Source organism: Nelumbo lutea, chromosome 5, assembly GCF_056320005.1.
Source record: "Nelumbo lutea isolate HS-2025 chromosome 5, American lotus-T2T, whole genome shotgun sequence".
In the NCBI taxonomy this organism is placed as follows: Eukaryota; Viridiplantae; Streptophyta; class Magnoliopsida; order Proteales; family Nelumbonaceae; genus Nelumbo; species Nelumbo lutea.
Window position 1 is genome coordinate 85,500,647 of NC_142688.1, and position 144,179 is coordinate 85,644,825.

Consider the following 144,179-nt stretch of genomic DNA (forward strand, 5'->3'; position numbering starts at 1 on the left):
CTTGAATTCCAACCCTACTACATCCTAACTTGTATAATCACTTCAGGAGGAGATATAACCTATCCGTAGTAGTACCAACTTTTTCAGTTAAATTTACCCAAAATGTCTTAATCCTTATAAAGCCTATCTTGGGTTTCTTTTTTTTTTTTTTTTTACATATATCTGTTTTCCAAACTTTTTATTGAATTCATTGAGTAATGAGCCTGCTGCTGAATTGTAAAATAAAAAGTGCCATTCAGATAATATTTTATTATTTCCAACTGAATTGAAATTTATAAATCAATAAATGGGCCTGCTGCTGTATCTGTTCACTGGAAGGGCTTTCGGCTCAGCCTATAAACACTTTATATTGCTTTGGTTCTGGGCTTTGAGTCGAGCCTAAACCCAGCCCATGAACAGGTTTACGCTGCTACTGCTGTTGCACTGTCAATAATTGATAATCTATATCTATATATTAAAATAGAATGTGCCAAACTGGTACTTTTCTATTTTCAAAATTGTCTTAAAATTCACTATCACTTTTCAGCATTTCTTTTAAACTCTCCATAACTTTTCACAACGTCGAGAGAATCCTGTCAGTAAATTGAGACTAAACAAACTAACGGATATTAATAGATTGCCATTTTACACTTTTTTATATTTAACCCATGTCAGTAACTTCGTCTGTATCAGGTCTGCATCTCATCAACAATAGAGCATTTTTGGGTGGAACACAAATGCTCACTCTCCCCTCTTCTTCCTCGCCAGCTACCTCCTTTGCTTATCCTTTTCTCTTCAATGTCGATCACATGGACCATCTTTAGATTCTTTCTCTTCTTTTCTTCTCTAACTACCAACTCCTTCTCTTTCCACTTCTCCTCCTCACCCTCCTCTAAGGTCAGCAACCATCGGGCAAAAACAATCCCACGGGAACTTGTAGGATTCGAAGCTAGGGAAGTCCTTGCCTTTTTTTGCCTTTTCCCTTTCGTTAATCGATGTACACGAGCACTGGCAGGGAAGAAAACAATTGAACTCGGCCCTGGCCCTTGAAAGCTCTTAGAGCCTCGCAAACTGACAAAGGATAAGAACCCATCTCTGATTTATGTGCGGTAAGCACTCCAGATGTTGTTGCGGATGAATACCATCTTGGATTTGCTCTACTCTTCTGAAACTCCCATTCCTACATCGCTTCGACCTCATTCTCATTTCCTTCCCGTGTTTCTTCGTCTTGATGCGAACATGGCGAGCATTCCAAAACAACATAAAATTCTATACCATAAATACTAGTTGAAGGACCATACTTGATACCCAAATCAATATGCTCTTGAATATCGAAACTAAAGCATCCAGTATCATTCAAGTTCCTCCTCAACAGCTCGTATTCCATGACCAACCCACTCTCCAGAAGTTGCATCGCCTTCTCGCCCCTAACTGACCTAGCATGCAATCTTCTCATCATTACATCTTATATCAAAAGACCTAATGATGTACCTAGCTTTGAGAAAACGGGGGTCTACCCACTCAGCTGCTCCAACACCTTCAGTGGCTTTGGTGAGACGATCTCCACTTTCACCGACAGAGATGTTGAGGACTAACTTTTGAACTTTGAGATAGAACAAACCCTTGCAAGCCCCGCTACTTCTAATTCTCCTACTCATATGAAGTTCATGCCATCAACAATACCGTCAAAAATTAATTCATTCACCGCTTAGGAGCATTTCAATCAAATATATTATTTATTTGCTTACGTGGACAATTTCTGTCAATGATCCTTAACTTTAATCCGACAAAGGGTGAGTTTTGGAAAACAAAAACTCTTTGGCATGGGGCTCAGGATGTTTTGAAAAGTTGTGGTGAGTTTAAGAGAAATGCTAAAAAGCGATGGTGAGTTTTATACAATGTTTCAACCTGTCATTGACCCAATGGGTCAATCTGTTCAGACCGTCACCCTACTGGGATTTTGGGTCCGGTTCAATCAAGACCCACCAAATGGTCAAAAACCATTGACTTCGTCAATAACCATTTGACCTAGTTGGTTCGACTACTGACCCATTTGACCCGATGGCCAAGTCGCGGGTTGCATACTCATTGCATACAAACTTTTAGAGGCCATAACTTTGAACACTTCAATGTCCGATTGGGGTGATTTTTTCTTTTTTTATTTTGGGTAACTTTTCGAGATCTATGCGTCCCAAGGACCCGTAGGCGCCTTGCCCTACTATTTTAGCAAAAAAAACTCTTTTTGCCTCAATTTGCAATTTTTTATATTTTTTATAAATAAAAAATTAAAAAACATAAATTAAATATAAAACAATACATATAACATATCTAAAACATATTTATACATTATGTATTGCTAAAGTATATATTTATACGCATATATTTTGTTGCGCTAAATAAGTTACTTCCATTTAAAATTATATTCCTTTTGTATTCCATTTGAAAATAATAAAAATCAATTAACCATAATAAAAATACATTAGTAAGTTACTTAAATAAAATAAAAATAATTAATAATTATTGTTATTGATAAAAATATTTTATTAATATAATAAAAAGAATTTAATTAATAAAAGGGATAAGATATATTAAAAACTAATATCAATTTAAAATTAATATAAAACTATTGAAAATTATCAAACCATTATTAGTTTTATAATTAAATTTTATTAATTTAAAACCAACTTAAGTTCTAATGAAAAATAAAAGTTTATATAGTTAATTAAATTTCATAAGGAATTTAAATTTAATAAAAACTTAATATAGTTAAATAAATTCAACTTTTAGTAGTTTCAAAAAACAATAAAAATACTAATTTTAAATATAATTAATTATTTTAAAATCAATTTAAATTTCATTTAAAAACAATGAAAATTATAAAACACCTCGGTGTGTTTTCTTACAATCCTATGAAACTCTCCAACGTTTTGACATTAACAAAAACCCTCCCCTATTATTTTGGAAAAAGGTGCAAATACCTTCCTTACGTCAACATTCCAAATAAAAAATATTGATGTAATACATTAATTTTACTTCACTTCAGCCTTTTTACCTTACTTTGTCCAAGAAGATTAAGGAGAATTATTCTTTGAAAGTTGTTTGGCAAAATAAATTAGTGGAGGGTAAAGTTGAAACTTTAAGTCTTTGTTTGGTTTGTGGGATGGGAATCAAGAATATTCATTTTTCTCTCGTTTGTTTTAAGAGAAATAGGGGATGGGATGAGAAAAAATTGGGATACAAGATCCCAAAATTGTGGAATCAGGCCCGATGGAAAATCTCAAGAAAACTCGAGTTTCTTCATCTTCATCCTTTGCCCCGCCACTGCTGCACCACTGCTGCTGCTAGTAACCACCATCGTTGCTGGTAACTACTGCCGCTGCTGGTAACCACCATCTTCCTGGGTTCGCAAACATAGATCGGAGCTTAGATCTGAGTTCCTGATAACCACCGTCTTCCTGGGTTCACAAACACAGATCGGAGTTTAGATCTAAGTTCCTGGTAACCACCATCTTCCTATATTTTCTACCATCATCCTAGGTTTGTGAACCCATTCCTCTTCTCTCTTCTCCCTCACCTTCTTCTCTCTTCTCCCTCGTAATAGTGTTTTCCCTTATATAAAACCAACCAATGGAAAAGGTAATTTTTTACACTTTCCCATCCCATCCCACCCAAATCTTCTAGTAAACCAAACAGAGCCTAAATTATGTATGATAATGCATTAACACTTATAAGGGTATTTTGATAACTCCAATGTCTTTGTTACCAAAAAGCCAAGGGAAAGGAAGTGTTTGCACATTTTTTCCTCAAAACTATAGGGGAGGCCTTTGTTAGGGTAAAAACACAAAGGTGGTTTATAGAATTGTTATAAGAGGATTTTTTATCATTTTATCTAAAAATAACACTAAAAGTAATAAAAAAATAACACTAAAATATAAAAGAATACAAATTTATCTAGAGAATAAGAAATTGGCCACACTCACTGTAGTTGAATAAACTAGACATAATCCTAAAAATAATACTTAATTGAACTTAAACAGTTAGATGGACACCATTTAATTGGAAATGCTATAAAACTTCTTTTTCAATTTTACTTATAAATAAAACTCATGCATGGCGTGGGTCCTACCTAGTACTTTTAGAAATTAGAATCACGAGGGACTACGTTATTTGCAATTATACTTGGAATTAGTTTAGACATGAAATTTTTGCAAAAGACGTAGAATAGGCTCGGAGATCTACTATCGAAAACACAAAAGGTTTTTTTTTCTTTTTTGATATAATAAACACAAAAGGCATCAAATCCATTCCAAAGCGGTTGGGAATGTATCTACGGATTCAGCAGCAACTTGCTTTAAGCCGCTGAATTTTGTTTGTTGCGTTGCATTTGTCATTTATTTGTAACTTTGCATTTAGGGTTGTAATAAGATCAGATCTGATTATCAAACCTTTAGATTCATACTAGATCTGAACCCAACATTATCAAATACGGATTGATAATGTTTGGACACATATATCTAAGTATGTGGCATCACTTTCCCCCACTTTCTCCTATATCTAAGTATTTATAACAACCATTAAGCTTTTCTAATGTTTGGCCAGGTGGAACTACTTTCCCCCACTTTCTCCTAAATTATCTTTAATTCCTATTTATCTCATAAATTATCTCTAACTCCTATTTATCTCTTCAATTATCTCTAATTTAGTAGAGAGATTCTTTCCTAAACTATATCTAATTCCTATTTATCCTCTCCCCCACTTTTTATCTATATCTATCTAAAGAAAAATTCAATTAAAAAAATCAGAACTATTTAAATGTCATAACGAAATTATATACTAAATTTAAAATATTTATTCAAAACATAAAAAAATAATAGATTTAATAATATTCATATTATTAATAATTCAATATTTTTACAAAATTCAACATGAAATTATGTAGTAACAATATAAATTATAAATTTATGAATTATTCAATTTAAATGTTATTTAAATAATAAAAAATTAACATAAAAAAATAAACATTATTTAAATATTTCAATAACTAAAAATCTTTAAAACATTAAAAATAGCTAAATAATATAAAAGAATTAATATTATGTAATAACATTAAAATAAATAAAATTCAAATAACGAATATAATTAAATATTTAACATGACAAAATTTTAAATAGTTAAAAATAACGAAATTATGTAATAAATTAAAAAAAAATCTTAAAAGTAGAAAAATAATTATAATAGAATTCATAATATTCATATTAATAATAATTTAATATTTTACAAAATTAATAACAAACTATGTAATAATAGTACAATTACAATTTTATGGATTATTAAATTCAATAAATAATTAATATTTTAAGAATTTAAATAACAATATTATTTCAAGAACTAAATAATAATGTAAATAACCAATTTCACTTATATCAATTAATAATTATAGAAAATAACTATAAAAAAATTATATTTATTAGTAATAATTTTACAATAATAGTGTATATTCATTAAATATTTATATATATACTATAATTAATATTTACTTTATTTTCACTAATTATTTGTTGTTTTTTATAAATATGTTACCAATAATTATTTATAAAATATTTTTATTTTTTATTTAATAGAAAACTATCAATAATTATTGGAGATCAAACAACTATTATTTAACTTTTGAAATTTAATTTATATATTTTTTATAATTTATAGATTAATACTTATTAGAGATTAAACTATTATTTAGGATTACACTATTTAGTGACTAATTTAGTATATTTTCAGTATTTAATATTTTTTTGTAATTATTGTATTTTTATTATATATCTATTATATTTTCATTATAAACTTATTTTCAATGACTGTGTACGTTTGCTATAAATGTTCAATAATTATTGAAGATTAAACTATTGTTATTTATTAGATAATAGACTATAAATTTAGTTGAAATTCAGAGTGTTCAATGATTGGTTCAATTCAATTGTAGGTTGTTTCACCAATCAAATCGATCCGGTCAAGCCCGTAGTTTGTCACTCGAAACCGATTGACGATTTGTAAAAACCCACCAACTTGGGTTGTATTGATTTGGGATTTTCCGTTTAGTTTGTTTGTTCAAAAGATTTAAACTTAAAAATTAACTTTAAATTTCATAAATTACAATGATATTGATGCGGCGTGATCCGGTCACTCCTAGCTGGCTCTTGCGTGGCTCCTCGATGACACCTGAGACAGGGAAGAATAAGAAGAATCCCTTGGGGGCTGTCCGGCGGGGACACTCCGATGCTTAAGTCAGTACTCGATAGAAGCGAAGGAAAGGCGAAAGGCTAAGAGTGAGTATAGCACATTACCACTATGTTCACGAGGTCAAAGATTCAAGAGAGCTTCTCTTCTGCCCTGAGGGATTTTATAGGGACACTCACATTAGGTTGGGCACAACCGCCACTAGGCTCCTACCACAGTCGTTACCAGCCAGGGCTACGCAGGTGGCCGTTGTGGCGTACGCTTCGCCCGGGTGAGTGACACGTTTCCAAAGTGGCAGGAATGCCTTTGCCTGCTGAGAGACGTGGACGCAGACTGTCAAAAGGATTGGGACTGCGCTGTTAGTAGAGGATATGGCGCAGTCTGACCAATACGATCTGTCAGCCGGAAGCTTCTTGAAGAGTGCTAGTACGGCTCGTTCGCAAGCTATTTTGTGGCGAGCTTGGAACACTCTAGGATCACCCTTGATGGGATGGTCCTCCCGACCTGTTCGCTAGGGAGCTTAGGCGAGCTAATAACTTTAACTCGCAAGCTACAGTTGCCTCGTAGTATCTCTTTAAAGATAGCACATGGAGCCCGGAGTCCATGCCGCAGCGGACCCCTTCCCTCGTGAGCTGTAACGTAGCGGACTATTTCATGGGCCCATCATCTAGGCGCATCGGGCTTCAACGCTGGGCTGTTGCTCATGCTGAGTCAGCGTCTACGTGTCACCTTTTCATAGGTTGGGTCAAATCATCCTTCATCAATTGCCCCCCACTCCTTGATCTAAGGGTACTGCCTTAGTGCAAGGAGTTCATGAAGTGCGATGGACTGATTTGACCGAAATTCAAACTTGATTGACTGCCCTTATTAAATGCATTTGCGGGAATCAAGAGATTTTCTGATTTTTCCTGACTTTTCAAATTCCAAAAACGTGTTGAGGTGGCTTTTAACTCCGAACGTTGTGTGGCTGCGACCACCTTAATTGCGGAAGATGTGTCGCCAATCGGCTTCAGTTTTCAGAAGGCGTGCGGTCAGGGCGTCTGCGAGCCATTGGATCTGCTTTGATCCGGGACGTCAATTTAGAAGGTGGAGACTATAAATAGGGGGCCCCCTCAGGCCCAATTTTCTCTCACGCCATCTTGCTATCTTTGGATTCTGAGGTCACGCACTTCACCTAGTCTACCCGAGTTCCTTAGTTTGCTTCGTTCCATCTACTCTGGTGAATCCCAATCGCTGTCAGCCATGTTTGGGTACCTATACCGCACCTATCACAGGGGCGATAGCCAGGATGATGATGCTCCCTCGAGCTCAGGGGGAGCCTGGGAGCAGATCCTGGAGGCCTGGGAGGCCTCTGGCGACATGGCGTCTACTTCTAGGGGGAGGGAGCTCGATACCTTTGGCCCTTCCTTGATGACAGCGGAGAGACTCAGGTCTCTGATCCGCTACTTTCGCCCCCCTGGGGACCTGGTTTACAGCCTCCCTACTGGCGACTTCCCTTGAGAGCATGGTCCCAATGACATAGTAATCTTTCAGGAACAACTCGAGGCTGGCTTGTGGCTCCCCCTGCACCCCTTGATAGTGGAGGTGTTAAGTCACTTCAACGTCACCATTGACCAGCTTCATCCAAACGCCATTCGAAACATGGTTGGGACTATATCCCTATGCTACGAGTATTGCCTTCCTTTAGACCTTGATATTTTTATCTCTATCCTTTGTACAAAGAGTGCTGCTCCTGGGGTTCCTCCGGAGAGGCGCTTTTATTACCTCTCTCCCCACCGTAGCTATAAGTTCTTGTACGAGCTGCCGAACAAGATCCCCGCCTGGAAGTGGGATTACTTTGTGGTCCATAACCCCGAGTGGTGGCCCTTCCCCACTGCTTGGAGGGGTGTCATCCAGGACCCCGGGGCCGAGCTGGACCCTGAAATTCAGAAAACGATGTTGTCTTGGGCATCGATAAGCTTCCTTTGCTCGGACTACTTAACCGAGGAGAAGCTCATGCAGGCAGGCTTGATCCCAGGTAGGTCGGCCTTTTAGGTCACGTAGTGCCTTGTGACAATATTGTGCACACATGTATTTTGCTTTTTGTTGGACTAACATCTTGTGGTCTTTTGGCAGCCATCATGTCTAGTGTTGATTCGCGTTGCCTTCTCTCAGGCAGCCAGAGGCGCCATGCGAAGAGAACGCGCCCCAACCGGACCCCCCTTTGGGAAGTACTGAGTTCGAGTCTGCCAAGCCGGTTCTACCCTCTCCTCCGCCTGAGGTTCCGATGCCCTCACCTGAGGGGGCTAGTGGGATTAACCCTGGGGGAAACGAGCTCCCTAAGCCGGGGGAGGCTCCCTGTAATCCCCTTCAGCCCCGTCATTACCCCCGGTTCCCAATGGGAAATTGGGAAGGGGTAAATGATTATCTAGTAGCTCGGTGGAGGAGTCGGAAGGCGATCACTAATGACGAGGTCGCTCAGTGGGGAAACATGGAGCCCGGGGACCTCTCCGTGTTCGCCTCTGCCCATTGCATGGTGGTAAGTGACATTTTTTCCCTTTTCTCTCTTGTTTTTCCCTTTTCCGCTGTCCTCTGATCTTCTTTTCCGTTGGCAGGTGAATTCCGCCATCCATGCCATGGCTCTCCAGACGCACATCCATCACATCGACACCCTCGACCAACGGACTGTCAACTAGAAGCTCCAGGGCAAGCTCGACCGGATCCGGGGCGAGCTCCATCACACCCGTAAGGGGAGCGAGTCTCAGGAGCTACTCGTCCACGACCAGGAGGCTCAAATCGCTCGGCTTTCTGAAGAGACCACGTGTTATAGGGAGAAATCGTCGAGGATGGCAGCGGAGAGGGAGCTCCTCAAGCAGCAAGTGCGGGACTTGGAGTCCACTCTTCTAAATCAGACTCAAAACTTTGATCAGATGGTGGAGGCTGAACGAGAGAAAGCGGTTTGGGATTTTAAATATTCCCAGGAATTTCAGGACCTCCAGGCGGAGTATGGTTCGGGTTCGTACCGCTCAGGGTTTAAGCTTTGCCGATGGCTAGTTCGGAAGAAATTCTCCGGACCCAACCTCGACGGCATTACTATGAAGGGTATGTCTCCTGAGACGGCGGACCAAGCGGAGGAAGAGGAGCCTGATTCTCCAAATGATGAGGAGGCGGATCCTTGAGGCGGCGTTTCTCTGGGCTTCTGGTGGCTTTCGGGTGCCGTAAACCCGGTCTTTCACAAGTCTTTGGTTGGGCGGTTGTGCCCTGTGATAGTCAAACTTTCCCGAGCTGTTTAGCTCGGCTATCGCATCTGTTATTTTCCTTCTTTTTTATTTTTATTTTTTTGAAGTGACAATGAAAGTTCTTTCCTTCTTCTGAGTATGATGAACTCTTTGTATCTTTGCTAAGGCGATCTCGATACCTAAGCTATTAGAGCTATTTACACGAAGTAAGGCACCTCCATGGTGCACGGGTCAATTGCTACGTGCACCCGAACTATTTGTCCGTTGGTCATTTTTTACTTCGATCGTTGTACTAGGACAAGCCACATTTGGTGGGGTTTAAACCCGAGCATTCTTTGCCCTTAGGCTCTGGGGGTGACTTGCAGTCTATTTTTGAGGTTTGTCCGTGCCTCAAAGGCGACCAGGTCTTATTGTGCCGAGATCGTGTTAGCTCGGTATTTTTGCCCTTTGGCTTTAGGAGCAGTCCGTGGCCTACTCGGATGTTACAGGTAGTATTGTCTCAAGTTGATGATATTTCATGCCCGAGGTACTTGTTTCCCTTCAAGGTCTCGAGCTCGTACGTTCCTTCATCGAGTACTTGCTTCACTCAGTAGGGACATTCCTAGTTGGACCCGAGCTTGCCAGCACCGGGCTCAGGTACAATAACTTTACGAAGGACCAGGTCGCTAATGCGGAGGTTCCGCCTCTTGTGCCTGGCGTTATAGTACCGAGCTATTTTCTGCTGGTAGGCTGCAGTTCTGATGTAAACAAGGTCCCTTACTTCGTCGAGTAGATCGAGGTTGGTGCGTAGCTCATCTTCATTCATCTGATCACTATATGCTTCTAGTCGCAGCGTGGGCACTTCGATCTCTACAGGGATTAAGTGTCGTAGGTGAGATTGAAGGGTGTTTCTCCCGTGGCGGTCTTCTCTATTGTCTGGTATGCCCACAGAACACTGGGTAGTTCATCTGCCCACAATCCTTTAGCTCGATCCAACCGTGCCTTTAATCCGTGGAGAATGGCTCTGTTCGTTACTTCTGCCTGACCGTTTGCTTGGGGGTGTGCGACTGAAGTAAAGTTCTGTCGGATTCTCATGTCTTGGCACCAGTCTTGGAATTTAATGTCTTCGAATTGTTTTCCATTGTCGGAAATCAATACCCGAGGTAATTCGAAGCGGCATACAATGTTTTTCCAAAAGAAGTTTTGAACATTTCGGGTTGTGATCATTACGAGGGGTTCGGCTTCTACCCACTTGGTAAAATAGTCCACTGCTACCACTAAGAACTTCCTTCCACCCGTTGCTGGCGGGAATGGCCCGAGTAGATCGATGCCCCACTGTGCAAAGGGTCACGGACTGGTGAGATACTTGAGGTCAGCAGCAGGTTGGTGGTGAATATTGGCATGTCTTTGGCGTTTGTCACATTTTCTAATGAGCTCAATGGCGTCTGCCTTCATCGTTGGTACCCCTGTCGAAGCGCTTTCTGGGCAAGGGCTCTGCCCCCCAAGTGCCCGCCGCACAACCCCTCATGAGTGTCACGGAGTACGAGCTCGGCTTCAGTAGGCCGCAAGCAATGCAGATAGGGGAGTGTGTAGGATCTCCTGTACAGCCGCTCGTCTCTCATGACGTATTTGGCTGTCTGACGCTGCACCCTTCTGGCTGCGTTGCGATCTGTAGGAAGGGTCCTCTGCCCCCCTGAGAATGCAAGGCCGAGACAGGTCCTCTATGTACACGGTTCTCATGGTGGTGTCGCTAGTGCTGGCTAACTTAGACAAGGCATCGGCCTCAGCGTTCTCCGACCTAGGGATCTGTCTGATGAAGTGTGACTGGAAGTCAAGCAGGGCCTCTCTAACTTTGGTCAAGTAGGCAATCATGGTTGGCTCGCGAGCTTCATACTCGTCGGTGACTTGGTTAACCACAATCTGGGAGTTGCTACAGATAACAATGTGCTTTGCTTTTACTTCTCTGGCTAGGGCTAGTCCAGCTATCAACGCCTCGTACTCTCTGCTTCATTGTTAGACACTATACACTCGAAGCATAGCGCGTATTCCAGTTTCGTGCCGCTTGGGCCGTGTAGAACTATTCCGGCTCCGTTGCCCTGTTGGTTTGAAGAGCCATCTACGTGAAGGAACCAGGGCTCCTCATCCCAACTCGCGATTGGCCGAGCTAGGAGAGATGCCACGTTGACTGCTACTTCACGGGGTTCGGACTCGATCTGCTTTGGAGCTTCGGGTCCATCCAAGCTGGGAGCCTCATGCTCAACCGGCATGGGGACTTCAGAGCTGAATGTACATTCAGCTATGAAATTTGCTAAGGCTTGGGCCTTAATGGCAGTTCGCGGCTTGTACTGGAGATCGTACTCGTTGAGCTCAACGACTCACTTTGTCAACCGACTAGAGACCTCGGGTTTAAGCAACACTTGCCTCAGGGGTTTGTCGGTGAGGACGATAATAATATGAGCTTGGAAGTACGAGCGGAGCTTCTAGGCTGCGATTATCAGTGCGTATGCTAGCTTTTCCATCTCTAAGTATCTCGTCTCTGCTCCCTGCAATACTTTACTAACATAATAGATGGGTCGTTGGACCCGATCTACTTCCTTTATTAGTACCGAACTGACAACTTTGTTGCTCGCCGAGAGGTACAATTCTAAGACATCACCCTCCTCGGGCCGAGTTAAGGTTGGCACATTAGCGAGATACTTCTTGAGCTCGTCGAATGCAAGTTGGCAGTCGTGGGCCCATTCGAACCCTTTGCTCTTAATTGCCTTAAAGAAGGGCAGACAACAGTCCGCCGATTTGGACATGAAGCGGCTCAGGGCGGCTATGCGGCCATTCAACCTCTGAACCTTCTTCAACTTCCGGGGTGGTTTCATATCTAAAATGGCCTTAACCTTATCCGGGTTGGCTTCAATGACGCGCCGGTTAACGATGTACCCTAGGAACTTGCCCGAGGTCACACCAAACACACACTTGTTTGGGTTTAGTCTCATATTAAACTTACGCAGAATTTCAAAAACTGAATGCAAATCTTGTATTAATTCATGTGAGTATTGAGTTTTGACGACCATGTCGTCTACGTAGCATTCTACTTTTCTGCCAATTAATGGCGCAAGCAATTTATTCACAAGCCTTTGAAAGGTTGCCCCTGTGTTTTTCAACCCAAAGGGCATAACCTTGTAACAGTATAAGACAAATTCCGTGATGAATGTAGTCTTTTCTTCATCTGCTAGGTCCATCTTGATCTGGTTATAGCCCAAATAGACATCTAAGAAACTTAGCAACTCGTGCCCTGAGGTCGCGCCCACCAATCAGTCAATTCTGGGGAGCGGGAAGTAGTCTTTTGGGCAGGCTCGATTCAGGTTGGTGTAGTCGACGCACATGTGCCACTCGTCGTTGGCCTTCTTTACCAGGACGGGGTTGGCTACCCAGCTCGGGTAGTGGACTTCTCTTATGAAGTCAACTGCGATGAGCTTTTCGACCTCCTCGTCGATCGCTTTCCACCGCTCCAGGGCTAGGTTGCGTTTCTTCTGTCTAACGGGCCTAACTACAGGATCGGTATTCAGCTTGTGAGTTATGAATTCGAGGTCTATACCGGGCATCTCTACCGCGAACCATGCAAAAATATCTAAGTTTTGAAGTAAGAAACTTACCAGTTCAGATCGTAGAGGTTCCTGGACGGAAGCACCGATCTGAAGTGTCCGAGCTGGTTCTGCTGCTGAGGTCGGAACTGCGATTGTTTCTTCTGTGGGTGCGGCTCATTCTTTGTTTTGCTCCACAGGCCACTCCAACTCGAGGTCATCGGCTACCTTGGTTTTTCCCTTCAGGGCGGCGACGTAGCACTTACGGGATTCGAGCTGGTCACCTTGCGCTACCCCCACACCGAAGTCTGTTGGAAACTTCATAGCCAAGTGGTAGGTGGAGACCACTACCCGTAGGACATGGGTGATCGGTCGACCTATTATGGCATTGTAGGGGGAGGGGGTCACGACCACCAGGAAGTCGTGCTTGAATCTGACCACACAAGGCCACGTGCCAACTTTCGTAGGTACTGTTACTTTCCCAAGGGGTCAGACTTCTTATCTGCTGAAGCCTACCAAAGGAGTGTCTGTAAGCCTCAGGTCACCTCTCTACAACTGAAGCTAGTCAAACGCGGCTTTGAAGAGGATGTCATTGATTCTTAGCTTTATTACAAGTGCGTCGTCGTGGGGGTAGTGGACCCCTCGTGCATCATCTTCTATGAAGAAAATTGGCTCTTCTGTCCTCGACCGCTTTGGGGGGTTCTACTCCTCCTGGATGGCCTCACAAACCGACGTCCAAGCTGCTGCTGAAGTACAACCCGCAACGATCGAACCTCTCACTATCATGTGGATGGTCCCCCGAACTGGTCTCTCCTCTGGAGGCTGCCTCTGCGATTGTTCGGTCGGTCTGCTGCTGGACTCGGGAGCATCCTTACCATGCTCCCCTTTCCGACCTGTTTTATTACTATTATTATTATTCTGTACAAAGTTTCTTATATATCCGCGACAAATGAGCTCCTCTATCTCGTCGCGGAGGTTTTTACAACTCTCGGTACTGTGACCGTGATCTTTGTGAAAACTGCAATATAGATTCTTATTTCTTTCATTGGGATTCCCCCTCAGACGGGGTGGCCACTTCACGTAGGGGGCATCCTTGATCGCCATCAGGATTTCAGCCCGCTTCGCATTCAGTGGGGTGTAATCAGCTCGGTCCGCTACAGGAGGTCGAGAAAACTGACCTGGCCTAGCCCCCCGAGCTGTGTCCTTTTTCTTTCGGCTATCCCCTTGACTGGAAAGCTCTCCTTCCCTCTTTCTTTTTTTGGGCGCGCCCTCGCCCTTTTGGTTGATCTCTTCTTCGGTGGCTATGAACCTGTCCGTAAGCTTCAGAAACTCGGTTATGGTCGCTGGTTGGTTAACGACCATTTGTCATTTAAACTCTTTGGGTGTCACGCCCTTCTTGGTTGCTGCAAGGCGTACGACGGGGTCCAGGCGTGGTATTTGCATATAGGCATCATTGAACTGCTTGATATAGCTTCGAATGGATTCTCCCTCTCTCTGCACTATGCTGAGGAGACTTTCTTCAGTTCGCGGACACCGCTTGCTAGTAACGAAGTGGGATGTGAAGGTTTGTGCGAACTGCGCCTAACTTCTTATCGACCCAGGTGCCAAATTCCGGTACCACGTGCGGGCTGCTCCTCTAAAAGTAGTGGAGAAGGCTATGCACATGCACGATTCACTGCTCTCACTAGGTGCATCTATGACTGAAAGGCATCTACGTGATCATTCGGGTCAAACGACCCGTCATACTTGTCAAGAGGGGGGAGCTTGAAGTCTTTAGGCATTGGGACTGCCAAGAGTTCGGAAGACAGGGGGATGGAACCGAGAGGAGGGGAGCTTTGACTTTGGCCAAGCTTGCCTCTTCTTTGCCCATGATCTCAGGCAAATCGTGGGTGACAGATCGACGAGCTCGGCGGCGTCTCTACTTCTTGGTGGGCTCGGCGTTCGTGCTGCTCACCTATGCGTTGTCCGAAATGGTTTGCGCAGGAAGTAGCCCGGTCTGCTGGCGATGGATGCGGAGAGAGGGGTCTTGCTTGGAGTCTATTTCTAGGATCTCAAACCAGTTTTCAAGGATCGAGGTTCCAAACTTTGACTGCTGAGGTGATGTAGACCTGGGGAGCTGGGGTCCTCCCGACCTGTTTGCTCGCGGCAAGATCGGGGTAGCCGGTCTCTCCCGTCTACCATGGGAGGAGGTCTGGTTTTTTGGGAGATTTTAGGGGGCCTCTCCTTGGCCAAAGGGGCGCTCGTCCTGGGGGCGAGACTTAGTTTGCTACAAGGCTGGGTGTCGAGGCTGGAACTGCGGCTGCTAAAGTTGAGGTTGAGGCAACTGGGGGAGCTGCTCTAATACTGATACTGGGAGACCTGGTGCAGTACGTGTTGTTGATAGAGCTGAAGTTGCTAGAACTGTTGCATTTGGGCCTGCATGGCCCGCATGCACTGCATCAAGTCCTCCAGTTGGTTTGGGCTGGCCGCTGGGGGCACGACCGAAGGTTTAGTGAATGTTGTTCCGACTGTAGCAGGAAGTGGGGCGATGACAAGTGCCACTGTGAGAGGCACATTCAAGCTAGAGATTCTGTCCATTGAGAGGGGAACGGTGAACTGTTTGATACAGATAGTAGGGAGCTGGGGTTGTTCCCTGGAGTTTTCCATTTCCGTGTTTCGTCCGATGTTGCTAGAGGAAGCCATGAGCGTTGGATTGTTTCAAGAAGGAAAAGAACTAAAAAAGTTTAGAGAGAAAGGCCTTTTGAAGCGTTTCCTACAGATTGCGCCAAATGATGCGGCGCGATCCGGTCACTCCTAGCTGGCTCTTGCGTGACTCCTTGATGACACCTGAGACAAGGAAGAATAAGAAGAATCCCTTGGGGGTTGTCCAGCGGGGACACTCCGATGCTTAAGTTAGTACTCGGTAGAAGCGAAGGAAAGGCAAAAGGCTAAGAGTGAGGATAGCGCGTTTCCACTATGTTCACAAGGTCAAAGATTCGAGAGAGCTTCTCTTTTGCCCTAAGGGCTTTTATAAGGACACTCACATTAGGTCGGGCATAACCGCCACTGGGCTCCTGCCATAGCCGTTACCGACCAGGGCTGCGTAGGTGGTCGTTGTGGCGTACACTTCGCCCGGGTGAGTGACACGTTTCCAAAGTGGCAGCACGCCTTTGCCTGCTGAGAGACGTGGATGCAGACTGTCGAAAGGACTGGGACTGCGCTATAAGTAGAGGATATGGCGCAGTCTGACCAGTACGATCTGTTAGTCGGAAGCTTCTTGAAGAGCGCTAGTGCGGCTCGTTCGTGAGCTATTTTATGGCGAGCTTGGAACACTCCAGGATCACCCTTGATGGGATGGTCCTCCCGACCTGTTCGCTAAGGAGCTCAGGTGAGCTAATAACTTTAGCTCACGAGCTACAGTTGCCTCGGAGTATCTCTTTAAAGATAGCACATGGACCTCGGAGTCTGTGCCACAGCGGACCCCTTCCCTCGTGAGTTGTAACGTAGCGGACTGTTTCGTGGGCCCGTCATCTAGGCACACTGGGCTTCAATGCTGGGCTATCGCTCATGCTGAGTCAGTGTCTACGTGTCACCTTTTCATAGGTTGGGTCAAATCATCCTTCATCATATATTATTAAAAAATAAATTACAAAAATTAAATCTATGATATAAAATATTTTAGACTAACAAATATGGGAATTATCCTACTTTCCCATATTAAAAAAATTAAATTTAAAATATAAAATATTAATATATACTTCTTAAACCAAAGTCGACCTAAAATACTAGAAAGCCGACCAACTCGGGTTGAGTTTAAGAGAATCGTTTATTAAAAAGTTAAAACACAAAACAATTATACACTCTTATGTATTTTTATTATTTAACTTTTGCTTGACAAAGCATGGGTCCCCATCACCATGCCTCTCCTTACTCCATTATCCCCATTCCCCACCCTGCATTCTTTTTGACTTTCTCCCCTCTCCCCTTCCCACCACTCCCATTAAGCCATATCACCCAACTACCTAAAAATATGCCTATAATCTCTCTCCTAAGGTATCTCATTTAAACTAATAGGAAAGTATCATGTTGCCCCTCCCTAATCAATTCCTAAAATGCATCAACCACTCTCTCTCATTTAAAAAATTAATATTATTTAATAAATAGTTAAATACAATTAATATTTAATCCCACCCATATTCAATGAGTATTAAATAGTGTTATTACCAAAAGGTAATAAATACAGTTAGTAAATTACCAAAATTTAAATATTATTATTAGTAGTTAATAAATTACTAAAAATTAATAAAGAAAAATTACAGGAAATGGAAAACTATAATTTGAACAAATAGTTACATAAATTATTAAGAAAAATTAGTATAATATTGGAAAAAGAGAATTATTGGTTAGTTTATATTAGAAATTATAAGTTAAATTAGTATAATTCTGTAAATAAACCATTTAAAAAGAAAATAAATTATTTAATAAAAATTTAAATAAATTTGAATTGATTTTCAGAATTACACAAGTACAATAAATTTTCCAAAATTTTCATAAAAGTCCATTTTTGAATATTAAAGACAATTTAGTGTACTTTTAGAAATTTACCATGTGGTTGATACTCAATATATATCCTTTTGATAATTTCTATCATCAAATTGAATATTGGGTTGATGGGGATAGTGTTTTCAAAACTAGATCAAACCAAATGGTTAGACCGAAAAAATTGGGAACCGGACACTATTTCACCTCAAAACCATTTTTTTTCCAAAAACCATTTATTTGGTTAGCGAACCGCTGACCTGGGTGGTCGAACCGTCAACTCAAACAACAATTTTTTGCCTTTTTTGTTTTTCTAATTTTTTTATTTTTTGTTAGAGCGGGTCATCCGTTCGGACCAAATATTTAGACCTTTTGACCCCATAACGGTTCCCTATCCAATCCAATTTTAAAAACCTTTAATGGGGAGTGGGTGCCTTGCCTTGAGCTTGGCTTAGTGTGTAGCATGGCTTGACCCAAGGCCCGACCCATGGCACAGCATGAGCCTGTGCAGGCTCAAGTCGTGGACTGTGCCAAACCGACCCCCCAAATTATCCTAGAGGAGAGAGGTACAGCTCGGGATGCCTCGTGGGCCAGCACGTCACAACTCACACTTTGTACAGGCCACATGCGGGTCGTGTCGCGCTGACCCAACACGACCCAATTTACACCTCTACTTGAACCCGCCCAATACTAGGGACGGGGTAGAAAATTCAAGGATTCTCCATCCTCGATGAGGAGTGGGGGTGACTTGCTCCTGAACTCGCCCAACATTGATGAGTGGTTACCTTGCCCTAAACCCACATGACACTAGGGACGGGGCGGGGATGGGATAAAGAGTCTTGACTATGGGGCAGGGAAAGGGATGGGTTGCCTTGCCCTAAACCCACCCCATTGTCATTCCTATATAATTGTTAATTATAAGTGGAATTAATAAAAATGTTAGTTTTTATAATTATTTTTCTATATTTAAAATTAATCAAAATTTCATTTAAAAATAATAAAAAGAATAAAAATTATTAAAATTACAACAAATTATTAATATAACTAAATTTATTAAAAATATTTGTTCATATTCAATTAAAAATAATTATTTTTTATAAATTAATATTAATTAAAAAATAAAAGTATTAAATCTTTTAGATTTTTCCGTGCATCGCACGGGTCCTTGCTAGTTTGATAATAATTCTAAAGTTAGCAACCTAATGCAACAGTTCTCCTTTATCCAAGATTGAGACCCTTAATGCAAAACAACTCATACTAGCTCTTAGAGTTATGCTAGAAAGTAAAAACAATGGTATTGCAACAAGCTAATTGTTCAAAAAGGATAAACACCATGTTTAGAAACACAGTTCATATAGTTGTAACCTGCCCTAGTTTCTGCCCATGTGACTGGATGATATGAGATCCTTAGACTATAGATTTCAATGGGTTGAATTAAATGGTATATCCACCTTGACCTAACCCTAGCAAATTGGATTTCATGTATATCTAGGAACCCTAACAAATTGGATTTCATGTATATTTAGGAACTAAGTTATAATTAATCAAGTAAACCTGACAAAAGCTTAGGCTAGGTTTGAGTTAAGACAAGTTGTATTGAATTCGATTTATTTGCATCATTGGATTATCTTTCCCTAGTTCGTTTTTGAGGAAGCCATTTATTTGGGTAAATGCACTTATTCATGCAAATGTTTCCTAAGAAACACTTAGTCGGGTAAGTGCATTTGTTAGTATTCTTTTGTTTGTCGGGAAAAGTTAAGCAAATGACCGTTTTATCCATAAGAGTGTCATTATTGAAGGGGTACTGTTGTCTCATCATATGTTAGCAAATTTCTTTGTGAATAGGGTGGTTATTTACCCAAGCGAGCAAAGGGTAATACTTACGTAACTAAGCACAAAAAAAAAATGTTATTTTCCATTGAACCCACTAATAAACGAAACACAAATGCATGTGAATTGGTCAACTCTCGCACTAACCAGCTTACTTGCTCTTGTTTACAAAAAAAAAAAAAAAAGAATGATCTCTCTCTTTAAAACCATGCTATTTTTCTCCACACAAGCAAACAAGTATGAATTTGGTTCTAGGGAAACAAGTTAAATGGCAAAATGGTCACATAAGTGTAGTTTAGGGAGTTAGGGCTATCAACAGGTCAGGTCTAATTCAGGATGGGGTGGAATCATCCTTAACCAATAAGAAAAATAGTTGTTCTAGTCCCAAACTAAAGGTCTATAATTTCAACCCATACTGCCAATATGGTTGGTTATGGATTTATATTTTGGGTTCCAATTATAATAAAGTTGAAATTGGAATTACTTGTTCTAACTTGATTAAGACCTGGCCAACTAAGTATTGCATCACCATATACTTTGTACATGCATGGACAATGTGGAAAGATATAGATATGCTTGTATATATTAGGGAATTTCTTATAAACTCCACAAATGCATTGGCTATGAATAAGGTATAAACACATAAAAAAATGCACACTTAATGGTATATATGAAGAAACACACTACAATAACAAAATCAAGAGTGTAGAACATGTAGATATCATAGACTAACTTTACTACTAGTACATCAAGCAATGTTTAAGGCTTTAAGCGTGGAATCCACTTAAAATTCACTAAAAGACACATTCAATAATATGTTTGCTACTTCCTTAAAACGTCATAGTTCTAAACAAGATGTCAACATAAACTCTTACTACTTAATATTTGTTATATAAATAATAATTTTATTTTTCAAATAACCTGCATGTTTTATTCACTTATTGTGGATTAACATATTAATTAATTAATTACATAATATATAATTTTAGTTTAATAATGTACAAGGTCCATTATAATTTATAAGATACATTAAATATATAAGTCATAATTTCCAATTAGTAGTCACTAAATATTGATAAAATTATTTTATTTATGTAAGCTACCAAAAAAATAAGAAAAAAAATACAAAATTTTTACATAAATCAATAGGTTTGATATATCATTAATATAAAACATTTTGAGGCGTATAAATAAATTGTTTTGCAAGTTTTATATTTTTCATTTATTGGAAAAAAAATGCATAGATCTAACAAGGATCACAAATCTAACTATAAATCTACACATTTTTGCACTTGGAACCATAAAATATATACATCAATTGAATATAAATAAATTTATATAAAAAATATTTAACACAAATGATCCCATTGACCAACTTTACAATGCTATTTTTGCATGAAGTATTAGGCCCTACAGCAAGGAGAGCTTCATTTATTTGGTTAGAACTTACACATCTCCTATGTAGGTAAGTAACTTATGGGAGAACAGTTTATAAAACATGATGGAATAAGCTTGCCCTTTTAACATTAGCTTTTTATAGGTAAAAATGCTATTATATTATTTACCTGAAAAAAAAATATAGGTAAATAAACTTAGCTGAATAGGTGTTACTCATTAAACATGCTTACCCAAGTATGTGAAAAATTTGTAAACGAATGAGGCCTTAATGTAATGTATTGACATCAAACTATATACACCAATGCAACTAGGTACATTGTGACGTGATCAATATGCTATCAGCATAGGTGGAATTTGTGTAGGTGCCCGGTGCATTGGTTTGCTTACATGACATACCCAATGGTTATATATATATATATATGCCAATAGAAAAAAAGTTGGATTTTTTTGCCTCTTGGACAATTAAGTGAGCAGGAAGGGTATTCCCATAGGCCTAAACAAAATATTTACAGAATCAAAGTCATTAAGAGTATTCTTAATTTGATCAAGATAACGTTGCAGACATACCCAATGGGTTGGGTAGATCATACAGACTGGATAGAAAGGACCCCAATAATGTTTTTTTTTTTTTTTTTTTTTGTATTATACACGTATTAACCTATTAAGACATGCTTACGAAAAACAAAAACCAATTAAGATTAGAACTGACTAAAAATATGGTTCTTATTGGGTCAGAGCGGTTAGGCTTTGACTTTTTATCAACAAAAGACATTTAGGTCGAATTTGAGCCCGAGCTCGACTCTCATATAAAACCTGAAGCTCAAGCTTGAGCCTGATGTTAGGATTGAATTGGGAGTCTCCGGGATTAGGAGACTCCGCTGAGTTAGGGTCAAATTAGGAGTAGGAGTCTCCGTTTTGAGTTTGAGTTCCTATAAACTTAGGAGATTCAATGGCTATGTATGGCTGTGTATATATATCTGAATCTTCAATGAATGAAAACAAGAAAAAGAACAAAAAAAAGCTCTGGTTTTACATGGTATTAGAGCCATCGGCACTCTGGAGATCAACGATAGCAACAACGATTGTTCGGCACTGGCAAAGGACCAGTGATCAGCGGCAACACTCCTTCTCGTTTCATCGAGGTCGCCTGCACCTGTGGTTTCTGAAGTATCATTGTTCATCGTCTCCTTCGGTGAACAGCGACGGCACTTCGGACCAGTGATCAGCGGCGGCACTCCTTCTGGTCCGCTGAACTGCATTTTCCTCCGAAGGCAGTCGTTGATGTATGGTCCGCTGAATTGCGTGTCTTTGAGTTATGCTTCTCTATGTACCTCTGCGTTTCTCCTCTGAAAATCACCTCTGCGTATCTCTGAGCTCTGCTTCTCTGCATTTCTCCTCTGAAAATCACCTCTGTGTATCTCAGAGTTCTGCTTCTCTGCCTTCGTTGCTGCTATATCAACTCATCGCAAATGCTGAAGAGTTGTCGTCACCGTCCTCCCTCTGTTGCCAACACCATTGATCATCCCAGTTGTTGTTGCCGTTTCATCTAGTTGTCATCGTTGTTCATTTTTTCCTCCATTTAAACAGTAAGAATCGCTATTTCACTTGTCGTTGATCCACCTTGGGTAGTACACGGAAGACGGGTTTGGTACCAACTGAGGCATCGGAGAAGAGATCATCGAGTCTACGTCTTTGGTCCTCATATTAGAATTACTACCAGAGGTGGTCATGATAGTTGAAGAGGAGGTCGCCGTGGAGCTGAATTGTTGCTGATGTGATGATTGCTGGGTTACCGACGAGGAGTTGACTCTATAGATTATCGGCCGGAGAAACATCCTGTACTGAGCAAAATTACTTACATCTTCTTCAGAAATTTTACCTTTCTCGTGAAGAAGAAAGGTTTGATTCTTCAAAAAAAAAAAAAAACGGTTGTCTTCTCGATTTCTTGTCGAACAGAAAAGGTTTGATATCATTCCTTGTCGAACTGACTCGAACAGAGAAAGGTTTGTCTTCTTCGCGCGGCGGGAGAAAAAGGTTTTCATTCTCTGTTCCCGATGAATAGAGAAAAAGGCTTTCACGGGTTAAAAAGTTTGGATTTTCGCCTCACCAGGTAAGAGTAGAGAACTCGGGGGTTCATTCTCGATCAAAATGTCCTGATCTTTAACAGGTTTCCGGCGAGTTGAAGTTCTGCGGTAGGTATTAGGGAGATCCGGAGATTGGTTCTCTGTCTTTTGTGGTGATTTTGCCGCCGATTGTGGGCTTTTAGACACAATAGTCGGCATGACTGAAAATAGAGAAAAAGGAGCAGGGGCAGGAGGAAAAGGTTGTGGCGGTCAAGTCAAGGCCAATATAGCCAAAGCCTCTACGCAAGGCAATGCATCTCAAGGAGAATCAATTGATCCAGCCAATACTGGGTTAAATGGACTGAGTAGTGAATAGTGCAACATGTTGCTCAACCTTTTGAACACATAGAAAGAGGGGAGTCAACGACTAAGTGGTGAGCAAAAATTGTCATAATGGATAATAGACACAGGGGCCTCTCATCATATGACAGGAAGCCTCTAGTCGATGAAAGACATAAAGAATGTCATTCCGTGCTCTGTCGGGCTACCAGATGGGAAAGCGATAATAGCAGAGAAAGAAGGCACAGTTGCACTGGACGATCATCTGAAACTGACTAGTGTTTTATATGTGCCTAGTTTGAATTGCAACTTACTTTCTGTATCGCAATTCATTGAGGAATCAAATTGTATTGTCCAATTCACTAATAAATTATGTGTGATACAGGACCACACTACGAAGATGATGATTGGAGTGGGTGAGCAGCGAGAGGGACTCTATTATTTGGCTAGTTATTTTGCTGAAAGTGGTATTATTCATCAAACCACTTGTGTCGGGACCTCTCAACAAAACAGGAGGGTTGAACGCAAGCACCACTACATACTCAATGTTGCCCGAGCTTTGTGCTTCCAAGCCAGTTTGCCTATTGATTTTTTGGGGCAATGCGTCCTGACCACATGTTATTTGATCAATCGGACACCGTCCATTCTGTTAAAGGGAAAGACTCCCTATGAAATGTTATTTGGGCGACCTCCTTCTTATGATAATGTGCGAGTCTTTGGTTGCTTAGCATATGCGCACAATTATGGTCATAGAGGGGATAAATTTGTCAGTCAAAGCAGACGGTGTGTTTTTGTTGGGTATCCTTTTGGGAAAAAAGGATGGAGCTTGTATGATTTAAAGTCCGGCATGTTCTTTACTTCCAGAGATGTTACTTTCTTTGAGCATGAATTCCCGTATGCACCAAAGGGGATGCACAGCCGAACAAAGCACAAGATTGTGGAATAAGTGGGACAGATGAGGTGTTGGTACCATCCACTTATTCACCTGGACTAGCAAATGGCGAGATGGAGAGTAACCAGCGAGGTGAACTCGCTGAAGAAGGAATTAGTGTAGAAGAAGGAACCCACGTACACCCGAATGCCAATACTAGTGAACCCATGCATTCTTCTGATGTTACCATAGAAAATGCAAGCAAAAATAGCCCTAACGTCAAGGGGGGTGGCAATGTTGAGCAACAACAGCACTCTGATTCTCATTTGGGGCGTGGGCATCAGCAGAAACAACAGTCCACAAGGTTAAGAGACTATGTGCTTCACACCACACAGTGCTTGAGTCCCTCTCCGCGTCCCTTTGCAAGCTCACTCGGCCAATCACATCCTATAGGTAGTCCTTATCCCATAGATAACTCCGCGTCCCTTTTTATTGAGGGATGCAATGCATAAAGAAATACAGGCACTTGAGAATAATCAGACATGGACCGTAGAGCCTTTGTCATCCAGAAAACGAGCTATAGGATGCAAACAGTTATATCAAATCAAGTACAACGCTGATGGGACAGTGGAAAGATTCAAAGACTGTCTCGTGATTTTTGGGAACAAGCAGGTTGAGGGAATTGATTATAATGAAACTTTTGCCTTAGTTGCAAAAATGGTTACTTTCCATACCTTTCTTGCAGCCGCAACAACTAGAAATTGGGAGCTTCATCAAATGGACGTACATAATGCATTCTTGCACGGTGACCTTCATGAGGAAGTCTACATGAAAATGCCTCCTGGTTTTCAGTAAGATAAACCAGGTATGGTGTGTCGGTTGCGAAAGTCTTTATATGGTTTGAAACAAGCGCCAAGATGTTGGTTTGCTAAATTAACTGCAGCCTTGAAGACATATGGGTTTCAGCAATCAGGTTCAGATTACTCCCTATTCACCTTTCGTCGAGACAGGGTACATGTGCTTGTCCTCGTGTATGTGGACGACATTATCGTGTCAGGTAATGATCATATGGCAATTCAAGTCTTCAAGGAATATTTGAGTAACTGCTTCCATATGAAAGACTTGGGGCCATTAAAATATTTTTTGGGCATCGAAGTTGCCCGAAACTCAAAAGGAATTTTTCTGTCTCAACGAAAGTATGCTCTGGATATTATCACTGAAGTTGGATTACTTGGTGCAAAACCTGTTCTTTTCCTATGGAGCAGAATCACAATCTGGCCTTGATAGATGGGCCTCTCTTATCTGATCCTGAGCGATACAGGCGCTTGGTGGGCAGGCTTATTTATCTCTCAACAACTCGTCCTGAGTTGTCTTATTGTGTGCATGTTCTGTCCCAATTCATGCAGCAACCGCATGAAAGACATTGGGAGGCTGCGTTGCGAGTGGTGCGCTACTTGAAAGGAAATCCTGGTCAAGGAATTCTCTTGCGTTCAGATTGTGACTTGCAGTTATATGCATGGTGTGATTCAGACTGGGCAAGCTGTCCTTTGTCCCGACGTTCCCTATCTGGGTGGTTTATTCTACTTTGGAAATCGCCGATTTCCTGGAAAACTAAGAAACAACACACTGTGGCTCGTTCTTCAGTGGAAGCAAAGTACCGGTCTATGGTCATGGCCACATGTGAGTTAAAATGGTTGAAGGAATTGTTATTGGCTCTTGGAGTGATGCATTCAAACCCAATGCGATTATATTGTGATAGTCAAGCAGCCTTGCATATTGCAGCAAACCCAGTGTTTCATGAGTGTACGAAACATATTGAGGTCGATTGCCATTTTGTTCATGATGAGATTCAAAATGATTGCATTCATCCTACTTATGTGTCGACTATTGTTCAGCTGGCTGAAATTTTACAAAGGCACTGGGTCATCGAGAATTTGAGTATTTTTTCCACAAGTTGGGCATTCACAATCTGCATGCTCCAACTTGAGGAGGGGTGTTAGGATTGAATTGGGAGTCTCTGGGATTAGGAGACTCTGTTGAGTTAGGATCGAATTAGGAGTAGGAGTCTCCGTTTTGAGTTTGAGTTCCTATAAATTTAGGAGATTCGATGGTTGTGTATGGCTGTGTATATATATCTGAATCTTCAATGAATGAAAACAAGAAAAAGAAGAAACCAGAAAAGCTATGGTTTTACACCTGATAAAAAATTTGATAATAGATTTGTTTTTCTTTTTTTATTCAATAAAAAATGTTTTATTTATATTAAAATCCCTTAAAATCCAAAACCAGTAAAAGATCTAACTATTACTTGAAAAAGTAGAAGATGAAGAAAGAAAAAATATTGTATATATATATATATGTTTATTAAATAAGATATGCTTTTTATTATATAATTTATATTATCAAGTTAGGCTCGAGCTCATGCCAAGTTGTTTTTTGAGAATGTTTGAGTTCGAGCCCACTAGCCTAAATTATGTCTAAGCTCGACTTAAAACGGGCTAGGCTGGCCAAACCCGCCAAGCTACCCGACCCGTGAATATGTCTATTCCCAATTAATGGTTAGATAAGTTCTTGTTGTTAGGGATGAAAACAAAACAGATTGGATTCGAATAAGGACATATCCGAATCCGATCTAACACTGTTAATAATCGATTCGATCGGGTCTCATAAGTATGGGCATTTACTAGAACACCCCCTATAGTTTCACAAATTTACTTAAAAACCCTTTATAGTTTGCAACCTATTTACTTAATTGACCTTTCATTAAGAAATATTTGTTTTGCCATTTGAATATGGAAAATGTTCACCCATGGTTGTTTATTCCAAAAGTAGCCCTAAATTTAGTGGAAAATGTTCAAGGGTACAGATCCATGTTGTTTATTCCAAAAGTACCCCTAATACTTTTGTATAGAAAACAAAGTTGAGAATAGAGGGGTTGTCCATGTTTTAGGTAAAAATAATCATTTTCCACTTTCATCTAAAGGAACGGTTAAGTAAATTGATTGCAAACTATAAGAGATGTTTTAGTAAAACACAAACTATAGGGTAGGCTTTAGTAAATTCATAAAACTGAAGGGGGTGTTTTAGTAAATGACCCATTCAAATTCAAATCCAATGAAAAAGTCAGATTTTCGTATCTTATGCGATTCGATTAAACTTATTAAAAAATAAAAAAATATTAAAAGAAGAATCAAATATTATAATTAAAAAAGAAAAATAAAAAATACAAGTATCTTTTCAATTATTTTTATTAGGGCTGTTCACGGGTCGGGTTGGGTCGGTTTACTAAGGTTTTTCCAACCGACTTGACCTGGTTGGGTTACCTGAACTTGAAACTGAAACCGACCCAGTGTTAAGCAAAACTGACCTGGTCGATTTGAGTCGGGTTGGGTCGATTTCGGCTCTAAGTTCAACCAAGCTTGACAGAAACTCAACTGCAATAATGAGGGTGAACCAAGTTAAAAACTTAGAATAGAAGTTATCAATAAAATAGAAAGTCAAACTTTATTAGAGAAAGAAGACTGGAATTTGTATATTTCAAGAAACATTATAATCTAAGTAAAAAATGACACCTAATTCTAATTGTAATTGGTTGCCTATTTGGTGTAAAAGACCATAGAAACTAGGATATTTTGATTTCTTTTCTTTAAACTTTTCCAAAAAAATTCATTGCCTAGTTGTCTTATAATATTGCCATTAATGTTATTCCTAACTAGAAGACTAGAAATTAAGTTAGGTTGTAATTAGGATAGAGACAACTTAGTTAAGTAGGAATTAAGTAGGTTGTAACTACTAACTTGGAAGTAGGAACTAACTACTAACTACTAAGTCGGTTTAGTTCGAGTCGGAACCGACCCAAACCATCGGTTTATGATGTTTTACAACCCGAAATTGACCGGTGCTGAAGATAACCCGGTTGACTCAGGTTGGATCGGTCTGGGTTGGTCGGTTTAGTCGGGTTGGGCCTTCTTATGAATAACCCTAATTTTCATCATATATATACATGTATTTTATAAAAAAACAATTAATATAAAAAAATTACAAAAATACAATGTAAATAATATATTTATAAATAAATAACATATGTATTATGTATTTATATAAATAAATAACATATATATATCCGAACAGGAAAAATCAGAATAATACAAAAATACAATGAACGTGTGTTGTTTAAAGCTTAACGCCCCCGATGGAGGTTCGGACTGGTTTTGTGCATTTATTTATCGGTTCGCAATGGGATATATTCGGGTCGGATCAAACCTGACCCATTGACAGCGCCAATTATTAGGCTATTACTTTATTAGCCCTCCAAGTTTCGGACCTTAAGTTACTAATATTAATTCATGCACCCGGAACCTTGAAATTTACTTTTACCAATCTGGAATTTGGCAATGTGGTGGACCTTTGAGCATGAACCAATTTGCCTCGTGGAAAGTTGTATAGGTATCGTCTAAACCGACTAAACAACCCGAACCGACCAGCAGCCCATGATCATCTCTAACTATTCATTATTCACATGGCATGAAAAATAACAAATATAAAAAAAGGGGGGCTGTCATTCAAATTGGATTTTGAAACCAGATCGGACGCCAAACGACTTGAAATCCGACCTAATTATCTCTGCACTTTTTAGGACCTCCCTTTCGGACACTCCGAACTTCTTACAGTTGCACTCTCGTCTTCTCCGTTTCAACTTTCAACGCGTGAGGGAGAGAAATAGAGAGACTGCCCCTTCCTTCTTCAGTTCTTAGTATCTTAAGGTTTATTGAGATTGTTTCAGAGAAAACCCTAGCCAGATTTTTTTTTCGTTTTAAGGTTTATCTTACGGTGTTGGCTTCTAGGGTTCATATTTCTAGGGTTTATGAGAAAAACCAGAGTTCGGGATCTTGTGTTTCAGCAACAAACCGATGGTTTCGTTTACCTGTGCTTGGTTTTGAGATGCAATTTCGCTCTCCTATAGTTGAATTTCTAGGGTTTTCGCGATGGACGGAAGGAGGATTTCCGTCAGCCCTCGCCCTTGCTGCAATCGCCGGATTGTGGCTCGGAAACGTCAGCGCGTCGATGGCTTCGTCAACAGTGTGAAAAAGCTTCAGAGAAGGGAAATTTGTTCACGGCGTGATCGTGCTTTCAGTATGAGCAATGCCCAAGAACGGTTCCGGAATATCCGGTTGCAGGTTTATTTTTTTCGCTGTTTGTGCTCTTCGATTTTTTCTTCTTACGCCTTTGCAGCTTGTGCGCCTATTAGTGCTTTATTTCTCTGTTTCTTCCTGCGCTTTGGGCTAGGATGTTTGGTATTAAGCATGGTATACGTTTTTGTGGAGAAGTTTCCTACTATGCTTATTTGACTTCATTAGAACATGGGTTAAAAGCTAGAGCGTTTAAGGGGTGGCTGCAATTTACTTAATCTCTTGAGCTGGTCTAGATTTCTTGGGATCATCTGATACGGTTTACCTGATGTTTTGGTATATATTTCAATACTTGCCTCAGCAAAATAGGGAAATACGTTCGACATTTAAATGCATACATTTTACAAACAAGCTTTGGATGCTTCACCGCTTGACATATAAGACAAAATTGACTCCCCCTCTTTATCAACCTGCATAGCACGTGCTACCTGATAGTTGCAGTAAACTTAGAGAATTTGGTTACTTGAGCAGCCATGCTTGAAGTTTCTTGTTTTATGTCGTTTAATTTCAAATTACTTGGTCATTATATATGGAAAGCTTCTATCTCCTTAAGTCCATAGTAGGGCGTTATATTGCCAAGAGTTAAAAATTTATTGGAATCTTTGAAATGTTGATGATACATGAATTGGTATAAAATGGTGAACAAATAGGATACTAATACAGTACAGACAGAAAGAAGAAAAAGGAAAGCAATGTTGAGATGGAGAAATGATTGATAAAATAAGAAAATTAAAAACAGATTTTTCCTTTTTGATTATTAGTGCAAGCAGGCTACAGTGTGACCAGCCCATGGTTATTTTGTTGGCGACATAGAATAGAGACATTAAAGATGGATCCTTCCTGTACATGGTGAGAGGACTATATCAGCAACAGTTCAGAGTTATTCAAGGAAGCAATTCGGCTTTAAAATGTTAATTTTTTTGAATTGCAAGTAGGAGATGGAATAGGAAAGCTGAGTAAACTACTGGAAGAAATTTCTTTCTTATGGTCAACCCTGCTGATTATTAATGCAACTTTGAAGAGTTTTAAGCAGTGTGCAGTTGAATGCAACTCTATGGCTATCCATGCTGAACCAGAAAGTGTGGTAGTTGGTGTAGGGTTCTGAGTTGGTTCTTGGGCTGCCTGGCTCAGCAGGTTGGAATATACCTTTTTGTGGATGATGGTAGAAATAGCTTTTATTAATCTCAGAAGATTGGGCCTTGCATTTTGTTTTGATGGGGGGGGGTCTTGGAATGAGGAATGAGGAAATTTCATATTCAAGGAGATTCAGCTGTCATTATAGGGGTACCATTGAGGAGATGAGGTATAGCTAAAACTATTCAGATATCAGTACCCAATTTGGCAATCAACTACAAGAAGTTTGCATCAATCATGTTAGTCTCTCCAATCTGAGCATGTAAGAACACCCGTTCCAGTTACATTAAAGAAACCCTATCATTCTATCAGGATTAGTGGGGTAGGGCACTGCATTTATGCTTGAGAGATTGTGTTTTGGTTCCCTTTAACTACCAGAAGAGAACTGAAATAAAGCTGCAGAGAAATATTAACATGTGGTTGGGTATAGACGTGCTAATTTTTGAAGTTCAAATCGTTTACAATTTGTGAGGTCAATCAATTGATATAAGGCTTTGTTATGCTTCTAACACAACTTTCTAAACAGTTACTAGGTGATTTTTCATAGACATGGTAAATTGGTGATTTTTGTGGGAGGGGGTTGGGGGAGGGTTGCACCCTGTTGCATAGCCCATTTGCCTACCAAAAACAGTAAGTTTGCTGTTCTTTCATCAGTTAACCATATGGGGCATTGCACAATGCACATTGCTTTTAACAACTACCTAGGATGCCCCATATGGTTTAACTGATGAAAGATCAGCAAACTTACTGTTTTTGGTAGGCACATGGTTCAACAACCACCTAGGATGCACTCCATTCCTTTTAGGTCATGTACTCATTGCCAGGGTTCTTTTCAAAAGTTTTGGAAAGCTGGATCAAGTGTTTAAATTTTATATAGACATGATACTTTTTTGATTTTATCAATGAAAAAAGCCTGTGTTTTCCTTACATGGGTCATCATATTATCTGTTTGACCATAGAAACTCCATTGGCTTTGACCCAGATTGGGGAATTAGGAGATAACTGAGTGATTTGGAAGAATTAGAATAAGCATGGTAAAGATACAGAAGACAAAGGATAACACACTTAAACTACTTGATTGACTGGGCATTTATGAATTCCAAGGGCTGACTAGATCAGCATTTTGTGCTTTTTAGTTTTTTTGGTACACCAGACCAAGTAAAGCTTTTATTTGTGGCAATAATATTTCACATTTACTGTTTCCAATAAAAAAATCACATTCCACATTATATGTTTGATTGCATATTAGGCTATTAGCATAAATATGAAACTGCATAGTTGTTTTTTTAAGTTCAATACACTTTTTTTTTTTTGTTTCTATCTGACCAATCAACACCAACTAAGATGGTGTTTCTGGCTAAGTATTTAGAGCATTTTACTTCTATTATTATTTTTGACCATTTTATTACTAAAAGTTTTTCTACAATAAAGATGTGACATCTCAGAATATTTTTCTGGTTTTCACTTTTCAATTTGTCACACCAAAGTTGATTCGTGATTCACCCACTGCTTGAAGTTCTAGTCATGCAATTATCATTACTGTTTCGGCATATGGGGATTGCTAAATGTGTTTTGTCACTGTTTTTGCATAGATGCTGATGTGTTAAGCTCATACAATGAGAGAGTCATAAAATGCAGCTCTGATAGATGACATCAAAAACGTTTCCTGGTGGAAATATGTTATGAGCAAGGATTAAAATATTGATATGATATGCCGATATTGTATCCATATTGTTGCATTTAGATATACATGGATACACCGATACATTAACTTTTTGAAAGTTTTGAAACTTTGGTGATTAATCCCATCCCTATAATCCTATTAGAATGAAAAAACCAAAAAAAAAAAAAGCTTCAAGTGTTGGGCACACCGATATGTGCTAATACTAAATTTTGGTACTGGGTGTATCAATATTTTAATCCTTAGTCATGAGCCTGAATTTCAGACTCCTGTTTAGGCTTAATTTTTCATACATGTTAGACCGGGGGGGGGGAGTTCAAATTTCATCATGATTTCTTTTTCCTCACTTTCCTGTCACACGGAATGCTTGCTTTGTACCATACTTTCTCCTTGTGTTTGCGTAATCCTTTCTTTAATATATATCGAGTAATCCACGTACCTAGCGCTATTCTTGCAATGAAATCTTGCATTTTTTGGTATTAGGAGGAATATGATACTCATGATCCCAAGGGACATAATACCATGGTGTTACCTTTTCTGAAGAAGAGATCAAAGATCATTGAGATAGTGGCAGCCCGTGACATTGTTTTTGCCCTTGCACAGTCTGGTGTATGTGCTGCATTTAGTAGAGGTAGTTTCAATTATTTCTGTCATGCTTTGGGTTATAATTTGGAATGGCTTGCATTACCAGTTGCTCACTTTTTTTTTTTCTTGATACAGAGACAAATCAAAGAATATGCTTTTTGAATGTGAGCCCTGATGAAGTCATTCGTAGCTTGTTTTATAACAAGAACAATGACTCGCTTATCACAGTTTCGGTTTATGCTTCAGACAACTTCAGCTCTTTGAAGTGTAGAACCACAAGGATCGAGTACGATCTCTCTCTCTTTCTCTTTCTCTTTTGTGTGCGCTTGCTCGCTCCATATATATAGGTTATTTTTATTTTCTTTACATTCTCTTTTTCATTTTTTTTCTAACTAGTAATTCACCAATATAAATGGTCTAGGTATATCCGGAGAGGTAAGCCAGATGCTGGATTTGCCCTTTTTGAGTCAGAGTCATTGAAGTGGCCTGGGTTTGTAGAATTTGATGATGTAAATGGAAAAGTTCTTACGTATTCTGCACAAGACAGGTATTCTTAGAACCTTTGTAATGTGCTCTCTTATAAATCAATTATGCACATGCCAATTCTTGATTCTGACATTTTGTTTTTCTTATTAGCATATACAAGGTGTTCGACTTGAAAAACTACACAATGTTATACTCTATATCTGACAGAAATGTACAAGAAATAAAGATCAGGTGCTCTCTCCTCTCCACCCTTCACATGCATACACACAAACATTTTTGTGCACTTGATTTCTCTTTCATCATTTCTCTTTTCCCATGTAAAGCATTTTCTATGTAGTTAATGATGTTCCAAGTGTTTATACTTTTGAAGTTAAAACCTAAGTTTCTTTTTTAAAAAAAGGAGAAACTGGGTTAGTCATACTCCAAAAATGTTTTGAAATGTATTGACAGAACTTAGGGGCCATTGCTTGGTATAATGGTAAAATATTGGTTTAACGAGCATGACAACATGTGTTATAGTGTAAGAAATTAGGTGGTTCAAATGGTACTCAAAAGACATGCAACTAGAAATAAAATGGGTAAAAAGGTTGGCCAACAGTTTGGCTGATGATTTGGATAAACTGGGGGATAACAGACACATTTTTTTGGGTTCAAATGTAAAAGAGTAAGGGGATGAGGTTGGAGTGACTGTGCTTTGTATATTTGTATTCACAACCTCTTGTTGCACTTCTCTTTCCTAATTAATGAATGGATCTTTTCTTTGTTGCTGATAAAAGAAAAACATGTGTTACAGTCTAAGAACAGCCACCTTGTGCAAAAAAAAGTCCAAAGGTTATGTCTGTATCCAGTTACTTGATTTCTAAAGGAATGGAGGGACCCATCCAATGCTCCTTGTGCAATGATGAAGGAGAGTCAGTTCACCACCTATTAATTCATTGCAAAGTCTCCTAGAGTATTTGGGTGTACAGTGTACTTTCTTCAACTATTTGGAATCCTGTGAGTGTTTCCAAGGGACCTCAGCTCTCTTATAGCAGTCTGGTCTTTGTGTGGCCTAAGCAAAAGAGGAGTAATATTATGAAAACTGGTTCCTTGTAGTATGTCGGGGAAGCCAAAGATAAGGAGGGATTAACTGGAAGTATGGAAAGATAGTTAGCTTCTTGATCCATGGTTGTAAGGATCTTCTTATAGCAGCCACTATTGTTTGCCCTTTTTTTTTTATCATTTTGTGCAGTATTCTCCAATGCCCTATACATGATAATAAAATTTTATTTTCACCTTTCTGAGATAGTTTTGTGTAATGTAGCTGTCCATGGGGACAAGACAACCTTGGAAGGTAAATGAACTCAGCTGATAGCCATCTAGTATCGTTCTTATTTGGTTGAAAGTGACGTCAAATCTCTTCAATCAGTAGCGCCATCTCTTTGGATTCCAATCTTGTATGTTGTGTTGTAAATCTGCAGACCAAACAAATCTGCCTACCCGAAATGTCATTAGCAGTCTTGTATTGTTCTTTGTTTTGTGCCAAATCCAAATTGAAGATAATGGGTTAAGTGTCTCATGAAGGCCTTACTCCAAGCCCAAGTTTCCTTCCAGAAATATGTTTCCATCCCCAGTGTAAAGGTATACATTGTGAGAACTTTTTTGAATTCTTGTGATTTTTTCCCAAAGGGTAGATCAGCAAGTTTTATGGATTGGACCTGTTTCCCAATCAGGGTCAGGCTTCCATTTTGTTTTGAATTACATTTCTGCACAAGGCAATTTAATTGCTATCTTCGTTCCCTTCTTTGTAATAAACTAGTTACTATATTATCCTTTTAGTTTTTACCAGAATAGAGGTTCCACCCCTTCCATTTTTTTGTAATTAAACACATCCGTACAGACACTCTTTCATATTTATGTTGCATTCAATAGAATGGGGCTTCCATTCATTTTACCATTCTTGATTTTTATCAAACATACAAATGCATTTTCTCTGATCTCCCTCTTGCATTAACAGAATTGGATCTCTCCCTAAACTTGGGCATTCTTGATATAATGGTAAAATGTTGTGACGAGTTTAAGAACATGGCTTTGGGCCTCAGACTGGCCACTTTTGTATAAAAAATGCTGGATGTTGGGTTCTTAACCAGTCCACTCCTTCCAAGACTCTGAGGTTCTTAACCAGTCCACTCCTTCCAATACTCTGCATGGTCAGGACCAATTTTGGGAAATGGCCTTTTTATGCTATTTGATGTTGCTTTCATTGCACTGTTGATGTTTGATTCTTTCATCGTACATCACTTTTTGTGTTTGCTAATTGATACTTAAACTAGGGAAACAAGCTATTTTTTTTTCTGTTTGATAACAAACATAATTTCATTACTTTATTTAAAAAATATATATATTGATTACAATGCTAATGTGCCTAGTGTCCCTTTTAAGTTCGCATTGACTAGCTTATGCCTTAAATATTTCATTCACTTGATGCAATTCCCCAATACGTTTGACTATCCTTGATTTTGCCAAACCATCAGCTATGTGATTAGTTCAGTTGATCTTGGTGTCTACCTATATTGAACTCCAATCTTCAATGACAGCTTTGCAATCTCCATCGATATATGACTATATTTCTATGAACTCCCTATGTTGTTCTTAACGTGGGCCACTATAACCTTTGAGTCTCTTTTAGCTTGCAAATCCTTGGTATCAAGAGATTAACCTTATTCCATGCAACAGTGTCAACAACTATGCTCTTATAGAATCACCATCTCCTATTTGGTTCAGAACATATTGCTTGAAAATGTCCTTCCCACTTTCTGAAAACATTTCCAATTCCCAATGGCCTCAGATTCTTTAAGCTGTATCCATCAAAATATAATTTGATTATATTTGGGAGGTTTCCACGTCAATGTTTGCCCAGGCTGTACTGAAGAAGAGGGCACAAGCAGCCAATTTCTGCATGTCATCCATTGTGAATTGTTTGGAAGATCCAGTCTTTAGCCAATGGCCTCCAATGTTGTTTTCTCTAACTTCTTCATTACTCCTTGATGCATTTTTAAAAATCCTCGTGTTTCTTTCTTCCCAAATGCACCAAAGAATGGATGCACCTACAACCAAATAAAGAGAAGGTGAAAAAAGGAGGGTTTGAAAAGGCTCTGTAGATCCAAGGGGGGGGGTGGGTGGGGTGGGGAGTGCCTACAATCAAATAAAGAGAAGAAAAACTCCCAAATGTTATTAGCACAATGACAGGGAATTAGTAGATGGGAAATGGTCTCACTACTTGCCTTACAGAAAAAAAGCAAATATGAGGAGATGAAGTCCAGAAGGAACTTCTCTTTTTAAAGTGTCTAGTAAGTTTTGTGAAGTAATTGGTAATAACTGAACTTGCAAATGCTCCTAGGCAAGAATAACTGATCGGTGAACTAAAATTATGTAAATTATTGTTTATTGCAGGTTCAATAACACTTCAAAAGACAAAAGCGAAAACATTGGAGGCTGAAGCTACAACTGTACATAGAAGGAAATTGAAAGAATTAAAATTATATATTTCTCTAAATTTTATCTAAAGGGTCATTACCCAATGATGGTCCCGGCTGGGTCTTGGGAGGAATAGATTGGATATGGACCTTAACATTCTTTTTTTGTTTTTTTGTTTTTTTTTTGGTACCAAGCTGCGTTTGTTTGCGGTATAAACATCATCGATGTAAAACTCCATCGATGAGTTGCACACCAAACTATTTTAAATTTCTTGAACGGTTGAAAAAAGTGAGCACTGAAAAATGTGAGCCATAAGGCTCCTAGGTTAACCATTTTCTCAATAAAAAATGGAAAATGTACTATGAGTATTTTTTTTTGATGAATTACAGAGAGTATATTTTTATATTATATCATTTAAAACAATGAATAATATTATGAATTGTAAACAAGGAATGAGAATGATAAAAGCTTTATAGAAAGTTAATTATATTCTTATAGACCATATAATAACTACAAAGTAATCCCACCGCCATCGGTGTTGGGGGGTCAAGGGAGGTGGATGAGCTACCCTTGTTGTGTAGTCCCATGAAGCAAAAAATATAGTAACTACTAAGTTCTAAATGTCAAAGAACCTTTCTCAATGTGTTGAAGTATAGATATGTCATAAATGCGTATATTAGTTATTTGTAGACCTGTTCATGGGTCGGGTTGGGCCAAGCTTTGTGTTTATATCAACGGAATGCATTCAGGCCTGAGCCCCGAGCCCAGTTCGACCCTCATATAAAGCTTGAAGCTTGGGCCTGAGTCTGAGTCTGAGCCCAACCATAAATTTAAAAACAGATTTTTTCTTTTTTTATTCAATAAAAAGTGTTTTATTTATATTGAAAGCCCTTGAAACCCAAAAATAAGAAAAGATCTCACTATTAGTTGAAAAAAGGAGAAGAGGAACAAAGAAAAAAAATATTGTATATATATTATTAAATAATTTTTTTTATTATATAATATATATTATCAAGTTGGTCTTGGGATAGGGCTGGGCTTTTTTGAGAAAGCCCGAGCCCAAGCCCACGGGGCTAAAATCATGTCCAAGCCCGACTTAGAATAGGCCGGTCCGGGATGGTCCGTTGGGCTACCCGGCCCATGAACAGGTGTAGTTATTTGAAATAATATATGAATCGAAGTGTGTTGAGATGTTTACCTTCAGCTTTGCCTTGAGGAATGAATGATGTTTAACATCTTATTAGTTATTTGAAATAATGCATTTGGGAAAAAAATAAAGAAATTGAAAGTTGGGCATGCTTGAATATGTTTTATATGCTATTTTTTGTTTTGTTTTTGCATTTTCACTTTCAATATGTTTTATATGTTATGTTTATGCATTTTGATTTGAGCTAAATAGGCTTTTTAAAACATTGTTTAAAATTACAGCTTGATTTTTAATCGATTCTATTTTTAATATTTTCTTAATTTATTTTGATTTTCTTACTTTTTTTTGTTTTTTTGCAATTTATTATTATTATTATTTTAAATCTTGTGCCTTGGTTCAAAAAGGTGTGCTCCTCGCCTTGTGCCTTGTGCTTTTAAAACACTGATCTATCTGGTGGGATTTTGGGAGGGATGGACTGGATTTGAACCTAAATTTTGGCACAGATTTTTTCCCCACAAAATGGACACTCCCGGACTTGAACCAGTGTTCTCATGCTTATCAGTTTTACGATTACACCAAGCAATGCCTTCTATAGTTTGTTTTGATGTAAAGGAATTTTTTGTTGGATTGGTAATTGGTGGTTGGATGTTTTTTTGATACATGCTTAATCATGTAATTTGTCATATATTCATTTCCAGGTTTGCATGTGTTCCTTTCTTTCTTTTCATTGAGCTGCTTTGTATGGTCATCATGGGTTAGATAGGTTGGTATATGTTAATTTCTTGCATGTGATTTTGCATGCTTATTATTTCATATATTGTTTTTGTTACAGTCCAGGAATAATGTTGTTGATATTCACAAGAGCCAGTGGCCATGTCCCTCTCAAGATTCTATCAATAGAGGATGGCACTGTTCTTAAGGCCTTCAACCATCTTCTTCATCGAAATAAGAAGGTGGATTTCATAGAGCAGTTCAATGAAAAGCTTCTTGTCAAGCAAGAAAATGAAAACCTTCAGATTCTTGATGTAAGATTTTCGTTGTTATTTCAGTATGTAGAATAGTAAATCTAATTAATAAACTTGCATTCCTTCCGTAATAACTTCTTGGTTTTGTTTTAGGTTCGTACTTCTGAGCTAACAGAAGTTAGCAGAACCGAATTCATGACTCCATCAGCATTTATCTTCCTATATGAAAATCAATTGTTCTTGACATTTCGAAATCGGACTGTGGCTGTTTGGAACTTCCGTGGGGAGCTTGTAACTTCGTTTGAGGATCATTTGTTATGGCATCCTGACTGCAATACAAACAACATCTATATCACAAGTGACCAGGACCTTATAATTTCTTATTGCAAGGCTGATTCTGATGATATCTCTGTGGAAAATGGTACCCCCTCACCCTAATCAAAATTTAAGATTAACCATATTATGAATATATCTTTGACAAATATTAATGATTTATCTTGTATTCATGATGTGCTTTTTAAGTCTATGAAGTTGAAATATTCATTGTGGTTCACATCACCTTAGCTAGTAACTGTTTTAAACCCCCCCCCCCCCCCCCAAAAAAAAAAAAAACACACACACAAGAGAACATACCCCTGTTTAGTGTTTATAAAGGACATTTAATGCCAAATACTTCTCCCCCTCTACCATATGTTTGCGCATGTGTTAGAACTTCTATTATGGTCTTTGTTGTGGGTTTACCTTAGCCTTTTTGTTTCTATATTTTGGTCCAGGAGGACCTTGCATCGGGGAGGTCCACTGGAGCTACTTTATTAGATCTATGCAACAAGACTGCTATAAAGGAGATACTTTTCATATGTTTTGTATAGGAGAAGCCTTTTGTGCCATTTGGTGGGATGAGATGGATGCCATTTGTTCCTTTTATTTTCCGATTTCGTTTTGCATTTTAGCTACCGAGGATACGGTGCTTGCGACTGAACTGCGGCTGCTTTTATTGAATTATATTGTATATACTTAATATAGTGGTCCTTTAGGCACCTAGTACGGGGTTGGCATTTTACTCTTTGCTTGTTTTAGTGATTGTTTCTCTTTTTTGGCAGCTGGCTCAATCAACATCAGTAATATTTTGACTGGGAAATGCCTTGCTAAAATACATGCTAGCAACAGCAGTCACAAAGATGAATGTAACAGTAGAGGTGGTAAAAGGAAGCGGACTTACATCTCCAGGATTAGGAACACAGTTGCTGAAGCATTGGAAGACATTACTGCTCTCTTTTATGATGAAGAACGCAATGAGATCTACACTGGGAACAGGCAGGGTCTTGTTCATGTATGGTCTAACTGAAGATGAAAATGTTGAATTTGTTTCTTTCCAGATCGAATGATTGGTGTCACCACAGGAAGGTTGGTTTCATCGGGCTGGTATCACTGCCGACGAGAAAAATATATCGTGGCTCTGTATCATTAAGTGTTTCTGTAGATTTGGTTTCCTGAATTTATTTTGTGGGGTTACTGCGTGTGATATCAATCAAATTTGTTGTGTTGTAGACCATCACTAGTGTTTAGGCCATCTATTGTATCTGACATCTGTTAGCCAAGACAACCAAGTGTTGCCCGGTTGAGTTGCCACCAGGCTTTTTCTGAGTGGTTTCCATTGGATGGATCAGGGGGTTGTTCCAATACCCCGCTGCATCTAACCTTGTTCACCGTAATGGGCACGGTGGACAAAGGGTTTTTTTTTTCTCCACCTTCGTATCATACGCGGCCACACTCGATCAGAGTCTTGGCATTATATTGTTTATATTTTAACGTTTATTTATTCTTACTTAAAACTTTTTGTCCACAAGGATTTCTATCCAGTGGTGTTTTTTATTTAAGGGCTGTTATTTGTACCATTATGTTTCTTCTTGTTCTTGATTTCTTCTCTTACTCCATTTTCAAAATTCACATAAAGGAAATCTGGTGTAGGAACTGAACCCTTTGCCCTTTGTTATATATTTATTTAATTTTGATGGATACCAGAACCCTTTGCCTTTGGAGTCGGCATATGATTTCTTCAACTTTGCTGCAATTATTTTATGTTTCTCGTTTCAAGGCCATGGGAAATGATCGGTATTTTCTGTCGTTTGAGTTTGATATCAGCTAAAGATGTTGAAATGAAACGCTTATCACTTTCTCAATTAGCGATTAAAGATTTTAAGGATGTGTGTTCGTTAAAAATGTCTGAAACTGAAGTTCCCAGAAGATTATTTTGTTATTTAATTAGTAACGATATGACGAAGCAACAAGTCCTTGAGTTCAGCAACTTAAGCCGTTATCAAACGTCTCCTGACAGTGGACTGTTTAACAAAATTAGTCGGTCTCGCATCGGACCAGTTGGATCTTAAAACCAATTGATGCTTGCAGCCTAACGGTAGGTTTAAAATACCGATACACCTGATACGCTGGTAGGGGTGTATTGGTGTCTTGATACTTGTTTTTTTACTTGTTTTTTCAAAACTGGTTCAGGGGAGCTGGTCTAGGACCCCTCCATCCTATGAACCGGTCAGACCCCTGATATATTTATTGTAGGGCATATCGGAAGGGTTCCAGAACGATACGCATTGGCTGATACAGGCCGATACTTTGAATAGACCTGTTTCTTTCTACATTTCTTTCAAAGCATCGGTGCTTATTGCATGATAATGTTGGTTTTTGAAACCCACTGAAATTCTGTTTAGAGGGTGTCCATGTTTGCATTTGTACTCCTTCCAAACTGAGCCTTTTTATTTAATGAATGGAAATGGACGAAATAGGCACGTAGTTCATCTTCTTTTTCTCTCAGACTAATTCAAGACTTACCATTTAATAGGAACAGAATAGGTGTTATATATATATTGCGTAGGTGAGCTGTAATTGATTATTCGATCAGCATCATCAAAGCAAAGGTCGTAGGAGGAAGGACTAAGCAGACAAACATAAATGCACCGTAGCCGGTGCTGGAACTGTTGGTTGAGACTCACCACCTATATCATTCATTAGCCTCATACTTGCTCTATGGATGGCGGAAGGAAGGAAGTAGAGCAGCAGCCGCAGTCCAAAATCCAAATGGAAGAAGAAAGGATGCGAGCTTTACAAATTTCTATCCATTAATATTATACTCATTGATATCAATTTTTGATTGAAGTAATTAATGGTGGTGCAAGGTAGTTAACAATTAATCTTCTCTCAACATTCAGGGGGGGTGCCCTCTGCCCAATCATATTCTTGTTATATATGGTAGCGGTGCTCTGCAACGATTCATTTGCGCTCCACTTTAGGGCGGGTCAGTCTCTCTTTTGTAGGGCTTCTCTACCCTTATCTATTATAGGGGAGGCACGGCACTCTACAGTCACATTAAAGGGCACGGAGTTCCCTAGTCTAGTAGAGAAAGAGAATCCGATGTTGTGGATGGATTGGGCTCAAATGAAATGGCCAACAAACAAATCAAAGGGTAAGGGGCTACCACACCCACATGTGCCTCTTTAGGACCACCTATTTCACATGTACAAGGGGCCAATCTGGTCAACATCCCCTCTGCGTATATCTATCTTTATTTTCTAAAATTAAACAAAAAAATAAAAAATAAAAATAAAAAGTAAGCAAGAAGCTGGTTAAGGATGCTCTCTCTGCATGGCCTCTGGGGGTTATGCCTGACACTTTTTATTTCATTTTGTCTTCACACACACACACACACACATATATATATATATATATATAATGGGTCACATATAAGGCTTTGAATCAAATAACAATTTTTAAGGATCAGTTTCCAATCCCTGTTGTTGATGAAGTTTTAGTTTTAGATGAACACCATGCATGTATCTTCATTCTACACCAAACTTGATGAATGATTTCAATCCCCTTCTACCTTTGAATACTTGATGCATGAATGATTTCTTAATTTTGGCCCTCCTTATTTTTGCAAGTTTATACTAGTACTTCTACTGTATATATAGCCCAAGCTATGAAGCTCTAAATTAATTGCTATGTAAAGCAGACACCATAGAATGTGATGCTGAAGGTCTAAAGGAGATAGAATTAGTGCAGTTTCTGTTTGGGTGGTTGATTGCGTAGCAAAGTCATACATACTGGGAGCAAATGCGAAAGAAAGACTTTTCTGCAACATACAGGGCCCACCGCCAGGACGGTGTGTCGGTGTTTTTTTCCTCTTTGGTTGGTTATCTCTGTTTTTCCGGCATCATAGTCGAACCCTTACACAAATACAAGGGAAATGCAAATGCGGGACTACTAACTGGAGAGAGAGAGAGAGAGAGAGAGAGAGAGAGGATATATACAAAGAAAGCTTTGTGAGTGTGGGGGGACCAACACCAAATCAGCAACAGCATTCATTGTGGGTTTTGGAATGTTTTGTCATGATCCCAACAAGGGAGTGCCATCACTCTTTAGTTACCAAGGACCCCAATAAATGGGTTTAGCTGTCTTGGGCTTCTTTACTAGCCACCTGTGTGCGTTTGACCCACAAACGAATAGTGCTCACTTTCTACCCATTTAACATTTTTATGGATTACAATGGCCCACCCCACATTTGTTCTCATCATCATTTATCCTGCAAACACAAGGATGTATTCTTCAAGCTTCAAGGGATGTCCATTATTGTCCACTAAAGAAAGGGAAACCAATAATCATCAAATCATGATCGTATTAAACCATTATTCGGTTAACGAATAACCAGTTTCTACTAGCTGGGGAGCTATGAGAGTGTTGTCAAAGCCAAGTATTCCCTTTCACTTACTTTTCCATCTCCATCGCACATATAAATATTTTTATTAGGGTAGGGGGTGGCGAAATCCCTTTCCTTGCAAGGAAAAACTTAACTTCTTTTTCTTTTCCTCTCTCTTCGTCCCACAAGTAGAGAAAATTTGAATCATTCTAGATTTTTTTTTATACGTGTGGTAATAGCTAGATAAATCAAAGAAGCTCATGCTATTTATATTTATATTTATATATATTACCTAAAAGAAATTCATGATTTTTCTTTCTTTATTTTTTTGGGGGTTTGGGTATGTAACGGATTAAGGAATAGGAATGCCTAATATAGAAAGAGTAGAACGGTCAGGGGTCTGATTTCCAGGTTGAACAGTCCGATCATTCGAACTGAATGAATGGCCCATTCTAACAAAAAAATAAAACCGCCAAAACTATTGGATGGTTCAAACAATTCGAACACCTGGGTCAACAGTTTACTGACCAAATCAACAGTTTTTATAAAAAAATGGTTATGAGGTAAAACGGAACCAATTATATAACTGATTCCCAATTTTCCGGTTCAATCCAGTTTTGAAAACCATGGATCTCTCTTAATTTGTGAACTACGTACAGCACTAGTTTCATGACTACATGGTTATTTCAATGCATAACTTCGTTCTACGTCTATATATATACCAAGTGAAAAGAAAAGTTTATTTATAGATTTCCAAAAGCCATAATTAAAGGAATGTAAAACTAGAGAGGTTGCTCTTAATTCCCTTATTATACAATTGATTGAAGACTGATAATAAATTCAGCAACCTAGCTGTAGTTCAATTTACTTATCGAGTTATCTCTCAATTTTCTTTGTTATAGTTGATCTAGTACAAATAAGAATTTCTGGGTCCCCCACCTTAAACTATCATCTTCTTCTGTTTTCCTTTCTGTACCACACGTCTAATTTAATGGGACACCCTTTAAGTGCAAATGCGGCAGATGCCGACACCTTTTAGTCAAGGTTGCTGGGTATTAGGTCTATACATGCATGTAGATACACTGAATCTATTATTGGTGAGTTTAATTAGCCTCACGCCTGATTTTTTTTTTATTCATAAAAAATCACATAATTTATAGGGGTTGGGAAACAATGTGGATAATTAATGCGTTTTAAGTATATTGTATATATTCCTACATGCTCGAGTTCACTTTCTTTGACGTGTTTATTCTGTTTTTTTTTTTTTTTTTTGGTTTGATGTGTTTATTCTCTCTTATGTTTGCTTTTTGATAAGTTATTTATCTGGGTAAATTTTTTCTGAAAAACACTTATCTAAGTGAGTGTATTTATCAATGTTCTTATATTTCTCACGTAAATAAAACAATGATCATTTTAGTCATAGAAATCCATTATTAAAAGGGGCATTTTTGTCTCATTCAAGTATTGGCGATTTTCCTCCTATGTGAGAAAGTTATTTGTCCACCTAGGATATATGTATCACTTTCTTGGGTAAGTGATACCTAGAAAAATAAACTTTTCCTAATCCCCACATAAAGCTGAAAAAAGAACATGGAATTATTGGTCAATAGGAACCAAAATCTCATTGACCAACTTTCCCCCCTCTCCATATCCGAAAAAGAAACGCACCCTTTATGTATTATAATTTGCAAAATTGATAATTTGTTACCATTTTTTATGGAGTGTGACAACAGTGTAAAAACTCCACCATGAAACAAAATGTAAACCAATCATGCTAAAACCATCAAACGTATGCTTACCTTAGTTTATATTAAACTCAAGTCACATGTGATGTGTCTCACTTTTTCATTGGTTTATATTTTTATTTCAATGTACATTAATTTTTAAACCATAGCATTTACCTTTTTATCTAAGAAGAGATTAAAGAGGTAAAGTAATCTCTCTCTCTCTCTCATATGGCCATGCCCAAGCTATATATACAATTTAAAAAACCTTTCATTTAATATTATTTATACTTATTTGATAATTAAGCTAGTAGAATTAAGGTGGTGTCATTGTTGTTGAGACTTAAGATTGATCCAAGCTTATTATGAACATGCTATTCCAATTCAACAGTCACATGGATTAATACCAACTAAACTGCTTTTGTCATGACAAGAATAAGCAAAAATATAACATTATTATCTTTTTTAAGCCAAAAAATAAAGCAAATTTCATTAAAAAAAAACTCAGAATACAATTGAAGAGGACAGTTGTGTATACTGGCGGCAAAGACGGTAGAAATAATTCCTACATATGAAGGAGGTTAAACAGCTAGTGAGGCTGAGAGCAAACCTAGCATGCAAGAAAGATTAAAGCAAAACTAGTCTGTAATCTGTTTTTTTTTTTTTTTTTTTCAAGTAACAAACGGATCCCCAAAACCAGCTATTATATATAAGAAAAGCTCCTCGAAGTAACTAAATCCTCATATCACTCATCACATACTCTTTTATCTTCTTTTATCTATTCCAGTATCTGAAAACCTGAAACCAAAATCAGCAAGAGATGGTATGTTAGATTAAAAGGGAGAAAGAAATGAGAGTCGTCGTCGGTTTCCATCGGAGAAGGAAAACCTCCATTCCCTTGGCTTTGGATAAGTTGCATGAAGCCACATCCCCAGTTCCCAACAAACCGGGCGACCCCACCCCATCTGACGTGATTATAGGCTTACAGCTCTGTTTCTGTTATTAGCTAGTCTGACAGCAAGGAAAAGAAACAAGTGCTTACACCAACAAAGTTAACTCTGTGTGTGTTATCAGAGTACATCTAGAGCAGCTAGCTCAATTCAATGCAGGTTCTCTACTGTCTACTATCTGGTGTTAGAATTCAGAAATCTACCTCTTCATTCCTCAATATTCCTCAACATCAGTCAAGACTAAAGAAGAGAGAAGTTCTGTACAAGTTACAATAAGCTAGCTTACGCCGCCCTTAATTTGTCTTCCTTTTCTAGATAACCACTGATCATCAGCTTCAATTTCTTATTTAGAAAAAGAAAATAAAAATGCATGACCAAGCAATTAAAACTTGTAATCTGTGTGGTCGAATCGAAATGTCAACAAATACGAAATGTGGCCGGCAGTAATTAAGGAGGGACGACGGGGCCCTCTACTTCTACACAAAATTAAAGATAAGTTACCGGCCACAACCACTACAAACACATAGCATCAATGACAAGAACCCAATTGAGTGGCATCGAATTTTGCCCCTTCTCACTCTCTTTACACTCATTATTTATTTAATATTCTCTTTACACCCAGCCATGACAAGAACCATATTCTGCATTTATGTGGTATTTGGCAATGTTAATTTCCTTCTTGAAGCGAAGACTGGTGTTAATTTTGAACTATGCAACTCACTTGAGGCTGAGGGTGTACATTTTAAGTTGTGGCCTATTTATTCGATCGCCCAAAGATAAAGTAGTGAATTAGGGGTGGCCATGAGTCGAGCCTTTTACGAAATATTTGAGTTTGGCTTGTGAAAAATTCGGCTTGACTCAGTTTAAATCGAGCTTTGCGAGTCGAATTCGAGCTTGATATATAGGCTCGTTTGCTAATCGAGCTAAGCATGAGCCCAATGAAACTCGGCTCGTGAGGCTCGCGAGCCTAGTATTAAATAAATAATCTTTATTATATATATAATAAATAATTTTATTATATATATAATAATATTTGTATATATAATATTAAATAATTTTTGTCTAAAAAATAAAAAATAATAATTTTATACATATCATTTTTATTTAAAAAAAAAAAACTTGGCTTATAGTCAAGCTCTAACTTGTGAACTATGAACCGGGCCGAGCTTGAACTCAAGTCTCTAGCTCGAGCTTGAGCCTAATACTATTCCTGCGAGTCGAGCTTGAATAACCAAATATTTGGATAAGCTCAGCTTAAATCTACCCCTAGTAGTGATTATATGTTGCGTTGACAACGACGGTGACGGCGAACTACAGCGCAAGCGATGTTAGATCTAAGATTTATCTCAATCTCAAATCTCTCTTTCTTAGATCTGCCATCTAGACTCTTAGCCTTCTCTTCTAGATCTCTCAAATCTCTCACTGATCTTTTAGCCCTCTCTTCCAGACTCTTAGCCTTCTCTTCCAGACCTTAGTCTTCTATCACAGATATGAGATCTCTCTCTCTCTCTCTCTCTCTCTCTCTCTCTCTCTCTCTCTCCAGTAGATTTGAGATCTAAGATCTGAGAGATTTCTCTTTTCATTCGAATCTGGCTCTTATTTAATAAACCGTAAACCATTCTCTGGGTCGAATGGTTCAACGATCAAACCGTTCGGGTCAACAGTTCGTTGACTAATTCAACAATTTTTGACCAAAGACCGAGTTTGGGGTAAAATGAAACCGGTCGCTTGAACGGTTTCCGATCTAAACAGTCTGACCGTCCAGGTCAATGATGGTTCGAAAACATTGACCATTTAAGCTTCGACCCACAAAGTTTCTACCATGGAAAATTAACTTGACTACTGTGTGCTTAATTAAGTTTATTCATGAAGAAAGATTTCATATCAATATATAATATCTTGGCAAGTGTTTAATAAAATCTTAGGCGGCTTTTTACTGTTTGAATTAGTTGGCACCTTTGCATTTTTTTTTTCTTTTACAATTAACCACTTTATAACTTTCACCTTGTTAATATTTAAAGAGGGTTTTATAGTTTAGCCCACCTTAAGGGTGGAGCTAAGATTTCTAGGGGTGGACTGAATTCTGCCCGTGGATTGATGTTGAATTCACAGGTGGGATTATAGAGGGGCGGGGAGGGCTACTAGTAGATTAGGAGGGGGTTACAATTCAGATTTCTGAGGTGGATTGCAGTCCACTTATCCCAAAAAGCAAATACTATTATTGACATTTTTAATATTATTAAAATCTTAAATGAGATTGATAAACATATGGTATCTTAAAAAATTAAAGGATTGGAGAGGCCTTGTTAAAATGTTATGAATAGGATTTTGAACAATTAGACCTAGTGGAGCCCCATGTTGTATATAAGACATTAGAAAGTTGGGAAAATCTATGCTGCTGGAAAGATATGGTATGAAAAGAATTTTGACCAATCAAAATCCACCTATAAATTTTAATAAATAACACCTTATTTACTATCAGTTTATGATTCTAATTTATTAGTCAGTTGTTTTTCAGATATCATATCTTTTCTATATCATAGCGGAACCCAATCATGAAAGGGCAATATAGATTTGTTTTCTTTCAATAAACACGTTTTATTCAATGGAAGCGTTCCAACCGATCAATTAATCATGGTGGAAGAGGCAAAGACACACAAGGAATACAACACAAACAAAATAAACTCTTAGCCTTTAAAATCATGCTTGCATAAACAAATATTCGAAGTTTGAGCTGCCCCTTCTTCCTTTTTTTTCTCTTAGGTTGTCGGTGCATAGCTGTTGTAACAGTAATACAGTGCAATTGAATTTACATAAAAAAAAAGTCATAATAAATTTTGATGAATATTGAAACAAATATACTGGTGTTTTATTTATTAATAATTTTTGTTGCTTAATATCAGTCGTGTTGTCTTTCTTGCCTATAATTTCTGGATCATTTATTAGTGTGAACGAATCGTTGGAGTTGCCATATCTCAACAACTTCTATTGCAAAAGCAAGCATTATTTCTTCTCCTTTGGAAGGGGCGGGGGGTTGATTTGGGCACATTTTTAGTTATAAAACAGCACTAGTTATTAATTATAGGCTCAGTTTTCCAATATTTACGTATAGTATAAATACATACAAAATATAAGGTTCTTCACTCTATACATTGGCATTTGTATTCTTTTCAAACTGAGCCTTAATTATGATAAAGAGTAAAAGTATAAGAATGCTTTAATTAGGAATATGATGCCCTCTCTCAAATTAATCATTTTAGCTCCTTTAATTTTTGTCACTCTTAGCCATGCGCACGGAGGAAAAACCGGACTGGTCTCTCCTCGATTGGATGTCCTTTTGGTGGGAGTAGAGTAGAGATAATCCAACGGATGGTCTTGGCCTTTTCAGTAAATTTGCAATAAACCTCTGGCACTGTTCAAAGAGTAGATGCAAGAAGGCAATAGAGAATAAAGCTTTCTATTCAGTTGAAATTATTTCATCGGCCCATGCACAGATTGAGGAGCTGGTTTCACTAAAAAGGAGGGGGGAGCATTCTCGTCTCTCAAAACAACCAAATGATCAACAACCACTGTAGATGGTCTCCTCTCTTTCACCCATTCTTAAAGATTAATATTGATGATGCAAATTCATATTCTTTTTTTGGGCTTGGCATTATCTTGAGAGATCACACTGAAAGTTTTGTGGTTAGTAGAGCCATTTGCATGGAAATGACAGATCTTGACATTACTGAGGTACGCACTTTTAGAGTTGGACTCCAAATGGCAAAGGAACTCCATTTTTCTGATATTTACATTGAAGGAGATACGCAAAAGATAACAGATATCCTGTTTCACACTGCAGGAATCTTTTGCAAAAATTTCAATATGTTTTAATCTCTTTTGTCATGTGTTTATGATCACTATTTGGTCCTTACCTCATGACTTTTTTATTCCTCTAATGGGAAAAGATTTGGTGCAATGAATTTATCCCAAGAGCTGTTTCAAAAAAAAAAAAAAAAAACACACACACACACAATAAGTTTTTTAAGACATTTGTACTCTAAACCTTGAGCTTGGGACAAGGAAAATGAAACAAACTCAGTGGTATAAGAAACTTCACTAGTCAGAACCATAAATAAGGAAGAAAAAAAGAAATTAAGGGGATTCTAGTTACAAACAAAGTGGCATTTATGAAACTGTCGTTAGTGTTTCATTATTTTGTTGATTCCAAAAACATATATCATCTTTTGAATAATCAACTTATTTTTCCCTTTGAAAACAAAAACAGAATTCAAAAACTTGTTTGTAATAATTCCAAAAACAAATGAAAACAAAATCATTCATTTTATTATAAAATACCCACAATGAGAATCCAAAGCTATTCCAAAGTCCAACTACTGCTAATTCTGTAAAATGAGAATACCCCTTAATTTTCTGTTCCAATTAATAATTAATCAACCTTTCACATGCATATACAAGGTACTAGGTACTCAGAGCGATAAGATATTATTGAAAGGAACAAATTAGTCTTGCCTTTTTATTTAAAAATTAAAATTATTAAAAACAGTGGTAGCCTTTATGGATAATATGATATCTTCTCTATTTTAGGTTGTTTCTCTCTAACTCTTTAAGTGATGGACGATATTAGTATTAGATAAAATATACCACCAGACACCAGTTACACCCCCCTTACCTTTTATTTTCTCAGTCACCTTTTTATATCTCAAATTACGTACTCTGTCCCTTCTAAACGACGGCCTTCTTTATCGTCGTAAGAAAACAAAGGTTTTAGATATACCTTCCTTTGCATCGCTTCTACCTTTGGCTCTGGCTTTCGCTTTTAAAGGATAAAGAGTAAATATCATCCACCCTATAGACCACAGATAAGTATTAGCCTCATCTTTTTGCTGCGCCATGTTTTAAGCCCTTTGTGTTGCTTGGCTTATTTGTAAATTTCTTTATTTTTTATTTTTTGGAATGTTCTACAGTATATTTCTGTCGTATTCAATGATAACATTTATGGGTTCTGATGTTTTCAATACTCGGCGGGATTGTCTGTGGGACATTGTGTGAGATGGATCTGATTTTTTTTTTTTTGAGGGGGGAGGGGGGGTGTTTCTAGCTGCTCCATCTGTCATTTGAAAATTGGTAAGAACACACACATTTATGGCATATACCAACTTTTGATGGAGCCCGGTCTAATTTCAGATTACAGTAGGTACTATATAATCAACTTTAATATGACGGTTTTGGTTTTGATTTGTTAGGTGATTATAGCTATAAGTTTTGGGATGTTGCACGTGGGCCAATATGATCATCAAGTGTGTGTTTGGTTCTCTCGGCATTTGTAGATAGGCTGTTTATTTGTATTTTTTCACTTTAAACGTTTAATTGTACTTTTTTACTTTAAACATTTCTTGTTTTTATTGTTTGGTTGGATTTCACTTTAAATGTTTTTTATTTTCTACCTCAGATTAATACCCATTAAAGTGGGGTTAACTTTGGTTGTTGGGGCCCAACAGCATAGGCTGTTGAGATGGTTTCTGGGCTGGGCACGTTCTGGGCAATTCACCTATTCACGCCCATGCTTTGGTATTTATTAAAAATAAATTAATATATAATTACTAATTTACTCATTCCTAGAAATTCTCTCAATAGCAAGGTTGTTGGCCCCTGATTAATAAAGTTTTAGCATTTAATTTCAAGAAACGCTGAGATATTGAAAGAAACAAGAATTTGACATTTTCACAAATATCACATACACAAAAATTAAAATGTTTCAATTTTCTACCATTTATTTAATAAATGATAAAACCTAAATAATTATTTTATTTTGCTTTATATGCAATAAACGCCTATATCTATGTGGCGCTGATGTGGCCGCATTTTATACCCCCAGGAAACGAAAGACAGCGCAAGTGTCAATCGTTTTTAATAAATCCTCACGAGCAGAAAGAGAGAGAGCGCACGCACCTTGGGCGCCACATTCATCATACATGATACCCGTATGATACTGATATTATGGAGTGAATGGAGGCATAGAGCTGGACCTCCCTCCACTCCTAACAGTCCTACTCCAATCTTTTGAAGTCTTAACTTACAAGATCAGATCAGGCTAAGCCCTGCAGTCCTGGTCGGTGACAAGAGTGGCGAGTATCTGATTTCTTTCTTTATTTGTTGACCTTGTATTTTTAACGTCCGTTAGGTTGATGGGACATTGGTGACGATGACTCCGTCACTATATGACGTCTACCATCTATATGTATGTGGACGTCACGTGCTCGCTCGTTGGGGGGGAGAAACCAGTCAACTCGTCCGGCGCCAGCTTCAACCAACGGTCCGAATTTGCTCCTCGTTGCGAATTCTCATCATTTCTGAACGACTTCACCCTCGTGTCATGACGACCTGTACGTACTGACACGTGGCGGTTGCATCCAAATTATGTGGTCCCTACACCGTCATTTGTGGAATGTGCCCGGGATGAATGCTTTTAAGGAGAGAGAATTTGCCTTTTCACCGACCCGCTTATTCCGTTCTTTTTGTAACATGGATGTGTTTCCCTACAATCTACCCCTCGATCTTTGGCAAATTTTCTATTAATGCCACCCACTTTTACACAGCTGTCCAGCCCTATGATGAAATTACGTTTTTCCCATGCCTCTCTATTATGTATTTGGGTAAAATAGAAAAACCTCGACAATCATAAAAACCTTCATTCTAATTTTATTTTAATAAATATCTCCCTTAAATTTTTTAAAAACTCGATAAAAACCTCCATTCTGTCATCTTTTCATACAAAAACCTCTAGACTAATGTAGCAATTTTTTTCTAAATACCTATTATATCTTTTTATAAATTATTTTACATACAAAATTATTGAGTAACCATGTTTTAATTGGATACAAACATTAGAAGATGATTGCTAAAAAGAGATTTTTGTTAAATAAAAAAATTGGATTATTTTAATAATTTATAAAAGGGTAGAATAGATATTTAGAAGAAATTGGTGCATTAGTCTAACATTTTGTGTTTAAGAAAGTGAGAGAAGGGAGGCTTTTGTTAAATTTCATGCGAAGTATTTGTTAAAATTATAGGATATTGTATTTTTATATCCTATCGTAGCCCCTTACGCCCAAAATAAAAAATAACTAATCTCCAGTACTATGAAGTTTGGCAGGGATGATTATTTTATATAGGAGATTTGTAAATGGTTTCGGTCAGTTACTGGTTGAATGGTTTTCGACTTGAAATGGTAAACAATGGAAAAGAAAGTAAATCGTTTCAGAATTCAAATGATATTTTAAAACTATTTTATATCAAACATGTATTTGATCAAATGTAGTTACCCATAAGAATTAATTAGTAACGACATTATGGCCTTGCTCTTTTTTCTTTTCTACTACTTTAAAATCTTGTCCCATCCTCAAACATGTGGTGGGCATACATGTAAGCTTATGCAGATTATCCATTAAAAAGGAAGGCAAGTTATGCAACAATTACGGGTGTTTTTGTCTTTTTGATTGCATGTGCATGGTTCTGTAATCATAGGATTAGAGATTTGGATGGTTCACAAATCTTCAAACTCGACAGTAGGAGGGACGGGAGGGAGTTATTGGGAAAAGCCTTAACCTTGGCTGTTAGTTCATGCCTTTATTTGTAAACATGCTTTTTACTTTTTTACCCCCCACCACGCTGATGCTAACGTGTCATAGCCTCATAGCCTCATAGGATGGAGTATGACACGTTATCCTACTCCACAGAATCAGAATCAAACACATACATTGTTGTTATATGGATGCAACTGTAAGATGCATACTCCAGACTATTAAAACGGATTGGCACCAATTACGAGCAGAAGAGTGAGTACAACGCCATCGGCATCTATATTTGTGCTGATCTGCTCTTTGCGCATTATTAAGCTTCATGTCTTATTACCCCATTTGGAACTTTGGAGCTGCGTTGCGTTTGTCTCTTGCTCTTTCACTTTTTCTTGTTAACAATTAACATAAAGACTATTTAGTATATATAAGTATGTACAGTACAGAAACCGTGTAACCGTTGGTATAGTATGGGAGGGAGTACGGTGGAGTTAGACCCTCCCTCGGCTCCAACTCCTCCTCGTAACCTGGTCATGTGTGTTACGTTTTTCGAGCATTATAATAATAATAATAATTTATAGCCCATCACTCATCAGATAGATGGGTCCTGTGATTTCTTTGTTGCATTGAATTGGATAATACTAATTGATAGGTTAACCTAAAAATAATCTAATTATATTATTTATTTCCCCATGATTTTAGCGTCTAATGGGTCAAGTCAAGGCTGGTTGGCACTTGGCACTCCGCACTCGTGTACGTTTTATTTGATTTGGCAGGTGGCAACTACTGAGCTGATTCACATGCACATGCCAGCAGCAGCTACAACACTCATTTTTTCATTTCCCAGACAAGCCGCCCATCAATCAAAATGGAGGAATGGTTGTAAAGTCTTTGGTCGTGTTCGCCAATCGCCATACAGACAAAGTGGGAGTGGGACCCTTTGAAACACATTTCCATCTTTGTACCGTAGCGCGTCTTTTTCACATCATAGGTCTCGCCGTATGTATCGTCTTAACTACTAACCACAACCTTCCAAACAGAAAACAGTATTCCTACAGCTACAAGCTCCATTTGTTTTGTATTTAATATATAATAAAAAAGAATCAGTGGTAACGATAAATAATTCTCTTGAAATTGAGGGGCATTTTCGACTCAACATTTCTTTCCATTATCCCACAAGTTCCGGTATCACTTGCGGGAAGTGCCTTCATCACTGGAGTCTCAGTCACAGCTCACAAGGCGCGGCCACCTATACCTCCAGTACACACCACCCTTCCTTTTCTCCTTCCTTCAATTCTCTGAATCTCTTCTTTTTTTTTTTTTCTTTTCTTTTCATCCCCTCCTCCTCCGCTCCAATCTCCAGATTTCAAGTTCAAATAAACATATTTTAATAAATTAAATAATAAATAATAACATATAATATATATTTTTTCACAGAAAAGGAGCCACAGACGTTGACGCCCGAGTTATCACTCTCTCTCTCTCTCTCTCTTCTCTTCTCTGCTTAGCAGGTAAGCTTCTTCTCCGAGTTCCGATTACCTCCAACTCGGCCTTTACTCTTAGTTGCTTCCTCTGCTCCGATCTGCAACCGCTTGCTTTTGTTGGACTCAAGCAATGTATGTTCAAAACTCTCGTTCTACTCACACCGTTAGGGTTCTCCTTGTCGGCGACCTCTCTTGACTCAGTGTTTTCTATTCTTTTTTTCCCCTTAATTACTCAGATTTAAGTTGGATTGATGGATTTCATTCGGAAAAATCGGTTTTTTCGTGTTAATTTCATCTCTTGATGGAAGTTCTTGCATAGAAAGGCGGATTTTGGGTCCTTTTATACTGATTTGAGCTCTGCATTGGTTAGCATGATCTTCTTCATTTTGTTATTTGCAGGGACTTCAGACATTTTGTGTCTGTCTATGTGTGTATGTGATTATCATTGTACGAACTCGACTATAAAGCCTCCCCCCACCCCCCCAAAAAAAAGAAAAAAAAAAGAGAAGCTTTTGCGGTTGTTCTTGCCTTCAATCGATTAGTAGATTGTAGTTGTCGGTAAACATCCTTTTTTTTTCCCATGCAGGGGTTTGAAATTACGCTGTATTTTTCTTCTGTTTAATGATGCTTTAGGTTTCTAGTAGTCTGTGAATTACTCAAACTTTTCTTCTTCCTCTTCTTTTCAATTTGCTATTTTAATTCTTGGAGCAATATTTTAAATTTTCAATTGAACCAATTGGTTAAACAATGTCTTCCAACAGTTCGTATTCTTTAGCTTTGGCTCATTTTTATGTGCATTGTGGGTAGTCAATACTTTGCATGTCTTTTTGCGCCAATTTGAGATCCATTGTATTAGCTCCTTGTACATGGCTTCCCTTGTATACACTTCTATCCTTTTTAGATCCAAACATGTATACTTCTCAAATTTAAAATCCATTTTCAAATACTGGTTAAATAATTCGGTTATAATTGGCATTACTGCAGATTAAACCTTGTTTACACAAGGTCAACATTCGTAGCGGACTTGGGAAGTTCGTAGCTTGTGTTTCTGCTTGTCTGGTCAATTCACAAAACGCTGTATACCTGTAGCATGCCAGAAGGGTGTTGAGCATTACAGCTTCTCCTATTGGTTTATTTGCTTCTGAGACAGGCAGAGATTAGTGATGGAAGGAGGAATAGACGTTGATGCACCTTTAGATTATGCTGCATTTCAGATTTTTCCAGACCAAAACAGGTTAGCGCATTTCCCTTGTAATTTTAAGATGGTTTTGCTCACTAACATGATGTGAAGTTTTAAGGGGCTATTCCTGAAATAATGAATGATGAAGTTTATGTTTACTATTTTATCATTTTCTGCAATTTTAGTGCATCAAGAGTTATGGTTCTGGGCAGAATTTAATTAAGAGTTTTTTTATTTTTTTTATTTTTGTGTGTGTGTAGATCTTGTTCAATTGGATTCACCTTTTGATCGTGTGAATGGAAATTTGAAACTTTTATTAAATGTAGATCAGCTCGAGTTATTTATTTTTCTTGAAACCAAGGTCTTTAGAAGTCAGAACCTAAGAATTGTTGTTTACCCCTCTAAGGGTTGTGTGTTTGAGGATTAACCCCGAGTCACTCAAGCTTAAAATGCGTGGAATCAGTACTGTGCACTTCTTGCTTATTTTAAGAAGCATTTCCTTTTGATGATCCTTCACTTCTCTTTTGATGACTCAAATAAAGAAAAAAAAGTTGTTAATTCTACGTTCTTGTGCTATTGAGGATATCTGGTTTGTTTTTTCATAGGTATGAGGCATTTATATATGCTGACAACAAAGTAGAGAAACTAGCTTTTGGTCTTCTGGAGCATCTCATATTTCATCTGCCTGAAGTGAAGGACTTCCGCCCCAGAGAATCGGGTGACAGTTTCAAACTCCAGTTGCCTGCAAATCTCAGGGGCTCAGCATGGTTCACAAAATCTACTCTTTCCAGGTTCATGTTATGAATAAATATTTCCTTTCTCATCTATTTCTTTAGTCATTCTGTTCTTTTCAGGTACATCTGCCTCTTCTTCAGTTCCTCTATAAATGTTAGTGCCATTATTTCTGATCAGGTTTCTTCATATTGTTGGTGCACCTGAATTAATAAAAAATGCTACTGCAATTAAAGATGAGATGTTGCAGCTGGAAGAAGCCAGAAGGTTTCACATTTCCTTGTATTCACAGGTAAGAACTTGTACCTCTTCTGCCAACTGAAACCTAGCCTCTTTGTTATTCATCAGAAAGTAAGAGCATTTACTGTTTACAGGGTAAACGGGATCTTTCTGGAAATGGGGAAACAGGTATGCCTGGTAAAGTCTTAAAAATATTTACATAATGTTAACATTCACGCCTTTTAGTTCTTGAATAAATTTTTATTGATAAATGGTGGTGCTTTTTGATGGTAAAATATATACAATGATGACATACAGCAAGTATAGTCACTATATGTGTACATATAGTCTGCCCAATTCTTCTCCTTTAGCCCTTAATAGAGTTGAACCACAACTGCACAGTCTTCCTCTGACACAATAGGTATTCCCCCCAAATCAAAGCTTCTTATTAATTACACCACAAGCTAGGGAACCAGCCAGTGTATTAGCAGGCCTTGGAACCTGTGCAAAAGCTGTTCTCAGTAACTTTTATTTATCTTATCTGCCACAGTCCAACCATCTCTCCTTTCAGCCAAGTAATGATGTAGTTCTTGAAACATTTGAATTTAGATAATCCAACGTATAACCCCATTTCTAAAATTATGTAGAGAATATAGTTGTCTTTGTTTGTGTGTAAGGATGTCTTAGTAATTTTACAACTTTTAAGTAAATGATGAATACAGGGCCATATTCTTCTGCTAGCATATTTCTCTTCAACATTTTTCTTTTAGCCTTCTCTTCAACAAACAGCCTACCATAACTGTCTACAAATAAAACAATTTATATCCAATTTCATTTTCCTTGGAATTGTTTGGGATGTTTTCTGTACTTGTTCCTTGGTTCATTGCTCAGGTCACATATTTTGTGAGAATGGTTTCTTTTGTAATGGCTATCCTTGGATTTAGAAAAAAAAAAAAACAATGGCTTTTTAATCAATAATGGGAATCTCAATTAAAAGGGACGTATACCAAAAGATTTGGCCCTGGAGAACCTAATTCTAGATAGGACCTTTTTAGACCTTCCCTTGCTAGAGAGTCAGCAAAGTCATTGGCGCCAATCTTGGAGACTTGGACTCCAGATGAATGAGATATTCCATTTTTGCCAATGGTCTTGCTTCTTGGATGTAATGTTAAAGTGTTCAAGGACCACCATAACTAGAGGGCATCCAGCTAATTACCACCCTGCAGTTTACTTCAATCACCGTCCTACCCAAGCTGATGATTATACTAGTTTTAGACTTTGTAGAAGGGATATGGTTTCTGCTCTTGGAGATTTTCCTTCTCCTATAGGCCTCAAATAAATTACCAATAGCCAATGCCATCTCTTGATTCTATCAAGTTGGTAAGGATGTTGACATCTTCAGATTCATTGTTTTCAAAAATTCTACTATTCCTTTCACTCCGCTGGCTCTACGTGTTTCTCTGGTGCACTGGCACACTATTTTTCCCATTTACACCTGAATATAAAAGTTCCATATGTTTTATAATTGTTCCTTGAATCAATGATGTCCCTGATAAAATTCATTAATGCCATACCAAAGTTCTGTGGTCTTTTTGGGAATAGCTTCAGGAATCATGACTACAAAGGGAAAGGGGTGGGGGAGCTTACACATGTCTATTTAGAGCATGTTTCATGACTTCATCCTTGACTCTTATAAGTTATATCTTGTTCCACAATCAAGTTATTCAAACTTGCTAAGAAGCAAGGGAAAGTTGTTCATCAAATTGTTTTCCTCAAGTAATCCTGCCAAATATTGTTATGCTGAAATCCAGCATCACATGCATGTTTTATGCCATGGTTAGTACTCAGTGACATATGTAGTTTCTAACCCTTTTTTCATAAATTCATTTTTGTTGTGGATGAAACCTTCATTAGGACAACTATACTGCAATATATAGTTCTAACCCTTTTCTCATATGTTCCTTTTTTCTCCTTATATTTTATGAGGTTTATTTTCTCCTTAGCAAAAAGTTCCAACTCCAATTTTCAATACTAATTAAAAGAAAATAAAAAGGAAAGGAGAATTGATTCCAATTTTCCTCTTTAACAGACGACAACAGCTTGAAAGATTCTGGATTAACACTGAGAGTATGTTCTTTTATCTTTCGCATTTCTTTTGTTGAATACATCATGTCATTTAATTCGAATTATGGGGCAGATTCTTTTGATCATTGTTTATTGGCTACTTAACATGATTTCTGACATGTCTACAGTCTGAAGTTCAGAACACATCATCTGATGCCACAAAGTAAGTTCAAAAGAATGTTGCTATTATGTTTCAAGTTTTATCCCTGTCCTCATTTCTTCTGACCACAACAATGAAAACTACCAGAAACGAACTGCTGCGAGCAATGGACTTGAGACTTACAGCACTAAGGGAGGAATTGGTGGCTACTTTCAACAAGATTGCAGCTTCCACATGCTCCACTAAACAGCTTTCTGATTTAGCATTATTTGCTCAACATTTTGGAGCAATAGATTTAAGGTACCCTATTTGCTAGATTTGGGTTTGGATTGATCTGTTAGTATTTTAGTTTTCTCCATTGTTATTATTTTACAACCTGCAACAATCATTAGATAAATCCTGTTTTCCTGTTCTGCTGATTATATATACCCGTGCGCTCTTTGACATTATTTTTTTTATTCCAGGAATTCTTTTTTCAAGTATATAGAACTTTATCAAAAGAATCAGGATGCTGATAGCGAAAATGAGCAGTCAACATGCTTGCAGGATTCAGGGAATGACAGTAGGAAAATGGGAGATGGGATGCCTCAAACATGTTCTCCAGTACATACAATTAAACATGTCAAGTATGGTGTATCCCCTGCAAAAGTTGCACAACTGGAGCGCCAAAGCTCATCAGAAAGCGAAGAATGCTCTAACTCAAGTGATGGAGATCAACCATCTAAAGAAAGAAGCCGCCCTCTTATTAGATCTGCATCACCTAGAAGGTCTGCATCTCCAATGCGAAGAATCCAAATAGGGAGATCTGGATCAAGGAGGGCTACTGCACTAACTATTAAGAGCCTTAGTTATTTCCCTGCTAGGGAAAGAGTATCATCCAACAGAAATGCTCCTGGGAACAGCAGTGATGAGGAAGAATCTGATCAGCTTCAGAAGAAACCTGACAGTAATGTACTGAGAATGAGTGTTAAAGATGCAATAAGTCTCTTTGAGAGTAAACAGAGAGATCAAGATTTACATCCTCAGAGGAGGTCTTCAGCAGATATCATTATCAGCACAAATAAATCTGTCTTGAGAAGATGGAGTGCAGGCATGGGGGATTCTTCCACGCAATGCTTGTCGGAGAATGCTTCTGAAGGTGTTGTTCAGGTAACTCCTAATAATTTAATAGTTGGAGAAAATCGGAAGAATTCAATGGACCTGATGACAGAGAATAATCTTACTGCCGAAGGTGTGGATCCTGTTAAGACTGCTGAGGTAGATTCTTCTGTTGAGGCAGGGAATATAAGATCATTTAATTCAACAGATAGTCCAACAGATAATGCTGTATCCCAAGCAGAAGCAGCCTCTGACCGGTTAACAGCCTCTGCAGAATGGAGTCAGCAGAAAGAAGCTGAGTTAAACCAATTACTTATGCAAATGATGGAGACTAAGCCTGTCAGATATCGAAATATGGCAACTGGAAACAGCAGAAGCCAGGAGCTCACTGAAAAGAAGGGTGCCTCTTACGATTACTACAAGGAAAAGAGAGATGAGAGACTTCGAGGACAAAATGCTGGAAAGCGAACTGAGAAGGGTGGACAGATTAAAGCAATGCAGGAAGTGGTTGACCAAAGGAAAAGTGAAATGATCTCAAAAACTGCAGCTACTGCAGGCAAAAAGGATTCCCTTGGTAAGCCTAGAAAATCAGAAAAGAATTCCTCTCCACCCGTACAACAGAAAAAGGAAACCTCAAAGCCTGCCATTTCCAGGAAACCTTCACCTAAAGCATCAACTCTGCCTGCGACACGTAAGTCATGGCCATCAACTCCATCCCCTAAAACGACAAAAACAATAACATCCAGAACCCCTAATGGGATGCCCTCTAACACCCCATCAACTCGTCGGAAACCTCAGGCAACACCATCACCAACTCAGTCAAGCCCAAAAGTGGAGAGATCCCAGCAGCAACAAAGAAACATTAATGGGAGCCAGACTGACACTAAGCAGGGGTTGAAAAAGTCTGCTGAGAAGCAGCAAGCACTGGTAAAGGGAGGCAGAACAACAAAGACAAAAGTCCAGCCAGATTCTGGAGATGATACAGGCACAGTTCCAGTGAAGCCTAGTTTTTATAGCAAGGTGACCAAAAAGAACAGTAGTGTGGTTCCATTGGAGTCAAAGCCTTTTCTCCGGAAAGGGTCCAGGGTTGGCACCGGAATGGGTCAAGTTATCAAGTCAAAAGCTTCTCACTCTGATGAATCTTTGAAAAATAGTGGGAATCTTATTCAGGCTGATGAGAAAGAGGTAATTGATGGAACTCCTGAGGCAGTAACTGAGCAGAATGACAAAGATTTAGCTCCACAAGTAAGTGATAGTGCTAATTTAGAAGGTGAAGCTTCAGCAAATATCCATCAGAAATGTGAAAACACAGAGACTTCTGATCAATTTGCCCCTGAGGTTGATGATAACCTTGAAAAAACCACAGACTTACCGGTTAAAGTTCCAGCTGATGAGGAATCGGCTATCTCGTCCATTGCCTGGGTGGAAACAGAAGATCAACATGAAGTGCCTCTTCCTTGTGAAAGCAGCACACCTGAAATTACGGTTCTGAAAAATGAGGAACCAGTGGTATTATCAAATCCCCGTGTTCGTCACTCCCTGTCACAGATGCTGCAAGAAGATAGTGGTGAACCTGAGATTATGGAGTGGGGGAACGCTGAAAATCCCCCATCCATGGTCTATCAAAAGGATGCACCCAAAGGATTGAGGAGGTTGTTGAAATTTGCTCGAAAAAGTAGGGGGGAAGCAAATGTTACTGGTTGGTCCAGCCCATCAGTCTTTTCTGAAGGAGAGGAGGACACTGAGGAACCAAAAACCACTAGTAAGAGGAATGCTGATACACTACTGAGGAAAGCTACCTCTCAAGCAAAGAGCTTTGGGCAACATAAACCTTCCTCTGGTGAAAGTAATAATAGCGGAAATTTCACTATTAATGATAGACTGTTAGGTATATTTACCCTTCCTCCTATCTGAATCACAAAAGTTCCATTTTATTTCATTTTTCTTGATCACCAAATATGCGTTTTGTTTTTCTTGATCTCCCATGTTATCCAAATGGTTTCTCCGTGTTCAAAGCAAGTATATGATTTTATCCTTTTTTTTCTATTGAGATTTCCTCTTATTCCATTTTAGATAAATTTCTTTGGTTGATATCATCAGGTCTATTACTTCTTTCCTGGAATCTCATGCAAAACTAATGGTGGTGAAACTTTCTGTTTGCAGCTCAATCAAACCAGAGCAAGTTTGCTCCCGAGCCTTCTCAAAAGTTGCAGGATGGCCGCATCTCAGCTGCAGCCACTTCAACTAAGGGTTCTCTCTCTCTCTCTCTCTCTCTCTCTCTCTCTCTCACACACACACACACACACACACGCACACACGTAGAGAGCAAGCATTACCCCAGATAACTACTAACCTATAACTTTGTGGTTTTTTTTCACATTGTTTCACAACCTCTTTAGTATTTTGTATTTTTTGAATTTAAAAATAAAGAAAAATCAGATATGGGGCTATTTACACTCACAAACAACCAATTCAGTTTCAATTTAATCACTCCCCTATGAAATTTGAACATCTTTTAACACCAGCATTAGATTAACTACAACACCAAAAAAGAGGATCATTTTCTCACTTGTACTAGATTAACTATAACAAGCAAATTGAGAGATAACTCTACAAAGTTAGTTGAGCTACAGCTAGGTTGCTGAATTAAGTATTTGTCTTCAATCAATATGCGTAGTGATGGAATGAAGAGCAAGCTTTTGGCTTTAACATGCCTTTATGGCTTTTGGAAGTGTATAATAAACCTTTTTTTTTTCTCTTTTGGTAGAGAATGAAGTTATGCATTGAAACAACCTTGTACTTATGTTATTAGTGCTGTAATTCACAAAGAGATATCTACTCTTACTATACCCAAACCAAAAAAGGAACGAAAAAAAAAAGATTTCTTTTGGGGAAATAAAATATATAAATAGCATTAGCTTCATTACCTATTGCCACACATATAAATAAATGGTTCAAAATTTTCTCTACTTGTGGGACGAAGAGAGGAAAAGAAAAGTTAAGTTTTTTCTTGCAAGGAAAGGGATTTCATCACCCCAAATATACATATTTATTTGTGCGATAGAGAAAAAGTAAGTGAAGGGAATATTTGGCTTATTACAATCATGATTTGAAGATTATTGGTTTCCCTTTCTTTAGCGGACAATAATTGACATCCCTTGAAGAATATATCCCTCTGTTCACAGGATATATGATCAGAACAACTGTTGGCTGGGGCCATCATGATCCATAAAAATTTGAAATGGGTGGGTAGTGGGCACCATTCGACTGTGGGAAAATGGGCATAGGTGGCTGGTAAAGGGACCTAAGATCTAAACCTATTTATGGCTCCTTGGTACATAAGGACTGTAGACACTCCCTTGTTGGAATCAAGACAAAAACATTCCAAAACCCGCAATGAATGCTGTTGGTAACTTGATTTTGGTACCCGTCCCTCAGGCCACAGTCACAGCTTTATCTGTATATATGTACTCTCTCTCTCTCTCTCTCACACACACACACACACGCATACACTCGTACACTACGCATATTACCATCATCTGATTCCTCTATTCATTGTTGTGTTTGTGCTTTCAGCAACAAAGTCATTTTTCTCCCTTTCAACATTTAGGAGCAGCAAATCAAATGAGACAAAGTTTCGTTAAAGTAGGGAAGCTCTAAAGTAGGAGAGCTGTTGACGTTTGCTTTATCCGCCCTGTGTATGTGCGGGTGAGGTTCACCTTGATGCAAATACTTCTTGCCTTCTTGCCCATTTTTACTTTGTAAATGTGATGCTATTTTAACTTTGTAAACTAAATGCTACAAGCAGATGCTTATAGAAGGTAAAGCATCTAGGAGAAAAACACTAGCTTCGCAGACCCATTCACAAAGCAACTGAAGCATTATTTCTCCATGTTTAAATATTTAAGCTTCATTTAATTGGTGGAAGATTATATGCAGAGCTTCCAGATGTTGCATGTTACTACATACAGGTCTTGGTATCGTGTTTGCCTCCTCTTAGTGAATAGCATTTTTTATTTTTACCTGCCTGCCTTGCTTGGAATCTATTCCAACTGAACGTCCATACCTGTCTCGCGGGCTTGAGCCTCGAGAATCTGAAAATTGCCAAGTAGTCTTGAATCCACGTTCATTAGTGCACCCATGTATATGAGGAAACGAAGTTGTGCGGGCGAAAAATAGACCTTGCTTCTTCACGAATTCAGCCACCTTGGCCGCTCCAAATGTATATCAAGTATGAAACATCCTTTTCTCTCTCTCCCCATAGCAGATCACACGAGACCTTGATCAGGCACAACAATTGGCCTATCCATCGCTCTTACGTGATCCAAGCTGTCCATATCTTGAGAAAGCCAGGGCTTTCTTGTTGTGAGCTTGTATAATAACTTCCTATTGCCCAATTATATTACATGACTTGTTATGAGCAAAAACTGTTGATTGTCGAAGCTTCATGTGGGTTTACGGTTTACCTCTGGCCAGTTTAGGCTTAGTATCTCTCCTGGAATTAAATCGTCCTGTAGGTCTTTTGTTAGAGTTATAACATCAACATGTTAGCCAACTGATTGTTCTTTTTGACATCTATGCTTTCAAACATTTCCTAGCACGTTAATAAATAAACATTACTATTTTAAGATATAACTAGCAGGGACCTGTGCAATGTACGTGAAAATCTGAAAGGTTTAATAATTTTATTTATTATTAATTAATAAATAAAATTTATTGTTAATTAACTAAAAGTATTTTAATAATTGTATTTTCATTTAATGTTGTTTTACAAAAAATAATTTTTGTTAATTTAATATGAACAAATATTTTTTAATAAATTTAGTTTTATTAATAATTTATAGTAATTTTAATAACAATTATATAGGAATGATCATAGGGTGAGTTCAGGGCGGGGCACCCCATCCCTGTCCTCGCTCCATAGTCAAAAAACTCTACCCCATCCTCACCCCGTCCCTAGTGTTAGGCGGGTTCAAGGTAAGGCAACCACTCCTCAATGTCAAGTGAGTTAGGAGCAAGACACCTCACTCCCCATCAAGGATGGGGAATTCTCGAATTTTCCCGCCCCGTCCTTAGTATTGGGTGGGTTCAAGTAGAGGTGTAAATCGGGTCATGTTGGGCCTGGCGAAGCTATGAGAGGTCAAATTAAAAAAAAAAAAAGATGAAAAAGATGTTTAAATTTTTATTTCAGATGATTTTTGATGTATACAATTGTTTATATATACAATTAAGACTTATTCATGGGCCAAGTAGCCCGATGGCCTGACCCATTATTTTTCAGGCTTGGACAAAATTTAAGGCTTGTGGGCTCGAGCTTGGGCTTTCTCAAATAAGCCCGACTTGTTATATAAAAAAGTATTTATGCTTCTTAAATTATTAATAAATATCGAATTACTATTAGGAAATGTAAATTAGTTTATTAATTTATTAAATTATTACTAAATTAATGTAATACTAATTTATAAAAGTATACTGAAAATAAGACATTTTGTGTACAGCTCGGGCTCGGGCTCGGGCTCGAGCTTGAGCTTTGGGCTTTATATAAGGGCTGGGCTTGAACTCAAGATCTAGGCCCGATGGTTGAATTGGGCTCGATCTCAGGCTTGCAGATTTTCTATTGATAAAGAGGCTCGTGTTAATTATAAAACTATGATTTTTTATAAATTAAAATTTTTATGTAATTCTAGTCTAGTATAAATATATATATATATATATATATATATATATATTAATATAAATTTTGTTATTTAAATATTATATAATAATATTTACCATATATGCATATAACTTCCAAGTCGAGCTTATTAGGGGTTTAGCTTGGGCCTTATCTGTTAAAGCCATCATTGGACATTTGGACTCCAAAAGTTTGATACCCAATTAGACTTTGGATATGATGTGTGGGCACAATGCATATCTCACCTAGACCTAATTCAAAAGAAAATAGTTGCTTGTAAGGTTCAAAATATCGATACACATGATACACCGGTATGGGTGTATCGGTCGAATCAATACTTTTTTTTTTCAAAACTAGTTCAGGGGGGCCGGTTTAGGGCTCCTCCACCCCCTGAACCGGTTAGGCCCCTTGATACACCCACTGTAGGGGCATATCGGAGAGGTTCCAGAACGATACGTACCAGTCGATACGTGTAAATACTTTGAACCTTGGTTGCTTGTGCATGCAAATTTATAATCTAAACATGTTAGGTTAAGTTATAGAAGATTTGTTAGTTTTTATTATTAATTATTAAAATATTCTTAACTATTAAAACTAATTAAATGTAATATTGCTAATTTTTGGGAATTATCGTATTTTTAGAAATATTGCTAATTTCTTGGCTAAACTAATTAAATGCAATTTTCTGGTAAATTAGATATAACTTTTTGGTAATTAAATGTAATTTTCTACTTTTATGGCTTAAATTATAAAAAAAATAATTATTGTTTTTTGTTAATTATATTGCTATTAATAATTAAAATAGATTTTTTTCATTATTATTCAATATTTTTCAGTATTTTCATCATTCATTTTTACATATTATAAATATTATATATTAAACTGATGTTAATGTAGTATATAACTAAGCTTAGTTATATAACTAAGCTGTTTAGATTAAACCCCAACCGGCACTTGCGCAAGGCTCGTTGCAGTATATAACTAAGCTGTGGTTAAATGATTTGGCTTCTAATTAAAAAATACCTGAGCTGTAGATTCGAAAATATCAATGCTGGCAGCAACATCTTCAACATATATATTACCCAATGTCTAAGATGACACTACATTGATTCCACATCATTGCACCACCGGCATCAATGCATCGTTTTCTCAGAAAACATTGAATTTGTTCTGAAACAACATTTTTTTTTTAAATTTTCTGAAAAAATAGTACCAAACAAGAGCACTGCTTTTTCTGATGTGGCACCATTTTCTCAGAAAACGGCATCGACGCCAAACATTGCCCTAGAATCCATGGTTTTGAGATTGTCAAATTTCAGAAAGCTATTTCTAGCCGGTCTTTGTGCTTCTCATAGAAAAAAAAAACGATTTTATATTAATGTAGTTTCTTCTTAAAAATAACAACAGAAACACTTGTTACAGACTTACAGTACAATAAAGATAGCATACTAAGTTGCTGAACAGTTAAAAAACTGAAGTAATGATGCACACTAGGACCCAAATTGGCAAGAGGCAACCCATATTGCCCCAAAAGCATGCTTAGATCATATAACAGGCTATACCTTCATAGCAGGTAAATCGTTCCTCCCTAGAGATCCAAAATTAAAAAAAAAAAAAATGAAGGCAAGGAGAATTCTAGAACTGAGATTTGTCAAGATTGTCGAAGTAAGGATGATCAAGTGCCGCCTTTGCTGAAATCCTGTTTGCTGGATCATATTGGAGCATCCTCTGTTTCAAAGAAAAGAGATAGAAAGACTTCAAAATAGCTTCAAATTTAAGGAACCCATTAATAACAAATGTACCTTTTGTAAGTCATAATAAAAGAAAAGCAGGTAAGGAGTACTTACAGATAGGAGATCAACACCCTCAGGTTCCAAGGAAGGAGCAGCACGTGCCAAGTTTTGAGGTTTCCACTGGGGATATTCATGCCAGTCCCTCAAGGAACTAACACCTGGCCATTGCTCCTCTGTAGGAGTTCCCAACAACCTTCACAAATGGGAATTAGAATTATGAGTAGATTAAATGGAGAATTTAATTGAAAAATGAAAAACAATGAAAACTTTTCAGGAAATATAAGAGCATGCGAGCACAGTGAATAAAACACCAAACATGTACGAGAAAAGAAAATCCTAATTAGATGTTGAATTGCATTTCAGGAAACACAAGTCTTTTCATCAACATATTATTATAACATCCAACATACGGTTTGGAAGGGGTTAGGAAAACCAAGGCTGGGACCTGTACACAAGTGTGGGGTCCCCATAACTTGCCACCTATCTCATGCTTGAACTTTGGAGCATTGGAATCCACCATCTGATGGTTCTTCTTATTAGTTCAACTAGGCCAAAATCAGCTTGTATAATCCCAAATAAAAGGTTGTCATCTGATTCAGCAACTGCTACAGATAAAAAAGTCAGACATATAGCAACTACATGGTACAACAATTACAGTTTTAGCTGGGACCCAAGGCCCATATATGGGTTTTGCTCCTATACAAATACACAATCCCAGGTTAAGCCTTAAAAATATTGGTAATTTACCATATATCAGGTAAAAACAACAATTACAATTTTTGTTGGGACCAAGGCCCATATATGGGTTCTGCTCCCATACAAATACATAATCCCAGGTTAAGCCTTCAAAATATTGGTAATTTACCATATATCAGGTAATAACAAGTAAATCCTAGGTGGGAGGTCATTGACATGCAAAAGGCCAGACCCTGTTCAATCGTGAACCAAAACAGAACCGGATCAGTCTAATGATCAACCTGGTGTACAAGACACTAATTTAAGACAAGTTATAAGAGTAGCATGGGCATCAACCAGAATATATGAACAACTCCACTGCCATTTTCTCAGACCTCCGGAGATGTGGTCATCGCCTTTGCCTTGTTACAGTGGTCTTACACTAGGCATATTAACCAGAATAGCTAATACATCATCATCATCATCATCATCATTATTGAATTTAGTCAGTTAAAAACAGTGTGGACTACCATTATATATCCAAAACAAGGTGATAAATGTGGATCGACTATGGTTTATGATATCATCGAATACTTTAGATCCTTTTTTAAACAGAGAGACAAGAACCTAATGGAATCAAAATTAGATCCGTAAAATAAAGCCAAAATTTTCAATTAAGACTTTTACTAGTTCAGAAGTTTGAATGATTGAAAGTTAAATATATATTCTTATAGTCTTAAATCTAGTTGAGAAAAGAAAATGGAGTAATAGAGGCACATATAACATAGGTTTCTTCCGCAGAACCAACAATTGTAAATATAAATGCCTATACCTAAAAATATGAAGTAGTTGCTGCAACTCTGAGTCACCAGGAAATAAAGCTTGTCTTCTTACCATTTCAGCTGCAAAGGAAAGAGGAAAAATATTGAGTTAAAACAGAGAGAAGGAATAAAAGGCAGTGATTTTCTAATAAGAAATCACAGGAATAACAGCTACAGCCAAAGAAAGGACAAATGTAAAGTGGCAACAATTCTCATGATAGGCAGCAACTAACAAAAGCCAAGAGTTGGCTTTTGCTTCGGAAATGACCCAGCTTCAGTATCCTGTATTAAAAGTTTAGTACAGAAAATATTACCACAAGGAAATTTGACAGTTTGATTGAGGATGGGGGCAACATTTGCTTGATTTACTCATTAAACTTTTTTGTTTATCATGCATATCTTAACAAGTCTATTCAAGATCAATAATCATCAAAGGTGATAAAACTGGCACCGGTGGTTGCAAGGAGCATGATATCACTTATGTATTGAAGGAGTCTTAGGGCTAGGTATCTTTTGCAAAAGTCTTAATCTTCTTTTTTCTTAAAAGCAAGAAATCATAAATTACTAAGCTAGGTTTTTGCTTATATTTGCTTGATGTGAAAGAGACTTGGCATGATTTGATGAATAGTGGATTTTTATCATAGCAATCTTTACAGCTCTTTTTTTTATCATAGGAATCTTATTGTATGATTTGATGAATAGTGGATTTTTATCATAGCAATCTTTACAGCTCTTTTTTTTATCATAGGAATCTTATTGTATGATTTGATGAATAGTGATTTTTTTGGGATGTACAAAGTTAATACTTTCCTTGTCCAGTGCATTACAGGGAAAGGTCTGTATACACGTTTAGTTTATTTAATGAAATACTTTACCATTCTCTCTCAAAAGAGACGCTTAGCATGACATCGATTACATGGTATCAGTACATGGATTTGTATGAGTTAAGTAGAAAATAGAACCCTAGGAAGAGTTTACTGGGGCAGTGTTAACATTAATACCCACAATGAATAATATACTAATCAGTTACCATTACAATATTAGGTGAAAAAGTAGATGAAACAAGCGATCCATTTTTCAGTAGTGCAGTCTGAGTCTAATGTAAGTGGTTAATTTTCACTAGACACACGCTAAAGTGGGAAATGCACAAGACAAGACAAACTTGGTCACGAAAGACCTCAGAAATCAAATCAAACAGGGATAAAAACTGGCATCCCCTATTGCAACATTAGTTGAAAAAAGTAGATGAAACAAGTAATCCATATTTCTGTAGTGTGGTCTGAGTCTAAATGGAAGTGTTTAGTTTTCACTAAACCATGCTTAAAGTAGGAAAAGCACAAGATCAGACAAATTGGAACATGAAAGACCTTAGAAAACAAAACAAACAAGGATAATAAAAACTGGCATCCCCTATTGCAACATTAGGTGAAAAAATAGATGAATCAAGTGATCCTATTTTGTTATAGTGTGGTCTGAGTCTAATGGAAGTGGTTATTCTTCACTAAACCATGCTAAAGTGGGAAAACCACAAGATAAGACAATTTGGGTCATCAAAGACCTCAGAAATCAAAGCAACCATCGATAAAAATTGGCATCCCTTATTTCATCCACTAGACACCCTTGATTGGTGCGCTGGTCAAATCAGAACTGACAAGTGTGAAAGCTCAAGTTTGAGTCCAAGACTCGCAGTTCATGCAAGAGGTTGGGTCCATGTCAAGTCCATCTCACCCAAGATCACAGACAGCCTGTCCGTATCAAGTCCATCTCACCAAAACCCAACAAGGTCGTGGTTCCAATATCACACAAAACTGCCCCAACCATATGAAACTAAGAGTGGGAATCACCCTTGGTTTTCAGGCTATATATAGATGGTGTTTTTCTCAGGTCATTTGATGAAGAAGTCTGAACAACATAGCAAACCTACACATGTAGATATACTTTGGGGCCTAAGATGATTGTTCTTTCATAAAAATGCAGAAGATATCTGAACCACATATACAACTAACGTAATTTTTTTTCAGGAAATAAGATGTTTCCAACTTAATAAGCATGATTGTGTTCAGGGAGCAAGAGCTTACATGACAATAGAGAAATAAAATTGCACTTTATCAAAGAGTAACAAGGAAGAGAAAGATTGAAAATACCAAATATACAACCAACAGACCACATATCCACCCCAGTCGAGTAATGGGTTGTTCCTAGCAAGACTTCTGGAGCTCTATACCAGAGTGTAACAATCTGCAATCAATAAAAGGCCCAAGAAAAATCAGAACCTTTAATCCAACAATGATCGAATTATATTAAGATCCTAAACACTCAGTCTAAATGGGAAAAACCTCGTGCGTGTAACTTTTAAGAGGGACAGTGAAGGCCCTTCCAAGCCCAAGATCAGCAATTTTCAGTATACCCTTCTCTTTGTCCACTAAAAGATTTTGAGGTTTCAGGTCTCTGTTAAATACATCAACAAGATTAAACATAACGTATTTTCATTTTTGACGGGATCATGACTAACGTTGAAAATAAATAATAGAATCATGAAATAATAGGGAAAAAGGAAAACACAAAAAGGAACATTGTTGTATACAACCTGTGAAGCACACCATGGCTGTGACAATGGGCAACCCCTTTGCATAATTGATACAAGAAGCTCTGTAATCATCAGGAAAAAAAGAGAGGAGTTTCGAGTAAGTCACCTGCAGAATTTGTTTATATTCTAAAAAAACATACACAAGCACGAAGAGAGAGAAACAGGGACAACTGTCACTTTAACTATCAATTAACAACAATAACAAAGAACAAAATATCTGGATTTGTTTGATTGACGATCAACTGCAAAAACAAGCGAAGCCAGAAGAAAAAGAGAGGAACCCAGCTCTCATTTTCATAATCTCCACTGGCCCAATTCACATCCATCCCCATCAACTCTAAAACTCATTCAATCCCCAGCAATTTCAATGATGTAGAAAAGGCATGGTACCAAAAGAACTTTGACGAATCAGAACCCTCCGTGAATTCAAATCCCCTCTTTGAAACAAAGCTTAGAGAGAGAGAGAGAGAGAGAGTAAGAACCTGAATGAGGGAAGGAGGGAGGGGCCTGGGGTTGGGCCCCTTGCGATAAGAATCGATGAATTTCTTGAGATCGGTGTCGAGATACTCGAAAACCAAATAAAGCAGTCTTTTGCCATTCTTGTCGACATGCTCAACACACAGCAACCTTACGATGTAAAGACTGTGAGACAGCATTTGAAGGAGAGAGACCTCGCGGAGGGCCGTGGGTGGTACTCCTTCTTCATCCATCTCAAGCCGGGTCTTCTTGAGCGCCACTAGCTGCCCCGTCGTCTTGTCCTGTGCCTTATACACCTTACCATACGTGCCCTCTCCGACCTTCTCCAGCTTTTCATATTTCTCCATCTCTTTTGATATCCGCTGATCCGATCAAGTCTTTTTCTTCTTCTGGAGAAACCCTATTTTGGTTCTCTTCTCTTTAATATGCTTTGTACTTTTCGTTTTGCTTCGATGGCTCTATTCTGTTTTCTGTGATTGATTGTTTTGAAATGCTTAGAAGGGAGGGAAAGTTCGGGTCTTTAAAATCTTTAATAATAGAGAGGGCAGCGAGTTCGGGTCTTTAAAATCTTTAATAATAGAGAGCGGAGCGGAGCGACTTCTCTTCTCGATGGCGAGATATCATTATTTCTGAGATTACCATCGAAAGATGTTCGCAATACACGGCCGGGATGTGCCGTAGGATGTTGTAGGAGTAATCTTTGTGGGGGACTAATTCGGGGAGCGTGGCCGCGTGGAGCGTCTGCCGTCTGTAGGCTTAACTTAACCCACCCTCTTTGCCTTTTTTTTATTACTATTTTAGCATTTTGCGTTGAAATTTTGAAATAATAAAAATAAAAAAAAATTGACGCGACCGTTACGCCCAACTTTCTTCTTTTCTTTGCAACGGTAACGGTGGCCTTCATTTTGAAATTTGAATTTAACATTGCCCGTAAAGTTCTAGAGGAAGCCTTTAAAAATGTCTGGAAATTGGAATCGGAAAGTCCCGTTTCAATTTCAGATTCGGCGGATTTCGATTCCCGGTGGAATATGGAATGGCATTTTTCAAATCATCCCTCTCCTTTGGGATTGGGAGTGAGAATCCCATCTCAGAGCTAAAACGACAGTTTTTTTATTTTTTGGCAGACAATCGGAATAGTCCATTATCAGACCATTGGGCATAGCTAAGGTTAAAGCCGGCAGACTTGACCACCGGTAAAATTGATGGTATCCAAATATTGCCGATGGTGACCCTGACACAAATGAGTTAAGATCACCTGTCCACGAGAATTCTGTTCACGGCTACGTATAATACACTACCCCTCGTGAATTAGGAACATCTCCCCCTGTATATTACTATGTAGAGGATGAGATATTCTTCATGTATGACTCTCATAAACATAAAGAAAAGATCCGGACTCCATACAAATAGACCTGAATGCGGAATGCCAGTAAAATTGGTAAAGGTACCCATTGGAATGGGTATTTTTTTCCTTTCTCTTGTTTACTATCAAACATTCACCACATCAAATTCTGATAAAATGGTATTCAAAGAAAATATTTTCAAAACAATATTTGATTTATGTAAACACTGTTATTAAATTAAAAATTTTATGTTTTACATCAATTTATATATCATCTAAAGCCATGGAAATTTAAAAACCTTTACCCAAAAAAATTAAATAAAAAATACCATTCAATTTCCAACATAAATCAAATACGAGCCAAATCTATGGTATTTATCCTTGTATACCCCCATTAATGGAGCAAGGTTTAGCTGTTCAGTTTACACATAATTTGTTCTAAACAAACCTCAATGTTGTGCTAAACGAAAAACATAAATTGTCTTAAAGTAGACCATGCTAGTTAGGGGATAAGAGATAATGTGCATGGTTTTCATTCATTTTGACAGCCCTGGTTTCATTCGCTTGGCTATCAGATCGCATGCGCTGCACTTGCGGAAGCTTCAAAAGATTGAAACACCATAGAATGGAAGTTTGAACATTATAAATAAGGCTGTAATTGTCTGAATCCAACTTTAACCCAGTCTCCTATAAATAGGGTAGGGTTGGATGGGTTGAAGTTTAGGTTAGGGTTAGGATTGAGAAGTATGAATCCAACTTAATTTTGGATTGGATTAGGGTTAAGGCCTTGACCAACCCAACCCAACCCAACATATAAATAACATATAATGATATAAATATATATTTAATCGTGTAATTATTGTCCTTTTATAAATGTAAATATCTATATATTTATGTATTTTTTTCTCTACAAGTATTTATGTATTATTATACTAGCGGGACCCGTGCATCCCATGTCCAAATCTGAAAGATTGAATAATTTTATTTACTATTAATCAATTGATAAATTAATAATAAAATTTTGTTGTTAATTAACTAAAAATATTCAAGGTCATTGTTAATGTTTAAAATTTTAATAATTGTATCTTTTTATTTAATGTTGATTTACATAAAATAATTATTGTTAATTTAATAGGAATAAATATTTTTTAATAAATTTAATTTTATTAATTACATAAACTAACATTTATTTTTTAATGTTGATTTACATATAATGAAATTTTGATTTATTTTAAATAAAAATAATTACATAAACTAGCATTTAATGGCAAAGGGGCGAGTTCGGGGCAGGTCGCCCCCTTCTTGTCCACGTCCCATAGTCAAGACACTCTAACCCATCCTTGCCCTGTTTCTGTTGTTGGGCGGGTTCAAGGCAAGGCACCCACTCCCCGTTAGGGACAAGGAATTCTCAAATTTCCTTGTCTCGTCCTCGGTGTCGGGTGGGTTTAGGGAAAAGGCACCCACTCCCCTTTAGGGATGGGGAATCCTCGAATTTTCCTACCACATCCCTAGTGTTAGGCGGGTTTAGGGAAAGGTTCCCACTCCCTTTTAGGGACGGGGGAATCTCCCGTCCCTAGCCTCGAGCGGGGTTCATGGCAAGGCACCCACTCCTTGTCAAGGATGGGGAAACCTCGAATTTCCATACCTTGTCTCAAGTGTCAAGTGAGTTTAGGGCAAGGCACCCACTCCCCATCAGAGATAGGGAATCCTCGAATTTTTTCCGCGTTGTCCCCTATGTTGGACGAGTTCAGGGTAAGGCACCCCCACTCCCTATTAGGTATGGGGAATCACTCGAATTTTCTTACCTCGTCCCCGGTGTCAGGTGGGTTCAAGGCAAGGCATCCACTCCCCATCAGGGATGGGGAATCCTTGAAGTTTCTCCACCCCATCCTGAGTATCGAGTAGGTTCACGGCAAGGCACCCCACTCTTCGTCACTCCGCCAAGGATGGGGAACCCAATATTCAATGTGATGACAAAAATATTTAAAAGGATATACTTAATATCAACCAAATGGTAATTTTCCAAAAGTATACTAAATTATCTTTAATTTTCAAAAATTTAGTTTTATAAAAATTTTGGAAAATTTATTACATTTGTGTAATTTTGAAAACTTATTGAAATTTATTTTAAACTGTTATTAAATAATTTATTTTCTTTTTAAATAGTTTACTTACAAAGTTACACTAATTTATCTTATAGTTTCTAATATAAACTAATCAATAATTTCGTTTTCCAATATTAAAGTAATTTATCTTAATAAATTTGGTAATTATTGTTTCAAATTATAGTTTTCCCTTTCCCATACTCATTTATCTTTAATAAATTTCAATAATTTATAATGAAAATTACACAAATTTTCAATAATTTTCCAAAATCTATCAAATGTAACAAATTTTCCTAAATTTTCCAAAATATTCCAATAATTTTCAATAATTATTTACTGTATTTTAAATAAACTTCCAAAAAATTTCCAAAAAGTACAATAGTATATCTTTTATTTTCCAATATAAATTAATTAATAACTTTATTTTCCAATATTATAATATTTTATTCCCCCATTTAAATATAATTCTCAATTTTATAGAAATTAGTTAAAGAGTTTTCAACTTCTATAAAATTTTGTTAATTAATATGAATATAATAGTATTTACCCAAAATACATTCAAAAGTCATGATGGATTAATTAATAACAGTATTTACTAATTTTTAGTAATAATAGTATTTAATGCTCATTGAATATGGGTTGGATTAAATATTAATTGTATTTAACTATTTTATTTTTTTGGTATTTTAACTATTTATTATTTATTAATTGATATGAATGTTTAAAATGGGAGAGAATAGATATAGATTGGGGGAGAGATTTGAATTGATTAAGGAGTGGGATACCGAAGGGGTTAGAGGAGATATCTTAGGATAGAGATTGTAGGAATATGTTTAGGTAATTGGTAGGGGTGATCATTATTTGGTTAAAACCGAATTACCAAACTGAAAATTTTGGTTTCGGTTTTTTTGGTTTTTAAGTAATTCGGTTTTTGGGTAATTTGGTTTTTGGTTTCGATTTCCAGATTTAGAAATTTGGTTAACCAAAAAAATTGAATTAACTATAATTTATTATATAATATATAATATACAATATATAATATATAATATGTTATATACTTATATTAATATATTATACATAATGTATTACAATGAAATTAAATTTAATAATATATATTATAGGTTATAATATATAGTATTATGTATATATTAATTAAATTTGGTTTTAACTGAAAACCGAACAAAAAATTTTGGTTTTATTGTAATTTGGTTTTCGGTTTGGTTTTCATTTTTTAATTTCGATTTATTCGGTTCAGTTTTTAACTGAATAAACCGAATGCTCACCCCTAGTAGTTGAGTTGGGAATAGAGAGGAAGAATCTAGTGACTTGGCTTATTGGGAATGGTGGAAAGGGGAGGGGAGGGAGAGTCAAGGAGAATGAAGGGCAAGAGTAATGGAGCAAGGAGAGGCATAGTGACGTGGACCTAGGGGTGCAAATGGATCGAATCATGATCTGATCTGATTCGAGATTTGATCATATTAGGTAGAATTTGAGTCCCATCAAATTCAATCGGATCTTCAGATCAGATTCGACATGAAAAGTGTTGGATTAGATTCAAACATACCCTTACTCGAATCCGATCCGATCCGTTTGCATCCCTACATGGATTGTCTTGCTATATGAATATATATATATATATATAGATATAGATGTTTTTGGTGCATGTTATAAAAATTACATTTGATTTTATAATGTCAACTTATATCCTTACCCTTTTACTTTCACATGCCTATCAAATGCCTCTATATGTTAAAAGTTTTAAGAGAATTTCTAACTCGAAAAATGAAAACTACCCAAGCCCAACCTGAGGTTGACCTGAACCCAATCCAATGTTTTAGGGTTACATTGGGTTGGGTTAGGATTGACCTCAACCAAACCTAACTCAGCCCAATCCGACATAGCAGCAATTTCCCAAGTATACTTTTATTTTGAATTTCTGATGTTTTGGAACTACTAATAAATTTACACGTGCTTTGCACGTGGCAATTTTAGATGATGAAGATAGTAATATACATCCAAGTTATTTTATATTTTGTATATATTTCTATGTATATAAAATAACTCTATATTAAAGATGTCCCAAATGTTTTCTACAAATATTATGCATTTTTTGTTTTTGTCTTTCTTTAATTTTTATTATTTAATTATGACATCATGGCTTGACCCATTTGACCCAAATGGTTGAAATGCTTATCCACCACCTAGACAGAAGGACAATTTCTTTATTTTTTTTGTTCAACTTTGAAAAAAAAATGAGATTTATTGTTAAAAATATTGATATAAATCTAATAACTGAATTTATATTAGTGAGAAAATATCTTAAATATATCATTTAATGAGATAGAATTGGCATTGGCCCCTCAAATATATGGCTTAATCAAAAGGATTTGAATGAGGTGAAAAATAATAGTTCAAACTACATTTTTTGTCTTCACAATTAGAAAGGGATAATTCAAATTACATTTTTTACATTTCTTATATTTTCATGTACATAAAAATAATTTTGATTTATGACACTTGTTTTTGTTTAATATGATGAATATACAATATTAGAGATGTGCCCAAACGATTTTTTGCAAAATTTATGTATTTTTTTTCAGTTTTATTATTTATTTAATTTTTATTGTTTAATTATGACATCAAATATTGGCACATTTGAATTAAAAGTTGAACGGTTGATCTGGACCAAATAGGAAATCAATTTCATTTTTTGGTTGGTTTTAAAATTTGTGTTTCATTTCCATTATCAATATAAACAATTCTTGTTTATGATATTTATTTTTGTTTATTATTATTAATATAAAATATCAAAGAAATGGCCCACATGGATGGAAGTATGGTTTCATTTTCTTATTTTTGGTTAATTTTAGAAAATGATAAATTGTTGAAACCTACCTTGAAGTTTTTGACCGTTGTTGAAATCTCCTTGAAGTTTGGTAATTGCAATCACTTCCCTTCTAATACAATTGCAAGTAGACCCTTTCTCTTAGAATCCTCTAATAAGAGGCACATAAAATGTCCAAAATACCCATGTAGTTTCCATTGAGGCTAGTTTTTGCATAGCATAATGCAAACTTTATAAAATAAATCAAATTCGAAAAAGAGGTTGGAAGGGTTTGGGGTAGTGATTGATATGAAGGGAAAATTTGGAAAATAAACATTTTAGTCAAAGTAATAACATGGTTAGCAATGGTTAGTCAAAGGGGTGATTGCAATTACCAAATTTTAGGGGAAGTTTCGGCAATGGTTAGTAACTTTAAGGGGGTTTTAGCAATTTATTCTTTAAAAAACATGGGATATTACATTATTAGCCCTCAGAATTAAAGAGGAACTAAATTCAAAAATAGGGGTAGTTTAGTAAAAAAGAAAGTTCAACACCCTCTTTGAGTTTAATAGTATATATATGGTCATTTACTAAAACACCCCCTATAGTTTGCAATCAATTTACTTAATCGACCTTCCATTAGATGAAAGTGGAAAATGACAGTTTTAACCCTAAAATTCATTCAAATAAATTTAATGAAAAGAAACTAAAAGCAAAAATGCCATTTTTGTCCCTAGTAAAACATGGACAACCACTCTATTCTTCTCTATCTGATCAATTTTGTTTTCTATGCAAAAGTGTTAGGGGTACTTTTGGAATAAACAACCATGGATCCGTATCCTTGAACATTTTTCCTTTCAATTTAGGGGTATTTTTGGAATAAATAACCATGGGTGAACATTTTCTACTTAAATTAGGTGATTATGTTACTATATTCAAATGGCAAAACAAATATTTCTGTTGAAAACTATAAGGGATGTTTTTGTAAAATGCAAACAAAAGGGTAGGTTTAAGTAAATATGTGAAACTATAAGGGGTGTTATAGTTGATGACCCTGTAAAATAAAAGGTAAATATACACAAAAAATTTCAACTTCTTGTAGATTGCACATGGGAATCTTAAATTACAATTACAATTATTATTATTATTATTGTTATTATTATTATTATTATTATTACTATATTTTAAACATGAGTTTATTTGAAAAGTTGGACCGTTGACCCACCATCTAGATAGGAAAATAGCTTTTCTTTTAAACCAGTTTTAAATTATATATTTTATCTACATTATATAAATATTTTTTACCTATTACGCTAAATTTTTGTTTGATATAATTAATATATAACATTAAATATTTATACATTTTTTATAATTTTTGTATTCCTTTGATTATTTGTACTTTTTTTTTTTTACTTTTTAAAGATTTATTATTTAACTATGGCATCATTAGTTATTCATTTGACCCAGACCAATAATCCACCACCCAAAAAGGACAATAGTTTTTTTTTTTCAAAAAAAGAAAGGAAAATATGTTGATTTTTAGGTTGACTTTAAATTTTGTATTACATTTATATCATTGATAAAATTATTTTTTATGTATAATATTTATTTTTGTTCAATATAAAGAATGTATAATATTATAGATGTACCCGGTATTTTATTTTTTACAAATATATAACATTAAATATGTGCCCAAATTTTTATTTAGTTTTTTTTTTTTAATTTTATGATTATTTTTATTTTCTATTTTTAAAAATTTTATTTTTTGACCATGGCATCATTTCATTTATAGGTTGATTTTAGATTTGACATTCCATTTGCATCATTATAAATAATACTTCTTATATTTCACACTTATTTATGTTTAATATAATGAATATATAATATTAGAGATATACTTAATTTTTTTATTTTTTATATTTTATGTATTTTAATTTTTTATTATGAAAGTATGACATTGTTGGTTAACCCATTTAACCTCAAATGGTTGAATTGCTTACCCACCACTAAGAGAGAAAGGAAATGTTTTTGTTTTCATATAATTTTCAAAATATTTATTTTTATAGTAATAAAGTTGATGTTGCGGATTTAATAAGTGGAATTTAATGATAAAAAAATATATGTTGAATATTGGATTTAATGAGAAAATATAAACTAGATATGAGATTTATAGGAAAATAGTTTTATTTCAAATTGGTTTTAAATTTTATATTCCATTTTTATCATTAATAAAAATAATTATTATTTTCCATACTTATTGTTTAATATGTAAAATATATGATGTTAAAAGTGTCCCAAAATTTTATTTAATTTCTATTTTTTGCATTTTATCTATCTTCGAATTTTATATTATTTAATTGTGGCAACATGTGTTGGGCCATTTTGTCCCAAAATGGTTTAATTTCTTACCACCACCTAGATGAAAATATAATTTTTTCTGTAAGTTTTAAAAGTACAAGTTTTTAACTTTTTATGTTATTGGAATTATTAATTTATTATGTCTGGATTTAATTTGTAGAATTTAGTGATGATAATAAATAAAGATGCTTTAAATATATGATTCAATGAAGGTGAATGAGAGTTAATACCTTAAATAAAATGACTGATACTTTGAGGGATTATATATTCACAATAGAGGGATTATATATTCATATTTCATAAAAGAGGGGTATTTCAGTCAAGAAAAATTCCATAAATTTATAGGCTATTCATACTTTTTATAGTAGTAAGTATAGATTTAATATTCCGCAACTTAATCTATGTTGTGCACTTGTGTGATTGAAAATTAAAAAAAAAAATCTAATCTAATGGTATACTCGTCTGAAATAAAATGACTGATACTTTGAGGAAAAACTTCGCAATTTTAATTGCTTATTCTGAAAGCTATATCACAGAAGAAATGAACCAATCGAACCAGAACAATTACATCTCTTATCTACGGATTTAATTATTCAAGGTCATTGTGCTGGAATAGCAAGATATGTTCATGATACTTGGAGAAACAAAAATGCTTGTTTCATATACGGTAAAATGCTAACCAACAGAATCAAGCCATTGAAAATGAAGTGGAGTCATCAACAGCCGTTCCAATGTGCTGAATGACAAAGCCATAAATCTTTCGCTTTAAACGTTCAATTTTTTCCATTAACAACTCCTCTCGTTTTTCCCCCACGCGATCTAACCAGTCATTGACTCGTTTCAGCTGTGAAAGAACTGCAGCAAGTGGGCCATTCTCTGGATGGAATACTCCCTTGCCATCATTTGAGCAGACCCTAAACACCCTGAAACCTGCATCCAAGGACTCTTCAACAAACCGCAAAAACCACAATTGCATCTCTGACTGCAAATTTTTTGTTAACTCCACCGTCTCCTTGACTCCAGAAACCCTTGACCATGATCCAGTAACAGAATCAGAGGATAATGACTGCACTTTAACATGGTTTTTCCCTGGGGTACTAAGTGATTGCCGCTTGGATAGACTGATCCTTGAAGGTGATGGAGGTCGTACATCAAGAGCACAATTGGTAAGATTTTCAATGTTCTTGACTTTAGTGCTACTTATTAGAGAGACAATTTCAAGATCAGTAGCCAAAGCTGCTGCAACCCACAAAGAAATGGATTTTGAACGCTCTGTTGAAGTGGCATTATCAGTTCTATCAGAAAGGCGACTATTTGCAACCGATTCGACAACTGCTTTTGATTTGAGCACATCTTCATAAACTGATAGGAACCGATCAATGGTGGGTAATGGATTTTCAGCCTTAGACGAAGAACATACATCTGAAAACATGCTGACATAAAAGCAACAGGGAAGAATTAGTCACCAATTCCAAATTATTAACTTTAGTTATTCTAATTCTATTTGGACATGAGTGGCCCCTAATAACAACATGCAACCTGTATAAAAGAACAAATTTGAGGGATGTACATACGCATTAAGCAATCATTCCCTATGTGCTACAATAAAGCAGGACATTCTAATATTACAGCATGGCTCCCACCATGACTGTAGTGCATTCAAAAGGGTAGCCACCTGGCTAGCATTCCTCCGAATATGCTTTAACAAGTATAGGTAAACGAGTGACAAAGTAAAAAATAACCTGGGAGTATTGCACAAGAACAGACTATATCTCATAACTTCGCATAGATAATGTAAATCGTCCTTTTCTTCCTTAGTGATTGAAATGGCACTATTGGATAAACCTAGAATCCCCCTACTTCACAGCCAGGAAAAAGACAAACCACTCGGATATTTACCTTAAATTCCTTATAATAGATTCAGTAACACTAGCCTCTTCTAAGGCCTCCGCAGCAGCTATAGAAGCCATAGCTCTCCTATGTAAAGCCTCCTGCACATGGTAAAAGGTCCATCTATGATTAGTCCAAGAACTAATTTGAAAATGCGAGGAGTCAAACAAAAAAGAAGAAGAATTGATTTATCTAAGAAATAAATCTTGGCCAAACTTGACTGAGTTTGAAAATCTTCCAAGTTGAAAAGGATTTTTTTTTTTTCATTTTTTATCCTTCTTGAACCAACTCAACCAAACAGGAAATTCGTCAATTTTATTCATACCTTTCCAAGCCTTGCGAGGTTAGCAGAGACAGCATCCAATGGAATGCTTCCATCAGTCCATTTCCGATCATGAACAGTTATTCTTGGAGTCATGCAGTTATGCTTCTGAGACAGCAGAGAACCTTCGGTTTTACAATTAGACTTTGGCTTCTCATTAGTTGAAGTATCCCCATGATCAGGTGGTCCACTACTGGCATCACTCAGTCTATTTGCAATAGCAACCTGGAAAATTATGACAAAATCCCCAAAATTTTGTGATCTCACAAGACCAAAATATATAGCCGAATGCCAACTACAGATAAGGTGGAAATAGCTGAAGCGGTAGTTCTTAAATTTGAATTATTACAGATAAGGTCAGTAGAAGTGATGCAGCTGCTTTGCACATATTCCATTGCTTTATTGCTTCATTTTACTTGTTTCTATCGTTGGGCTACGTAGGGATAGATCTACCATCTGATGGTACTTATCTTTTCAGAAATAAAAATAGCTGCAGAAGTAATTCAACAATGTCTACATTTGAATTCTTATAGAAGAGGCAAAGATGCATAATTGATTTCAATCTATTATGCCCACATTCGTGTTAACGAGTTAAAGAAGGAATGAGCCAAGCAAAAAAAATGTCATATCTATGTACATATTTGCGTAATTCAGTGGTTGCTTTTAAGGTCATTCCTGTTCTATACCAAAAAAAAAAACAGTTCTATACCAGAGATATGCATAATTGATTTCAATCAGTCCATACACTTTGGTCTGAAAGTCTTCTAATCAATGACAGTTTCGTGGTCTTACAAATGAATTAGACCTTGCTCGTTTGCTTTATTATCTGGCCTGAGCCTACTTGGAAAAGCAGCACTAATTAATTTTGACATTTGTTAGAAGCTTTGCATGTGTGGAGACATTTAACCGTAATGTAGATTCAGGTTGGCTAACTAGTACCATAAAGTTCAGAAAATGGAAGTGACTTACTTCGATTATGGAACAAGCTGTGGAACCAAAAATTAAGCAAGCACCAAAGCAATAAGAGAAAGACAATCAACAGTACTAAGCACTAAACAAGAGAAAGCGAAAAGCTGAAATTCAATGCTTATATCAAACAACTTTCCAAATGGCTATTATATCACAACTAATGAACAAACATCAATTGAACAGAAACTTGCAAGGACAAAGCATCATAACGACGACAAGAGGTAAAGAAGAATGAAATACCTGTGCACGCAGAATAGCTTGCGGATCAGTTTTCTGTTTTGAGACCACCTTGTCTTTCTGATCCTCCGTGGATGCAACATCTGATGATTCTCTTTCTGTCCAGTTTTTCCTCGTTGCCTTGGTAGACCCCACTAGAGCATCCGAAACCTTCGAAATCCCTGCAACAATGGTAGCCATCTTCTTTTTACTAGCGGAATCCGCTGCAGCAGCAATGACAGGAGAGACTTTCAATCCACCGGAAAGCCTTCTCCCTGGAGAAAGAGAAGCCCTTCGCGCACTTGGAGAAGCCTGCCTCCGTGCAGTAGGCGATGGTTGCCGGTATCTTGAGGGCACAATAATTGCAGGTTCCCTTGACGTCTTCCAATTCTCATCCCTAGCCACAACCAAGCTTGGAACTACGCATTTGGAAGGCACTGGCGATGCCGACCTCGAATTAGCCTTGCCTGCAGGCGAGGGCTCCCTTTCAGTGCCGGGTCCATTCTTCTTCCCGGCCGATACAGATCGATTATGCTTTGCCGAAGATGGCGATGAGAAGCGACGAGGCTTCTGTGGAGGCTTCAGCTCGTCTGAATTCCTAGCATTTCCAGTGGTAACAGAAGGAACATTATCTCGTGATGCTAGAACCGGTCTGTCCTGATCCTTATCGGCTAGGTTCTTCGTTTTCGGCTTGGTATCACCGGAGGGTTTCTTGTTAGATAAGTAGGCGGCAATGGGATCAATGGAACGGTCGGAATCGGAAACGGGCTGAATGACGAAACCACGATCGGAACCCGAGAAGCGAGCAATAAGTGGTTCAGGGGTTCCGACGAAGGGATGGCGACCGGCGATGGGGCGGATGCCGGAAACACGGGGAACGGGAGGGGAGTCGAAGTCGAGGCGGTCAACATAGGCGAACTGGCCAAGCTGGAGACGGTTGGTTAGGATGAGATCGGTGTCACGGTCAGAGAGGGAGACGTAGGTGGAGTTGGCGGAGTCGGAAAGCTGAACGTAGAAGCCGTGATTGGGCCAGAGGTCGGAACCGGCGAGTGCAGGGACGATGCCAATAACCTGGAGGAGGACAGAGCGGTGCTCGCCGGCGACCTTGGTGTCAGAATTCATGGATTGCATGAGTTTTAGGAGGATGCCAGGTGTGAGGGACGCCATCATTCATCCAATATCCGTGTCGAGTGTCGAGAAAACTCCTCTCTCTCTCTCTCTCCGGTCTCAGCCCTCTTCGCTGCAAAATTTGCAAAGGGACAACAGACACAGACAGGGTCAGGGTATACTCCCAATCTCCCATATTCATATATCTCCTGATGTTATACGTGGGCCTGGCAGTCGCAGCCGGTGACCAGTAAAGAAAAGTTGCCGTTACAATTTTCAAATTTCAAATGCCCGCTTTCTTTTCTAATCTCTCTAATCTCTTCCATTCCCATTTTGAATTCCCCATTTTCCGTACGGACGGAAATTGAATTGCCATTAGGACTCGGAATCGGAAGGAATCACGGGCTCATGGTCATGGTCACGGCGGCACCCATCCAGCCCAAGCCCATGGACAATGGGATCTCTATTCTAGTATTCTCTCCCAATCATCAATAAAATAAAAGGGCAAATTACAAAACCCCCCCCTGTACTATAGGGTATGTGACAAAGACCCCTGTATTATGATAGACAAAGTATCCCTTTCGTTAGTTTTTCGTTGAAATCCGCCGTTGTAATATTTTTTAATCCCTATATTTATAATAATTATTTAGACAACTGAGAGAAAATACTGTTCATCTTTCCCGACTTTACGATACACGAAAGTGGCGGTAATTTCTTCACATCTCTTTCTCTCTGATCTCTCTTCTTCCCCTTTCCCATTCTCTCCTCCCCTTTCTTCTTCCCACTTTCCTCTGTTATATATGTTCTGTCCAAACTGTTCAAATATCAGAATTTCGAGGAGGTACGGCGAGAATATGAGGTTCCCTGGACATCAGAGTTTGGGATTGGGAAAGGTGGCACCTGCAGTGACGATGGAAACACTGGGTTCATCTCAATCTGACATGCAAGATGTGTTCTTTGCCGGCAATGGTCCATCGAAGACGTCTCGCATCGTCGCATTCCATTCCACAACGCGATGGAAAGCTCACTTTGGCTCCTGCAAAATTTCCACTAAACAAAAAAATAGTAAAACACGGTTCTCTCCCAGCTATTTAATAATGCATATGAATTAAACCTGACAATTAGGGATCATCCCATGTTTTCTTTTTCCTCCCAAGATCTATTTCACGGTGTTGTGGTGCGGGGCTTGTCGATCCATGGAGCCAGCACTCGACAAGTTCGCTGCCAAATACAAAGACGACATGGAGTTTGTCAAGATCGATGTCGATGAATTAATGGTTCTCTCACTCTTTCCCCTCTCCATTTCTACTTTACTGAATGTTTCGATGGTGCATCTGAGCCTTGAATGAATGGATGATTTGATTATGGGGTTTTTCTTGATTGTTTTGAATTCTGATCATCAGGAGGTGTGGGATGAACATTGTTTTCGAGTTGTTTCTGGACCATTAGGGTTTCTTCTCATTTCCCTTTCTGTTCTATTTTGTCTTTGTTTTTTGAGATTCGATGAGTGACAAACAGATTTCTGCAACCCCATTTATTTCCGCTCCTCCTTATGTTCCGACTGGGGGAAGCTCTGCTCAGTTGGAACAACAATAGCAGTGTGAAGTTGTGAATCCGAAGAGACCTAGATACACTACCGGTCAATGGAAGCTCCTGGTTAGGGGTGGCAACGAGCCGAGTTATTTAAGAGCTACTCAAGTTCGGCTTGGGGAAATAGTTATTACAAGGGGACAAGGATTAAAAAATATTATAATGACAAATTTCAACAACTAACGGAAGAGGGTCTTTGTCTCACGGTCATATTACAAAGAGGGTCTTTACCCCAAAACAAAGTATATGGGGTTTTTGCCAAAGATCCCATAGTATAAGGGGTCTTCGTGATTTATCCAAAATAAAAATATCCTCTTTCCTCACTCCTGATTATTATTCACAAAGGATTATATGCTTGATAAAACATAAACACAGACTCCCTTTAGCTCCCAGAGGCTAAGGGATGCAGTAAATTTGCATCAGCCTCTTTTCTTGAATTGAATTCACAAAAGCCATTATATATGCTTATAGGTTAGCAAGCCTTAGCCTATATCTCAATTCTCAATAAAAAGAGCATCTCATCCCGTGTCTCATGTTTATGGTTCTAAAAGACTGCCCATCATTCTCATCATCATCATTATCATGTCATATCCATTATTAAATTATGAACACCACCGCAAATCTCAATGTATGCATTTCTATCATATTCAATTTTACTTTTCAGATCAAATATATATAAGCATTCTAAAAATCATGGCTTTCAAAACTAGACCGGACCGGATGGTCAGATCGGGAAAACTAGGAATCAATCATTCCCCAAAATCATATTTTCTCCAAAAACCGTTCATTTTGTTCAGCAAACCGTTGACCCAGGCAATTAACTGTTTGAATGGTTTTGACCATTTTTTATTTTTTATTTTTTTAATATTTTTTGTTAGAATAGGCCGACAATTCGACTTAGGAACCAAACCCCTCACCGGTTTGTTATTTGGGTTGGTTTTAAAAACCTTGCTAAAAATTGTGCAACTACTAAGCCGAGCCAAAGAAATATTATTAAAATTTAGAAAATTTTCCAAATTAATACCTTATACTTTGTGCGTAGTGCCACTTTGGTCTTCAAACTTTAAAGTGTGACAATTTAGTACCTGAACTTTTAAAATGTGACAATTCAATACTTGCCATTAATCAGTAGTTAATCTATAGTTAAGTGACATTTGAAAAGGACACAAATGCCCTTTGAGTGTCATTTAATTTTCTTTATCAACCATCTAAATGTTGACAAAAAATTAACAGTCTCAAATTCTTGCTTCTTACATTCAAGAAAGTTGGGGTCAAGGTTTTAAAAACTGACTTGGAAATAGAATCATTGTAGCTACCGGTTTTTGAGTTAGCGGTTTGACTGTCCGAGTTGAATCGTCTGCATATTATGACAAATATTTATATGAGATTTGAGAAAGGAGAACTGGATAAGAGATGTTGTCGGTTGAGAGAGAAAAAGAAGGAAGAAAAGAAAGGAGAAAGGAAAAAAAGAAAAGAAGAGAAAGGAAAGGAAGGAGGGAAGAGGAAGAAGGAAGAGGAGGATGATTCGACACTCACTGGTAATGATAATGGCGACGACAAGGCAGTGGCAACAGATGATCTCAGATCTCAGATCTAAGATCGATTTCTTTGCAACATCTGTAGTCTTCTTCTTTTCTCTCTCTTTGTGTTGGATCTCAAATATGAGTTCATGTCTCAGGTTGGATCTCAGATCTTAGTTCATGTGTTTCTCTCCTCTACAACTTTATACTGCGAATCGTTGTCTAAGTCAAACGAGTAGACGGTTCAACTGCCCGGGTCAGTGGTTTTCTGGCGAAGTCAACGGTTTTTGGCCCATGAACGAGTTAGGGATGAAACGGAACCAGTTGCTTGAATGGTTTCCAGGTCAAACGGTCCGACCGTACAGGTCAATAATGCAAGGATTTGGGATTATTAATTTTTAGTCAATATTTAGATAATTGATAAAGAAAATTAGATAACACTCAAAGGACATTTGTGTCTTTTTACAATATAACTTAACAATTGATTAACAGCTAATTAACAGCAGATATTGGATTATCATGTTTTAAAAATTCAAATATTGAATCGTCATATTTTAAAATTCAGGACCAAAGTGGCGCTACACCCAAATTACAGGGTACTGAATTAAAAGTTCGCGAATGTTGTGTGATGAAGAGCATGTAACTGTCATATTATGCTGGGATTGTCTGTGAAACATATCGTCTTCGAGTCTACTGCGTGATTTTACTCTCATTCACACAGGCCACAGGCCACAGCTATATCCTTCAGTTCGCTCGTCCTCGCACAGGATAGGATTACAGGAAATCATGTGGCGAATTCCATTGCTAATTAGACAGAATAAAATATAATTAGAAAAAAATAGGGGAGTGAATGGTGTGGTGCTGTTAGATAGAAGAATTACAAGGGAAAGTGCCAAAGTGGAAGAAAACAAGTGGGGAGTGACGACGCTGAGAGAGCCTGAGACGGGCAGGCTGGGAAACGGAAGACGGGGGGGGGGGGGGGGGGGTATTCCAACCCTAGAACTAGCTCTAGCAAGTAGCAGCGACGATCCCCAACTTTCTTGAACTGTACCGTTTACTGACACTGAAGGGAAGGATTTCGGTGCAATAAATTGCGGGCATTTTCAATATATATACCTCTAACCTTACCATCCAAATGCTTTGATAGGTAGAAATACGTAAAATGTTGTCTTGCGTTCGTCATACCATCATCACATGTTATCGTCTCGACTCTCGATTTACGAAATATAAACCAGGTTGAGAGTTTAATTACTAAAAAAATGAAGAAACAGGGGGTGAAAATATGAGATGCAAGTCATTATTCAAGAAAAAAAAAAACTGCATCCAGCATCCTTTAAGATCAGTCTGAGAAGAGAAGCAGAAACTAAAATAAAATCCTCAACCAGCCGTCTGACATATACTCTCACTCGTAAGAAAAACAAAGTCACTTGAGTTGAGACAACATTGTAATTTCCAACAAAAACTTCTGTAGCCTGTAGCTGTAGGGCACCTCTCCCGACACATTCTGAGGGCCATTCCAAAATGGAAGATTAATTATTAGACCTTTTTATCATAAAATACGCTAAGCTTTTTTAACCCCCATGAGTCCCCATGAGGTCATGACTATTTCTTTTAGTCTAAACAAGAGTAGTAACATCATCAACTAATTCTCAACAACCTCGATGAGAGTTTGCTCGTAATCGCTTGGAGCCACGAACCCATGGAGATTCATCACTGTTGCAGCTACATTGGCGAGCCCACCATCAGGAACATCCTTGCGGAATCTGACCCCAGGCAGCAGTCCAGGACCACCAATCGCTATTGGTACCTGCAAGTCATCATCATCCAAAGACATTAACATACTGAAACTTCTTCAGTAACAATTGACCTCTCCTATGAATTAAACCCCAATAACTCAACTCATACACCATCTCACTTCTGTGAACAGTCTAATTAGTAGGACAATCATTGCACATAGACCACAATACCCAGCCAAATTTCAAAGTAAATAACAAATCTTGACTCATCTCAACAGTTTCTGCTACCAGAAGAAAGATGAGCAGGTGCAGTTTCTGTGCTAAAGCCCAATCCACATTAAATACGGGAAAACCAAGCATAAGCAATACAATACAGTACTACTGATTAATAGGACAAGCCTCAATTCACACTAGCTTTATATGGGTGGGTATAGAGTGTCGCACACTAGCTTATATGGGTGAAATGCCAAGACAGATCAGAGTCAACTTACAGGTTGAAGAGTGTGAGAAGTGAGGATTTGAATCTTTCCACTCTTGTCAAGAAGAGGTTGCCCACGCTTGTCCCTTTTCACCATGTCCTCAGCATTCCCATGATCTGCTGTAACAACATAAATGCCACCCACTTGCTCTATCGCATCAAGGATCATCTGAAAACAAAGAGGTAGAGTTAAAATCAGTGAAAGTTGTTGGTGTGACCATACGTGTAACAAATTATGAAAATACAACATTTGAAAGAGAGTGGCCCTTCGTATAATCGACTAGAAGCTTCAACAGTGGTCACAATATTAGTTTCTTCAAGGTTAAAGAAGCAACAATATTGCAGTAGGACAAATCCATTTCCAAGTACCAATGCTCATTCTACTCTTTTTACATATTCTCTATTATAAACCCAATAAAAAAGCAGTAAAAAATGGAGCTCCCGCATCTCAGCACACCTCCATGCCCTCTCCCACTCTCGTAACAATCTAATAAAAAATAGCTATTGAATTGCTTAAATATATCAAATGATAAGAGTTTGGTCAATAAAAAGCATGACAAAGTTGATTGACCTTTTACTTGTCAATGTGCACAGTATGTCCTACCTGCTAATAAAATACATTTTCTTATTTTAGACTAATTAAATACCTTGACAGCTTCATCAGCGGCTTTGCAAGCCACGACTGTTGCCTCAATGTCTCCAGTATGCCCCACCATGTCACCATTAGGTAGGTTTACACGTACCTAAACAAAAGGGAGAGGATAAGAACAAATACAATAATAAGTGATCTATTTGGCACAACTCCTCTCCCCCAATAGCATATGATGTGTTCAAAATTACCTGGTGGAACTTGCCACTAAGAATTGCATCCCTTGCCTTCTCAGCAATCTCCAATGCCTTCATTTTTGGTTGGACATTGAACGTAATTCCACTGTCACTGGGAATTTCCACATACTCCTCCATTTCTTGATTAAAATACCCAGATCGATTCCCATTCCAGAAAAAAGTGACATGACCAAATTTCACAGTCTCACTGTGTAACAGAAGATATAGTGGCATTAGACTAAAAATAACAAGTCAACAACATAGCAAGAGAGCGAGCAAGCTAGAGAGCTAGCGAGAGAGAGAGAGAGAGAGAGAGAGAGAGAGAGAGAGAGATCCAATGTGTAAAAAGGCATCAAGTAACCTCTACCCAAATCAGCCTGCTTTTTTTGTACCACCTAGGCCTAATGCTCCCTGGAACCTAAACCAAACAAATGAGAATTTCCTGGTCCATGGACGCATGACTTAGTAGTCTATGATGACTAATTCACTGAATAAAATAACAGAGTTTGTCAGAACTTCCCCAACTCATGGACCTTACAAGTCAAGTAGTGAACCAATTGCAAGCCGAAGAAGAAAGGTCCATGACAATCAAATCAACATAAGCTCACACCTGGTTTCATCAAAATGAATTCTCTATTTTGTTTCTTTTTTTTTTTTTCAGGATCATTCCACCTTGCACAACATGCATCAACCAGTCCTATACTCAATTAAATATCTTAAAAAGATACGTCAGTTTTTTAACTGAAAATTTTAGTTTTTATAAGATCAACTATAAATAGTTTAATGCTGCATGTCTCTCAAGGGACATAGACTTTTTCTGTTTGAATGAAAAGACTCCCTCCATGAGTTTCTCTTTTGCTGTTTGATGCTTCCAGAAGGTGGACAATAAATACACTGACTTTGACCACGTGAACTGAAATATCCTATTCTTGTTATAGGTAAGAGCTTCTAATACCACAAAAGTCTTGTTGTACATGTTCAAGAGAACTAGACCACTCCTTTGGCTCAGTTCCTCTAACATCACATACAACCTAGTGTCCCATAATAGACCAAGACCCTCACGGCCTCACCCACCCAAGTGAGCCTGTCATTCCTTTGTATCTTTCTCCAGTTAACACGTACATTCAGAACCCCCAAAACCAAAATTCTATAATAGTCCCTACCATTATTTTCTCTCGCTTAGATTTTAATTTTCCTCCTAGACCTCATCCACTGCACAGATTGACAGACACCTCCGGAACACCCAAAAGTGGATGGTAGCCCTGTGGTGGTAAGTTTTTTCTCATTTAGTTTCCATTGCAACAATTAAGATAGTAAGCTCAAGAATAAAGAAAATATGTTTCCAACAGCAGAACTGGAGAAAGACAATCTAGTTAAAAGAACTACTCAAATTTTTATAGCTCCATATGTTTCCCTTAAGTTTATCATAAATTGGGTGGCCTTGGGTGGTCAGGCCGTAAGAATTGCAAGACAAGCTCTCATATCCAGATACAGGAAACAGGGTTACAACTTACAACTCTCTATTTCCTAAAACCCTGGATATGGATCCGGTAGGAGTATCCTATTGTTTATATAATGCTTTTATATATAGTCTTTAAAGAAAATTTCATTTTCTCGATACTAATGTCTTGAAAAATACCAGTTTATATATTTCCTAAATGTTAATTCTATCTAGATATGTCTGTGCAGTATCCAATGTCATATCAGGCCAATATCGTGTCTCATACTGGTAGCCAGGCATGTACAAAATGGCCCCCACTTCAAGAAGCTAACTAAAGCATCTACTTACAAAATTCGATGAGACTATCACCTGAAAGTTTTTATTCTTGGAAATTATATTTGAATAAGAACCACTATAACATGGTTTCATCTCACCTGCATGCAAAAGTCCGGACACCATTGTGCACCAAATATTCACCAGAGGTCCTCTCTATCTCTGGAGGAGAGACAAGGTAATGGGATGGAAGTTTTAACTCGCCATCATATTGAAGCATTCCTGCATAGCGGATCTTTGGAAACCGAACACGATCAAATTTATCAAAGTTTTCATACTCAAATGCCTTAGCAGGCATGACCATACGATCTGCACGGAAGTTAAATGTCACAACAGCATCACCATCCACAATTGGGCCCACAGCCTTCCCACTCTCGTCAACTATAACAAATGGAGGCAAGTATTGGTCACTGGCTTTGGGTTCCTCCCTCAACTTTTTGACAGCTACCAAGGCACTTCTAAACTTGTGCGGCGCTTCACCAAGAACCTGAGCATCCCATCCTCTTTTCACCACCCCCCAGTCATTCTGCAGAAAAGAAGCAACTAAAATTGTTTTGTTGACAAGCATGAATAATCAAGCTATGAATTTATACTGTGGTCATTCAACTGACCAACCCAGAACATCTAAAGCAGTAAATACCAAATAACAATATGATTAGTTGGTTTGACCATCCCATGAACTTCTATTATCTAGGATTACTTTCTCCACACTATTCCTGTTCTTAGAAAAATGTAACAAATTGGCAGGATATATCATCTATCCATGAAAAACAACATGCCCTCAACTGGAAGGACATCCAGGGTTTCTCCTGGATGGTGTCAGTTTTTTAGATTCTCAAACAACATCAAATATACTAACCCACCTCATAACGATCCATTGTGACATACATGCGACCCCCACCAGAGGCAATCTTTGCATCAATTCCTTTCTCTCGTAACTGTGCAAGATCATTCTCAAGAATCTCAACAAAGCCTATACTTGAACCATCAAGAACATCACGACCATCAGTGAGAATATGAACACGGATTCTCTTTGCACCGTTTTCGCTGGATCCTTTTAGAAGCAACTGTACCAAAAAAATGACAATTGTCATGGAAAGAGAACCTAGAACAGATGGCACCGACAAAGACTTCTACCACAAAACATACCTGCAGCTGATCAAGCCGGGAGTGGACACCCCCATCACTCAATAATCCGATGAGGTGCAATGTGCCAGATCCAAAACATTCCTTAATGTAATTAAAACCTTCTCCTTCATAGATTTTTCCTGAGGCAAGAGCAATGTCCACAAGTTTTGCACTGCATTTAGAATGAAATAAAAAATCAGTACTGGCAGTTCACTTGACAAATGATACCAATTCCAATAATATTTAAACCTATATGTGTCAGTATATGGGACCTATGCATCACATGGAGACTTCATAAAAAACAAATGGAAATATATCTAAATAAATCTAGACAAATATTTCATAAGTTAATAGTATGTTTCTAAATAACAATTTTACCAATTTGTCTGTCTAAAACAATATAGTTTTTTTTTTTCAACAGGTAAACAATGAGTGTAATTAAGATAGTAAACAATTCAGGCGATTTGATGGTGAAACATTCTATGTAGTTGTTTGCTTGTTTTTCCCTTTTAATTAATAGTTATTGAGGCATCTAGGCAATCTAGGTGACAGTGGAGTACCTAGTCACAAATTTGCAAATAAAAAAAACATAAATTCTAGGTTTTTTTTAAGGCAATTCTAGGTTAATTCCCCGATTTTACATACCGGTCAACAAGTATAAATTGAAAAAAAAAATGGCAATGCTCTTTACTAATAACATTATATTTCTGCAAATTGCATCAGAAACAAAATATAGTTTAATTTTAACAGTTCAAACACAACAGTACAAAATACTGAGTAATTAATACAGCAATCTTTTATCAATAACTGGAATTTTCATCAAGAGATTAAAAGAGAATTACAAAGTGTACAGAAAACAATTGGATATAAAAACAGCTTATCTCCAATACCCTACAACTGAGCCCAAAACATTTATTTCCTCTTAACCCCTTTTTTCCATAGAGTCGGCCATGTTGTTAGCCGTCCTTTGCAGCCATTGAATTTTAATATGCATGGCCCTGGTTACCTATTTAAACTTTTTGAACTCAATTCTGTATATCCACAAATCAAAGAGCCAGCAATTGCATGTCAAAAGATAAGCAAGCAGTCTAAGTTTTAAACTAGTATAAAAATTAAGAGAGAGTAACAAGTAGAGAAAAAGAATGAGGCAAAGCCGTTCCTCTATCTAATGAAAGAGAGAAAGAGAGATTGTAGAAAAAAGAAGACAAGTTTTATCATTCTCTTCTTAAATAATGTACATAACATTTTTTTCTGATAAGTGGTAATAACAACATAAAATATGATAGATTAACACAATAGTGAGAACAATGTAGATAATAATACATGTTTTTCCTTCTACAAAAACTGCCTTGCAATTTTTGTCACCTAAAGCATGTGCCTTATTTCCTATGTGGATGCTTAGTCACATAGACATGTCCCTTTTTGTACAAGTAGCACTTGAAAATAACAAATAGCTAACCTAGTTACCTAAGAAGAACAACCACATGTATCCAACCAACTCAACCGAGTTTCAGAAAACGGAATATCATAAGACAGGTGGGAAAAAAAAAGATAAGATTGTTCAATTCTAGAAGTACCCATTTCTAATGATTTCACTATAAGAAATAGTAGCACAACAACAATTAGTCAAAATAGACTTGGTAAAAGGCAAGCACCCTCTGAAGACAGTTTCCAAATGCATATAGAAAGAATGATGCCATTTTAATGGGAAACGGGAAAGCTAGTCTTAAAGGTCATGATGCAAAGCCAACTGTTTTACCCAAACACAAAATGGACAAGGTGTCAGGCAGGGAATTTTACTAGAAATTGAATTTTTCCAATATAGACAAATGATCCATTTTAATGTATATTTGAAACAAAGACCAGTCCATATCATCCAAGTCACTCACGCAAACCTTCTGACATGCTGCATTCATTCGTTGAAAGGGGTTCTAATGCATGTTTTGGATGGTATAGATGCCAGAGAGACTGACCAAAATGACCAGCCCGGAATTTGAAACATACCTCAAGCAACTATAAAACATTGGTCATGAAACAGAACAATACCCAAAAAAAGCAAAAGGAAATAGAAAGAGGGCCTTTGGCACCAAAGCCATGGATGTTTTGGATGGTATAGATGCCAGAGAGACTGACCAAAATGACCAGCCCGGAATTTGAAACATACCTCAAGCAACTATAAAACATTGGTCATGAAACAGAACAATACCCAAAAGAAGCAAAAGGAAATAGAAAGAGGGCCTTTGGCACTAAAGCCATGGATGTTCTACTCTAAACTAAGATTTTAATTGGTTGAAACATTCTTTTTATAAATCACGTGATTTTTCATCAATTTTTTATAAATCACATGTTAACTCAACATTTCAAAAAAATAAAAACACAAGTATTCCCTCTCAATTATCACCATTAGGCTACCTCTTCTAAAATCAGTGTTGTCTGATACTCTGACTCATTTGGTGACATGGGCAAATAAATATCATAAATGAAGTATTTTATTTGTAAGTCAGCTTCAAAGTTAACTCCTTAACAATATCATATTAAAAACAATTCAAAGTAGAAAAATTTACCCTTGGGCATAAATCCGCCCAGCACCAAGTGCATTATGACCAACCTCACTGTTACCCATGTCATCCTCAGTTGGAAGCCCTACTGCTGTACCATGAGCCCTCACCAACCTCCAATTTTCCGGTGCACCCTTCAAAGAAGAAAAATGACTAATTATTCCATTGTCTGACTGGCAAAATGCACAAAACATTCTGAAATGGCAGAACCGATTTCAATAATCCTAGCTTAAAAATGACAAAAGACGATGTTTCTGAGATTTTTGTTGTTTTTTCTTTATATGGAAAGGAAGCATATATGGGGAATTATATTGTACTGCAAAAATAGCAATTTGCAATCATGGGATACAAGAATAACATAGGCAATCCACCTACGGGAAGATCAAATTCTATAATGATGGAAGGCACCTATCCAGTACTCAATGATAGTTTTTTTCCTCACAAACACTAAAACACATCCAGAAGAGAAAGGATGGCTCAAATATAAATTTTTACAACCGTGCAGCTCAAACAAACTTACAAAAAATTGATTAGACAATGAAAATCAGTAAAATGAACTATGCAAACCATCTAAAGTATGAAACGATTCCAAATTACTGAACAAATGTAAATAAGAATCACAGAATGTGAAAGCATAAGAGTGGAGAAGCCGATCAAGTACTGTATTAAATCAGAATTAAAAACGCATAAAATGCAACCCATTAACAACGATACGAAAAGGCGGAAAAAGAACGAAAGCCCAACAAGGAAGGAGATATTAAAAGCTACTGAAAGGAAAATCTTTTTTTTTCTTCTATTGTTTCTGGTTTTACCTTTTTGAGAGAATCCATTGTGGGGGTTTCAGCGACATGGATGCAGTTATACTTATCAGGATTGGCTTCGCCCCATCCATCCAAGACGACCACGGCTACAGCCTTCCCCTTGGGGAGCTTCGGGTGATCCGCCAATTTCCATGAAAAATCAGAGCTACCCATCTCACTAACAAATCAAAAACCAAAAAATTCCAACTTCAGATTAAAAAAAAAAAAAAAAAAGAAACCTAGATCTTGGATGCAACCGAGATCACAATTCAACAAACTGAAATGAATCCGAAGACCAATCAACCAAAAAAGAAGAAAAGAAATCGCGCACCTTGTATGCCAGTAAGGGTGATTAAGCAAAGGGAGATTTGTTTTCGGGAGAGGAGAGCAAGAAAGAACGGTTTGGGAATTTGATGGGAGGAGATGTATATATAATTGTTGAGATTAGGGCAGTCAGAGAAAGAGAGAGGGAGAGAGTCCTAAAAGGTGGAGCGAAAACGATGGACGGGTGTATGATTCGGCCTCCAGTTTTTCTGTTCAGAAAATACACGTATTCATTTTACGAGGGAAGTGATTTGGGCACACCTCTTTCATCCTTCACGAAAACACCCTTATTGAAATGTTAAAAAGACCAAACATTGGTACCACAACGTAGATCTAATCATCTAACTTCTGTTTCAAGGTTTAAGGGTGATTGCGTTTGGACGCGGCATAGAACGTCATCGATTTAGTCACGTAGAACTTTGAGTGGACCGTTATAACGCCCACTAGGTACTCTTTAATATTGAACTTCATCAAAACTTTGAGTGGGAATTGAGTCCGTCCTACCTAACTTAGACCAAAACCATTTAATGGACTGTTTTGATCCAAGAAATAAATACAATATTTTATCTCTATCTTTCTTCTATGAATTAGGGAAAATCAAATTGAAAGATTTTATACTATACTAGTAATTTGTTGTATGTAACAACGGTTTTGGTTTTTGATCAGTTCGGTTTTTCGGTTTTATATATATATATATATATATATATATATATTATACAAATATATGTATGATATTATATTATAAATTATAAATGATATATAATATATTATAAATATTTTAAAAATATATAATATATTTATAAATAGATTATTATAAATATAATATAAGTATATATTTATATATAATGAATATATATTTATATATAATATATAGAGAATATGTGACATATATTAAAAATATATATAAAATATACATATAAATATATATACCAGTCGGCTCAGTTAACCACCGGTTTTTTGTAGGTTAATTGAAAAGCGAACCGGTCGTTCAGTCTTTCAAAAATTCCAAACTGAAACTGAACTGATCGGTTTGATTAACCGCATTTTGTGGTTCATTTTTCTCGGTTCGGTTTGGTTTTTTGGTTTTTCATGGACACCCCTAGTCAGTTCTAAAACATGAGTTTTATATTGTTAAGTTATTGGATATAAATTTAATTAGTAGAATTTGTTGGTAAAAAATAAAAATACTTGAAGTATAGGATTTAATGAGAGAGAATCTGAATTAACAATTAAAATATAATATTTAATGAATGGGAATGGAATGAAGTGAAAAGTAATAGTTCAAATTAGATTTTATGACATGGTAGTTATAGAGAGACCAAATTCAAAATCGTGGGTGTTTTAGTTAAGGATTTAATGAGAACAAATGGGAGTTAATCCCTTAAGGAGAGGGTGTTAAACAAAAGTAGTAGTTTGAGTTATGATTTATACCCTTACAATTAAAGAGGGACTAAATTCAGAACCAAAGGTATCTTAGTTATGGAAAAACAACAATGATCATTTATTTAACATACCTTGGATTCTAAGAAAATTGGAGTAAAGAGTTATTTGTGCTATAGGCTGCCATTGGAAACAATGCAAAAAAGAGTGTAAATGCAAACATTCGGAGTGCATTATGGTCCATACAAATGCAAAGTTGGGTTTGTTTTGCATTGACACTTACAATATGACTTTTAGTTGTAATGGATGCAAACATAAATCCCGATATAGAAATATACTTTTTCTAACATTAACCACTATATATGAATGAAATTTTACTTCTTTTTTTAAATTTAAAGTTACTTCTCATTTTAGGTGTAAACATGGATTGGAAATTAGGTTTTAAGTCATTATCAATACACAAATGCTTTCTTGCTAAACATCAACAAAATTGAACTAGAATGCATATTTACACTGAATCGGCATTTACACCCTATTTGTACCATTTCCAAATGCAGCCATAGGGAATTTAGACACTTTGATAAGAACCCACTAGACGACCTGCTCTAGGAACTCTTGATTCAATTTGTTATGCGCACCCAGAAGCTAGAAAACAAGTTGTAGTTGATCAGATTAAAACCTTAAGGAAACTAAGTCCTCAAAGAATCCAATATTGAAGACGCCACAAAGGTTGATCACTCCCTTGAAAAGTCAAGATATTGTATTCCATCAAGAACACAAGAAGGCAAAGCTAAGCTTGCTGAAAATACCTCTCTATTATTGATGATCTCGTTTTACATAGTTGTAGCCTTTATATAGGCATGTAAACATCATTATCTTATAAGGAAACTCCTAATCTAATCATGTAAACATCATTATCTTATGAGGAAACTCCTAACTAATGAGGATCCCTTTAATTTAGGAAAACAAATCTGCCTTGATATAGGAATCATTCTAAAAGACTACAACTAATGACAACTAAGCATAGAAAATTCAAAGTAAAACAAAACAAAACAAAAACAAGCCCAACAAGACAAACAAGCCCATCAATACATCTTAGCATGCGGATTGGGCCTTTCCTTATCATGTCCATGCGCCTTGGTCTTATGTCATGGATTCCAAGCTTTGTTCTTCTAGATCTAAGCCTTGTACATCGTCTTGCACATAAAGATAAGTGATTATCCTTGGTGAAGCTTTGGAAACTTCTAGAACAGTCTTAGAATCTTCTAAAACAATATCTTTGTCATGCACTTCCATGATTAAGCCTTATAAAGTCTCTTTCATCCTCTTTGTCCTTGCCCTAGTCATTGGACCACCGATTCCTTGCAAAAGATCTTGAGAATATTTGGGAATATTAGCTTAAGCCATTTGGCCAGCACCTCGATCTCCATTACACTTCAACCGTTATCAAACAACACCTTATAATGGATGGTTTGTACTAAGATTTCTTCGTTTTAGACTATGGTTTAAATCATTGAAACTCCTACTTAGTTTATGAGAGTAAGGTTACAATCATGTCAAAAATGCGTTTCTAGAATTTTCAAAAATGTTTTTCAAACCACATTTTCACCAACCCTTAAAACTGGTGTTAATATGAATGGTGCAAATTGATGGTACGCGATCTAGATACTCCTACCTAGAAGATGATCCGAACTCCAGTTGCGCGGCGAGCTGGACCAAGCTACAAAATAGTAGATCAAAGAACCCGGGGTGGCTAACCTGACGATGTCGCTCCGATGCTTAAGTCAGTACTATACCATGGATGCGAGTTAAATACTTGAGTGCTTGAATGCTAGTGAGTAAGTAATCACGCGTACCTTTGCCTTGGGGTTTCATGTCTTTATATAATGGAGTAGTCATGGGCCTTATGAAAGAGCTTTGGGATCTTCGGGCTATGCGGATAAGATATGTTCCATTTTTGAAGGAGATCAATGTGTTGATAAGGTTTATCGTTTACCTTCGACTCAGGCGGAGCTAGGATGAGTCTCATCGTGATCCAAGAAATTCGGGGTCCGTTGGGCCTTTGGAGTCGATTACATGGCGTTTCAGCTCTTTAGCTCCGAACTGGTACTTCAATTCTTTAGTCCCGAATTGGATTGGATGTCGAGGTGTCTCTACGCTGAGGAGGTTGAATATCCGAGCTCCAAATGTTGCGAGCTGGGTTCGTTTGGCTGATTTGTCACCCCTCGAGCAGATCGCGTCTACGTGTCCCCTTCTTACTAGGTCATGCCAAATCACCCTTCATCACAAAGACTAAATACATATTTCAATACTACCATGCATTGGATTATACAACTAATATGACCAATTGTTGGTGGCTCAATTGGTAGGATCATTGCTTCATTGTAACGAAGAGTTAGGATCAAATTCTTGTTGTTATTAGGGATGGCAATCTTCCCCGTCCCCGATGAGGTCGGGGTCAAGGATGGGGCTAACACTGAATCCCCAATCGGGGATGGGGAATGCAATCCCCACCCCGCCCCATATATATATATTATAATATTATAATATTATATATTACATATATAATATTATATATTATTTGATTAACAAACAACAATTTCAATTAACAATTAATTAAACATTACACAAATTACAAAAACTCAAAAAGAGTAAAAAAGTAAAAGACTAAAAAGACAAAAACTTAAAACTCTCGAGAGACTCTCTTCTACTACCATTTGACAAACAAAGAAGAAAGAACAGAGATGGCAACTGAAAGCCTAAAACTTAAAACCCTAGTACCCTATTCTTCTTCCGTTGATAAGTTCTTCCATCTTTGTCTATCGTCGCCGACCGGTACTCTCTCTCTCTCTCAATGCTTTCGATTTCTGATTTTTGAAATCTCAAACAGAGTACAGATCTGAATCTACTCACAAGTCGCAAGTATGGAGTCTCTCTCTCAAGTCAGGGATTTGGGTCTCCAACAGTGAACTCATCCCTGTCAGGGCTGGGGATAGAGGATGATTTCTTTCTCTGACAGGGATTGGGGACAAGGATGGGGGTGGGGGTCGAGGTCGGGGATGGGGAATGTATCCCCCGCCCCGAACCCACCCCGTGGCCATTCCTAGCTGCTATCAGTTTTTTTTTTTCTTTCTCTTTTGTGTTTTATTGGGTGGGGGGTATGGGTATAGGAGATGGCTAAAAAACAAAAAGACTAGACAACCAATATGTAATTGGTTATGTTGCATTTGTAGTTGTGGAAGATATAATTGGAGATGCATTGAGAAAATTCAAATTTTAGTTATTTATAAGATTAGAAAACATTTATCCAAAATCACTAATAAATCATTCTCCAACATGTAATTTATCATCATCATCTAAGCATTGTCTCATTTATATGAGATTAGCTACATGGATCCTATTTCGCCGTGTGACTGTAGGATACAAGTGATTTTGGATGAGCAGGGTCTAATATGTAATTGATTATGTTAAATACAAGTGAAATGGAGGTAGAAAAACAACTAAGATTTTCTTCATGTGTGACTGTAGTGTATTGTGGACAACAAATTTCGACCCTTTCTTTATAATGCGTCACCTTTGAGTTATTTGGGCTTAGTTTGGAAGGAGTACACATGCAAATATGTAGACTGCAAAACCTTATATTTTGTATTATTTTCTATGTTTTTTGCATTGTACATATTTGTATTTGTAGTTTTTCCAAACTGAGTCTAAACAAAGTGGTAAATACTTATTTTTAAAGAAAGTGAGGCTCAGTTTGGAAGGATTACAAAAATAAATATGTACAATACAAATATATACAGAACAATACAACATACAAGGCTTTGCCCTCTACATATTTGTATTTGTGTTCCTTCCAAACTGAGCCTGAAAAAAAAAAAAAAAAGAAAGAAAACGAGATGAAGCATTTGGATAAATTTTAGTAAAATAAAATCAAATTAAAAGAAGAATATCAGATAGTCTCTCTGAGAACATAGAGTCATCCTAACCGAATCATGGTCATTACCTTTAAAAGGGGAAGAAATTTGGTGTAATTTTATTACAATAGCATCATAGAAACCGTTTCATGTAGCTAAAAATCCCTAAATTTTATTTAAAAAAAAAGGCATTGTCTCTAATTGCTTCCATCTTCAATTTCAATATCAAAATAAGGTGCTAGTTTTGTTAGTTAAGTACATCTCTGGCTAGCTGTGGCAAAGATTTGTGATATAATCAAAGGTTTTTTTTTTTTTTTTTTTTTGGGGGGGGGGGGGGGCGACCACCCTCCTCCTATGCTCTCTATAAAAAAAATAAACAATTAGAGTGGGTAATAATTATAGTGGCAAAAAATGCTACAATGGCTTTCAACAATGGTACTTGATAGATTACAATGATAATTAGGGATACAGCTACAATTTGAGCTAGGTCAGATTGAGATTTTATTGAATTTTGAATGGGGCCGAGCCCTAGGGATGGCAATTTTCCCGTTCTTGTCAAGTATTCAACCTCTTTGACCCAATGGGATCATGGATGGAGGACAACTTTTATTCCCAACGTGAATTGAAATCAGGGATTGGAAATATGACCCCCGCCCCGAACCTACCCCGCTGCCATTCCTACCGAGTCATTGAAAAGATTAGAGAACATCATCAAGAAGTGTATGATTGTGGGTGAGAGGATAAAGGCCGGTCAAGCCATGGAATGGATGTCCAATGAAGCTCATACCTCTAGCACATTGAGTGTTTCTAGTTTGCATTGGAATTTATTGAATATTTGTTTATGTGACTTCTAGGGAAGTGATGCCCTATTTTATGTAGTTCCTCTTTTTTTATATAGAAAAAAAAAAAGGAATGAAACCAAACCCTAACCCAAGCTTAATATAATTGAAGTTATTCATTAACTCGACGTACACCCGAGAGCAATAGGGAAACTCTATGGGTTATGAACTAAGTTGAACTGAATTGTGAAACAAGAAACTTGAACTGAATTGTGCAACATATCATAGTTGAATCTTTAACATAGTCTTTAATGTTAAACAAAGGAAATAAACCATGTGATATATTGAATGTGATTGATTGAAAATTTGATTTAACATGCATCAAATATTCAGAGTGTACTGTATTTAGGCTATTTAATTTATAAGTGACAAGAAATATGGTTGCTCACTTGTTGGCCAAATATGCTCTTTGTATTGATGTTTCTGTTGTTGTTTAGAGATCTTATTCTCTTATTTTGTAATCTGTTTCTTTTGAAGTTGAATGAATTTACCTATAGTAATTTTTCCTAATAAAAATATAAATAAAATAATAGAAAGGCGAGCATAAAAGTAAAACCTAATTTAAGTTTACATGTCAATTAAGGTGGCGTTTGATAGTGTAGTGAAACCACGAGATAGTAGGTTTCAAACCATGCCACACCTCATTCAGGCGTTTAGTAATGGTGTAGTGTGAACCGAAACCCACTATCTTGTGGTTTGGTCTACACCATGCCCCAATATATCGACCACAACATTTTCTCGTGGTTGTAACCACACCACAAGGGACTATACTCCCCATTAGCTATTCCATGCTTCACATGCAACTCAATCCATTAGTCATCCCATACTTTTTATGTTTTTACTAATTTTAATAATTCCATATTAATTTTTATCTAGTAGTTTTTTTATTAATTATATTTTTTTTATAAATAATTAATATTTCAAATTTGTATTAGTGAAGGTTAACTTGTATTTTTTGTTTAAAAAATAAAAAAAAGTATATTACTCTTAATCAATATTGTAGATCACTGAGATGAATAGAATTAAAACATATGATGTGGCCTGAACCTCACCAAACCCCTGCATATATACCTATGTGGGTGTAGTGTGATTCGGATTACCCATTTTTATCTATGTTGCAAAATACCTATTATATTATGATGTGATGTATTGTCAATCACACTGCAGCATTACCCAATTCACACTAAAGAAGGAATACATGTAAGGCTAAAAAGCCCGTTCGTTTGTAGGTAAATATGTATGAAAAAGTTGATCAATGATCTTTTTGCATCAAGTAATGAGTTTCATAATAAATTTACCCTTATGTTCCTAGGTAAAACTTATTCATCTCGTAAGTAGATAAGTAACTTTTCCGACTAAGAAAAATTTTTACAATCTGATTGAATCATTTTACCCATTTTAATAATTATTTTTTATGAATAAAAATATTATTTTATTATTTATTTGGGGATTTTAAAAAATAAAAAATATAAATTAATACACTTATCCACTAAATTGCACTGTTACGTACGAAGGAACGGAGCCAAAGAATTAGTCTTGACGAGACGAGTATAAATAAAAGGGAGGAACTGAGGAAGCTAAGATGAGGGTAGTTTTGAGATTTCAAGTATTAAGTTGTGAAAAGGAATCTTATATATCAAGAGGGATATTCCAAATGAGTATGAAAAGTAAAAGACGGTGCGTGAATTTATCAAAAACAGAGGGCGCTCGAATCACGATTCGAGAGAGAGAGAGAGCGCGCACATTAAATAACGAGCAGATGTGGTAACCGCATGCCTGGGGCAGATACCACCACGCACATGGCATGATGGGAATGGAAGGTAAATAATGGTTGTTTCAGGAGTCTTGTAGAAAAACTGATTTGCCACTTTTCTTATGCACATTAGCTACCACCGCCTTAGGCCTTAGAAAAACTGATTTGCTCTACATGGTTCTGCGCACGAATAAACCAATAACATCTAAGAAGAAGAAGAAGATTCATTTGATAAGTCTATCGACTGAGACCATTTATGAATCCACGATGGCTGCTTGATTTTTTATGTCTACTCCATGCATGTTAGCTAGGATCCATTATTTGTCGATTTCTTTCCTCCTAATCTTTACAGGTGTTGCTATTAGACACGTGGCAAGTTAACGCCCTTCAAAGACCTAGCTGCACCCCGTACCAATATCATGATATTTTAAAATAGAACCCACGCGGCCACGCATCGCATGCTATATGACTGAAGCTGTGAAGCAAGCCACAAGCCTACAAGGCTACAATTAAGGAGACCGGATCTGCTCCTCATACCTGGCGTTTTACACGCATATCCTATCATGCATTAAGAATATCTTTCTATTTATTAGTTGGTTGAAGATCTCCTTGATTCAACGATAACACTTGGTTGAAGATCTCTCGGGAAAGATAATTTTAGGTAGTTGACGTTACCCTTCATCTCCAACTGATCAGATGGAAGAACCTCTCGCTCATTTTAGGTAGCAAGTGATCTCATACAAAGCATTTTTCCTGTTATCGTTTTTAACGTTACATAATAGAAGAAGGGTTATAGATGCAACGGTGTCAGTAACCTTGAGGGGAGGTGTGTGGTATTAGTAAAAAAGCAGGTGAGGTATCAATCACTGTCAGAAACTTCGGGGAGATTCAACAATTTTATGTTATTTATTACGTTATTTTCTCCTCCCACCACCACCAAACCAACCTCCCCCCTCTTCACGTAATGTAATGCGTTAGGTTGGTGGCAGTTGGATATATATATATATATATATATATATATATATATATATATATATATATTTAGAACTTGAAACCCTAGAATTTCGGAATCTGAGAATAATTCTTCTTATTTTTCTTCTATTTTTTGTTATAGATCCTGAGAATAATTCTTTTAGTCGCTTGCAAACAATTCTGCCTTTGATGTATTTAGTAATTTAAGTCAAGTTTGAGAATTGAGAGTGTTTATTTAAAAATAATTGATTATTTAATAAGTGCTTAAAAGTGATTATTTGAACAATTATTTATTTTTAGCTTTTTGGGCCTAGAGTGAGCTGACCCATTAAAAATTCGGACAAGTACGGATACACACGATGTAGAATTCTGAATTCCAGCCCCCCTCCTGTCCATGAATTTGGCATCAATTCACGGTCAAGATGCATTCCCCCTGTACTTTGGGGCTATAAAATTCTGATCTGGGCTGATTGGTCATTCTCCCTTAAAAATTTGGGAGAATGATGGTTCAGCCCAGGGTGGAACTTATAGGCCCAAAGTATAGTTGGAGTAGGTTTCAGCTCAAAATTAAATTAATTAATGTCAATTCATGGACAAGCATTGATGTATAGAGTGGGGGTTTTTGACATTTTAAATGTTTATAATTCTACGATGAAAATCAGAAATCTACATTGGGTCTGTTCGTACTTTTCCGTACAAATTTTCTATTTACAAATTTGAAATAGATGGAGCAAAGAGTTCAGAACAAGTTTGATCTTCTGCAAAAGCCATTGGCAAGACCAGTGGATTAAATTTCCCTCCTAGAAAGCTTCAAGAGTTTTCGGGGGAGTCGGAGCAAATAAGAATATGGTCGGGAGAGAATTGCTTGGCAAAAATAGCTCCTTCATAAATTGTCCGCAGTTCAGTTTCATCACTTGTACCATGATTTTTTTCTTGTTCCACCACACAAACTTAAGCAAGACAGATTGTTAGCAACACAAACTACACCAAAGGAGCATAAATTTTGGGAAATGCACTTGGCACCATGCTTTAAGTGTTATTTTAAATCATAATAGGCGTTTAGTGGTTTATTTCTCCAATAGGCACTTATTCATGTAGGCTGCATTTGATTGCGATGAAAAAATCCTCGTGCTAAAATCGGTCGATGGAAATTTAAATGGATCAGGGGATTTTTTATGTGAGAATCAATGTAAATGATATATTGATATTTGCGTTGAAAAAGTCAGTTCAAAAAGTGATTTATATCGATTTTTGGTGCAAATTTTACATTCCAAGCAAACGATTGAAAAAGTGAATCAGGTGTAGAATTTTACATTGGTCTGCTTTTGCTTTGAAACAAATATGTATAAATGCAAACCGAGTGTAGGATTTTACATCGATTCACATTTACACTGTAATCAAACACAAACTTAAAAAACAACTTTAACCCTCATTTTAAAGTTAGCCTTCAAAATTGGTTTCAAGGATGGCCGACCTAGATCATTGTCTGTCAAGTTCACCTAAAAATGTATACCCACATGCCCAAATCTATGGGTGCAAATGGATCTGATCAGAGTCGGATCGGATTCGGATTACCCCCTATCCGATTCGATATAAATATAAATATATAATACAAATTTATACGTGATTTATTTATTTATAAATATGCTTTTATAAATTTGTTATATTATTTATTTTTTATAAAAAAACATGTATATATATGATGAGAATAATTAAAAAATACTTGTATTTTTGTTTTTTATTTTATTTAAATTAGTATATTTAAATTTTCTTTTAATAATTTATTAATTAAAAAAAAACAAATTGGATTGGATCAGATCCGAAGACTCGACTTACTAATAGGATTCGAATTCGAATAGAGTCCTATCAGATTCGATCGAATCTGATATAAACAGTATCGGATCGGATTCAAATATACCCTAATTTGAATCTGATCCCATCCGTTTGCATCCCTATCCAAATCCATTAAAACCCTATTAAAACAAGAAATACAAACAGATATCGAATCGGATTCAAATATACCCTAATTTGGATCTGATCCCATCCGTTTGCATCCCTACCCAAATCCATTAAAACCTTATAAAAACAAGAAATACAAACAGAGGGAGAGACAGAGAGACCAACCAAGGAAGAATAAAAAGAAACAGAACATAACATTCTCCAATGAGTTCTCTCACCATGACTTTCTTTTGCTTGGTATGACAACCCTGATAGACTGTTGTTGATTCAGTTACGTATCCACCGGAAGAAAGGGCATAATGAAAACTAAAAACAACCCATGTTAGAAAGGTAAATAGATTGAGAGAGTACAAATCCGAAAGTAGCTTTAGCCTTGACTTCTTCTTTACCAAAAATTGCGTAGCGTCAACCACTATCAAGCGATGAAAGCTCTACCGTTTGGAGAAGACTCAGAATAGGAGTCGTTGTGTTTTGGAGTTCGATAAGGGGAGAGAGGCAGCAAGCCAACAACAATAAGAGAGACAACAAAGGAACCTATAGTTCGAGCTGCAGTTTTGCTGCTAGTGTTTGGAGAAGACGGTGGAGAAGAAATTTAGCCGATCAAAGGGTATAAGTCAAACCTTGAAATTTAACCTTATGCTTAAAAAAGCTATGGTATAAGTGGCATTTTGAAATTTAACTAGGGAATATTTAGAAATTTAAACTTTGAATAAGTGATTATTCAAAAAGTTAGAATTTTGGACCTTTTCAATAATTTCTTATTTTTAAAATGAATACTTATATGGAATTATTTTCCAAACACCAATAAATGTTTATTATTTCAACATAAAATAAGTGTTTATTTGAATAAATTAGCCAAATGCACCTGACTCAGAGCAAATTGAAATTATGGAGTAACCCAGTATGGCCCATCGGCAATTAATTGCCAAGATGACAGTTTTGCACCCTCCAACGTCCGGACATTGGTTGAAGTTAGCCTTTGTATTTGGATGTGCTTGCTAATTAAGAAGTCAAAGATGTGATTCATATTTTGATCTTTTGGCGAAATAATGAAATAGGCGGTTTTCAAAAAACTAAGGCCCTGATTGGTTTGCAGGAATAGGGGTCTGAAATCGGAATCAGAATTGGAATGGACTATTTCAATTCTAACTATTTGGTTGGGCGGAATTGGAATTCTATTTCCATTCCTTCTGGAATGACATTCCCCCATTTGAGGGAATGGCCATTCCATGCCTCTCCTTTGGGAATGAGATCTTATTCCTGCTGATTTTAATTCTTTGTATAGATCATGTCATTTCGGCACAGGGGGTGGAGATAGACCTAGAAAAGGTTAAATGAATTACCACTTGGCCCATTCCCAAATCTATAAAAAGGTTAAAGGGTTTTCTTGGACTAGTTAAGTATTATTGTAGGTTTGTAAAGGGCTACAGAGTTATTGCACAACCCCTGACTCAGCTTCTAAAAAAAGGGGCATGGAAGTGGTTGGGGCAAGCAACAACAACATTTGAAAGATTGAAGCAAGCCATGGTGACTGGCCCTACCTGATTTCTCTAAGAACTTCACTGTTTAAAGCGTTGCCAGCGGCACGGGTCTCGGAGCAGTTTTTTCTCAAGATGGCAGGCCCATTGCATACTTCAGCCGTGGCCTATAAGGGAGAAATCTGGGCCTCTCCACGTATGAGAATGAACTGTTAGCCATACAATCAGCAGTACAGAAATGGAGGCATTACCTGCTTGGTGCGAATTTTAGAATCTTAATTGATCATAGAAGCTTGGACTTCCTTTTGAAGCAAAGGATCTATACCCCAGTTCAGCAGAGGTTCATCACAAAACTACTGGGCTTCGATTGTGAGATAGTGACTCCGAAGGAGAAAGACAACATCATGACTGATGCCCTTTCTCATAGAACCAAAGAAGAGTTATTGGCTATCTCTCACCCCATTCCCAATTGAATGAAAATAGTGAAAGCAGAAACGGATAATGACCCTTGTCTACAACAACTTATCTAAAAGTAAGGTCCAGCCCAGAGAGGTTTGAATACCGAAAAGGGTTTTCATGTAAAAAAAGAAGAATAGTGATAAGCCTAGATTCAGCTACTAGAATAACTGTATTTGAAGAAGCCCACGATTCTCCTTCCGGAGGACATTCTGGATACATCAACACCATGCACCGCGTCATCAGTGTCTTCTTCCTCTCTGGTATGGCATGCCTACTCCACTTCACCGTTCACAATTCCTAATCGTGATAACAGTCGTGAGAAAGCAAGAAAATAGTAGCTTGATCGTGAACTGTCATAGGTAATTAGGTATGTTACTCGTTGTCTTCCAATGTCATTTGGACTTTTTCCAACTTGAAAAATCAAAAATGTCTACCAGGTGTCAAAAATTGAAACAGGGGAGCGTGTTTCCCTCCAACGAAAATCCAAAACCGATGATAAAAGCTTAAATAGTTCATTATTTGTCAAAGTCCCAATGGTTTTACAAATAATCTGACCCAGACCCAAAACCCGTTTTCGCCTTGGTCATTCGGGTTAGTAGGTTGTTGACCAAGTCAACTATTTTTTGGCCAAGATATGGGTTAAGGGTGAAATGAAACTAGTTGCATTAACTATTTTTGGGCCGAATGGTCCAACTGTTAAGTTCGAACGGATGACCTGTTCCAATTTAAAAAATAAAAAAGTTAAGGGCGAAACGGAACCGGTTGCCTCAACGATTTTTAGGTTGAAGGTCAAACCGTCCAAGCCAACACTGGTTTGAAAACCATGATATTAAAACTATTGTCTAGGTCGACGGTTCGATTGTTAGTGAGCTGCTGACCAAGTCAACAATTTTTGGCCAAGATACAAGTTAAGGGTGAAATGGAATTGGTTACCTTGATGGTTTTTGGTTCAAAAGGTTTGACTGTCCGGGTCAATGACGTTTCAAAACCATGATATTTATCATAAATAATATAACAAAATATTTAAATTAAAAAAAAAATAGTTATCAGTCTATGAATGGTTATCCACTTCTAACAGTTCCATGATTTTATAGTCTGGATCAAAGGTATTATATTTTACAAAATAATGGACTAAGTAATAATTAAACAAAAAATGTGACCAATTTTTCAATTGAAAGGGCTAAGTTCAATGATCTTTGGTAGGGAAGGAGCCAATTTTTTTTTTTTTTTTTTTTCTATGGGGACCAAAACCTGATTAAATCGATGGGGACAGGAGAATAAACACGGATGGGCTTTGGGGGGGACACTAATCATTGGGTGGGGTGGGCGAGATGGGAAATTTATATGGAAAGGGGTAGTATGAGTGGGGATTAGATTTCCTTCAAGTCGCCCTAGCTCGGCCCTTTACCCATTGCTTATGTTAGAGTTTTTAAAAAAGGGTAGGTTTTATTTAGCTTGACCAAAGTAGGAATGTGATAATACTCCTACCTTAAATATACTTGACAAAGCCGTGCATTGCATAGTACACTTAATAAAAAAACGAGCAAGTACAATCTAGGGGCAGCTCTTCTGGAAATCCAAGGGTGTTTCCTGTTTCCCCTTTCTTCGCTATCCAGTCCGCTGTTCGTTGACTGGTTGGCCTCCCTATAGATGTGCCTCACTACAAGAAAAACACCCTAAGCCGGCATCTTAGGCCTTTGGACCGCCGCCTTAGATCTAAGGCAGCGGTCTGCGGTCCATATTTAAGTAGTTGCCACCTTAGGTTAAGACCGCCAGCTTATATAGAAAAGGCCGCCACCTTTGGTAGCCGATCTAGGGCGGTTCAAACTCAGTTAATGCAGCGGTCTGTTAGATCCGCCAGCTTAGCATTATTAAAGGCAGTGTTTCCAACTACCGCCTTAGGTTTTGTTGAAATTGGTTTGCTTTTTCATGTCTAGACCGTCGGCTTACACCCTACCTGACCATTGCTTTAGGTCTTGTTTATGACAATGACGGCGGTTCGGTGACCGTTGGCTTAGACCCTATCTGACCGCCGCCTTAGGTCTTGTTTATGACAATGCCGGCGGTTGGGTGACCGCCGACTTAGAACTTTTTCTTTATTTTTCTTTATTTTTATGCTAGGTTAATTTCAACTTCTTTGTATCTGCACTTTATTGATTCATCACTTTAACATCTACTTGATACAAATCTCATGACAATAGATATATGAAGACTTAAACAATTTAAATAAAAAATGTAATTTAAAATAAATTCTATTAATTTAAAGAATTACAATATCTAAAACGAATGGTTCAACTACAATATCCAATTGACATAAAAATGTACAAGGACTTAAAAAAAATTCAAATTATCAAATAATGTAACACATCTTCTAATGTAAACCCACTTAGCATAATGGTTGAACCTGCAAATCATAACATATAAATTGTTAGAGAATGTAAGTAAATGAGATATTGATAAAAATTCTTAAAATAAGACATTGAGAGAGGTGGTCAATTTAATTAATTAAATTAATTGGTACAAGGCATAAAAGCGGGTACTTAAATTTTCCATACAATTTAATTAATTAAATTACTATTTTTGTTGAAGAGGAGAAATCAATATTCAACAAATCTAGAAGGTTAAATGAATACTTTAAAGAGGTTTACATAAATCAATACAAAGGGGGAAATACTTCTTTGAATTTATACCAATACTTTGGTGTGTAGTCTTTCCTTAGATCCTCAAACCCTTTGGAATTGGTTTTCATGCAGACATGAGAAAACATACTTCTGCAGCTATATAGAAGTATAATTAAACTGAATAAATCATTTCTCAACTACTTGAGGTTAGGAACAAGTATCGGGTCTCCTCCAACCTCTCCTCTAGAGTCTCAAGTTATATGGAGTCCTTTTACTGCTGTTTGTAGGTCTCCTGCCTTTAACCGTCAAGTTGTATCGGGTCTTCTTACTGCTGTTTGATATGCAGAAGGTTGCATAAAAATTTGAACATTTAATGGTGATGAATACATGCAGATAGTAGAATAATCAACACCAACGTCATGTTCTAACCAGACTGTCAGATGGTGGTACACACTTTATGGTGGCACTAGAATAATATCTGTATTTCCGTTTCTTTCTTGTCAGTTGTTTTTTTTTTTCTTTTCGATCAAAAATATTATTCTTTGTAAAAGCTAAAATTATATAAAAAATTACAAAATATACCAACTAGTTGGAGTATCTAGATATGCCAAAGTATCAAGTTTACCAAAATATCTATCTCATGTTTTGTCCATGTTCAGTTCCAAGACATGTGAGTGTCCCAAATTAGCAAACCTCATCCCCTCTTCCAGAAGGGTTGATCAATCCCCTCTCCTTCAAGGACTCTAGTGAAACCTCATCCCCTTCTTGGAACCCAGCAGCTGCTCTATCTCTATCTTTGCCAAGAATATGCATATCTAACCACATCAAAGTTTGATTCAATTAATAAACACCTATACTAAAGTAGGGCCTAGCAGCCGTTGGATCATATCTATCCAAGTCAGATTAACCATCTTTAAAAAATAGGGAAAATTGAAAAAAAAAGAAAAAACAAATAAACAAACTACATGACTCTTTGACTTGTGCACCTAAGATGTCTAATTCTTGCTCATATTAATACAGTTTGATATCCATTCTCAACATGAATTATGGAAACCTATATCAGTATTGACTGACAACCTTCACTCTGAATTTTCTAGAGCATAAAACCTTGTCCAAAAACCTTTATCAATGATCTTAGGAATAGAAACATAGTTATTAAAAGTTATGCTCTCTCTTCCAAATCCCCCATAAATGCCTATAAGGAACATTTAACTACACCTGTTGCTAGAAGATCCAACTTCCATTTGGCAATTAAGTCAAGAATATCCTCTTGGGGTACCCAATACCAAACAACAATAAATAAACATATGATTGGCTGATCCATGATTCTAATTTAATGAAGAGATGGCATTTTTTTTCTCAATCAATAGCAATGTTGCTTCTCCTTTCCTTTTGTTTGTTAAAGTGATGTCCCTACCAAGGTTAATTCATGAAGAGATGGCTTTGTGTGTGTGTGTGTTTTTGATAACAAAAGATAATTCATTAAGAAAGAGAAAAAGGGAATATGGCTTTGTGAACTTACAAACAAACTTAAGGAAAATAAATGGTTGACCACGAATCTTGAAATTATAGTTTAGTGGGTACCACGACAAGCCAACAATATGGTTGATACCTTGGACAAACAGCCTATCCTCAGTTTCTCTGTAAATTTGCTGTTTTTTTTAATAAAGTTTCAGTTATCTATCAAAAAAAAAAAAATCAGTTGTACTTCTTTTTAAGTTCAGGTTAAAATTTGTAACATGCTTATCCATAGCATCGCTGATACCCTACAAAGCTTCCTGATAGAATCCAGTTAGCATCATTTTGCAGCCCAAGAACATGCCCATACTCCTCAAGCACCTGTTCAGCACATAATGCCCAACCCACAACTTTCAAAACTAACTAAAAAGGGAAAATCTATGTGGAGGTGTCTGAAAGCTGCAACAGTATGGACAGTTTGGGAAGAACGAAATTCTAGAGTTTTTCTAGAGAAAGAGAAAAGCTTTGAAGAGGTAAGGGACACGGTTTTGATTAGAGCAGTACACTGGCTGAAGTCCATAGATCCTTTTTCAAATTTATCAATGGACAATCTGCTCAGAAACCGGAAAGAAGTCATTGAATCTTCATTACCTAAGGTTGTTTCTAATTACCAATGGTATCCACCAGAAAGAGGTTGTATTAAATTCAAATTTGATGGTAGTAGTTTGGGAAACCAGGACCAGTGAGAAATTTTAGATATTTTCCCCTACAATTGAATGATTTAGTATTCTAATTTGAAATACTCTTTTTCACTATGTTTTGTCATTCACTGGTTATGAATGGTTATTGGTTGTTTTGGATATGTTTAGTTCTCCTTTTCATTCTTCTATTGTCTTTCACTTGGAAGTTTGAACCTTTTGAGTTCTTCCTTTTACATTATGATATTCCATGGAAAATTCAGATTCTTTAAGGAATAATGGATGCCTAAGTTAAATCCCTTTGTTTTAGTGTTTTTTCTCTTTTCAGCGACTAATTGAATATGGAGCAGTTCCAGTTTTATGCAAATATTCTTTTCAAATTTTTTAATGATTACTATCCTGTATTTTTCACTTTAGTTTTTTTGAGAAATTTCAGATGGGCTTCTTCTGTTTGTTGCAATAACTGGGTAGTTCTTCAAGTAATGCCACCCATTTTTCTAAACTTTAATTTGCTGCTCAATTGTTAGTTTGGGTTGAAGTTCTATCTCTTGGAGTACACAGGTGAATTTCCCAAATGATCTAATGTCTCTAATTTCTGTTTCTTCACATAGAGACATCTCACTTGGCCATTAAAATGACAATATAACCTATTAAAAATCGAAATGACAGAACAGAATGTTGGTATATTAAATGTCTTTAAGGTCAGATACATCCTGAAGGCTTTAAAGTCCTTGGTCACCTGGGAATTAAAGAAGCTAAATAACTGTCATCATCCTTCATCAACAACATTTTCAAGAGGACTCCAATATCAGCAAATTTTAATATCCTAACCGATGCTTTGGCAAGGGAAAGGATCACAAGACTAGAACTGGTTTTGGGGGCATCAGGTCAGGGGGCTAACACTTGAGATGTATTTGTAGTATTCTTATAGTTGTGCCTTGTCAGCCATGTGTTTGTAATTGTCTCTATCAATTGCTGTTTCTGATCAATGAAATTATAATCGCATAATCTCATTAATTTTATGAAATTATATGTTATGCAGTTCATATACTAAAATATCTAACTATAATCTTTTAAATTTAGGTATACAACAAGAAACTAAATTGTTTATTTCCATGTAAAAATTAAAAAAAGAACTAAAGAAAATTATATTTTAACATTTTGTCTTGAATCTTTTTCCCCATGCCCCTCCATTCATATTTTGAAACTTGTCCACAATTTTTTTTTGGGTTTCCAGGCACTTCTTTGATTTAAAAAAAAATATTCTATTTATATGCACTAAAGCTTTACAGTTACCGATTAAAAAATTTGTTTACAATTTATCCGCAAAAATCTTACAAACGGGAGATATATTTTAACCTGCAAGAGCTCTTCTTGGAGGAAATCCCAGGGAATGAGATCAATAATCTATACAAGAATTGTATCATACCTGTCCATATCAGTCACAATGCTTGAATCCATAGAAGACACCAAAGAAGAATCCTTTACTTCACCACCTAGGGGGAAAAACCATGAGTTACTCTCAATTGTTAATTTGTGCATGATCCTGCAGGAAAAACAAATGGAATTTTAAGTAAAAATACCTTTGGTTCATCAGGTGCAAGCAAAGAAATTCCTATGAACACATATATCATTCTTAGTATAAACATTGTTGTCCTGATGGCATCAAAGACCTGTTTAATAATCAGTAATAAGTTTGTCATCCTAACTTAAGAGAACCCTACAAGGTAAAAGATTGATATGTGCCCCAGGTTGACCTGATATTCTTGGAAGTAAACAAATCATGTAAAAATGGAGAAGAAGGTCCAAGCAATCTGAAACATTGGGACAATAAGAATAGCATCGAGTAATGACAATCCTTCATTTAACCTTGCCATCTGATAATGTATGGATCAAGTTAGTAGTTTGGAAAACTAGTAATTTCTAAGTAGGTTTTACAATGTAATACATATCTGAAACCTTCATATAAAATGAGTTGATTATTAAAATCATTACCTAAAATCCAGCTGTACTAAGAAATCAAAGAAGCATGGAGTATGTGAACCAGCTATGCAACTGATAACCACTGGACATGGTTAATCTTAACAAATTGGACCTGGAAAACAAGATCAAATAAATAAAGTATGAATTTTAGATACAAATTCAACTCAACTTGGCCTTAATCCCAGCTATTTGAGCTTGCAACACAAATCCTGCCCTGCCATTGTGCTCTATCAAGAGCCTATTGCATGTGAAGCTTTATGAACTTTGGTTACAAAAATAAGGAAAATTTAAGGTTGCTGTTTCATCATTATGTGAAAAAGGCAACTTACAAGGATTTTGCAAACAACACCGAGCATGATCCCACAGCACCAGAGATGACAGCATAGGAAAAAGGCAGCAACATGTTACTGTACTTCTCTACCAATTGCTCTGGTGTATAAACTGCAAAAGAGAGAATAAATGGATTTTTCATCAACTGAGGATTCCAACATTAGCCCATAATCCACATGAATATGGAAGCTTGTTACATAAATGAATTTCCTACTAGGAGATTAACTACACTAAACATTTACTTTATTAGATGATAGTGACCATAACCTCTATCATTTTCTTGCTGATCAAAAAAAGAAAGAAAGAAAAAAAAAACTGTCATATTCTTCTAGGCAGCAACCTTAATGGGGGAACATTGCAAAATCAGAAAAGTATAAGGATTGATGAAAAAACGACACATGGGTCATATCCTTCAGCAGCTACTGTGCATTTCTTCTCCAAACAAATGACACATGGGTCATGGCATGTGGTTGTGAATCACTGCTCCTCCATCCACATTCCCTGAAACAAGAGAGAATTTTAATGTGGTGCAGAATAAGTTCCAGTTGTAATTTTGTGGCCTGACTCCTTTCACAGCTAAGTTAAGATGGTTGAAGAAATTTTCCTACAAAAGGTGTTTCTTGAAACACCATAAATTCTAACAAAAGTCATTAAAAAAAAGACCTTGGTCTCCATGATTGCAAAGATGGAAAGACATCTAAAGTAAGCAGGTCCTATCAATCATAAATTCCCACAGTTTTTGTGCTAATGTCTTAATTAATAACTCGTTTCAGTTGACATATGGAAACAAGATTTTGTGGCTAAACAAGGCTATATTACCTGCTTGTTATTTCAGCCCTGTGTAAAGGAAGACAAAAACTAGAAACAATAAGCAAAAATTTTAATGCAAACTAATGGCCTTAAAACCCATGATATTGAATATATAATACCGAACCGAGAGAAGGGGGAGAGAGAGAGAGAGCAACTGCAACTCTTAACTACATCATCACTGTACTAGAAGTAGTGCTGGATTTGAACACAATTGTTTATCCAAAACCCAGGAAAAGGAGAACACTACGCCTAACAAAATTCCCGTTGAACCAAATGTTGGTCAATCATGAGTACAATATTAAAGATTCTGAGCCAAATCCATACCCAAAAGATGATAAACCAAATGTAATCCACAGGAAGAGAAAACGAACAATACTAGATCCGACTGTTTAAAATAAATCCAAAGCTAAAAGTGATGGAAACATGCAAATTTATTGATCAGGGAATTAAAGGAACAAGGATTACAAATAAAATAAAGAAGAAATCCGAACAACTTTGAATAGAGGATGATGAAGGGTAATTTGGCCCGACCTCGTAACAGGGGAACACGTGGACATGGCCTGACTAATAGATGACAGTTCAGCGTGACCAGCCTGCAGCAGAACGATCTCGGGTACCCATCTACCCCGGGCTAAAATGACCTCGTGACAAGGTCACCTCGAAATGAGATTGCCTCGGTACCAGATCGCAGCAAGAACACCTCGATGCCAAGGCACTTCAACACTCAGTCCAGTTCGGGACTTAGAGGCGCCAGCTTGAGGATACCGACGTGTCACTGTGAGGATCCCGAAAATCCCTCTGACGGTTCCCGAGCCTCGCAGGATCATGCCTCGTAACGGTAAGCCCTACCTCCTTCCTATCCGGTTCGGGCGGGCTCGATAAGCCCTATTAGTTATCCCCATTATCACGGAAACGGATCTCATCATGACGAGGATCCCGGAACCACTCCGTGAAACCCGCGAGGACTCCATTATATAAAGGCTTCACCCCCCCGGGGGTGCATGGTATGCGTGACTTTCTTGCTCTCTAGCTCTCTACTTTCAAAAGTAATTTCAGCTCGCTTCTAGCCTACTGACTTAAGCATTGGAGCGACCTCGCCAGGTTAGCATCCCCGGGTTCTCTAATATCATTGCAGGTTCAGTCCGCTGTCTGTCTGGAAGCCAGATCACCTCCAGCTGGGAGTAACTAGATTGTGCTACATCAATTGGTGCTGTCTGTGGGAATTCAAATGACATGTAGTGGCAAACAAGTCCAAAGACATCACCGAATTCCTCAAGCTCGCCGATCAATTCATCGGGACCGAAGAGGAAATGAACCAGAAGAATGAAGCCCCAGTGGAGAAGCGAAAAAGAGAAGATGACAACTCGAGCAACGGTGGCAACAAACGGAGAAAAAGCAAGTCCCCAACCAGGGGAGGAAACAAGTTAGATCGGCGTTCCCGAACTCCTCCAATTGAAAGGATGAGCTACACACCCGTCAACGCGAAGCGGGGAGAAATTCTTATGCCGATTAAGGACGCCTCCTATGTGAAGTCGCTTGAGGGGAGATCCCTCCACTAGAAATAAAAATGTATATTTCCATTTCCATAAAGATCACGGTCATAGTACCGAAAACTATAGAAATCTCCGCGATGAGATCGAAGAGCTCATCCATCGCGGGCACTTAAAAAATTGGCAGGGGGAGCAAAGGAGAAATGCTCCTGAGTCCAACAGCAGACAGAGTGAGCAGTCGCAGAGACAGTTTCCAGAAGAGAGACCGATCCGCGGAGTAATCAATATGATTACTGGTGGGTCCATCGTCGTGGGCTGCACCTCAGCAACAGGGATAAAAATGACGCATGCGGGGTTTAGTATCCCCATGACGATGCCCGAGTGATAAAAATGAGGATCAATGACTTCGAGGTGAAGTGCATCCTGGTCGATTCAGGCAGTTCAACTGACATCCTATTCAAGGACGCCTTCGACAAGCTCCAGCTCCAGGAAGGCGATCTCAAGCCGACAGATACACCCTTGGTGGGCTTCAGCGGAGAAGAGGTTAGACCACTAGGTCGAGTCTCAGTACCCGTAGAGGTCAGCACATGGCCCAACATTGCGAGGTTCGAGCATACATTCCTGGTGGTTGCGACTCCCTCCCCGTACAATGCCATAGTAGGTCAGCCCATTACCCATGCACTTCGCACAGTGGTTTCCACCTACTACCTGGCCATGAAGTTCCCTACGGACTATGGAGTAGGGGTAGTGCGAAGCGACCAACTCAAGTCTTGTAAGTGCTACGTCGCCGCTCTCAAGGGGAAGGCCAAGCTAGCGACTGATATCGAGATCGAGCGACCTGTGGAGTATCCCGAGGAGCGAGCTACGCCAACTGAAGAGACGGTCCATATTCCAGCCTCAAAAGAAGATCCAACCAGAACTCTTCAGATCGGCGCATCGATCGAGAAACCACTCCGTTCTCAGCTGGTATGTTTTTTACTTAAAAATTTAGATGTATTTGCATGGTCCGCGACAGAGATGCCCAAAATAGATCCTAGAATTATAACTCACAAGTTGAACACTGATACTTTAGTCAGGGTAATTAGATAGAAAAAATGCAACCTTGCCCCGGAGCGCTAGAGGATAGTCGACAAGGACGTCGGGAAACTACTTGCAGTCGATTTCATCAGGGAGGTCCATTACCCGAGCTGGGTGGCTAACCCAATTTTGGTAAAAAAGGCCAACGGTAAATGGCGCATGTGCGTCGATTATACCAACTTGAATCGAGCTTGCCCGAAGGATTGCTTCCCACTCCCCAAGATCGACCATCTAGTGGACGCGACCTCAGGGCACGAGTTGCTGAGTTTCCTGGACGCATACTCAGGATACAACCAGATCAGAATGGACCCCGCCGACGAAGAAAAAATGACATTCATAACCGAACTAGGATTATATTGTTATAAGGTCATGCCCTTTGGGCTAAAAAATGCCGGGGTGACATTCCAAAGACTTGTAAACAAAATCTTTGAGCCGTTGATCGGCAATAAAGTTGAGTGCTATGTAGATGATATGGTCATTAAGACCCAGTTTTCAAAATGTTTAATAAATGATTTACAGTGTGTGTTTGAAATATTGCGCAAGTATAATATGAAACTAAACCCTAACAAGTGTGTCTTCGGTGTCACCTCGGGTAAATTCCTGGGTTACATAGTCAACCGACGTGGCATCGAAGCCAACCCGGAGAAAATAAAGGCCATTCTATATATGAGGCCACCTCGTAAATTGAAGGAGGTTCAGAGGCTGAACGGTCGTATAGCCGCTCTGAGCCGCTTCATGTTCAAGTCGGCAGATCGCTGCCTGCCTTTTTTCAAGGCAAATAAGAAAAATAAAGACTTTGAGTGGACCGAAGAATGGCAGCTCACCTTTGACAAGTTGAAAAAATACCTAGCTAGCATTCCGGTTCTGACCCGACTCGAGGAGGGAGATGTTTTAAAGCTGTACCTCTCCGCGAGTGATGAGGTGGTTAGCTTGGTACTGATAAAGGAAGTAGATCGGGTCCAACGACTTATCTACTATGTCAGCAAAGTTTTGCAGGATGCCGAAACAAGATACCCAGAGATCAAGAAACTGGCGTACATGCTGGTCATAGCAGCTCGAAAGCTTCGTCCGTACTTCCAAGACCACACTGTCGTCGTCCTCACCAATAAACCTCTGAGGCAAATCCTACTCAAGCCCGAGGTATCTGGCAGACTGACAAAGTGGGCCATCAAACTCAGCGAGTACGACATTCGGTACAAGCCTCAGATGGCAATTAAGGCCCAAGCCTTGGCCAACTTCATTGCAGAATGTACCTTCAGCACCGCAACCCCAGAATTGATCGAGCTTGAGCACATAGAGGAAGCTTCAACTAGTGCGGCACCGATCGCGGTCAGAGCAAGGTCGACCTGGGACGAGGAGCCTTGGATCCTCCACGTAGACGGCTCATCCAATCAACAAGGAAGTGGGGCAGGCATTATTCTGTACGGTCCAAGCGGGGTGAAGTTGGAGTATGCACTTTGGTTTGAGTTCGTAGCATCTAATAATGAGGCGGAGTACGAAGCGCTAATAGCCGAGCTCACTCTAATGAACGAAGTGCAAGCTAAACACATCGTCATCTGCAGTGATTCCCAGCTTGTGGTCAACCAAGTCACCGGCGACTATGAAGCTCGCGACCCCACCATGGCTGCTTATCTAGTCAAGGTCAGGGAAGTTCTACGCAGCTTCCAGTCCTATTTCATCTGGCAGATTCCAAGGTCCGAGAATGTTGAGGCCGATGCCTTGTCCTGGTTAGCCAGCACGAGTAGCAATACCATGAGGACCATGTACATAAAGAACCTACCTCGACCCAGCATTCTCGGGGGGGGGGGGCAGAAGAGGTCGCTCCTGTTACACAAGCAGAGCCGAGCTGGATTGAACCACTCGCAAGCTACCTGCTTAACGGGACCCCTCCTGTAGATCACAATGCGGCCAGAAGGGTAGAGCGCTAGGCAACCAAGTACGTCATAATAGACGGACGACTGTACCAGAGATCCTTCATGCTCCCTTACTTGCACTGCTTGCGACCCTCAAAGGCCGAGCTCGTCCTTTGCGACACTCATGAAGGCTTGTGTGGCAGACACTTGGGGGTCAGGGCTCTCGCCTAGAAAGCGCTACGGAAGGGGTACTACTGGCCCACAATGAAGGCAAATGCACTCGAGTTTGTCAAGAAGTGCAATAAATGCCAAAGGCACGCCAACATCCACCACTGACCTGTTGCCGACCTGAAGTATCTCACCAGCCCGTGGCCCTTCACACAGTAAGGAATCGACATTCTTGGTCCATTCTCGCCAGCGACAGGACATAGGAGATTTCTGGTAGTACCAGTGGATTACTTCACGAAGTGGGTGGAGGCGGAACCCCTAGCAATAATCACAGCCCACAACATACAAAATTTCTTTTGGAGGAATATAGCATGCCGTTTCGGGCTACCTCGAGTGCTTACCTCTGACAATGGTAAGCAGTTCGAAGATATCAAGTTCCAGAGCTGGTGCACCGAGATGAGGATATAGCAGAATTTCACTTCAGTGGCACACCCTTAGGCAAACGGGCAAGCGAAAGTCACGAACAGAGCTATGCTCCGTGGACTAAAGGCCTGCTTAGCCCGAGCTAAGGGGTTATGGGTAGACGAGCTGTCCAGTGTACTGTGGGTTTACCGAACCACCGTTAAGACCGCCACGGGTGAAACCCCCTTCAACCTCACCTATGGCATGGAAGCGGTAATCCCAGCCGAGATCGAGGTGCGTACATTATGCCTGGAGCATTACAACGAAGAAGCAAACGACGACGAGCTCCGTACCAATCTCGACCTGGTGGAAGAAGTACGGAACCTAGCGTACATTCGGACTGCAGTCTACCGGCAAAGGGTGGCTCGATACTATAACGCCCGGTCAAGAAACGGCACTTCCGTGTCAGCGACCTGGTCCTCAGGAAAGTCATGGTACCTGAGCCCGGTGTCGGTAAACTCAGACCGAATTGAGAAGGCTCCTACCGAGTGAGACAGGTACTCAGGGAAGGTATGTGTGAGCTTGAAACCCTAGAAGGAAAGCAGGTACCTCGAGCATGGAATATCAGCAACTTGAGGCGATACTACCTGTGATTGCCGAACTGGAGAGAGGACTATGAGTCACTCCCAGAAGTCTAAGGACTAAAGTGCCGAGCTGACAAAAGGCCTTGGCGCCACGATAAGTGCCAGTTGCCTCCTCAGCATGGGCATACAAGACCCAGTTGCCTCCTCAGCATGGGCATACAAGTCCCAGTCGCCTCTTCGAGGGCAAAACCAAGGGTAAGGGGAGCAGACTGTGAGTCGCTTCCAAATCCTAAGGGTTAAGGTGCCGAGCTGACAAAAGACCTCGGCACCTCATAAGTCCCAGTCGCCTCCTCGGCATGGGCAGACACGACCTAATTGCCTCTTCGGCATGGGCAACTCATTTCATGCCAAAGGTATAGACAACTCGGGTATAAACCCTATGATGTCTAACCCACCTCGGCATACAACGAAAAAGTTGAACCCCGGCAATGGGACAACTAACATTACCGTAGCCCGCGCGCAAACAGGTCGGGTAGATACCCTACAATGTCCACGCACCTCGGGTACATCATGCGAAGTTACCCCTACTGGTAGTCGAGCTCGGTAGCTTGACAGTTCAGGGTAACCTATACCTATTTGGTCAGTTTGCCAGTTAGAGAATTATTTGCACTTAGAATATTTGGGCAAAAAAGTGTATTTCATTAATATGAGAAGATCGTTACAAAAAAAGATAAAATTCTCTACTCTAACCCGAGCTCGTAGGCCCGGGATATACAAGGAAGACTTAGTTCTCTTCGCCCTAAAAAAAAGAGAAAATTATCTACTCTAACCCGAGCTCGCAGGCCTGGGATATACAAGGAAGACTTAGTGCTCTTCGCCCTCGCCCGAGGTCTCAGCAGGAGGATCAACCCTCTCGTCAGCACCGGCCTCTCTGATGTCAAGCAGCTCATCGTCAGTCTCTGCCTTAGAGTCTGGGTCTTTGGAAACCTTGATGGCCATTTCACTCATAACCCTCGAGGTGGTGATAGCACTCAGATCGAGCTACAGGAACTCGCGCCTGGTTAACCACCTGTTGAGCTTGAAGCCCTTGCGGTAGCCTTCTGTCCTGACTTCGATTATCTCTCCTTGGAACTCCTCTGAGCTCTTGTACTCTTTGACGGCCTTGGCTTTGGATTCTTCCACCGCCTGGAGAAGTACCTCGGTTCGTTCCTTGATGTGGGCCTCGAGGTTCTCCACCTCCCGCTTCAGCGCTGCCTTCTTGGACATTAATAACGAGATAAGCTCCTTCTGAGCCCGGGCATCGTTCTTCAGCTGGTTGATCTCGTTATGAGCCAGATTCAACTCGGCGTGAGCTTCGCGAGACGAGGACTTAGCCGCAAGAACCTGCTTCAAATGTAGCTCAGACTAGTACGACAGAGCATGCACGACGGAGTTCACCTACCAAGAGAGCCGTAGTTAGTACAAGAAAAATCTTAAGCGCGAAATTGAAGAAATCAAGACAAGAACTTACCACCATGCAGTGAGTAGCCGCTCGAGCTCCGAGCTGAGCGACCAACAACTCAGCCCAGACAGCAACCTCTTCGGCATACACTGCGTTGTTGCTCTTTTGAAGGCTATAATTCGGAGTCAGGATACTCCAAACTGCTCCCTCACTGCCTGAAGATGTGGTGGCTGCATGAGCGAGCTCCGAAGATGCCTCCTCGGGCGCGTGAGGTGGGGAGGCCCTCCCTGGTTCCTCCTCGATCAAGTTGATTACTGGAGGTTGCGTAATGGAGGGCTGTTTGAACTCAAGCACGGTAGCCTGCGTGACTCGATGCGAGCCCTTTTGGCAGCTCGCTTCTTCTTCCCCTTCATCCGACCAAGAAGTTGATCTGCAACAAGCTTCATGGAAGCTACAGCAAAAGCAGGACGTCAGCAACATTATCAGAAATAAAGAAAACTCAAACAGAGACGACCTACCAGGGCTCAGGCCAGCTTGCACAAGCTTGTCTTCAACCACATAGTCCGCGAAGTTGAGGCCGAGCTCCACCCAAGATTGGAGCGCTTCCCTTGTTTTCAGGTCCAGTCTGACACCGGAATCCTGAATGGCCGCCCTCCAATGGGTTGGGAAGGGCCATCCCTCAGTGTTTCAGACCACGAAGTAACCCCTCTTCCAGGCTGGGACCCTATTTGGGAGCTTGTGCAAAAGCTTGTAGCCTGGACGAGGAGATAGTTAATAGGTCCGCCTATGCTCGGGAAGGACACAGAAGGCGTTCTTCTTGATGGACAGGATCAAAGAGAAGATATTGAGGTCGAGGGGCAGGTTATAGTCATGAAAAAGCGAGATGGTCCCTACTACATTGCGAATTGAGTTTGGGTGCAATTGATCTATGGTAATGTTGAAAAGTTTCAAGATTTCTACAATCATGGGGTGCAATGGAAGACGAAGACTAGCTACGAGCTGGTCTTCGAAGATCACGATATCGTTGTGATCATGCTCCCAAGGGAAGTTGCCTAGCGAAAGACTATAAATGAGGTCGTTCAGGAGGTTGTACCGAGCTATCAAGGCCCGGAGTCTGTTCGCTGTCATTATCGATGGGCCAAAGTTGTCTGGCACCCGACCTCGGTGTGAGGTGGATGCCAGGTTACCAGAGGCCTCTCGTGCCTCCCGGAGTGGTTGTGCCTCAGGAGGGAAGTGGACCATTTCCAAACCCGAAGTAACTTCGGTATGACTATCGATTTGGGCCGAGGTACCCACCTTGGCCTCATAGACTATCAAAGCTGAAACTAGACATGAAAAATACAAACTGAATCGAAGAGGAGAGCTAGGGAAGACTCACCAAGGAGAAAGGCCGAACAGGAAAGAAACACCGAATAGGAAGACCTGAGCTAAGGAGTTTGAGCGCGACCTCAGACCGAAGGCTAATGAACTTATGGAGAAGAAAATGACTCTCAGGTCCCCCTATTTATAGCCACTGTACCGGAGAATCAACAGTCGAGATCAAAGCGATCTGACGGCTCCTAAGAAAACCGGCTACGTAACCCTCGAGGTTGAAATCAGTTTACCACGTTTTTTGCCATATGCGGAGTTTGTAGATCGCGTGACGTCCGCGCGTAAACTAGATGCGATCCGGGTTATCCTTGGTTGAGCCAAGTAGCCAAACTGGTCCGACCAATGATTCATCTGACAAAGTGTCCTAGACCTCGAGCCAAATGATTCATCATTGGTGATGAAGGAAGATTTGGCCCGACCTCGTAATCACACAACACGTGGCAAAGGCAACAGCTCGGCACAACAGCACGCCCAAGGCGTGAGCTCTGAGAGGAGGAACCAGTGGTCCGAACTCTCTACAAGGAGCCCGAACTCCGCACAAGGAGCCCGAGCTCTCCCTTAGGCCCCGAGCCTTACAAACACTAAGGGCAACAACCCGAACTGGCCTGCCCCATGGCAGTTCGGGACACACCCCTATTCGAACTCAAGACTTCACCTCGCTCACCACTCCAGCACTTCGCCTCCAGGACGCTGAACTGAACAACCGTACCGTGCCTGACACCGAGGAAGTCCGTATCCAGGGGCGGCGCACCTAACTGACTCGGGATCTGACGCTTGATAGCCGCACTTCAATGGCCACCTGCCACCACCATCTCCAGTTACAGAGACGGCTCCGACAAAGAGAGCAGTGGCGGTTCTGCCTCAGCAGAGGTGATGACACCCGAACTAGCAGGAGCGTAGAGATAATCATACCCGACCTGATAAAAGCTTAGGAGTGAGTGCGCGAAGTGGTTATAAAAGGCTCCCTACCCCCCAAGAACAAGGTATGTGAACTTTGCGCCATCTGGTTTTATCTTGCCTTTGAGAGAATACTAACTTGAGCTTCAGAGCAATCTCAGCGGGTTCCTCCCCGGAGACTCCCCACTTTCTTCTCCGTTTCAGGCCCCCTATTGCTCCAGTCAGAGGCAAGGTCGTTGACAGCTAGGACCGGCCGGATTGCGCACCATCAATTGGTGTCGTCTGTGGGAACGCTTCTAAAAGCCTCCCTCTAAAACTCTCATAACCTCTTTCTCTCCAAAAAACCCCAACACTCATGGCTTCTTCCAGCAACGCCGGACGTGGCACAGAGATGAACACCACCGAGGAACAACTTCAAGTCCCCGTGGTATGCATCGGACAGTTCACCATCCCCCTTCCGGTGGATGGGATTCCCAGCCTGAATGCGCCACGAGCAGTGGCTCCCGTAAACCTTCCCGCCATGAATGTCCCCTTTCCACTCTCTGTCGAAACAACATTTACTCAACCAACTGCTGTCCCCCTGGCGACCAGCCAAAACCAGTTTGACGACCTGATGCAATGCATGCGGGCAATGCAAGCCCAAATGCAACAATTCTAGCAGCATCAGCTCCAACAACACCAAGTACTGCACCACATCTCCCAGTACCACTATCAGTAGCAGTTCCCCCAACTGCCTCTAAACCAACCACTGCTTCCACCTCGGCACCCTGCTCCAAAGCCGGTTAAGCCCTCCCCTCAGGGTGGACGCCATCACCGAGGAGAGGCCTCCCAGCTTCAGAACCCCCACAAGAGCCAGGCCTCATCCCCGGGCCGAGGGGAAAGAAAAATCACCCCCGCCTCGCAGCTCACCAGTGGGTCGGGGACCTCGCTCGCCAAGTCAGTATCTCGACACTTCAAGTCTGAACTCCCGCTGACAGAGAATCAATTCAGCGTCCTAGCGGCAGACTACCAATAGTCTGGGCCCATTAAGCTCGGCAACACAGAGGCTAGCAGTGCTAGTACCAGGCCCACTTAGCAACGAAGACGCCGGCGAAGTCGCCGAATTGCCACCCGTGTCCTGCCCGAGCTCAGAGGTAAAGAAGAGACAAGCTCGGATGAGGTAAAAGCTGCCCCTATCCTATCAGTTCCTTCCCCCCTCTCATCAGAACTCCTCGCTGTCCCCATGCCCAGAGACTTCAAGCTCCCCCCTTTAGACAAGTATGATGGGTCCTTCGACCCCAACGACCACGTCGATGCCTTCCAGTCCCAAATGCACATAGCCAGGGCCAGTGAATCGTGCATGTGCGTAGCCTTCACCACCACCTTCAGGGGGGTGGCCCACACTTGGTACAGGAACCTGGCCCCCGGGTCAATAAGAAGCTGGACCCAGTTCGTGCAAGTCTTCACCGCACACTTTGTTACCAGCAAGCGGTGCCCCAGGACCAAAGAAAGCATCTTCGGAGTAGTCTAGAGGGAAGGAGAGTCCATCCGGGGCTACATCAAGCAGTTCAATGACGCGTGCTTGCAGATACTGCGGCTGGACCCCACGGTGTAGCTCGCGACGACCAAGAGAGGAGTAACACACAAGGAGTTCAAATGGCACATGGTAGCTAACCAGCCCGCAACCGTAGCCGAATTCCTCAAGCTCGCGGACAAGTTCATGAGAACAGAGGAAGAAATCAACCAAAGGACCGAAAGTGGGATCGAGAAAAGGAAGAGGGAAGGCGAGCCCTCCAACCTAGTTGACAGAAAAAACCCAGCCTAGGAGGCAAAGCCAAACCAGCCGTTCCGAGCTCCCTTAGCAGCTCGGACAGACTACACACCCTTAAACACGAGGCGGACTGATATCTTGATGATGATCAAAGACGTCCCATACGTCAAATGGCCACCTCGCCTGAAAGGGAACCCAAACGAGAGAAATAAAAACTTGTACTGTAGTTTCCATAGAGATCACGGTCATAGTACCGAACAGTGTAATAATCTCCGGGATGAGATAGAGGGACTCATCCATCGTGGGTACTTGAGAAATTTTGTACAGCATAATAATAATAATAATAATAATAATAATAAGACAAGTCGGCAAGGGGAGCACGGAAGAGATGCCCCCGAATCCAGCAGCAGGCTAGCCGAACCATCGCAAAGACAGCCTCCGGAAGAGAGGCCAGTTCGGGGAACCATCCACGTGATAGTGGGAGGTTCGGTGGTAGCAGGTTGTACTTCGGCAGCGGCCCGAACGTCAGTTCGTGAAGCAGCTCGAGAAAAACAAAACCCTCCAAAGAGGCCGAAGATGGAAGAACCGATCTTCTTCACGGAAGACGATGCGCGAGGTGTCCACTACCCCCACGATGACGCGCTCGTCATAAAACTAAGGATCGGCGACTTCGAAGTCAGGCGCGTACTTGTGGATTCAGGTAACTCGGCAGACATCCTCTTCAAATCGGCATTTGACTAGCTTCAGTTGTAGAGAAGCGAGTTGAAGCCCGCGAACACTCCTCTGGTGGGCTTCAGCGGAGAGGAAGTCGGCACATGGCCTTGTGCGGTCAGTCTCAACCACGATTTCCTGGTGGTCGCGACCCCCTCCCCCTACAATGCCATAATAGGGCGGCCAATTACGCATGTCCTACGGGCAGTGGTCTCCACCTACTATTTGGCAATGAAGTTCCCTATAGACTTCGGTGTAGGGGTAGCATGGGGCGATCAGCTTGAGTCTCGCAAGTGTTATGTTGCCTCCATGAAGGGAAAAACCAAGGCGGCCGACGACCTTGAGTTAGAGCGGCCTACGGAGCAGGGCGAGGAACGAGCTTCGCTCATAGAGGAAACGGTCGCAATCCCGACTTTGGCTACGGACCCAGCTTGAGCGCTACAGATCGGTGCTTCTGTCAAGGAGCCTCTACGAACCGAACTGGTGAGTTTCTTACTTCAAAATTTAGATATTTTTGCATGGTCCGCGGCCGATATGCCCGGTATTGACCCTAGCCTTATAACTCACAAACTTAATACTGACCCTGTAGTCAAACCCATTAGACAGAAGAAACGCAACTTAGCCCTGGAGTGCTGGAGGGCGGTCGACGAGGAGGTCGAAAAGATCCTCGCAGCAGACTTCATAAGGGAAGTTCATTACCCGAGCTGGGTAGCCAACCCAGTGCTGGTGAAAAAGGCAAACGGCAAGTGGCGCATGTGCGTCGACTACACCGACCTGAACCGAGCTTGCCCAAAAGACTACTTCCCCCTCCCCAGAATTGACCGCCTAGTGGACACGACCTCGGGACATGAGTTGCTAAGGTTCTTGGACGCCTACTCGGGCTACAACCAAATCAGGATGAACCAGTCCGATGACGAAAAAACCAGCTTCATAACCGAGTTCGGCCTGTACTGCTACAAGGTCATGCCCTTCGGACTGAAAATGCTGGGGTGACCTTCCAAAGACTTGTGAATAAGCTGTTTTGGTCCTTAATTGGCATGAAAATAGAATGTTATGTAGACGACATTGTCGTCAAGATGCAGTTTTCACAGGAATTAATACAAGACTTAGATTTTGTCTTCCAAATTCTGCCAATTTAGCATGAAACTGAACCCAAACAAATGTGTCTTCAGTGTCACCTCGGGTAAGTTCCTAAGGTACATTGTCAACCGGCGCGGTATTGAGGCCAACCCGGACAAGATAAAGGCCATCCTAGATATGAGACCACCCCGAAAAGTAAAAGAGTTTCAGAGGCTAAACGGCCGCATAACCGCTCTGAGCTGCTTCATGTCCAAATCGGCAAACCGCTATCTGCCTTTCTTTAAGGCAATCAAAGGCAAAGTGTTTGAATGGACCCGAGATTGCCAGCTCGCGTTCGACGAGCTAAAAAGCTACCTCGCTAGTGTGTCAATCTTAGCCAGGCCCGAGGAGGGCGATGTCTTAGAACTGTACCTCTCGGCAAGTGACGAGGTGGTCAGTTTGGTACTAATAAAAGAAGTAGATCGGGTCCAGCGGCCCGCCTATTATGTTAGTAAAATTCTGTAGGGAGCAGAGACGAGATACCCGCAGATAGAAAAGCTAGCATACGCACTGGTAATTGTAGCTCATAAACTCCGCCCATATTTCCAGGCTCACACTGTCATCGTCTTGATTGACAAACCTCTGAGGCAAGTCTTACTCAAGCCCGAGGTTTCCGGTCGGCTAACGAAGTGGGCCATCGAGCTCAGTGAGTATGACCTCCAGTATAAGCCACGAATTGCTATTAAGGACCAAGCCTTAGCAGATTTTATCGCCGAGTGCACGTTTAGCCTCGAAGTCCCTAGATGAACGGCTGTACCGACGGTCCTACATGCTCCCCTACCTGCGTTGCTTGCGACCTGCCGAAGCCGAGCTCGTACTCCGCGACACTCATGAAGGTCTGTGCTGCGGAAACTTGGGGGGCGGAGCCCTCACCCAAAACGCATTTCGACAAGGATACTACTGGCCAACGATGAAGGCAGAGGCCGTCGAGCTCGTCAGAAAATGCAACAAGTGTCAGAAGCATGCCAATATCCACCATCAGCCTGCCGCCGACCTCAAGTACCTCACCAATCCATGGCCCTTTGCGCAATGGGGCATCGACCTCCTGGGGCCATTCCCGCCAGCAACAGGTGGGAGGAAGTTCCTAGTGGTTGCGGTAGATTATTTCACAAAGTGTATAGAAGTTGAACCTCTGGCAACAGTTACAGCCCGAAACGTACATAACTTCTTTTGGAAGAACATAGTATGTCGCTTCGGGTTACCTCGAGTACTGATCTCCAACAATGGCAAGCAGTTCGAGGATATCAAGTTTCAGGAATGGTGCCAAGATATGGGAATCCGGTTGAACTTCACATCGGTCGCACACCCGTAGGCAAACGGTCAGACAGAAGTAATGAACAGAGCTATCCTCCGCGAACTGAAAGCACAACTAGACCAAGCTAAAGGGTTGTGGGTGAACGAGCTACCAAGTGTTCTATGGGCTCACCGAACCATGAAAAAAACCGCCACTGGAGAAACCCCCTTTAACCTCACCTACGACACTGAAGCGGTAATCCCGACGGAGATCGAAATACCTACACTGCGACTAGAAGCATACAACAATCATACAAACGGAGATGAGTTACGTACCAACCTCGACCTACTGGACGAGGTAAGAGACCTCACGTACATCCGGACCGTAGCTTACCAGCAAAAGGTAGCTCAGTACTACAACGCCATAGTAAAAAAGCGAAACTTCTGCATCGGCGACCTGGTTCTCCGTAAGATCATGGCACCCGAGCCCGGCGTGGGCAAACTTGGACTGAATTGGGAAGGGCCCTACTGAGTAAAGAGAGTGCTCGGGGGGGCATATGAGCTCGAAACTTTAGAGGGAAAACAAATACTCCGAGCTTGGAACGTCGTTAACTTGAGACGATACTACCTATTGATCACCAAGCGAAGTGGACTAAGTCACTACCAGAGCCAAAGGACTAGGATGCCGAACTAACAAGGACCTCGGCATGGACAAGCAAAGGCAAAAGATGCAAACTAAATGCTCAGGCAAAGTGCCAACAATGAACTAATAGGGGCATCGGCATATGGTCAATTCGGCAATACGACCAGTTCAGAGGAAAGAGCGACCAACACTTAATCAAAAGAAAAACATTCCATTACAAAATACTGTGTACATTTCAAAAAAAAAGATACATTTCACAGGCCCAGAGGTACTTCTTCATCATCAGAAGGCACTTCAACGATACCCAAAGGTCCCGCCTCGCCCTCAGAATCCGGCTCATCGTCAGCGGCGTCAGCCATCTCCTGAGTAATGCGCGAAGTGGATATGGCACCAATATCGAGGTCAGGATACGTATTCCGGATCATCCACTGGCTTAGTTTAAAGCCTTTTCTGTACGAGTCCACCATCAGGTCATCAAAGCGCGACAAGGCGATATATTCATCAACGGCCTTCTTCTTGGCATCCTTAATGCCTTGAGAAAAGATCTGTGTTCTCAACCTAATATCCTCTTGAAGGTATTCAACCTGATGCAACAATTCCAGCCTCAGGTCTGCCATGTGCTTCACTAAAACTCCCATGGCCTCGGCATCTCTCTGAGACCTCACCTGCCTGGCCTGTGCAGCGCGAGAAGCCACCTCAGCAGCTCGGGAAGCTGCCTCGACAGCGCGGAAAGCCTCTTCGGCAGCTCGCGCCTGCCTCGAGCTCCTTTTCACTTGGGCCACCAAGGCATGGATAGAAGAATTCACCTACCAAAAGGAAAGAACAAATGATCAAAAGAACAACTGCAAGAAAGATAAAAAGCAAAGAGCCCGACAAGAAATCTGACTTACCACCATGGCATGAGTGGCAGCACGACAAGCTACCTGGTTCAAAGGAAGCTCGGTCCATGCCGCGACCTCCTCAGGAAAGATGGCCTCCCTACTCTTCTGAAGTGCGTGGTTCGGCGACAACACACTCCTGAACTTGCCTTGGGCTCCCGAGCCTGAGGGCCCAGCTCGCGTATAAGTAGACTCAGAGTAAGCGGGAGCCCCCGTGTAAGTAGCCTCAACATAAGGGGCCCCTGCCACTTCATGTACTAGAGGGGCCATCTCGGGCTCCCTGGGCGGATCCACTGACGGGTAGTCTGGTACCTCGGGCTTTGCATCTCGGGGCAGCTCGGCACGAGTTCATTTGGCGACTCGCTTCCTCCTCTTCATGCCGTGAAAAAGGTGCCCACCACGAGTCTTCTCTGAATCCATCACACCTGCAAAAAGAGCTTGGCATCAGAAAAAAACGAAAGAACAGAGCAAAACAAAAGACAAACCTCTGAGTAAGGAACCTACCCGAACTCAGACCGGCCTCAATGAGCTTGGCTCCGTCAGATAATGATGGCATTTTAGCCCAAGCCGTGCTCATTGCCGGAGGCCCTTCGCCGTCTCCTTATCAAGCGTAACACCGGCGTCAGGGGCAACCATCCCCCACCCAGCTTGGAACGGCCACCCCAATGCACTTCGCACCCCGAAGTAGTCCCGTTTTCATTCCGAGACCTTGTTGGGAAGTTCGTGTAGAAGCTTAAAACCCAGGCGAGGAGACAGGTAATACGCCTGCCTAAGCCCAGGAAGGGGACCCGCTTGCTTCTTAAGCATTAAAATGGAGGAGAAGATCTCCAGGTCTAAAGGCAAGACCTGTTTGCAAAATAGGGAGATTGTCCCCACCAATTTACGATGGAGTTCGGGTGAAGCTGGCCGACAATAATGCCGAAGTGGTTCATAACCTCGACAATGAGGGGGTGGAAAGGCAGGCGCAACCCCGCAACGAGCTGCTCCCGGAATATCACGATCTCATCAGGATCGTGTTCCCAAGGGAAACTGCTCGAGGGTATGAAGTAGGTGTACTCCCTAGGCAAGTTGAACTGGGTAATAAGGAAGTGAAGTCCCTCAGGCGTCATGGTCGAGGGCCCAAACTTGTCTAACGTCCGACCTCGACGAGAGGAGAACGCCAAACTACCCGAGGCAACTCGGCCTACGGGTTCGAACTCTTCCTCGAGTTCTACCTCAGGTTCACTAGGACTGTCGGGGGATGCAACTCAGTTTGTAGAACCTGCATCTGACCCCCTTGAAGAACTGTCTGAGCTATCCGAGCTAGACATCAGAAGGAGAATAAGGATTCCAGGAAAGTACTCACCCAGAAAAAAGCAAACGGACTGCGGGAATGTGAACGCGAGCTAAAGGCTTGAACACGAGCTGAAACTTGGACGCGAGCTCAAGAAGCAAAACGCGGGATAATGACAGCGACTGGGGTCCCCCACTATTTATACCCACAGTAACCGAGAATCAACGGCTCAGATTAAAGCCAATCCAATGGCCCGCAGTTGCGCTGACCGCACATCTCCGGAGACTGAGACGTGACTGGCCACACGTCTCCTGAGACCGAGACGTGACTGGCCGCACGTCTTTCTGAAACTGAAAGAACGCTAGCGCACGTCTCCTCGCATTAAAGGCGGCAGCGACGTGTTTTTTCAAATTTGAAATGACGCCCGCTGTCACGTCTCCCAGCGGCGCGCTTTTTGAATTTTGAAATAAGCGTGCACCGTCACGTCTGTCAGCATTTATAGATAGATTAGCGCATTTCCCGTCTTTTTGGCGCTCGAGAAACCCGGAAAAATCCTGACGAATGTGCACTTCGCGCTATCAGTCAACCAGTTCGAAGTACGAGACAAATCCACCCGCCACCTCGCGAACTCCCCGCGCCAGGGCAAAGTCCCTTAGCGCGAGGAGTGGGGGGCAATTGATGAAGGAAGATTTGGCCCGACCTTGTAATCACACAACACGTGGCAAAGGCAACAGCTCGGCACAACAGCACGCCCAAGGCGCGAGCTCCGAGAGGAGGAACCAGCGGTCCGAACTCCCTACAAGGAGCCCGAACTCCCCGCAAGGAGCCCGAGCCTTACAAACACAAAGGGCAACAACCTGAACTGGCCTGCCCCATGGCAGTTCGGGACACACCCCTATCCGAACTCAAGACTTCACCTCGCTCACCACTCCAGCACTTCACCTCCAGGATGCCGAACTGAACAACTGTACCGTGCCTGACAGCGAGGAAGTCCCTATCCAGGGGCGGCGCACCTAACTGACTCGGGATCTGACGCTTGATAGCCGCACTTCAATGGCCACCTGCCACCACCATCTCCAGTTATAGAGACGGCTCCGACAAAGAGAGCAGTGGCGGTTCTGCCTCAGCAGAGGTGATGACACCCGAACTAGCAGGAGCGTAGAGATAATCATACCCGACCTGATAAAAGCTTAGGAGTGAGTGCGCGAAGTGGTTATAAAAGGCTCCCTACCCCCCAAGAACAAGGTATGTGAACTTTGCGCCATCTGGTTTTATCTTGCCTTTGAGAGAATACTAACTTGAGCTTCAGAGCAATCTCAGCGGGTTCCTCCCCGGAGACTCCCCACTTTCTTCTCCGTTTCAGGCCCCCTATTGCTCCAGTCAGAGGCAAGGTCGTTGACAGCTAGGACCGGCCGGATTGCGCACCATCAATTGGAAAACTTCATTTTTTGCACGGGCAATTCCAAGCCAATGCCTTCTTTGAAGGTTTAATCTTTGTCACTCCTTGATGCCATCACTGAAGATGATACCGAAGTTATAGTTGATCTCCTATTGGTGGAAAACTCAAAACTCAAAACCACCATGGTGATGGTTCTTATCCTGCCTTCCTTCATGCTCAATTACTTTCATCCCTATATCTGATAACTCTCTACTGCCCACATGGTAGCATAATTTTCCTTGTTAAATGTATCTAAACTATAGACTTGTCTGTTCTCCCCAGCATTCTTAAGTGAAGTCTAGCTACTGTTGTAAGGGACGCTACTTTTGAGCCACTTGAAAACAACCACAACAACTACTAGGACTTGATTGAGATTCTAGTAGGTTCAACATGGACTTAGCTCTGGACTGGGTCTCCCAGTTTGGTATTGGCTTATTGGGGAACCCAGTCCCAGTCATTCTCAGATATTGGGGGCCCAAAATAAAATACTCCAAATTAAATGTTTGGCTTTCCACTCTCCACTCACTACACATGTAGCAAGCTTTGGCTCAAGACGTACTCTTCACTTTCATAAAGAATTGTAAGAGCACTTTATATGGGTAGTTGTATACTTGCAAAGAATTGAATAAGAAGACGTACGGTTGGACAACTAATAATTTTCAGGGATAAACATTGATGTTAGGTAGGGGTATAGAATAGAGCTTGGAAGGCTAGGGGACCCAACAAACATATGGGCTTCAGCTATACCCACATTATCTTTATATGTATATGTATATATATGGCTGATGGAAATGGTGAGGAAAAATTTCTAACTCAAATACTATTTGGCCCACTCTAAAGGACTAAAGGGCATTTGATTTGAGTGTTAGAACCATCTTTTTGGATAAAATGTTTCCCCAATTTTTAACTGTTCCTACAAGTTTAGATAAGGTGCATGATAACTTTTTGTCTTCCAGCATCACCATCACCGTTTTGCCACTTTGTTTGAGCTGCATGCGTTAAAACTTTCAATTAAAAGGAAAGTGAAATGAAGTGTTATTTGTGATATAGTTAAAGGCTGGTCAGATGTAAGTTGAGGGTCCTAACTCCTAAAAGAGGCCAAGGAGAGATTATGGTTGAAGTTGTCACAAGAGACCCAAAATACAATCGCAATTTAACACAAAACATACCCGTTGTTAGCTGGTAAGATGAATGGAGCAATAAGTTTCATGTAGCAGTTGGGATAAAGCCTAACTTGATAATAACCTATCTTCATTCATATTTAAGGGTGTCAATGGACCGGTTTTGGATTGGGCCCTGTCTATCCAAAATCAATTTAGACAAATTGAACAGAGCAACAAGATATATTGGATTGGACCAATCTGGTTCAAAATTAATATTTATTTGATTGGATTGGACCTGGTCCATCCATAATAAATTTATATTGGATTGGGTTGGATTAAGCCAATATCTGATCCATTGATATAAGATAAGAATATAAGTGTCAATGGACTGGATTTGGGTTGAAACCAATCTAAATCAAAATGAATTTAAACAAATTAGACTATTCAGACATTGAATATATATACATGCTTAAGGGATGCAATTCTTATGATTTACTTTTTTCTCATCAAAGTACAACCATTACTAACTAGCTGCTTTTTTTTTTCTTCAGTAACAAAAATGCCTTCCTGAACTTAAAATTATCAAGGCCCCGTTCGCTTTTTGTTAAGTTACTTACTCGGGTAAATGCAGTTACCTAAGTATGTTTTTCCTGGGAAATAATTACCCGAGTAAGTGCATTTACCCATGTTCTTTTATTTCTTACATAAATAAGGCAATGACCATTTTAGCCATAAAAATCCATTATTAAAAATGACATTTTTGTCCCATTCAAGTGTTGACAACTTTCCCTGGTCCGCACATAAAGCTGAAAAAAAAATATGGGATTCTCGGTCAATGGGAACCAAAATCCCATTGACCATCTTTCCCTCCTCTCAGAATCTGAAAAAAAAAAACCACAAGTGGAATTACCCTTGCCCAAAATTCTATATGTCCCTTCTTCGATCTTGTCCCTCTTTCTTTCTGATTGAGTCACAATGAACTCCAAATAACTAACATAAGCAAGGAGATAACAGATATTCTTCCTGATGTGGCGTAATCCGATTGCTCCCTGCTGGAGATGATCTGGCTACCAGCAACGACAGGGACTGAGTAACCTGCAAGAGATGAATCAGAGATCCCTGGGAGGCTTACCAGGCGGGGACACTCCGATGGCTAAGTTAGCATGTAGTAGAGAGCTTGAAGATGATATCAGAGAATTAGAGAGCTAGAGAGCAAAGATTACACATCATACCTTCGCCCCTGGGGGGTGAGGTCTTTATATACTAGAGTCCTCATGGGTTTGGTGGAGCAGTTCCTGGATTCCCGCTGTGATGGGATCTATTTTCGTGTTAGGTGGGGATAAAGCCACCAACCGGTAAGGTTGCCCATTTTCGCCTAAATCGGGGAGTGGGTGAGCTAATATAGCCGTTACAAGTCATAATCCCGTAAAATGCGGGGTACGGTGGCGAGCTCCTCAAGGTTGTCATGTGGTGGTTGGTCTGACTAGGAAATGAGCTATCTGTAAGGTGCCAGGCTGCATGGTGGCAAGCTACTTGTGAAGTTCTGGGCTGCTTGGTGGCGAGTTGCCTAGTTGTCACGGGGGTAGTTCTACAACGGAAGAAACCCGTGCGGCGTCTAAGCCAAGGTAGGCCAGGACAAGCCTTTGTGTGCTTGGAGGCTAGGAGTTGCTCGATGAGATGGCTCCACCAAGGTCAGTAGCACTGGATCATGACCTCAAGTCACATGGCTGGGGCACTCGGTTGGCTCTGGCCGGTCCATGGGAGGTGCCACTTATGTGCTAAAGGGGGACGGCCATGATGTGAGGCGACTGTGTGCTGAAGAGGTGACGGGGCACCGATGTGAAGAGTCTCCTGTATGCCGATGATGATGGGTACTTGTGTGTCATGTTGATAGGCAACCACTTGGGCCGGAACACACCCGTGCGCTAGAGGCAATGGAGTAGCTCACTCAGCTTGGGCAAGGGGCTGGCGAGGTGAAGGGTCATGCTTGAGCCAGGCCTGCATGCCAAGCCTCCCTTGAGTGTTGGTAGCGCAGTGCCGGTCCATGCACTGTCCCCATGAGCAAGTGTGCACCCATGAGGAACCCTGGTAGCCATGCTAGCCGTTAACCAGGGCCGTCCCGCAAGGGAAGTTGGTCTAGGAGTGCCAAGGTTAGGCACCCAAGGAGGTCGACCACCCCTCCTCAAAGAGTACGTTAAGCTTTTGGTGGTCTACCTGAAGATGACATAAATTCTCCCAAAAATCTTACAGGCAAAAATGACGATGGTGTCCCTTAACGTAAGCCTGCCAAGCGTAGGCAAGGCTAAGCCTGTGTCAGACCATAACAGGCTCCCTCACTCAACCCATTGTCGTCATCGACAATGGTCTTCTCGTGAATGGGCGTCTGTGTCCCATGCCATCCACTTGACTGCCAGTTCCAGGGCTCGCCTGGTCAACCCGGGTCTTGCCTATGTCGGTGTCCATTTATGGGGACAGAACCATTTCACCATGCCGAATTGCTTGGACTTCACCCCCTGTGTTGAGGTTACTCAAACCACGCAATGGCTATGCCGTTGAATTGTGAAAGAGGGGCCCTCAAAGAAATTATGTGTGGTGCTTTGCGGAGGTCCGCCCCATGTATCATCTTACCTCAAGGCTCGATCGTCTTCTTGGTAGCTTTTCGGTGGTGCTACCGAACACACTGATAGGTCTACTCCTCATGTTGGCGATGTGTCCTGGGTACCCTTTCACGGTGCTGGCCTACGGTCTTCACCTCGTCGTGTGCGGGTTACTCAAACCTAGTCATGGCTTATGCTCTATTGGCCCTCGAAACTACACTTCACCTCGTCGGTTCGGGGTACATCTTCGCTCCGAGGGGGCCCCAATGTTCTGCTGCCTCAAGGAGAACTGACCGCAATAAACGGGAGTGTGGCGACTTTTACCCATGATGTTGCCGAACATGCACTCGCCTTGTGATGCGCAGTCACTACTGCAAGTGATCCACCTATTTGAACTGAGCATGTCCACCTAATACTTTGTTGGTGTAGGGCCGCCATGCTCCAACGGCTAGTGTACCCACATTCCTAACATTCCAATATATTGTGGCTTCAACCAAGGAACCGTTTGATGCAAAACTACCACTTCAGTGATATTCCTTGACCAACTGTCGACACCAACCAATTTTGGACTGCTGTCCCCACCTTAGTAGTGCCTCAGACAAAGCTACGGAACAATGGCTCATCTGTTATGAAACCAAGATGTAGGCGCACCGCCCACAACTCACTAAAATGAATAGCAACTGAAGTCCGTGAGGAAGCATGCCACTCCCCCACTCAAACCACCACAATATGCCTTCTAGAAAGGCCCACGCGTCTGCCCCCACTTGAGCACAACAACCAATGCGTCTGCCCCCACAAGGGAAGCTGTTTTAGGGTCATTCGAATGGGGACACCAACAATGAATGGCCTCTTGCCAGGCCTGATCTGAATTCTGCTTGATCATGGGTGGAAGTGCTTAGGGACCGCACCCGACAATGTGCTGCTTGTCGTGATGACTGCTTCAATTGGCTCTGGGCTAATCTGCTTGACACCAAGCGTGGCTACAATTGGCTAGCTTGCTCTGATACCAACTGTCAAGGGGGGTAGTTCTACAGTGGAAGAAACCCATGCAGCATCCAGGCCAAGGTAGGCCAGGACAAGCCTTTGTGTGCTTGTCGGCTAGGAGTTGCCCGATGAAATGGCTCCACCAAGGTCAGTAGCACTGGATCATGACCTCAAGTCGCATGGCCGGGGCACTCGGTTGGCTCTGGCCGGTCCATGGGAGGCGCCACTTACTTGCTAAAGGGGGACGACCATGATGTGAGGCGACTGTGCGCCGAAGAGGTGACGGGGCACCGATGTGAAGGGTCTCCTGTATGCCGATGATGATGGGTACCTGTGTGCCATGTTGATAGGCAACCACTTGGGCCAGAACACACCCGTGCGCTAGAGGCAATAGGTTAGCTCACTCAGCTTGGGCAAGGGGCTGGCGAGGTGAAGGGTCTTGCTTGAGCCAGGCCCACATGCCAAGCCTCCCTTGAGTGTCGGTAGCGCAGTGTCGGTCCATGTACTATCCCCATGAGCAAGTGTGCGCCCATGAGGAAACCTGGTAGCCATGCTAGCCATTAACCAGGGCCACCCCGCAAGGGAAGTTGGTCTAGGAGTGCCAAGGTTAGGCACCCAAGGAGGTCGACCACCCCTCGTCAAAGAGTACGTTAAGATTTTGGTGGTCTGCCTGAAGATGACATCAATTCTCCCAAAAATCTTACAAGCAAAAATGACGATGGTGTCCCATAACGTAAGCCTGCCAAGCGTAGGCAAGGCTAAGCCTATGTCAGACCGTAACATAATGGCGAACTTCCTATGAGGTGCCGAGCTGCTTGGTGGCGAGCTGCCTATGGAGTGTCGGGCTACTTGGTGGCGAGCTGCCTGTGAAGTGCCGAGCTGTTTGTAAGTTGCCCAATTGCATGATGGCGAGCTGCCTAGTGGTGAGCTGCCTGTGAGTGCCAGGCTGTCTGTAAGGTGCCAGGCTGCATGATGGCGAGCTGCCTGTGAGTGCCAGGTTGTATGTAAGGTGCCAGGCTGCATGATGGCGAGCTGCCTAGTGGCGAGCTGCCTATGAAGTGCTAGGCTCTGTAAGGTGCCAGGCTGCATGATGGCAGGCTGCCTAGTGGTGAGCTTCCTGTGAGGTGCGGAGCTACTTGGTGGCGATTTGCCTGTGAAGTGTCGGGCTGCTTGGTGGTGAGCTGCCTGTGAAGTGCCGAGCTGTCTGTAAGTTGCCAAGCTGCACGATGGTGAGCTGCCTATGAGTTCCAGGTTGTTTGTAAGGTGCCAGGCTACATGATGGCGAGCTGCCTGTGAAGTGCCAGGCTATCTGTAAGGTGCCAAGCTACATGATGGCGAGCTGCCTATGAAGTGCCAGGCTGCACCTAGTTGTCATGAGGTGCTAGGTGTCATAATGTCATTGGAGGGCCAAGTCTGCCCTCATCATTTGCCCTCCACTCCTGAGCTGAAAGTAACTCGACGAAGGGAGTAGATTTCTCCTTTTGGCCCAGAATTCGATGCGCTCGTAAGCGCTGATTCAGTTCCTTAGGCTCTGGGAGCGACTTATAGTCCACTCTTGTTGATTTTGTCTATGCCGGAGAGGCGATTGTGTCTTAAATTCCCATGCCAAGGAGGCGTCTGGGACTAGTTTGCCCATGCCGAAGAGGCGACTAGGTCTTAAGTGTCCATGCCAAGGAGGCGACTGAGACTAGCTTGCCCATGCTAAAGAGGCGACTGCGTCTTAAGTGCCCATGCCGAGGAGGCGACTGGAACTAGCTCGCCCATGCTGAAGAGGTGACTGGGTCTTAAGTGCCCATGCCGAGGAGGCGGCTGGGACTAGCTCGCCCATGCCAAAGAGGCGATTGGGTCTTAAGTGCCTATGCCGAGGAGGCGACTAGGACTAGCTCACCCATGTCGAAGAGGCGACTGAGTCTTAAGTGCCCATGCCAAGGAGTCGACTGGGACTATTTCGCCCTTGCCGAAGAGGCGACTGAGTCTTAAGTGATGAGGAAGTCTTTTATCAGTTCGTTAGTTTGCGCCTGGGCCAGGTCGTCAGGCCGTCGGGTGGGTTTCTTAGAGCTATGATTGCGTTGCATCAGCCTTGTAA

At 39.3% G+C, this 144,179-nt stretch overlaps 5 protein-coding genes across 12 annotated transcripts; 2 read left to right on the forward strand and 3 right to left on the reverse strand.

Annotated features, from left to right (window-relative positions):
• The first annotated feature begins 28,539 nt into the window (after positions 1-28,539).
• LOC148853243 (Transducin/WD40 repeat-like superfamily protein) lies at positions 28,540-40,539 on the forward strand. The gene is made up of 8 exons (XM_088944593.1): positions 28,540-29,178; positions 32,489-32,636; positions 32,726-32,876; positions 33,012-33,137; positions 33,227-33,307; positions 38,512-38,704; positions 38,798-39,065; positions 39,745-40,539. The coding sequence occupies exons 1-8, from the start codon at positions 28,987-28,989 to the stop codon at positions 39,987-39,989; spliced, it is 1,404 nt and encodes a 467-aa protein (XP_088800719.1). The 5' UTR covers positions 28,540-28,986; the 3' UTR covers positions 39,990-40,539.
• A 14,255-nt stretch (positions 40,540-54,794) lies between these two features.
• On the forward strand, positions 54,795-64,498 carry LOC148853244 (uncharacterized). Of its 8 annotated transcripts, none has more exons than XM_088945291.1 (12): positions 54,797-54,857; positions 55,035-55,108; positions 56,066-56,315; positions 56,867-57,052; positions 57,174-57,285; positions 57,368-57,410; positions 59,302-59,339; positions 59,465-59,499; positions 59,584-59,736; positions 59,901-62,422; positions 62,698-62,784; positions 64,111-64,498. In XM_088945291.1, the coding sequence occupies exons 3-12, from the start codon at positions 56,245-56,247 to the stop codon at positions 64,176-64,178; spliced, it is 3,315 nt and encodes a 1,104-aa protein (XP_088801417.1). In that variant the 5' UTR covers positions 54,797-54,857; positions 55,035-55,108; positions 56,066-56,244; the 3' UTR covers positions 64,179-64,498. The 8 variants fall into 8 exon arrangements, with proteins under 8 accessions (XP_088801422.1, XP_088801418.1, XP_088801417.1 ...); XM_088945295.1 differs by having other exon boundaries at positions 57,368-57,401; XM_088945290.1 differs by having other exon boundaries at positions 54,802-54,857; positions 55,035-55,213.
• A 3,066-nt stretch (positions 64,499-67,564) lies between these two features.
• Positions 67,565-73,307, reverse strand: LOC148853245 (cyclin-dependent kinase B1-1). Its single transcript, XM_088945564.1, has 7 exons — positions 72,567-73,307; positions 72,085-72,146; positions 71,834-71,945; positions 71,642-71,735; positions 69,509-69,578; positions 68,056-68,194; positions 67,565-67,936 (listed from the first exon to the last, which is right to left on the reverse strand). Exons 1-7 carry the CDS (start codon positions 72,906-72,908, stop codon positions 67,844-67,846), a joined length of 912 nt encoding a protein of 303 aa, XP_088801690.1. The 5' UTR covers positions 72,909-73,307; the 3' UTR covers positions 67,565-67,843.
• An 8,366-nt stretch (positions 73,308-81,673) lies between these two features.
• LOC148853246 (serine/arginine repetitive matrix protein, putative (DUF936)) lies at positions 81,674-86,730 on the reverse strand. The gene is made up of 4 exons (XM_088947785.1): positions 84,612-86,730; positions 83,406-83,627; positions 83,090-83,181; positions 81,674-82,623 (listed from the first exon to the last, which is right to left on the reverse strand). The coding sequence occupies exons 1-4, from the start codon at positions 85,755-85,757 to the stop codon at positions 81,879-81,881; spliced, it is 2,205 nt and encodes a 734-aa protein (XP_088803911.1). The 5' UTR covers positions 85,758-86,730; the 3' UTR covers positions 81,674-81,878.
• A 3,419-nt stretch (positions 86,731-90,149) lies between these two features.
• LOC148853247 (2,3-bisphosphoglycerate-independent phosphoglycerate mutase) lies at positions 90,150-98,702 on the reverse strand. Its single transcript, XM_088944594.1, has 10 exons — positions 98,435-98,702; positions 98,116-98,281; positions 97,310-97,437; positions 94,767-94,917; positions 94,481-94,684; positions 93,719-94,143; positions 91,859-92,051; positions 91,666-91,761; positions 91,032-91,187; positions 90,150-90,611 (listed from the first exon to the last, which is right to left on the reverse strand). Exons 2-10 carry the CDS (start codon positions 98,275-98,277, stop codon positions 90,447-90,449), a joined length of 1,680 nt encoding a protein of 559 aa, XP_088800720.1. The 5' UTR covers positions 98,278-98,281; positions 98,435-98,702; the 3' UTR covers positions 90,150-90,446.
• Between the last annotated feature and the right edge of the window lie 45,477 nt (positions 98,703-144,179).

Excerpts from the sequence above, each read along its gene's own strand:
- LOC148853247 (XM_088944594.1), bottom strand. The coding sequence starts at position 98,277 with ATGGGTAGCTCTGATTTTTCATGGAAATTGGCGGATCACCCGAAGCTC. Across the intron at positions 92,052-93,718 it reads GTCCGGACTTTTGCATGCAG|TGAGACTGTGAAATTTGGTC; the intron begins GTGAGATGAAAC and ends TCTGTTACACAG. Across the intron at positions 91,762-91,858 it reads TTAGTGGCAAGTTCCACCAG|GTACGTGTAAACCTACCTAA; the intron begins GTAATTTTGAAC and ends CCTTTTGTTTAG.
- LOC148853244 (XM_088945292.1), top strand. The coding sequence starts at position 56,245 with ATGGAAGGAGGAATAGACGTTGATGCACCTTTAGATTATGCTGCATTT. Across the intron at positions 57,053-57,173 it reads ACAAAATCTACTCTTTCCAG|GTTTCTTCATATTGTTGGTG; the intron begins GTTCATGTTATG and ends ATTTCTGATCAG. Across the intron at positions 59,737-59,900 it reads TTTGGAGCAATAGATTTAAG|GAATTCTTTTTTCAAGTATA; the intron begins GTACCCTATTTG and ends TTTTTATTCCAG.
- LOC148853245 (XM_088945564.1), bottom strand. The coding sequence starts at position 72,908 with ATGGAGAAATATGAAAAGCTGGAGAAGGTCGGAGAGGGCACGTATGGT. Across the intron at positions 71,736-71,833 it reads TTAAAAGTTACACGCACGAG|ATTGTTACACTCTGGTATAG; the intron begins GTTTTTCCCATT and ends TATTGATTGCAG. Across the intron at positions 69,579-71,641 it reads GTCTGTTGGTTGTATATTTG|CTGAAATGGTAAGAAGACAA; the intron begins GTATTTTCAATC and ends TTTCCTTTGCAG.
- LOC148853243 (XM_088944593.1), top strand. The coding sequence starts at position 28,987 with ATGGACGGAAGGAGGATTTCCGTCAGCCCTCGCCCTTGCTGCAATCGC. Across the intron at positions 32,877-33,011 it reads TGTAGAACCACAAGGATCGA|GTATATCCGGAGAGGTAAGC; the intron begins GTACGATCTCTC and ends TAAATGGTCTAG. Across the intron at positions 33,308-38,511 it reads GTACAAGAAATAAAGATCAG|TCCAGGAATAATGTTGTTGA; the intron begins GTGCTCTCTCCT and ends TTTTTGTTACAG.
- LOC148853246 (XM_088947785.1), bottom strand. The coding sequence starts at position 85,757 with ATGATGGCGTCCCTCACACCTGGCATCCTCCTAAAACTCATGCAATCC. Across the intron at positions 83,182-83,405 it reads ACCTCGCAAGGCTTGGAAAG|GAGGCTTTACATAGGAGAGC; the intron begins GTATGAATAAAA and ends TACCATGTGCAG. Across the intron at positions 82,624-83,089 it reads TCTATTATAAGGAATTTAAG|CATGTTTTCAGATGTATGTT; the intron begins GTAAATATCCGA and ends CTTTTATGTCAG.